This window comes from Hesperophylax consimilis, chromosome 7, assembly GCF_061612785.1.
Source record: "Hesperophylax consimilis isolate HC1 chromosome 7, BYU_Hcon_1.0, whole genome shotgun sequence".
Taxonomy (NCBI): Eukaryota; Metazoa; Arthropoda; class Insecta; order Trichoptera; family Limnephilidae; genus Hesperophylax; species Hesperophylax consimilis.
Window position 1 is genome coordinate 28,021,620 of NC_142842.1, and position 134,418 is coordinate 28,156,037.

The 134,418-nt window shown below is 35.7% G+C and overlaps 2 protein-coding genes across 2 annotated transcripts; one reads left to right on the plus strand and one right to left on the minus strand.

The window, feature by feature from the left end:
• Window positions 1–7,547: 7,547 nt before the first annotated feature.
• Window positions 7,548–8,045, minus strand: LOC149422594 (uncharacterized). The gene has a single exon (XM_089633595.1). It carries the CDS (start codon window positions 8,043–8,045, stop codon window positions 7,548–7,550), a length of 498 nt encoding a protein of 165 aa, XP_089489721.1.
• A 16,559-nt stretch (window positions 8,046–24,604) lies between these two features.
• LOC149422595 (uncharacterized) lies at window positions 24,605–120,769 on the plus strand. The gene is made up of 4 exons (XM_089633597.1): window positions 24,605–24,919; window positions 25,515–25,700; window positions 117,143–118,644; window positions 120,475–120,769. The coding sequence occupies exons 1-4, from the start codon at window positions 24,605–24,607 to the stop codon at window positions 120,767–120,769; spliced, it is 2,298 nt and encodes a 765-aa protein (XP_089489723.1).
• The last annotated feature ends 13,649 nt before the right edge of the window (window positions 120,770–134,418 follow it).

Consider the following 134,418-nt stretch of genomic DNA (forward strand, 5'->3'; position numbering starts at 1 on the left):
AAGGAATTGTCAGCAGGTTCCCTCTTCAAGAAAGTGGAGTCGCTATTTGCCCCGGATACGCAATATCAGACAGTGGCCAAAGATGTCCTGCAGATAGTCTGTGGAAGGAGAGCAAATGCGATCCAGCATCGCAGGGACGCAATCCTTAACGAGATAAAGAGCCGCTACGTACGGGAGGCAGTCATAAATATTCCTCCAGCAGAGGGTTATCTTTTTGAACCAATGAAGCTAGAATCCCAGATTCAGCGGATGGGAGGACTTGATAAATGCTTCCCACACTCGAGCTTCGACCCTCAGCCATCAACCAGCTCGCAGATGCCCAAGAAAGTGCCAGTGAGGAAGCCTTTTCGTGAGAGCAGGCCCTTTCGGGAAAGCAGGACGTTTCGGGACAACAAGCCCTTCCGAAACAACAAAGCCCCCGCGGAGGGCGAACTAATCAAGACGCAAGAGGTGCGGACAAGAGGGGACCAGCCAAACCAAGAAGGAATTTTGGCAACAAGGATAGGCTATGACTATCCGGAGAAGGCGTTTCAAGGGGGGCAATGCACTTTATAAGCAAATGGGAAGAATTAGAAGCACCACCAACACTGCTTACCATGTTGCGAGGGTACAAGCTACCCTTTCGGCAGAAACTCCCTCTAAGTATAGTAGCAGACACGGTAAGCTCAACTTATAAAACCCAAATCACAGAAGAAATGACACGACAAAATGAAAAAGGAAAAGATATTGGAATCAGCTTCAATATCGCCTTCCTTTCTGTCACGGATGTTTCTCATACCGAAGCGAGACGGGTCATTTAGGCCGGTTTTCAACCTTCGTTGTTTGAACAATTTCTTAACTATTAGCAAATTCAGACTTATTAATGTTAATAAGGTTGCAACATTTATTCAACCAGGGGACTGGATGGTTAAATTGGATCTTTCTCAAGCCTACTTTCATCTTCCAATTCATGAGAATCATCGCCGTTTTTTGAGACTGATTTTTAATGGAGAACTGCTTCAAATGACATGTTTGCCTTTTGGACTAGCCTAAGCTCCAAAGGTTTTTGCTTCACTTACCAATTGGATATCGCAAAAATTAAGAGACAAAGGTCTCAGAATAATTGTTTACTTAGATGATTTTTTGATAGTACATCAAAATGAAAATATATTGAAAATGCATACATTCAAAACTATGTCAATGTTACAAACTCTTGGGTGGATAATACAATTCAGTAAATCCACTCTGGGTCCAGTTCAGAAAATTGAATATTTGGGAATTTCATAGAATTCAATGAATTTCATGACGACTTAAAAGGCCTCCCGCAAACTAAAATAGCGAAAATAACAAATTTACTGAAACAATACATTAATCTAGGAAGGTGGTCTCTTGAGCAGGCCCAGAGCCTCTTGGGTACCCTCAATTTTGCTAGTTTCGCCATTCATAGAGGCAGGCTTAACCTTCGCATGTTACAGTGTGCCAGTCGCAAGCTGCCTGCATTCAAACCGAGACGAATCCATCCCATTCCTCGAACAGCGATAGAGGAGCTGAGATGGTGGAGCAGGTCCCTGCAGAGGTGGTCACCAATGCATCAAGCAGTGATTCGTCACACCCTCACGACCGACGCCTCGGACTGGGGATGGGGTGCGCAGCTAGACGACCTCAGATTGAGTGGAGCTTGGTCCCAAACACAGCAACCTCTCCACAGCAATGTCAAGGAAATGCTCGCCGTGCTGGCAGCACTTACTCCTCACGGGCCAGAGCTGTCAGACTCGGGTCTCCTGATCCAGTCAGACAACAAATCGGTGGTCGCGTACCTTCGCAAACGAAGGCGGAACACGATCTAAGACATTGCTCGAAACGACTCGTTAAGTCCTTCAGATGACAGACACGTATCGCATTTCACTGTCTGCCCACTACCTACCAGGAAGGTTCAACGAGGTGGCAGATCAACTCTCCAGAAAACGCGAACCTCCGAAGTGGCATCTTTTACCAGCAGCAACAAAATTGTTTTTTTTTTAAATGGGGGAGACCAACTATAGACCTGTTTGCATCGGAGACAGCTCACGTTGTAGAAGATTATGTGTCCCTAAATGCATTTGACAAAGAGGCAAGTTTTGTCAACGCTTGGACTCGAGAGTGGGATTTTCCTCTAGCTTGGATGTTCCTCCCTACGTGCCTCATGCCGAGAGTTCTCGCACTCCTCATCCGGGCGAAGGGCCTATACCTGATTGTAGCCCCGAGATGGAAGAAAGTATTCTGGAGACCAGACTTGAAAAGTCGAGCGACGGGCCCTCCTTTCACCATAATGAACCTGACAGAAGTTCTGGTAGACACCAGAACCTTGAAACCTCCTCCACAAGTAGAGGATTTTATTTTGGAGGTGTGGAAATGCCGGGGTGGAGTCAGTCATTAACAGATTGGTCGGAAAAACAGAAAGAAAAACAGAAAGTCAGGTTGGAGAGAATCCACACTTAAAACATATAAACCGGCATGGCTTAGGTGGCAAAAGTGGGCTTTTGGGCACCCATATGACTGGTATCAGTTAGTTCGAGGATGTGGGAATCGATTTAAAGTTGTAGAAATGGCTCAAAGAGACTTTTTAATGTTTTCATCACTGCTTAGAGGGACACTGGTTTTAATAAAACGAGATTCAGAAGGACAGCCTTTCAAATGGCACGAGGCTTGCTGGTTCCATTATAATAAAAACTTTGGAATCATTGGGTACAAAAAAAGTTTAGCCGACGAAGAACCGTTCCGAACATTAAGTTTAAAAAGACGTAACACTGCAGAGTTACCACAAAATTTTGTATTCCCGATTATTAATAATAATCCAATACCTATAAGTATGGAGAAAAAAATGGACATTCTTTCAATGTCGGATTTAATTCCCACAATATTTCATGATTTTTATCGACAACTTCCTTCAATTAATGCGCCAGATCAAGATCCAGACCTTGTTGATGCAGAATATGATTAATCGTCGTACTTCAAATTTTATTATCCACCATTTTCATTTCTGCTATGGCTGCCACTGACTATTTTTATCACGACTTATTTTTTTAAACACAAATCTACCCTAACAAAGTGTTGAAATTATACTAATTTCTGTAGGTCACCAATTTCATTGAAAAATATTAATAAAACTACCTTGTGTATTGTTTTTTTTTTTTTTTGTACCTAAACACATAAGTCATATTTTTTTGTCATTTTGTTTGTTCAATTACACATCAGTCGAAACTTTTCATGATTTACATTACTTATGTAAATATTACGTTGTTGTAATTGAGAGTGACTCATTGGATAAACAAAACAGAAAAAAAATTTAAGGGGTTCTTTGGAAAAAAAACTGAGAGACAGAAAAAACTGTCTCCTGGAAAGTAAGCTAATTTGACTTATGTGATTATTCCCCCTCCCATAGATATATTATCTTGCACTACTGCTGCGGGGATGTGGCGAAAGTTAACGAGCATTTTTGAACGAAAAAGTGAAACAAGTATTCACATAATCCAGCAAAGATTCTTCCAATATAAATGTGAAGAAGGAATGGAGATGTCAGTCTTCCTGTCAAAAATACAGGAGTTACAAAATCAACTCAAACAAATGGGTGAAGAAATTTCGGAAAAATTCATAATTACGAAGGTATTGATATCATTGCTAGATATCTACAAACACTTCATATCAGCATGGGAGTCTGCGCCAGATAACAAACAAACCTATTATAACCTTGTCGCTCGTTTGTTAGTGGAAGAGGAGAGAGTAAGGGAAAAGGCTGAACTCGCATCGCCGTCATCTGCGTTTATGGTAAAGAAAACTGCTCCAAATAAAAGAAATATAAAGTGTTTCAAATGTAATAAGATGGGACATTATCAATCTGAGTGTATGAGTCATGTGAATAATAACCATCGTAACTTTCCAAACAAAAGTTTAAAAAGGTGTTATTATTGCAATAAAGTTGGGCACAACAAGAGTGAGTGCTGGCATAAGAAAGGAAAGGAGAAAAATGCGTTTGTAGTACAACAAATACCTAAATAACTGTATCAACAGTCAAAGTGGTTGGTGGACACAGGTGCCAGTGAACATATGTGTCAAGACCAACGATTTCAACTTGTCATCGCGCCTCTAAATTCGCAAATTAACCAAGTACAATATGAGTAAACAGCGAAAAATGCAGAAAAAACAGTGAAATCGAGTGACACGGACGAAGATGATGTTTCTTCAAACAAATTAATCAAATATATAGATAAGAAATTTCAAGAAATGAGTGAACTCTTTATTAAATCAATTAAATAACAATTCAAAAACGAATCAACCGACCTCAAAACATCGATTGACTTCTGCTGTAGGTACTAATTTTTTTTTTTTTTTCTTAAGTTTGTCAACAGTGATTCATATCAAAGCTCTCGAAATACAATTACATTAATTAAACTTGGTTGATACTATCACTAATTACAGACAAACACAACATTGATGAACACAACACTGTAAGTAAAGAATAATGTACATGTATGCACCTACATGCATACATGTATACACACATACATACACTTACATATACATTTCATAACAGCAACAGTAATTATTTTTTAGATCAACACGATAGGTAGCTTCAAGTCTTGTTTACGTTTGATTTGAAGGTGGCCAATGATGACATTGACAAATCAATGAGATGACTTTTATATGTCTCGTTAAAATAACGGCACATTCTCGGTAAAGGTGAGTCATACCCCAGCTTAGTTTTATATTTTTTAATATGTAACGGAATATAATGTATAAGTCGGCAACCAATTCTAGGAACGTTGAACATAATTTGATAGAGTAAAAAAGGGCCGTTTATTACAGCATTAACAATTTTGAAAAGAAAATTTAAATCAATATTTAGTCTTCTCTGTTCAAAGGTGCGTACATTGTAGAAATTTAGTCTATTGGTGTAATGAGGAAGTGATCGAGCTCGCTTATCACAATACGCTAGGTGGTACATAAAATGTTTTTGAACCCGCTCTATTCGCTGCATATGAACTTTGTAGGTTGGACTCCATATAGAACTTGCGTACTCCGACACGTTTGCGGGTGAAGGAATTGTACAGCGTTATTTTTTGATTTGGGATTCTGAAAATTTTTACTATTTCGTTTGATAAATCCTAGCATTTTCAGGGATCTAGAAATAATGCTGTCGATATGAGGTGTGAAAGTTAGTTTTTATCAAATATTACGCCTAGGTCCCGAATGGTTGTGACTTCCTGGAGTTTAGTACCGTCGATAAAATATTGAGTTGAGATAGAGTTGCGTTTACGTTTAAAAGTTATGTGGACACATTTTAAAGAATTCAGAAACATTCTATTGTCAATGCACCACTTAGAAACTCTGTTGATATCATTCTGAAGAAGTATTGAATCAAGTAATGTGTGGATAATTTTAAAAATCTTACAATCATCGGCGAACAATAAAATTTCAGAATCCAAAATAACATCGCACAAGTCATTTATAAAAACAAGGAACAAGATCGGGCCCAAATGGGACCCTTGAGGTAATCCAGACGGTACATCTAATCCTCTTGACTCATAACCATCAAATACTACTCTTTGTTCACGGTCAGTTAGATAGGAGTAAAACCAGTTTAGCAAGGTACCATGAACACCCATGCGTTTTAGTTTATGTATTAATAATCTGTGATTTACCTTATCAAAGGCCTTGCTAAAGTCAGTGTAAATGCTGTCTATTTGTTGACCTTTATCGACAGCTTCGGTTAAGGTAGTGACATAGCAAAGTAAATTAGAGGATGTAGATTTCTGGGAGAGAAATCCATGCTGTTTTGGAGTAATAAGATTTTTGAGATGATAATTCAGACTTGGACAAATTATTTTTTCGAAAATTTTAGCAAACGAACAGAGAATGGAGATGGGTCTATAGTTTGTGACGTCGTGAAGGTCGCCACTTTTAGGTATAGGTACAATATTTGCTTGTTTCCATCTTGTTGGGAAAACGGATGAAGACAACGATTTCCTGTAAATGATAGTCAGAGGGAGTGCGAGACTGTATGCACACTTTTTAATTAGGATAGGTGGAATTTTGTCGGGACCCGGACCTTTGCTCTGGTCGAGGTTAAGCATTGCTATTTTTACATCATGCACACTAATATTTACTGTGTGCAGAACGCCGTTTGATTGATCAGTTGAAACGGGATGAGGTTGAGTCTCTTCGTTGCATCTTATGTTATCTTTCTCATATACTGATGAAAAGTGTTGGGCAAATAGTTCACTGCTTTCCTCGCCATTGGATGACTTTTTTTCTCCATACGTCATATTTTGGGGGATAGTACTGTTATTTTTTTTCTTTTGTTTGATAAATCTCCAAAAAGTTTTAACGCTATTATGATTAACCAGACACGATTCGATTTGTTGAATATATTTAAAGTAGCAATTACTAATGAGTTTGGAACAACGGGTGCGTAAGAGTTCGTAAGAATTTCTATCACGAGGATTTTTATATTTTTTATAGAGAAGTCGAAATTTATTTTTTTCCTTAATAAGTTTAACTAAGTCTGGTGAGTACCAGTAAGGATACTGCTTGTTACAATTTACAATTTTGGTTACGCATTTCTCAATTATACGATTCAGATGATTGTAAAATATAGAAACCATATTGTCTACCGACATGAATTCAGGTAAAAGTAATGCCCAATCTAGTTCTTGTAATTCCCGATTGAATTGAATGTAATCATTTTTATTAAAATCATATTTAAGTAAGGTTTTATTTTTTAGCATTTTTGTTAATTTGAAATCAAAACTATAATCAATCTCTAAGGGTGGATGATGTACATCAATGCGACTTAAGGTATCGGTACTTTGCATGACTTGTAGTGCATGTGAATTGGATAAAACGAGATCTAAGATTCTACCGTTACTGTTCACAATGTCATTAAATTGATTGAGGTTATTTAGGGCAAGAAAGTTCACAAGATGGTTGCCGATGTCATTATTATAATTTTCTGGAGATAAGAAATGAGTCTGGTTAGGCTCATTGCGGGTCCAACGAATACCTGCCAGGTTGAAATCTCCTATAATTAACAAATTTGATTCACCAACGCCTTCCATAACATTGCTAATTTTTTTAAAAAGGTATTCAAAATTATCAACAAGCAACGGGGGAGGTATATAAAGAGTACAGATATAGAGACATCTCGTTAATTTGTTCTGGCTGAATTTGATAGTCACCCATACGTCTTCCAAGGTACTTTCCCAATGCTTGCAGCGGTTAGTTTGGTACTCTTGTAAAACGGCTATCAATACACCCCCTCCGTCACTTTTATGGTTAGAAGAACTGTTACGGTCCCTTCTGAAAACATTACAACGCGAGCCAAAAATTTCTGCATCAGATATAGAGTCGTTCAACCATGTTTCAGTTAGAATAATAATATCAAAATTGTTATTAAGTATTTCTAGATAAACTTCATTAAGTTTAGTTCTTAAACCCCTGCAATTCTGGCAGTAAATTCTTAGGTTGTCCATGTCAGTATTCATAATTCACAGATAATATACCAATTGAAATTAAACAAAATACGGTAGGAATCAGGCAAGCGAAGCTAACGAGTCCTGGTTGCGAATCACCACTACATGCGCTGAGTTTTCATCTTTACTTACAAATATTTTACCATTACGGATCCACACAAATTTATAATTAGCTTCTTTCGCTTTAATCCTCGTGGCTGCATGCAGGGTCTTGTTTGCTGGTGTGAGGTGTTCGCTGACGTATACCGGTGATTTGATGCCGTCGATGCCTAGATGTGTTGAGTTTAGCTTGGAGTTCATGTTTTTCTTGTTGTAGCTGACGACTGCAGCCAGGACTTCATCCCTTGCCCTCACGCTCGGGAGCTTCACGACGATTGACTTGGGCCTTCTGGAATCTGGTTTGATCTTGGGGACTCGATGAATGTTAAGTATTTCCGACTCGGCAAAGGGGCGAGAAATCACGGTTCCAAGTTGTTTAACGATCGATATCAGGTTCTCAGATTTATGCTCAGGTACGCACTGGATCTCGACGTTGGTTTCCCTGGCTGTCTGTTCCATGTGGGACACGCGTGCGTTAAGATCGCGCACTTCTGAATTTAGCTTAACATTCTCAGCTTATAGACTTTTTATTGTGCCCAATGAATCAGATAACATTTTTTTCAGGTTTTCGTACTCGGCGGAAATGAAGCCGATGGAGTCTTTTATGTCTGGCAGAATATTTAGTTTCGTATTAATTGTTTCGTTCATTTCTAGAAATTTTTTATCGATATAAGTAATGATTTTATTGTCATCTTCCTCAGCGTCACTAAATGTCGTTGATTTCTTTTGTGCATTCCTCTGTCGACTCATGTTTATAGGAATTTAAATATTTATTTTTAATTTGAATGTAGACACAGTATCGCGACTAATGCACAGAGCGAGAATAAATACAAAACAATCTGTTGAATTATATGGGAGCAATAGTTGTAATTATAGCAGCACTTTTAATTCCCGACTGCACCTCGCATAGAAATCGTTTCTCACTGCACCTTGCCGAGGTACTTTGTCTATGGTAGTTGTCACTTGTCACACACACTACCACACACTAATGTCAATGTTAAAGTTGTCAAAATTATTAAGACAAAATTACGCATGTGTTTACAACAGCATTCATTTCTAACACTCACACGGGTAACTAGGCACTTTTATTTTATTTTAACAGCACAGTAATTACTGTATTACACCGCAATAAATAGATTAAAGTTTATATTCCAAGAGAGCTACAATGACAGTTGTTGCGTATGTATTGGTTGAAATTAATAAAATTGACGATTAAGAAGCTGAAGTCAAAACCCTTGATTGTGAAATAATAACCTTGAATGAACGTGTTAAGATGTTAGAATTCAAAAACAATCTAAGGGATCAATGGGACAGATCCTGTAACATTGAAATCAGTGGAGTCCCGACCTCAGAAAAAGAGAATCTAAACGACATTATTGGCAATATATCCCAAAAAGTAGGATTCCCCATAAAAAGAGAAGACGTTGATTTCATCCATAGAGTTCGCCAATGGCCTAGGTCAACGGCAACTCCCAAAGTCACACCCACGCCTACATCTACGTCCAACATTATTCTACGTCTCCTTCGGCGAGATTACAAGGATGCTTTGCTGACAGCTGCTCGACGCCACCGGACCCTGACTTCAGCAGATATTGGTCTTCCAGGAGCAGCCATGCGCATATTCCTCAACGACCACCTCACGCCTTCTAACAAGCTACTGATGAAGAAAGCCAGGGAAATTAAAGCTGAAAAACAATATCAATATCTGTGGACAAAAAACTGAAATATATTTATGAGAAAAAGTGACAGCTCTCCTGTCATTCGAATTTCCTCTGAGGCAGATATAAGCAAAATAGCATGACTCTCTATAAATACCGTAATAATTTCATTTATATTATTCAAACAAAATCTTTTTTCTTTTCATTTAGTTTCGCATTTAATTTTATTTCACTTACATTATCTAAACAAAGTATTTTCTTTTCATTTAGTTTTGCATTTAATATTATTAAGTCGCACACAGAACTTAAAACTATACTTCATTTTTTATATACTAACTGTCAGTAAACAAACTACTTCCAATCAGATTATGGCATGCTATACATCTCGTGAGGTATTGAATCTGCATCGAACACTTTTTGTCTATATGAATCGAACTCACATACTTACATCATCATACCATTATTATTATTTTTATTATGAAAAATGTATTTTTCTCATATTTTATCTGTGTAATACAATATGGCTTCTTTAACTATATATTATCAAAATGTACGAGGACTGCGCACAAAAATGCATGATTTTTTAAGGGCTGTTCTAAACAATGACTTTGATATCATCTGTATTTCAGAAAATTGGCTTCTCGATAATATTTGTGATCCGGAGATTTTTGACGACAGATATAATGTTTTTAGGCGTGAAAGAAACTATAATCTCACAGGTCAAACATTGGGAGGGGGTGTTCTTATTGCTGTCTAGTCCAAATATAATGTTACTCATCAAACTAGCTGGTCCACACTAGAGGCTGAAAATATATGGGTAACTATTACTTAAAACTACTTCTAATAAAAATATTAACATTTGCTGCTCTTACCATCCCCATGGAACGAATCATATTAGAAATCTTAAAGCTCACTTTGAGTTCGCTAGTCAGCTCCGATTGAACTATCCTGATGATGACTTTCTTCTGGTAGGTGATTATGACATTTCTAGACTTATCTGGAATCTAAATTTTGAAAGACAGATGATCCTACAAATACCTGTTGACGAAGCCAGCTTTACTGTTATAGACATTTTATCTCTTTGTGACTTTTTTCAATATAATAACATCTTAAATGTAAATCAACGTGTTCTTGACCTAGCCATTAGCAACATGAACTGCTCATTACAACCTTGCATTCCTCCCCTTTTAACCGAAGATTTGCATCACAAATCTTTCAAAATAGTGTGGATCGGGGTCACCAGATGTGGAAGTTTCAGGATGTGGATTGTAGTTCGCTATAAATACTTACTCGTGGTAGCAGGGCCGTTGACTCAAAGTAGTAAAAGAAATTTCCACGTTTAATTATTTATTCAACGGAAGGTTATGTTTAACATTTAAGAGCGAAAGTGATTTTACAAAGGTAACGAAGTGTTGGCTCTAGGACGCCCAAAAACAGAGTGCCGCTTGAGTCGCTAGTGTGTCCGGTCGGACCGTTTGTGACTCGAGCGGCCGGTGTTGCTATTTAATAAAGGGTGACCATCTACTAAATAATAATCAAAATATTGGGGTGCTTTCTTAGATCTCGACAATAGAAATAAGTCTAAAAAACGAACCTTGCTTAATACATCAACCACGACAAGTCTCATTATTTAATTCAGCTGACTACGTTAAGATTAACGAGTTTTTGGAGCAATTTGACTGGTCGAATATTTTTAGTTCAAGGGGTATGGAAGAAGCAACTGATAAATTCTACGAAATTATTAATGTAGCTATTGATCACTACGTACCATCAAAAACCATTTATCTCTCTCCCACATATACCCCGTGGTACAGTCCCTACCTAATCAAAATCATCAAAGAAAAGCTTAAGTATCACCGAAAGTTTAAAAATTATTCACACCCCTCAGATTATCATACCTTCTCATTACTCAGGACTCGCCAAAAAAGAATAGAAAAAGAGTGTTATACTAATTATATAAAGAAAGCCGAGTTAAATATATATAAGGAAATATAAGGAAAGATGTGAAATATTTTTGGACTTTCGTGAAATCAAAACAGTCATCTTCTGAAGTACCTAATAACGTGTATCACAAAAACATTTCCTCAAGTGATGGTCAACGAATTGGCAATCTTTTTAACGATTACTTCCAATCTGTCTGTATCCCTGATAAAACTACTAATAATACTTCCACAAATATTCCAAATTCCTGTAATATTCAAAAATCTGTTAATGAAAAAATACACAGATTTAGGAAATGAAATAAAAAGAATTTGGCATTATCAGACTGTATCATACGTATCCATACCTCCAGAATATTTCAAGAGAATTCATATTTACGCCAAAATCACAAAAACACTTCAACCCCGAAACCGCTCGATACCGAGTCGCCGACACATTTGGAAAACTTTACATCAAAATAACTCAATCAAATGATGTATTATATGTGATTAATCAAGATAATTACATAGGAATATAATAGCAGAACCTGAAAAACATCTGAAAATAATCATCCAGCACCTCCCTCGGACACACCAACCCATGAAGTGACCACGGCTAGGAGGGCTACCCAGTATTTACGTAGGACCCCCTCCACTACTCCCCGGATGGAATTCCATGATGGCCGCCGTCTCCAACCAATCACAGCACGGCATATCACCTTGACTTTCTTATCAAACACTGATTACAGATTCAAATGTGATTAATTGTGATATCATCAGACTGGATTTACGGGAAAAAGATGCAAGATATAACTACGAAATGAATATCAACATCAAGAAATGATTATATACTAATATATTTGCATGAATAATTATATCTAACTATATTTGTTACCCTTTGGGAAATGTTCAAACCAAAGATATTTAACTTCAAACCCAATATGAAAACTTGTATAATTATTTATAAAATAAATAAACGGGACTGCGGGAGATGGTTTTGGTAGATTGAACTGACTTGGTGAAAGGTATCATATTAAAATATAACTTTCCTCTCAACAAGATAATTGCAGAGAGGAAAAATACCTAACCACTTTACTCCTCACGAAAGAGGATAGAACACCTCCGAGAGGGTTCGATTTGAAAACGTTCTATAAATAGAGAACCGAATTCCATACAAAGTCAGTTCAACAACTACCTCTGAAAGAGAATCCTCTCTCCTGAAGAAACCATCTCCAAGTCTCCAAAGTCTCAAGAAATATTTTCAAGTGTTTTATTCAGTAGTAAATTCAGTTTTTACCAGTAATAAATTCCTTTCGTCAGTTCAGATCTGGAATAAATTCCTCTCTGATCGTGGCATTAAACTCCACCACAAAGGCTCTACAACATCTACCAAGACTGAAAACGCTAAAAAGTGTACCCAGCTACCTTCGTATCTACAGTTATTGTACGGACAGTATATTGTTTCGTACACAGACTATAAAAATATTACCATTCGTTATTTCGGCTACTGGCATTATACCTAGCTCTCCCATTAAAAATTTAGGCGTATTAGATCTATCAAATCTATCAAAAAATTTATATATTAAGATGCAAAAGTCGGTCATTTTGAATCCATGTAGGATAACGAAAGATTTTTTAAATATTTATGTTGAGGGATCAGTAGGATTTATAGGCCCTGTTAGAAGTTCTACCGAGCCGAACCCTCTGATATGAAAATATCTGGAGTCGGTGAATTATTTTCCCATTTATCTCTGGTGAGTTGATGTGTTGTTCTTGTATTGTTTTGTATTTATTTTGCTTATATAATGCACTTAAATAATATTGATTTACTAGATGATCATTTGTGGAAAAGTGTGTGGAAGGGTTTAGTTTTTCCTATGGGGAAGATTTAACCCGGACAATAAAATCGGAAGTTAAAAAAAAATGATGTTACCATAAATTCAATTAAATTGATATAACCGCACCATTAGTGTTGTAACATCTAGAAAATGTGGACACAAAAAGAGTGCCGGTTGTGATAAGTTACACCCAATTTTTATTGTTAATTGTGCTGAAACACTAGTTACTCCTGTTACACTACTATTCCAAAAATCTTTTAAAGAAGGTGTATTTCCTACCATTTGGAAACAAGCTTTTGTTTCACCTGTTTTTAAAAAAGGGGACAAACACAACATTGAAAATTATAGACCTATCTCTGAACTATGTATCTTAAGTAAAATCTTGGAAAAAATCGTTTGTAACCAACTTTTTGACTCTTGCAAAAATACTATTATTAGCCCCCATCAATATAGGCAGATCTGTTGATTCGAACCTAGGACAGTTTACTGATTTTGTTCTTAACTCTATGGATAATGGGAAACAGGTAGATTCCATCTACACAGATTTTTGTAAGGCGTTTGACAAAGTAAATCACGACATACTGTTAAACAAGCTCTCGAAGATTGGTATGTGGTAATCTTCTAAGATGGTTCTCTTCATATGTTAAAAATAGAAGTCAAGCTGTTTCTTTAAAAGGTTACATGTCACAAATTATAATTATTCCATCCGGGGTACCGCAAAGCACCCATCTAGGGCCTCTCTTGTTTATTTTATACATAAACGACATGAACCGTGTTATTAGTAATTCTTGTTTCCTATTTTACGCTGATGACATGAAATTATATAAATGTATTAGCTCCATAGATGATTGCGACCAATTACAAGAAGACCTTGGTAAAATTGAGGAATATTGCAAAAACAATCAACTATATCTAAACATAGATAAATGTAATGTTATTACTTTTACACGAAAAAAACATTCAATATATTATACTTACAAACTAAACCATGTACCCCTACAACGAGTAGAAACAATAAGAGATCTTGGAGTATACTAGATTCTAAAATGTTATTTAGGGATCATATTGAAAATATTCTAAAAAAATCTTATAAGCAATTGGGTTTCATTATTCGCATTACAAAGCCTTTTACGGTAGCGCACATCCTAATTCTGTTATATATGTCATATGTACGGTCACAACTAGAATTCGCCTCAGTAATTTGGAATCCTCAATATCAAACATATATTGATCGCATTGAAAATATTTAGAACAAATTTATGAAACACCTATCGTATCGTTTTAGTGACCATCGATTTGTCCCTGTCACTTTATAAAAACGCAGAAAAATCTCTGATGCATTATTCTTACACAAAATCGTGAACTGCCTTGTTGATTCATCATATATGTTAGAAAGGATTGCATTTCGTTGCCCCAAGCAAAACACCAGATCGAACGATTTATTTAGAATGCCACATTGTAAATCCAAATACGCGCAAAAATCTGTAACAGTTACATTAGGTGGACAAAGAGACACCCACTGTACGGCTGTACGCCGTTACTTCTTGTTAAACGTTATTCGTAAAAAAGTGCACTAAAATAGAATTATCATATACGTGTGGTACATTTTTTTGTGGAGAAATATCTGATTATTCTCCTGCAACAATTAGTTTTTCGTGTATCTTAAATAAACTACGTGAATTTTAATTCTAAAAGTGACTTTGACAGCTGAGTTAACCATAGACAATTGTTGATGTAGACGGTGAATCGCAGAAAGTTTTCGCAACCAAAAAAGTTTTTAACCATAGACACTTATTGAAATAGACGGTGATTCGAGTTGTGATAATGACATTTTAAAATGTCTTCCATATCACCAGCAGAGAGGCTGAAGACCGCAAAAGATCTTGTAAAAGTTTGTAGCAAAACTTTAATTTCTAACATTTTGTCAAAGGAGCAAAAGACCTCCCTTTCTGAGGCAATGACAGAAATGTTGAAACACATTGAGGCATTGGTCCTAGAATACAAGCCACCAACATCTAAAGATGATGAGGGACTCGAAAAATTATTCCGATCATTATCTAAAATTGAAAAAAACGTTGAAGATCTTAAATTAAATATGGTATCTAAGTCGTATGCTGAAATTACGAGAAATAATATAATTCATGAAGAACCAACAAAATGCAAGAAACACGAACCGATAGTCATTATAAAGCCGAAAGATAAAGATCAAAAAAATACGGTTACAAAGGATGAAATAAAACAAAACATTGATCCTGTTAATTTTGGTGTCACCGGAATTAGAAACTTTAAACAAGGGGCAGTAATAGTAGAGTGTAAGGATGTTGCTGCAACAAAAAGATGGAAGAACAAATAAAATCAAAAATGGGAAAAAATTATGATGTGAATACACCAAAACCTAAGAATCCCAAACTTAAAATTATTGGTTTATCGGATAAATACACTCTGGAAGAAATTGTATCCAAAATTAAGATGCAAAATGATTACCTTGAAACACTTGATAGTAAAATTGATATTAAATTTATAAAAGAAATTAAAACCAAACGAGGAGACATTAACTACACCATTTTCATGGAAGTTGATGGTAAAACATACAATAGAATGTTACAAGAAGGAAAAGTAAATATTAGTTGGGATAGATGTCGGGTGTTCGACAACATTTCACTTCTAAAATGTTACAAGTGCAATGGCTACATGCACAAGGCACAAGACTGCAGAAGTGAAAAGCATGCACTCGATGTTCCGGAACACACGACGACGACAACGAAAGCTGTCAAAGAGACATCCAATGCATTAACTGCAAAAAAATGAATGATCGATTAAAATTACAACTGCCAACTGACCATTTTGCTTGGAGTGATGAATGTTCAGTGCACGTGAGAAAAGTTGAAGCGGAAAAAAAGAAAATTGATTTTTTATGTCACTAAAGACCTGCTCTAAGGTAAACAGTAACATAAAAATATTTTCGAACAACAAATTAGAAACCGAAGAGATCTTGTACCTTAATATACAAAGCTTGCCTGCACACCATGAAGAGTTACAAATTTTACTCGAAGAACGAAAACCTCAAATGATCATGCTCAGTGAAACGCATGTCACAGAAGAAATAGAAGAAGTTGAAATAAAATTTACGAACTATAAGGTAATAAGATGTAATTCGAATAGTCGGCATACAGGCGGAGTAATAATGTTACTGAAAGATAATATAAATTTTGAAACAATTTCTAACGAAAATCACAAAAACTGTACCTGGATCTTAGCAATAAAAATTAAGAAAGGATTTAGACCAGGAGTATACTGCGTAATTTATCACTCCCCAAATGCCAGAAAAAGTGACTTTATAAATTATTTTGAAAACTGGTGTTCAAATTTTTTAAAAGAAACTGATCTCAATATAATTATTGGAGACTTTAATATAAACATGAAATGCGAAACAGATTTTTATACAAAGAAAATGAAAAGCATCATCAACATTACAGGAATGAAACAGTTGGTCAAAGAATACACTAGGATAACACAATCAACCTGTACACTCATAGATCTTGTTTTATCAAATGATTATGAACTAAATGTAAAAATATTAGATACACCTAAAATAACAGATCATAGCATCATTAATATAGTGATGGCAAAAAATAAAAACATCGAAAATATCGAAAAAGTTATTAAAAAAAGAAACCTGAAAAGATACGATAAGAGTAAAATGATTCAAGAATTATTGATTCAAGATTGGAAAGATGTAAATAACTTAGATTTTCACAAAAAAGGTGAAACTATAGTAACCAATATGACTGATGCAATGAATAAAATAATGCCTGAACAACGTATTGTAATTAAAACCAATAATCAATGGTATTCCAAAAAACTAAGACAAATGCAATATGAACGAGATACTTCTTATAAAATAGCAAAAATTACAAAGGATGACGAACATTGGAATAGATTTAAAACAATTCGAAACAAGTACTCAAAACTTATAAAGGATACAAAAAATGAACATTTCATCAACAAAATTCAACGGGAAAGGGGAGATCCAACGAAAATGTGGAAAACACTTAAGTCAATGATGAAAAATAAATGTGAAGATGTGGAAAAAGATATCATATTCCCAACCGAATTGGCTGGCGAAAACAACATGGCTGATAAGTTTAATAAATATTTTGTGACAAGTATAGAAGAAATTAACAAAAATATCCCAATCATAGAAGAAGAAGAAATTTTTAATTTAGAAGAAAAAACTTGCGAATTAAAGTTTAAGAAAATAGACGGCCAGAAACTCCAAAGAATACTGTCCAAAATCAAATCAAAACCCAGCCAAGATGGGATCACTATTCAAATATTAGAACATGCATTACCTGTAATAGGAGAAGAGTTTCTTAGTTTAATAAACGAATCGTTAGAAACAGGGAAGTTTCCTGAATCATGGAAAACGTCTATGGTGATTTATTTATTGTTTTTAATCCGTAGAACTCCATTTAATTTTTTTTATAAATTTAATTTAGATTAAATTTGATAATATTATTATTAAGTTCTGCAAGTGTTTTAGTTTTTTATTATTGCGACAGCTGTTTCGGCTTACAAGGCCATTTTCAAACTGTGGTTAGTCCACATTGGGACGACGTTTTTATACTATTTCAAATGTAAATTTTGAAGGTGCATACATTGATTTATTACTGGTTACACCGATGACATGATCTATTGTTGGTTAAACCAATCTATGTTTTCCCCTCAGTAAATGGTAATGGGTTCTTAATTATTTACTAATGACTTTATTGCTATGAATTATTTGGGTGCATTATACTGCTTGGGTTTTGTGAAAATACTGAGAAGTGGTGAGTAAATTATTTTCCGTACTTTATTAATTAGTGTTAAATTTGGGTCATTCGTTCGTTTATTGATTTCTAATTGTTCAAGTAAATTTAATCTAATGCCCTTTTTTTCTATATGCAATGGTTTAGGACCCTTTATTTTACTAAAAAAAAAAAAGTCTATGGTGATACCGATTCCAAAGATTTCGAACACAAAAAAATGTGAAGACTTTCGACCTGTAAATATGTTACCAAAATATGAGCAAGTGATGGAATACATAATTAAATCTCAACTTGAAGAATACTTGGAAAATAATAGCATCCTTTGTGACGAACAATCTGGATTTAGGAACAATAATTCATGTGAAACAGCGTTAAATTTAGTAATTGATGATTGGAAGGAAGATATAGATAAAAACTTGCATATTGTTGCGGTGTTTTTAGATTTTCAGAGAGCTTTTGAAACAATAGATAGAAAAAGAGTTATTAAAAAATTAAAAAAAATATGGAATAAAGGGGAAAGAACTGGAATGGTTTAAAAACTACTTAAGCAACAGACAACAAACAACAAAGATAAGAAACAATATATCAAATCCGATTGAAAATAAGCTGGGTGTACCGCAAGGATCTGTATTGGGTCCGATATTGTTTCGATTAATGAATAAAAATATCTACGACAGTGTGTGTTTTAGCAAGATAATTGTATGATCGAGACATTCTAGACATAGGATTAAAATATCCAGTGTTATTGGCAAAGATTTCGGTCCAAAATATGTTCATATTTCTGGTATATTTGGGCCTGGCATAAAAATTGATTTGATTGACTAAGTTACTATTTACACGATTATTCACAATTTTGTAAAGCATTAAGAGGTCATTTATATTTCGTCTTTTAACTAAACTCTCTAGTTTGAAATATGTAAGTCTTTGTTCATACCCATTTAGAAGATGGTAGACACCTGATCGATAGGACAAAATCCGTGTACATTTTCTTTGGACAGATTCAAGTCTGGATATCTGTGTAATGTAATGTGGATTGCAGACTGTTGACCCGTACTCAAGAACACTACGGATTAACGAATTGAATAGAATTATTAGGCTATTAGAGTTCTTGAACAGTTTAGTTGATCTTACAATAAAACCTAGTGCTTTATTTGATTTATTTACAATGTATTTTATGTGTTGGTTGAACGTTAGTTTGTTGTCGAATATAATTCCTAAATCTTTGATCGATTCAACTGTTTCCAGATTGTGATCACATATGCTATATGAGTATAGAGTTTTGTTGGTGTTCTTGGTGAAATTTATAACTTTACACTTAGCTATATTCAATTCCATTTCATTGTCAATACACCAGGCAGATAATGTGTTAAGGTCTTGTTGTAAGAGTTCACAATCTTCCATAGATATAATTGCTTTATATATCTTGAGGTCGTCAGCGTATAGAGAAAAATTACAGTGGAGTTTACATGTAAGGTCGTTAATGAAGATTAAGAAAAGCAAGGGTCCAAGGTGTGATCCTTGTGGAACGCCCGACGTGACTAATATTGGGGAAGAGTTAAAACCGTTAACAGTAACTAATTGACTTCTATTTGATAAATATGATTCTAACCAACGAAGCAGATTTCCGTGTATGCCGATTTTATCCAGTTTATTCATTAAGATAGGGTGACTAACTTTGTCGAAAGCCTTACTGAAATCGGTGTATACGGCATCTACTTGTGTTTTTTTATTCATTGATTTACACAGAAAGTCCATATACTCGATTAAATTAGTGTTTGTGGATCGTTTAGCTACAAAGCCATGTTGGAAAGGGCTAAGTATGTGTGTTACATGATTAAATATGTCTTTATATACAATGGACTCAAATATTTTGCCAAAACAAGATAAAAGGCTGATAGGACGGTAGTTCTTTACATCGTTTTTACTGCCAGACTTATGGATCGGAATGACGTGGGCAACTTTTCACAGATCTGGAAATACCCCTTCGTTCAGACTTTTGACGAATAATTTGTGTAAAGGTGCTGCAAGTTGATCTGCACAATTTCGAATGAATAGTGGAGGAATACCATCTGGACCGGAACCCTTATTGATATCGAGAGTGTTCAACTTCACCTTGACCTCGTCTAAGGTTATTTTGATATGAGATAGTGGATAATTATAGAGTGGGAAAGAAAGTTTAGAGTCACTTTTAGAATTAGATGGTGAGCTAAATACGGAAGAGAAGTAAGTAGAAAAGAGTTCGCATGTTTCTTTGCCATTTGTTGCTGATTTGTCGTGGAGATGCATGATTTTTGGGAGAGAATTAGAAACTCTTTTCGATTTAATGAGGGTTGACAGATTTTTGATACTGTTAGGGAAAGAATTTTCTATTGAATCTACATAGGCTTTAAGGCAGGAACGTATGGATAATTTTACTCTAGCCCTCAAGATGGAAAAACTGTCATAGTCACATTGATTTTTGTATTTTTTCCACTTTTTTCTAAACTTTTCTTTTTCTCTGAGTTGGTGGATCAAAGCACTGCTGAACCAAATTGGAAACCTTTTGTTGCTGTTTCTTAAGCGCGGAGTGTGTTTTTCAATTGATAGCCATAATAGGTTATAAAAATGTAGTAGGGAGTCATTACAATTCAGAGTATTAAGATCGTTCCAGTTATTTAGTGATAGCATTTCATTGCATTTAGTGTAGTCCGTTTTTTTGAAGTTATATTTGATGTGATCTGGGTTGGTGGGTAGGGGTCTGTATTTAGACATTTGAAACTCGAATTCAATGGGAGGATGATAGGAGTCAACTTTAGATAGCACATGTGAAGCAATTTGAATTTCAAGGTGATGGTTGGAAAACACTAAATCTAAAATTCGATCTATATTATTAGAGACGTGATTGAACTGATTAAGTCCAGTCAAATTTTGAAAGTCTATTAGGGATATTGATTTTTGGCTATTATATATGACTGGTCTGGTGTGAATTTCATTGACATTTAGTGGGCATTGAATAGATGGTACATTAAAATCGCCCATTATTATTGTTACATCCTCTGATGATAAATTATTATATGTTGTTTGACATATCTCATATCTCTTTTATTTCAACATTTGCATCATCCCGATGTTGGTACCAATCGAGGGATTAAATCTCGTTATAATAGCGCCCAACGTTATAATAATAGCGTTATAAGGTTACGTTAACTAATAATTCAACAGTTAACACCTCTTTGTCAGGAGCAGCGGCAATTATTGGAAAGATTTTTTTTTTTTTTTTAATTTAATTTTATTTTTTTTTTTTATTATTTTAATATACATCATATGGGTTACATTAATACATACATATTTTGCAAAATATAATATTAAGGTTCATATATGGTCATGTATACCTTATCAGAAAAGAGGAGCTCTTGTGCCTGATAAGGGAGCCACGATTCTTACTTAGATTCATAATTCATAATGAGATATAATAATAATAATATAATAATATATATTATAATAATAATTATTATATTTTTATTTTTGTTTAATATAAGTTTTTTTGGAAAAAAAGTTTGATTTTATTTATTTGTTCTTGTTGGTTCGTAATACAGCGCAATTCGGAAGGGAGATTATTGTAGTTTTTTATGGCTTGGTAAATATAATGGTTTTGCATTTGAGTTGTTTTAAAGATTGGCGTAATAAATTGATTTCCATTTCTCATGAGTTTATAAAATTCTTGATATTCTGTGTTATTTTTTTCTTTACACATTTTTATAATGGAAGTTTGCTTAAATATATCATCAATATTTGGTACTGGAAACAATTTAAAAAGCAATTTTGTTGGGAAAGTAGAGTTTTTTTTAAGTATTACTTTTATAATAATTTTTTGCGAGACTTTTACTGAGTTTAGGTTGTTTTTATAAGATCCTCCCCAACCTATGATTCCGTAAATAAGCAGGGAGTGGACAAGAGCATAATATACATTTTTTAGTATTTTCACATTTAAAATATTTCTTAACCTAACAAATATATATATATACATTTCCTTATTCTCTTTACTAACTCCCTAATATGGCTTTTCCATTTCAGATTTTCATCGATGATCACACCAAGATATTTGATTTCAGAAGATGAGTTGATTACAGTACACATAGGATTAAGTAGTTGACAGTTGATATTGTCACAATTTTCATCATGGATTATGATATTTACTTCGTGTTTAGGTATTTTTTGTAGTGAAAATAATACATATGTTGTTTTTTTAGCATTAAGTGTGAGTAGGTTATTATCAAACCATGATTTTAAGATATTAATACATTCATTTGCAAGTTTGTTAACTAGGATCCTAGGAAATAAATTGTACAGCGCCCTTGAGGTGATTTTTCACAAAAACGGCGCTATACAAATTATCCAATTATTATTATTATTATTATTATTCCCATGTTTGACCTTTTATTAATAAAACAGTATCATCAGCATAAGAGATTAATTCACCTTTGATTTTCTGTTGGAAAATGTCATTTACATACATTAAAAATAGTAATGGTCCGAGGACCGTGCCTTGAGGAATGCCAAATGTACTTGTTAGTGGTGTACTAAAAGTTTGGTTTAATTTTACAATTTGAGGTCTCTCTGTTAAGTAGCTTTCTATCCATTTAAGGGCTAAGTGGTCAATGCTATTTTGTTTTAATTTTAATATAAGTTTTTCATGGGAAATGCTGTCAAATGCTTTCTTTAAGTCAATAAAAATTCCTATACATTTATTTGATTTGTCCAGGGTACTCTGAATACTAGATGAAATTTTTGCAATGGCATCTTGGGTACTTTTTCCCTCTGTGAAACCGAATTGATTTTCATTTATAATTTTGTTTTTATTTAAGAATGCAGTTAGTCTTTTTTTATCAATTTTTTCAAAAATTTTCGATATATTAGATAAGAGTGAAATGGGTCTATAATTAGAAATGTCCTCCGGGCTACCGGACTTAAATATTGGAGAGATTATGGTTTTCTTATATATATAGATGTTTGGAAAGGTATTGTTTTGGTCAGTTCGTAACAAATATTGTTGTATTTGCGCTCGAGCAGAAAAAAAGCCACTTAACGTAAAGGACACGTATGTTTTAAAAATTACACCGGCTCTTCAAGCGGCATGGAGTCAGATATTCTTCTCGAGGGTTTTAGGGAGTCGATTAAAGAATACAACTTAATTTATGCTCGGTTAGTATCAGATGGAGACTCCAGCACGTATTCCAAAATATTGAAAGTCCAACCTTACTTGGACAATACAGTGGAAAAGATCGAATGCAGAAATCACGTGTTACGTAACTGTTAGAATATGGCAATATGAATGCAATTATCTTAGGTTGGCTATAAGGTATCTGTAAACATTGTTTTGTTGGCAATACTGTTTAACCTTGTCCTATTGTCTATTACTAAGAAGAGACCTGTCAATGTGCACATTTGTAAGAAGAAGAATAAAGTTATTACTGCATAAAACTGAACCCTTTTTATTGAAATAATCACAGGTTATGGGCCCAGAGTCGCTAATCTGTTGATGAAGTTAAAAGTACGCAAAATAAATCAACGGGAGTGAATATCAGCGAAAAGTGAGGTTAGGTTGCCGGAACGCGTGCAGAAAATTTTCATTGAGAAGGATAAAATACCACTGATATATCTGATCAGGCAAGGCAGGATAGCAAAATGGAAGGAAACGTGATGACTACCAATGTATTGAAGTTGGAAGGGGCAAGGAATTGGAATATTTTGAAATTTAAAACGACAGTACTTCTCAGAGGACAGGGATAGCTGGACATTGTTGAAGGGCGCACTATGAAACCTGAAGATGTTACCGCGCGAACCACTTGGGAGACAAAAGAAGCTAAAGCTCAGACGCTATTGGTTACGAGAGTGTCGGAAAACGCTATGCTACATATCATATCGTGCACAACTTCGGCTGCAATGTGGAGTAAGCTTCTAAGTGTATATGAACAGAAGTCGGAAACCAGTATCCATATTATCCAACAAAGATTCTTTCAATACAGATATGAGAAAGGCACCGAAATGTCAGTTTTTCTCTCTAAAATTCAAGAGATGCAAAATCGTTAAAACAAATGGGCGAGGATATGTTTGATAAATTTATAATAACTAAAGTCTTAATGAGCTTGCCAGATGGATATAAACATTTTGTATCGACGTGGGAATCGGCGTCAGACAACAAACAAACGTTCGACAATTTAGTAGCCAGGTTATTAATTGAAGAGGAAAGGGTGAAAGTTAAAAGTGATGAAATACAAGATACTTCGTCCTCGTCTGCGTTCGTAGCTAAAAGAAATGTTAAGTGTTACATGTGTGGTAAAGTCGGACATTTACAAGCTGAGTGTAGAAGTAATCGAGACAGTGAGTAAAAGTTAAACGAACGTAAATGCTTTTACTGTGGAAAATTCGGGCATTATAAGGCACAGTGTTAGTTTAAAAAGTCAAATGAAAATAAGAAAACAAGTAATGCTTTTGTAGTGTCGAATTCAGCGCATACAAATTATGAACAATCAAAGTGGTTAGTTGACTCTGGAGCAAGCAAACACATGTGCAACGATCGCTCTTTATTTACATCATTTTCAAATGTTCCGCAAAAGTCTGTTATTGTTGGAAATGGAGCAATCATTAGCTCTACCGACATTTGTGGCTCAGAATCTACACAAACTACCGCCTGTCAATTTCGATCAGGTAGATGTCACTTGTCTAGTAAAAGATATCATGGCATTAAAGGGTGAACTAACCACAATTCAGTCACAAATGTCCAAACGAAGCGATCTGGAAGTATTGCGCTCTGAAATGGCTCTCCTAAGGAATGAACTGAAAATAAATAAACATAACCGTATTCCAAATCAAGACGAAAACACATCGCCGTCCTTGAACACATTGAAGGTCACCATACCGGTAGCGTTAGATAAGAACCGCTCAAACTCACGGTCGCCAACTAATGAATTACATTTGGACAACAATGCGCACTGCAGTAATGTGACAACCCCGCCCGCGCCCCTCGCATTAGCTGCCACACATGTCATGCACTCTCCTCAATCATGGAATAAAATAGCGGCTTCTAGCTCTCTCACACAACAGCAACAAGTCATACTACAGACATCACAGGTACATCAACCGGGTATTCATGAATCAGCCAAAGTTGCACGCACACAATCTCACAAAAATACATTTAAACCAGAGACAACTAATTTTAATACGGATGGTTATAAAACCGTTACAAGAAAACTAAGGAGATCGAGAAATATTATTGCAACTGGAACAGCGATGGAGAACTCCCTCAAAATAGCTGAGTTAAAAACAACGCTCTATGTGTCGAGGTTCGACAATAGTGTAACTGAGGACAGTATTCGAAACTTTATCACTTGTAAAATAAATGGAAGTAATATCCAAATAGAAAAAATAATACAACGAAATCCCACGCAGTTTGGATCTTTCATGTTGACTATACCGAATACGGATTTCAAAACCTACATGAACAAAAAATTTTGGCCGACTGGTACTGTTTTCCGAAAATTTATTGAAAAAAAATACAATGGAAAAGAACAAAATTAAGATAATTTCAATAAACTGCAAAAGTTTTAAACGAAACGTCAACTTCGTTATAGATATGTGCGATATCTACGATGTAATACTTTTGCAAGAAACGTGATTATTACAAAACGAAACATCGAATCTATCCAAAATTTATCCGAACTTCCAGGGATGGGGTACCTCTGCTGTAGATTTATCAAACGGACCGCTACGAGGCCGACCCTACGGAGGAGTCGCAGTACTTTGGAGGAACGAGCTGCAAGCTTCAATAATACCGTGTGGAGATGACCGCATCGCTGGTATTCAGATAACCACCAACGGAGGGATGATAAGCATACTGACTGTCTACATGCCGGTATGTCACGCGCACAACCTTACCGACTTCACCAACTACCTTTCCAAAATACATACGATCATTCAAGATAACGAACACTCTGAAACCATTGTTATGGGAGATTTCAACGCTCACCCATCCTCCATATTCGGGAAAGAACTCTCTCATTTCTACACCGAAAATAACTACAATTGTATCGATATTGAAAGACTACCGAATGACTAACTAACTAACTAACTAACCATCACGCCGTTTCCCCGCAGGGGTAGGCAGAGAGGACGGACCGCCAAACAACTCGGTCTTGGCACACACTCCTTGCCTCATTCACATTCATACATCGTCTCATACATACTCTTCTATTATTCTGACTCTTGACATGGCCCGACTCGAGTATCTGATTCACTTGATCGTGCCATGTCTTCCTCGGGCGTCCCCGACTTCTGCTACCATTCACATTTGCATCATATATCCTCCTTACACTCCTATCTTCGCTCATTCGCTCTACATGCCCAAACCATCTAAGCGTCCCTTTCTTAATCTTACTCATTATGCTTACATCAGCCTTGCACTCTTTGCGGATCTCCACATTCCTCACACGATCAAACATGGTTTTACCACACATACGCCTCAGGGATCTCCGAATACACATATACATATATATACCGAATGGGATACCGAATGACACATATACATATATTAGCGATGCACACAATACCACTTCCTGGCTCGATCACTGTATATTAACTAATAGTCTTAACCCTTTCATCCCCAGTGTTAATTCAAATTAACATGAACTTTGTGATTTTTTTTACCGTAACAGTAGCGATTTAGAAAAGCCTTGTTTTTGTTTTCTTATAGCTTAGTCTTTTCTGTAGCGTGTATTTTTTCTGCTAGGTTAAAATTCATATTCCCGCCACAACAACGCTAAATATTTTGACATCTGCTAATTGTGAGTTTCATCGAATTTCTGCCGTCATTGATTACTTAATTTAAAGTGAGATATCAATATTTTCTACTCGAATTACAAATATTTTAACGCATTAAGATGTGTTCTATAATAATAGCATCAGTTCAATTCAATGTTCACAGTCATTTCCCAGAATATTGTAAATGAATTTCAATGCTCATTCAAATTAACACTGGTAGTGACGGACATGTTTTCGACTATTTTTTATTTTCGGCGAATTTTTAAAGATTTATTATCCTAGATTTTTCTTTATTTCTGAATGAAATTTTAGTTAAAATGCTATTTGTTTGTACTTTAGAGATTATCACTACATTATAAATGTGCAATTTTTACATGAAACAGTTATTTCCATTCCTTTTGCGTTATGTTTATTTTACTTTACTATGTAAAAAATACCCTCTGACGCCTAATGTTAATTCAAATTAACATAGATTAATTTATGAAAAAAAAAAAAAAATACCAAAAATTTTCAAATAATTTTGTGATGTATTATCAAGCATTACATATTTTATATATGTGGAAACAATAATGTGGGTGTGAAAGGGTTAAGAACAAAATAGATAAAAAAAAGTATAAAAATACACTATGATACCGACTGGTCCAATCACAGGCCGACATCTTGCGTAATCGCTGCTGAAAAATTACCTGCAACTATTTTTAATATTCCACAACAGCCTAATAACATAATATGGAGAAGGAATAATAATAAGAAAATCAGTGAATATACGTCTGTAGCAGAAGCATTACTTAGTGTGATCCATCAAAGACACTCCGAATCCATATGTAATTCGGATTCTATATGTGACAGATGCGACCATATACAAAACATGGAAAATATATACACAGACATCGTTGAAGCCTTAAGTAGGGCAGCCAATACTGTATTTCATTGGGAGAACGATCAAAGCAATCCAAAAACACATCGTGACATTGCTGGGTGGAATCAACAAGTTAAGGAACACTACGAAAATTCCAGATCGGCGTTGGTCATGCATGGCGGCATGGTCCCATTGCGGATGAAAGAAAACGAAAAAGGAAGGAGTTCAAAAGAGCTCTTAAACACTGCCAAAGCTCTTCTGAACAAACAAAAATGGATGATATCGTAAAATCGCTTGACACAAAGCAGTTTGCCCAATTCGACATGATCCTCCTAGCTCCGTCGATCAAGGGATTAAGATTACTCCTAAACATTTGTGAAGAATATGGAAAACAGCATAATATGATGTACAACCCGAAGAAGACGGAATTGATTGCGTTCCACCACGGAAAAAGTCAAGACACAAGTAAGATGCTCCCCGTATATCTTAACGAGGCAAAAAATAAATACATGTTCGAACGTGAAATACTTGGGGCACAATATTAATCAAGATCTATCGGACGATGGCGATATCGAACGACAAAGGAGAAGCCTAAGCATAGTGTCTAACATGATTGCCCGCAGATTTTTCAAATGCAGCAATACCGTTAAAAAAATACTGTTCAACGCATTCTGTACTGGCCTGTATACGTGTGAGACATGGTGTCACTACCGAACTTGCTCGATGGAACGACTCCGAATTCAATATAATGACGCCTGTAGAATCATATTTGGATACCGAAGATACAGCAGCGCATCGACAATGTTCACGGAACTAGGACTGAATGGATTTGCCGGCCTGATGAGACACCGGGTCACTGGAGCCAGGATGCGGCTAATGGCCTCCGCCAATACGTTGGTGACCGCAGCCTACCAGCACCAAGCGCCACTACTGAGTGAGCGCTGGGCCCAAGCTCACTCAAGACCACGCCCTGTATAGTTGTTAATTACTTTGTTGTTAATTTATTCTCTGTCATATATTTTTTCAATTTCACATACCTACTGTACAAAAAATATGTATACATATATGGGACGTGTGGGATTGCACTAACCTCCCCACATCCTGGAATAAAAATTATTATTATTATTATTAGTGTGTTAGGCTGTGGACAGATGGCGGTGCAAGTCTATAATGGGACTGAATGGATAAATTCAACCATAAACAACGTTTTGTTCGTTCCGGATCTGAAGTCAAATTTACTTTCTGTGAAATGCGCAGCTGACCGCGGATACACTATTGTCACAAGTGACAGTTCGTGTTTATTTTATAAAAATGGCGTTGTTTGTGCGATAGCAAGTCGAGTAGACAGTTCATACTATATGGATTTTCGTTTTAAATGCGAGGTCGCAAGTGTTGCTAATATTATTAAAAATGGCCTATACGAGTGGCATGAGAAATTCGCACAACAAAACTTTGATTACGTGAAGAAAGCATTGCAGAAAAATGACATTGAAGTAAAACAAACTGACGTACCCCAATGTGAAAGTTGCTTCAAAGGAAAGATACACCGGCTACCATTTAAGAGGAGTGAGCATGGGAGCACAAAAACATGTGAAATCATACACGGGGATACTTGTGGACCCATGGAAGAAAAATCAGTTGGCGGGTCGAGATATTTTGTCGTTCTAAAGGGGCTCAATGACTGGAAAAGCCACGGTGGAACATTTTCCTGCTGGGGGATGTGAACCTATAAAATACCGTGATACGCCATCTTGCAATAACATCAGCAACATTTCCAGTACGTCCTACTCCTTAGCGTCCTAGAGTGGTCTTTGTGATCCCCCGAGTCCCGGGCAATATGACCACTGACCCTAACATCATGGTCGTAGCTGATAAGGGGAGGGCGAATGGCGAGTTTCCGGCGCCATAAAACCGGATCAGCTCAGCTAAGGGAAGATAACCCCTACAGAAAAATCCCTGGAGAAGGCAATGGGAAACCACTCCAGTATCTTTTCCCAGCATATCACTATGGAGAGAAACCAACCAATGGCCCCGAGTCCCGGGCGGCCCTTAAATGGGCCAGGGGTGCGAAGAATCTCCCATCTCAAAATAGTGAATTCAAAAATAAGACTAGGAACATGGAATGTAAGAAGTTTATACAGCGGTAAATTGGATAATGCAATACAGGAAATGGAAAGATTAAAAGAAGATATTCTTGGAATTAGTGAACTGAGATGGACTGGCAGCGGCAAACACCAACATGAGAAGGGAAATCTATACTACTCAGGAAGTGACCCACAGGACAGAAACCGTCGAAACGGAGTTGCTGTATTTGTCATGGAGAAGTATGTAATTTTTTTTAAGAATTTCGTACCCATCTCGGACAGAATAATATTATTACAATAACACTGTCAACCCATCAACATTAATATTATTCAAGTGTATGCACCAACAGCGGAAGTGAGATATGATGGTGATGTGGAATCTTTTTATGACTCACTAGCCAGTACATTGCAAAGTTTGAAAGGAGGAGAAGTCAATTTTGTCATTGGAGACTTAAATGCCAGAATTGGTGAAGGTCGCCGCTCTCATATAGTTGGTGAATATGGCTTAGGCATAAGCAATCAAAGAGGTGATAGACTATATGAATTCTGCCAGGATAAAAATATGGTTGATATTACATCAGATATCAGACAGAAGAGTGTTATCTAATAATTTTATATACTTAATCAAAACTATAATTTTTCCCAAAATTGTTATGAGATGTCTTACTGACAGCCCTGTTTCAATAGAGCTAACTCTTAGTTCTCAGCAAATTCAACCAAATCCAATATTGAAGGTAACAATAACCTCAATACTAAATTACTGTACGGATTGAAAATAAAAATGCTATTGTACCTATGTACACCAGATGTTATTCTTGTTTAATTTTCAACATAATTTCTCAGTAATTATTCTGTTTAACATAATACTGTTTCGCTCCTGTGAACCACTGTAAACATAACTCATGTATATTGTAAAAGCCTTTTACGGCGTCTAAATAAATAAATAAATAAATAAATAAATAAATAAATAAATAAAATGCCTGGTTTAAACTCCCGAAAAGAAGGCTTTATACGTGGAAATCACCTCAAGATGGAACAATCTATGATATTGTCAAGAACCAAATTGACTATGTGTTAGTAGACCATAGATTCGGGAACTGCGTAAAGAGAGTCACCACCCGATATTGTTTTACGCTTAAAACAAATAAAAAAGCCCAAAACCAAAATTAAAATGGATATCTCGAAACTCCATGAAGAAGTGGTCAGAAATAGGGTATCTCAGACTTTGAACGATAATATTAGGCTACTCCCCTGTGATGGAAATTTGAAAGCTGATAAGCAAATTAGAAAAAAGAATTGGATGACTGACCACATTTTGAACTTAATGGATGAGAGACGTAAACACAAACATAATGAGACACAATATAAAAACTTACAAAGAACGATTAGACGTGAAATTAAAAAAGCCAAAGAAGAATGGATGGAGTCACAGTGTGAAGAACTAGAGTCGTACAGTCGTAGTCACAATGCATTCAAACTTCACAAAAATTAAAAGAAATAACAGGCACTTCTAGAAAAATTACTCCATCATGTTTAGTTGACGATTCCAATAAATTAATATTGGATGAAAAAGATATTTTACAAACATGGGAAAAGTATATTCATGATACATTCAAAGATATTAGACCTGACATTAATATTCCCAATGGTCCGATTCGAGCCGCGGTCGACAGTGGTTGTGTGTACCTATTGCTTAGTGCCGTTCACCCGTTCCTGTGCAGCATACAGATAAGAGATTATTGTTACATTTTATTTAATTTTGTTTATCGTATACCTATTTGTTTGCATTCCTGCTTACGGCTAATCCTTTTTTGTTTGTACAGTCAATGAAATGAAAAAAAAATGAATGAATATGAAAAAGAATATCTCGGAGTTAAATTTTTTAACTCATTACCAGAAAAAATTAGAAACATGAATGCAAATATAAACGAATTCAAAAGCCACCTTAAAAAGTATTCCGAACAGTTGAACTGAATCGTACCAAATATAAAAAAAAAATATAACAACACCCCCATACACACAAGCCCTGCTTATTTATGGGGGTACATCGAATACTTATATTATGTAATTAATAACCTACTATATTGTGTAATTATATTATGTAATTGTTATATTATGTAAAAAAAAAAAAAAAAAAAATAGACTGCGTATTATTTTTTCAGTTTAATTTTTAACAGTTAAGTTTTTTTTTCCCAGGTTTCTATTGCGCTCCCATCTCGTAAACGACTTTATCCTGCTTCAGCTTCAACAGGGAAAACTTATTCATCCTTTGGATTTTGGAAAATTCGTATTTGACTCAAAAAATAATAACCTTGGTATTGTTAACGGTTCAATTAAACCGGAAGGGCGATATAAATTATCTATCGAGTTTAATACTGCCGCTTCCGCAAATGGATTTGTAAAAAAAATTGACTCGCTCTCAAATCATAAATATAAATCGTTCATCCCTACATTTAACCTTTCGAGAATGGGTCTTGTGCGAGGAATTCCCGCGGATATTCCAGAGGCTGAAATTGTTGATGCTTTGAATAATTCCCACGGATCCCCGAAAGTATTAAAAGTACGTCGACTGAACTACAAGGATTCTACTGATGGAAACACGATCTGGAAACCTTCCCAGTCTGTTGTTGTTACATTTTAGGGACAATCCCTACCGTCTCGTGTGTTAATTTATTATACCTCGCTTCCCGTCGAAGTTTATAAATTTCCAACAATTCAATGTTTAAATTGCTGCCGGTTCGGACATTCGAAATCCGTATGCCGCTCCCCCCCACGTTGTTACTATTGCGGAGAAGGTCACCCATTTGATCAATGTCCGAAATCTTCCAATGATCCCATCTGCATTAACTGTTCGGGTGCACATACCGCGGTCAGTCTAGCCTGTCCGTAATTAACAAGACAGAAGAACATAAAACATAAAATGGCTACCGACAACATTTCGTACTTCCAGGCCTCAAAGTTAATCTCTCCTGCGAAAAAATCATTCGCAGAGATGACATCGTCCTCAGCTCCTTTCCAAACAACCACCTTTTTAAATTCAAAGTCATCTTCTCACAGAGAAATCATTCTCAAGCCAGTCAAACCCAACCCAAAATATACACCTTACCTTGATAAAAAAACAATTGAATAGTAATATTTTAGCCAGCCCGAATGGGAATGCCAAATCCCAGACGCCCAATGGGTGTGCCATTAATGGTAATACTTCCCCTCCTGCTCTCCCCGAAATAGTGAATAATAATTCTTTTATACAAATTTTAATTACCCTTTTAATTACTATCCTTACAAACAACAATACTGTACCGTCCAACGCTGCCGATTACATTAAATCTTTATTATCTTGCCTCCCCAATGGCTTCGAAACTGAACAAAATTCTTCAGTGGAACAGTAGAAGCCTCTTCGCTAACAAATCTGACCTAATTCAATTACTCGACGAACACGACGTTTCAGTAGCCGCCATTTCTGAAATGTGGTTAAAACCCTCCTTTCACTTAAGAATTCCAGGTTATTATTGTCTCAGAGACGACAGTCCGGATGGTAAAAGCGGCACGGCTCTGATAATCCATAATTCTATCCCGTTTAAACAAATTAATATTCATACTCCCTCCGACGATATCCAGATAATAGCAGCTGTCTTATCTGATATCACAATATTGTCAATATATATTCCTCCCTCTACGACTTTTATTGAAAATGAATGGGCACCAATCTTAAAGCTACATTTAAAGACCTATATATTAAAAACTCATTAATCCAAATTATAAAAGTAAAAGATAAATATCAATTTTTAAATGAAAACAGAACGCGACTTAGACATGTTTTTCTATGCCCAAAACTAAATACGTCTTTTGCACAACATCATTATACTTACCAGGGAAGAACTTTTTTCAGTCGTCTACCAGAAGAAATCAGAAGCATTAATGATAAAACCCAAATACTGCTCTCTGTCAAGAGACACTTCAAAAATATTCTGAAAAAAAAAAAACTACTGTCACTTAATTAATCTCACAAAAATCCTTAGTTTTCCATAACTTCCTTTCTTTTTTTAAATTTATTATATTAATATATTATCCTTCACTACTACCAAAAAAAATACTACAGCAAACATACATTTATGTACAATGAATTATTTAAGTACTAACTAACAACAAAATTTATGTGCATTTATGTATTTGGCCTCATTGCCTGAGTGGTTTATTATGCATGATTTATGCTCATTGCTATTTGCGGCTGGTTGTGCATTTATAATGTTTGGACTTAATAAAATAATACGCAAGGAAACGGGAGGGTTTACCACAGAAATGAGAGAAACGGATATCAAGAAAAAAATTTCAGTAAAATTAATTCAAGCCATTGGTCGTTCTTTTAACAACGCAAGTGAGACCAAGAATTGTTTGAATTATATCAGCGCATTTCCCGAAGTGATAAACTTTCATATAAATAACACTACACCATTCCTGAAAGCTTGCGCCTCGGGTTCTAAGGAAAAGCAAATAAATAATTCATACACAAGCAAATGCTTTCAATGGAAGAGTAGTAAAAAGACCCAAGATGTAAAATGAATTATGTACCATGTAAACATATTATTAAAAATAAAAAATAATTATTAAAAAAAAATAAAATAAAATAAAATAAAATTATGATAAAAGATGACAAAATTCAATTTTAAGGTCTGAAAATAAATTTTAAAAAAGGTGATTTATGACATTTTAAACTGTTTTTATTACACTGACTGTGTTTAAAAAACCTGTTGACTCTAAAATCCGGGGTTTTCACGCCTCTTGTCCTGGTTGCCAAATTTTAGAGATGGCAACCCTATCTATGAGCATGGCTGCTAGTGATGTGTCATGGCTTATAAATCTGCTAACTGAACTTGATTTTAAAAATATTTGCCCTGTTAATATATTTTGTGACAATCAGTCGGCATTAATAAATGCAAATACAGATGCTATAAAGCGATTAAAACATGTAGATATTCGCTATAATTTTGTTAAGGAATTGGTCAGAGAAAATAAGATTTGTGTAAGATATGTTAACACAAATTTGCAACCAGCTGACATATTAACAAAAGCTTTAAGCAGAGAGCTGATTGTAAAACATTTAAATAAGTGTGGTGTTATGGGCAAAACTGTAAAACATAACACAGGCCTGCAAATTGACACTTTTTGATAGTTTTTTCACCGTAATGGGTGAATCGTATGTATTTTGGTGCGCTGAGTCCAAATATGCGTTTTTCTCCAGCACGTAGAGATTTTCCGCAAAATGAAAATGAAAATTATGCAAAACCCGCAGTACAGTAGGTAAAAATGCATTTTGAAATGAAAAATAAATATATATTACTAGTGGTTTATTTACATTTTTAAATACAATTTGATAAAAATAATATGTATATACAATAAGGATTTATAATTCTTTATAATATCTACATCTTTTTCCCTCAAAACTCCGTTTTGAGCTTTTCCGTTTGTGTGGATGTCTGGAAGTTCTCTATGGAGAATCCAACAGTAGTCTCCCATCATATTCACATCCCATCATCCTTGGTACCTCCGTTCCATTTCTTTGATGTCTTGGTGGAACCTCTCGCATTGCTCTTCACTTACGGCACCAAGGTTTTCTGGGAAATAATTCAATGGGAGTATAAAAAGTGAAGTTTCAAGCTCATGGAGCACCCCAAGGTTTTAAAACATTTCAACATTTTATTTACAATTTCTTCATAATCCGGGTCCTATTGTTCCCCAAAAACTTAGTCAAAACTTCTTTAAATGATATCCACGCCTCATTCTCAGCTTTTTTCATCACCTTTTCAAACTGATTGTCTTTCATTAGTTTCCGAATGGCCGGACCAACAAAAACACCCTCCTTTAACTTTGCCTCAGACAGTCACGGGAATATCTTTTCAAGGTACTTGAACGTTTTGCCATCTTTTGGCAATGCCTTGACAAACTGCTTCATCAGTCCAAGCTTGATGTGAAGTGGGGGTAAAAGCACTTTTTTGGGATCAACCAAAGACTCAAAGTGAACATTTTTTTCTCTAACCTTCAAAGTTCTCGTTGGCCACACTTTTTGGCTCCAGTGCTGTGCTTTTGCCCGGCTATCCCACTCACATAGGAAACAGGGGAATTTCGTATAGCCACCTTGTTGTCCAAGCACCATAGAGATGACTTTGAGATCACCACAGATAGGCCATCCAAACTCCTTATATTTCAATTTATTAAGTATAAAAGCCATGTTGTCATACGATTCTTTTAGATGCACAGAGTGCTACACGGGTACAGAAGCATATTTATTGCCGTTGTGTAGCAAAACTGCTTTTAAACTTCTTATTGGTGAGTCAATAAAAAGCCTCCAATCATCTGACACATGTTGAATGTTAAACATTGACATCAACTTGGGAACATCAGAACAATATACAAGTTCGCCATCTTGAGAAAAATTTGGCTCAAATTGTTTTTCTCTGCTTCTGTACCAAGAGAATGTAGTTCCAAATCTCAACTAATACTGTTAAATATACTAATTTTTATCATATTTCATAGTTTCTGATATAAAACTATAAAGCCGAATAGGAAAAACAACTTTTTTCGGCATATTCCTCAATGTACTCCTTAAGGTAGGCAATCCCGCAGAAAAATGCATTTTCCGGAAAATGCTTACGTGCTGAAAAAAAACTGGGGGAATTTCTGAACTAATACATAAGAATCACCCATTATTTTAAAGAAAGCAATTTGGTCGCAGGCCTGTGAATCAATGTTAAAATATGGATTATTATTAGTTTGTTTATGTTTAACAACTGTATTTACATTGAGAAGGGGTGTTAGAATATGGCAATATAAATGCAATTATCTTAGGTTGGCTATAAGGTATCTGTAAACATTTTTTTGTTGGCAATACTGTTTAACCTTGTCCTATTGTCTATTACTAAGAAGAGACCTGTCAATGTGTGCATTTTTAAGAAGAAGAATTAAGTTATTACTGCATAAAACTGGACCCTTTTTATTGAAATAATCACAGTAACTTTTGTACAAAACTACGCTCTCTCGTCACTGACACAAAATATCCCAAGAATTTGAGAACATTATTGAGCATTAGTAATATAATGTCTCTCCGTAAGGCTGTTACCTGTTCAATCAAATACAATAAAAATTCTAACATTCCCTTGTCGAAAAAAATCGAAAATTTGCATAAAGACATTATAAATTCACCCTATCACGTTTTCGGAAACCATGACAAGTGTAGATATTATTTTTGTTCTGCGGAAAAGACGGGTGACTCCAGATTATTGAAGATGCTTAAAGGAAGCTCGCTGTGGCTAAGAATCGTTTTAATAACATCTGCTGTCGGTGCACATGCACGCAGTCTCATACACGATGTGGATAGTAATGTCGTTGAACGATTTAATGGAATAATCGCCAAGTTCATAGGTGGAAAGATGATAAATTTTGCAATGAGGCACGATGCCATGGTGCTGTGGTGTCTTTTAATACAAGAGCCCCACAGTGCAATTTACAAAAATCTTTTTTTCATAATCCTAGCACATGTGTGAAAATTCTTGAAGCCAAATGTCAAAAGAGTGTATTAAATACACAACGGTATATGAGGAAAAAGAATCGTGTTCTTCAACAAATTTCTAAAAATGAAGAAATTCATGGTGTCAATGTCAGGCAACCAGACATGCTACCAGAATGTTTCCAGAAGAGCAAAGAAGAATTTCTTTTGAATTTAAGAGAAAATATTATAAACCGGGACAAAATCCAAAAAGAAACCATTTTGCAGAGAAATTCTGGTGAATGGTTGCAACTAAGGCGGAATATGTTAACGGCTTCCTTATTCGGAACTGTAGTCAAACGAAGGGAAGATATTAACTGCGAACCGCTGGTGAAAAACTTGTTAAATCCAAAAAGTCTGTTAAATGTAGCAGCCATTCGGCATGGAATCGACAGTGAAAAGGTGGCTCTTAAAAACTATTTTTTGTGTAAAAGTTTTATTAGTAAAATTTTTGCACTGTTTCGTATGTGCAACTTGTAATTTTGATATCAAAATACCAATGTAAAATTGTACCTATTAACTCCCACCTATGCATTGTAAGTTCCTCCCGTCCTACAGTGAGTTTTGTAACTCATCGGGATTGCTTTAGCAAGAAATAATTAAAAAATCATTAATAATTAAAAACATGCGAAATTTTTCTTTAAGCTTTCATTGGCTCCTATCAAAAGTGTCTACCAAATAAATATACATTTATTAACCAAAAAAGGATTTGTGATTTATAATTTATAATTTTTTGGGATCCCTTACAAATTTTTTCACTGTACGTAGATACCATGAATTTCCAAACACCATGCAAATTATGCAATTCATTAACTAATCCTAACAATAATTATTATTATTGCTATCGTACAGAAAATTATATTTATAAAACTTGTCCGTGTGAAATCAAACCATGTCACACTGTGCAATATTTGGTCCGTTGCGGCGCGCAAATGAAACTTGATACTAAATGGATCGGTCTCTGGCTTCGCCCACTTAAAGCGCGTTCACGCCCATAACTGATATTTTTGGCGTCTTATTTTGCCTTAATGAATAATTTATCATTTTTATACGAATGTGTAAAACGACGGAAAACATTTGGTAACATTGAGTTACCAAACAATGACACTGAAGATGATTCTCAAGATTTGAGTACACAAGATTTGATGATGAATTACTTACATATGATGACGTTCACTACCTCGATGGAACATCAAAAGAATATGTGGAAAAACTTTATTTTTATTTTTTTTTATAGTGAATACCTCACAAGAGTCCCAACTGCTCCCGTCTGGAGCCAGTGAGACTATGGCATCCCCAATTGGGGGATGTTGTGAGGCTGAAGGTAAGTGGGGAAGGGAAAGAGGAAGGTGGGGAAGTACCTGGCTATTCAGATCTAGTCACTAAACACGGCTAAAGCCATTTGGAGCAACGTTTCAATTCTGAATGGTGGTCTTACACCAGGGCGATACTGGTAGTATCTTCCACTCTGGAACGTGCCGCAAATATACTATATATTATTTTAATTAATTAATTGTGAAATAACACAAATTAATCAAATAAAATTTATTTGCGCACGCCGGGTTCGAACCCGCGACCTTCGGAATGGCAGTCCAATGCGTTACCACTGGACTATGCCGGCCGTCAAAATTTGGACGAATAAACTGGTTTGTGATTTTATTTAAAAATTTTATAATATGGCTTTATAGATACTATTATCAGACACTTTCGGTTGTAGCAATTATGTTTATGTTGGAATGTAAAAAGTAAAATTGAGAATGATTTTATACAGCTGATGATTCCATCTGTAATGATTTGTCTCGATTATAAACATAGTAATAATACTAATAAAATTTTCAGATACGCACAGGGATTTTGTGTCATATCAATGGACGAGACAGTAGAATCTGTAGGCTGCACTCCGAGAGCAGCAAAATTCCCACGCTCCAGATCCACGCCATTAAATGAACAAAATCCTAACAAAGCATCCGTTCAAGCCAAAATGGATGAAGCCATAGATGTATTCAAAAAGTTTGTGACGGACAAAAACACATTGAGTGTGGAAGAAAATTCATCGCAAAACTTTTGCAATTCACTATATGCTGATTTGAAAAATATAGAGAAAATCAAATTGGTAAAGTGCAAAATAGAAATTATGCAAGTAATTTACAAATATTTTGAGTAATACATATTATGTAGTGCCGTTCCTTATCCAGAATATTCCTAGGTGAGAGATAGCATCTCTGTTTCTATGCGATTAGGGCTTGTCTCTTCTTTCAGTGTTCAAATTTCGCGCCATTTCCCGCGAGTTTTTGTCCCTCTGAAATGTCAACTACTGCCGCCAACAGCTGGGCGTACGCAAGTGTAAATGCGACGCCATTTTCTCAATTGACATCAAGTTGCTGTCGCGGGCGGTTGTTTAAGTTGTAATATCGCGACTAAAAACAAAGATTATATTTCTCCTCCAAAAAGAATTCTACAATGTCGACTAATGTTTGCAAAGCGGTTGAAATTCGCGCATCCGCGAGTAAACATCGTGAAAATCGTGACGAAAGACGTAGAAACAAAAAACGGAAGCATTTGTGTTCTGAAAGTTCCTCGTGTGAATCCGTATGTGACAAACGAAAGAGACGAATTCATCGACGGCGTTCACCGAGTTCCGATAGCTCTGCTTCCAAGAGCTCTTCAAACACCGAAGGTTCACGCTCCAGAAGGCGGAAGAAGGGAATGGCCCGTTCAATTAAAAAATTATCAAAACAAGTAGGCAGACTGCAAGACTTTGTTTTGTAAACGCAGTGGTCTGGATACGGAGATAATACAGCCGCAGACAATATGTCCACCGGGGAAAATGAAAGTTTGTGCTCAGTTGAAGCCGGGCATAGCTCTCGTACCTTTCAAATGGCGGGACCCACCACTTCTCTCAAAGAACCCTTGATGCCTGCACCTCTTCGAGACAGACTCGAAGTGTTGGAGCGCCTTCAATGCTTTAATAAAAAAGATTGGGCCAATGTGAGGTAAAGCAAGGTCATCAAGGACCATCTTGCCGACCCCGGTTTCAAAGAGCTCGATGTGAACTTTGAATTGCAGCCGTATGATTCCGCGTCTTTCCAACATGCTGCTATCGAAAGATCGTTCGCGGCAATAACACATGCAGCTCTCAAATACAGGGAGCAGCTGCAGCAGTCTCTGCAGCAACTGATTGAATGGGGTTTCGAAGCGCAGGATGTCTCTCCGGAGACTTTGTCCGAAAAAATTAACTAATTATTTGGAGGTCAGAACGACTTGCAAAAATGTTCCGATGATTTGCTGCAGATTAAAAAACGAGCAGAGATGATTAAACTCAGGAGGGATCGAATCCTCAATTCCTGCCTACAGAAATCGGACAAAAGAGTATTGATGTAGATACCTCCGACCTCCTCTCATCTCTTCAACGAAGAAGCCCTCTCTGCCCAGTTGCAGAAATTGGGAGGAGTGAAGAATTGTTTCCGCTCTCTTCAACAGGCCAAGACATCAACTGGTCCACCAAAGGAGGGAACTGGTACAAAAAGGGTATCGAAGCCAGGCCGAGATTTCTTACCGGCCCGAGATTTATTTCCGGCCCGAGATTCTTTTCCGCCTCGAGAATTTTTTCCATCCCGAGATCCCTTTCGCCCGAGGGGGGCAGACCCCCAAAGGTACCCCCAGCCCTCCACCTCCGGAGTTAAAAGGGGGGGAAGGGATAGTAGCAAGCGACCGGTTCGGGGGCAGACCTCTAACTGGCGTTACTACAGGGGTTCATGACTGGAGGCCACCACAGTTTCGGGCGGGGCAATTGTTGAATTACAAAGACAATTGGGCAGCTCTAAATGCTCCCAGAGTCATTCTAAAAATCATAGGGGGTTACAAAATCCCCTTCTTTACAAAGCCCCTAATATTACGCCCAACTGCCCTAATTTAAAAAAGATTCATGACAAAGACTACCCCAGCAATGACAAAGGAAATAGAAATCCTCAAAAAACCAAATATGCCGGAGCTGGCAGTTCACAACTCAGGTTTTCTTTCCCAAATGTTCCTGGTCAAAAAAGGGGACGGAAGCAACAAACCTATCCTCAACCTGAGGGGCCTGAGCAGTGCTCCACAAGCCTTTGCCAATGTGACCAATTGGGTCGCAGAGACTCTACGTCATTAAAATGTGAGGACCATTGTATACCTGGACGATTTCCTTCTGACCCACCAGGACAAGGAAACTCTGAAGGTCCAAACAAAACTGTTTTTGGATCCAAGATACTTAGATTGGACCGTCAATCTGAAAACATGCGTCAGCGAGCCTACACAAGTAGTGGAGTATTATATTATAGCTATAGCTTTATATAAATCAGCTATTTCAACTTTATGCAACCCAGATAATGAAAATAGACTAAGTAACCATCTCGTGGTGAAGCAAGTTATGAAGGGTATAGTAAACAGCTCGCTTAAAGTGCAACGGGACACAATATGGGACCCGAGACAGGTATGTTCTTGGCTTCAGAATAACAATGTGGAAAACATAACCTTATTTGAAGCATCCAGAAGGTGTGCAATCATACTCCTATTAGCCTCCGGACAAAGGGTACATGATCTGACACTTTTGAGGTTAACCTCGGAACACTTTATTGATATGAACGATCATATTATTTTAAGGCCTGCATTTGGCTCAAAGACAGATTCTGCAAAGTATCAACAATCAGGATGGAGATTAAACTCATCATCAAATCAATCCATAGATCCTGTTTTTTGGCTTAAGAAGCTGCGTGTTCTTTCAGAGGACAGGAGACGAGAGGCACTCAATATTGATAACCTGTTTTTATCCACATCGGGTCCAACAAAAACAGCTTCTAGAACAATTATAGGTGGATGGGTCAAGACAATACTTAGAGATGCTGGTATTGAGGCCTCTGCGGGGAGCACTGGGTCGGCAGTGGCTCCACTTCGTTGGTTTGAAAATTGTCCAATAGAAAAAAATTTGGAACAGGTAAATCGGCAGAGTGAAAGTACCTTCAAAAAATATTACAGAAAAGAAATAAGACAGTCCAATATTCAGGAGCTGGGAACTTCATCATCCCTGACAAACCTATTTAATCCAATCATTCACCCGAGGGGGGCAGACCCCCAAAGGTCCTCCATTTCTGGCAGACCTCCAACCGACGCTTCTACATGAAGGTGATCACAATTGACATCAACACTGCCATTAGACGATAGCAGACAATTCGCACCTAGGAATATTCTGGATAAGGAACGGCACTACATAATATTGGAGTTTTATCTACCATTAAAACTCTTATTATGTTGCCTTCCTTATCTAGAATATTCCTCATCCCCTGTCTGGTGAGACTACAATTGAGAAAATGGCGTCGCATTTACACTTGCGTACGCCCAGCTGTTGGCGGCAGTGGGTGACATTTCAGAGGGACAAAATCTCACTGGAAATGGCGCGAAATTTGAACACTGAAAGAGGAGAGAAGCCCTAATCGCATAGAAACAGAGATGCTATCTCTCACCTAGGATAAGGAAGGAAGGAATATTCTGGATAAGGAAGGCCACATAAGAGTTTTAATGGTAGGTAAAACTCCAATATTGCATAATATGTAATATCTTTGACTAAATAATAAGAGGACTCAGGACATAGTCACAAAACATTCTAATATGTACATATTTCATATTCAATTGGTTTGTGTCACCGCTAACGCACGTAACACATTGTTGACGTTATCCGTAAATAAATATAGTTTTTGCTGATATAATATCTTTTATCGTAGTAAACTATAGTGTAAAGTGATTAAACAACATTGCCCTTCGGCACTAACTAACTAGCTCTGTGAACATTCCCCTCAATCTAAAAATATCGCGAATGTGAAATACGCTTGTCATCGTGATAGCTTAAAACTTAAACAAAACAACAACAAACAAAACTAATCTCGTGCTGCATACAACACAATTCTTTGCGAATCTCACCATTCAACTAGTTGAAATCACAGTGCAAAATATAGTGAACTATAGTGAAAAAAAATAATAGTGAAAAAAAAACATAACAACATATTATTAAACTTAAGAACTTACAATATAAATCCTATGTCACCAACCTAGAAATATAAGAGTAATATCCACCGTTGTTCGAAAAGGGCGAATAGCTCCGTGGTCTAAAGCACCATAACCCAAGGCGACGCCCATGGTTCGATCCTCACACCGGCGAAATTATAAAAGAACTTTTATTTTTATTTTTTATAAATCTAATTTTTAATATTATTTTTGATAATAACAAGCTATTTTCATAAAAATAAATTTATTTTAATAATAATAATACCTGCCAATAAATAAATAAAAATTAAATTTAACACCTATCAGCACAAAAATAAATATGGAGAACTTCACCTGCAGCAAGTGTCCAGAACCTATAATTACAAAGGAATCGATGTTTTGGTGCTCTTCCTGTGAAGAGAGTCTTCACTTTGCCTGCGGCGGCATAACTGAGGGTCAGTACCGGAAGCTCTCCCAAGAAAAACGAGCCAACACCAAATGCAGTGGATGCAAGACAGAACCTCGTCGAACGGCGCGATCAACTTCCACATCGAGTAAAGAGATCGCACCGCCTCCTGCCAACGTCAGCAAACCAGGACTAAGTCCAGGGGAAACTCTTCTAATGGAGGAGCTCCGACAAATCAAGATGGAACTCCAAGGGCATCCAAACAAAAGTGGCAGTATTATATGATGAATTCAAAGAATTCAAGAATTCATTGACCTTTTTTAACTCAAAAATGGAGGGATTTGAGGATGAATTGAAAAAGACAATCCTCAAAATGAAAACAATAGATTCAGTCCAAAAGAAAAACATGGAACTTGAAGCAAAAGTTACAATGCTCGAGTTTAAACTAGACGATCAAGAACGCAAACAAAAAAATTTCGCTGCCGAAATAAGAGGAATACCTGAGGCTGAAGGTGAAAAGTTACAAAACATTATTTTCAACATAAATCAAGAAATACGCACAACCACCACTAAAAATGACATCGAAACAACCTTTAGAGCTCCTGGTAGGCAAGCTCCAACAAAAACCCGGCCAATAATTGTGCGGTTCAAAGACATTCACTTAAGAGATGAATTCTTAAATTGTGTAAAAAAATACAATTTGAACGCTACCACGAACGAAGACAAACTCAACACGAGCTCCTTAGGCCTCTCCGGACCGCGCACTCCAGTTTATATATCGGAACACCTAACGTCGACAAATAAATGCTTACTCTACCTGGCGAAGAAGACGGCTACGGAAAAAAAGCTAGCTTACGTATGGGTTAAAGCGGGAAGGGTCTACGTACACCAAACATCAGAATCGCGAGCTATACACATTACATCTGAAAATATTCTTCTCACACTATGACTCACCAATACAAGCATACACATAATATTTTACTCAAACACCACACACACATCTGTACATTTACAAATCTTATCATTGTGGGTATACTTGCATTATATGGCTACTCCATCTAAAATTGCGACAGAGATAATAGAACGCAATATTCATCCTCTAAAATGGCCTCAACACTGAATATTGATTTTGAAATATCAAGTAATGTAGAACACACTTTCACCAATACTACAGATTTTAAAGCAACCGTCGCCGAAAATAACTCCCTAAACATAATTTCTCAAAATATTAGAAGCATTCAAAAAATTTTTGACAATTTTGCAGTATTTTTACAAGACCTTAACACTCATTTCGATATTATCATTTTAAGCGAATGTTGGATAGACGAAACTTTCACTGACATTAACATATTAGGATATACGACTTTCCACACAACTACTAAACTGAACCAAAATGATGGGATCGTTATCTTTATTAAGGACTCGCTGAACTCTTCTCTATCGGAAATAAAATTAACAGAAGCAAATTGCGTCAAAATATCTCTAGGATCAGATTTATCTATTTTGGCTATTTATAGGCCCCCATGCTACAAAAATATATCACCTTTCCTAAACTCTTTACAACAACTCATGGAAAACAATAAAAATACTCAACAACTCATCTTAGCAGGAGACATAAATATAAACCTTCTTAACTGTAAACCCAAAACTAACGAATATCTAAGTCTACTAGCTCACTATGGCCTTCAGTCAACTATAAATTCTTCGACAAGAACCTCACTAGAGTCAAAATCCTGTATTGATCATATTTTTGTTAAAACAAAAAATAAAACCATCTCATCCACTATTCATTCCACCGTTACCGACCATTTCACCACCACACTTGGTATGCGATTGAAAAATGAAATAAAACGTAAAATATATACAAATATGTCACAGCATATCATAGATTTCAAAGCACTTAGCTCTGATATAAGTCACGAATCTTGGATTACAACTCTAAAAGAAACGGATCCAAATAAAGCGCTAAATGAATTTCTATTAACCCTGAATACGTTTACCACTAAACACACTATAATAAAAACACGTAAAAACACTACTCACAAAACACTTCAAATTAAACCATGGATTACAGCAGGGCTAGTAAAAAGTATACACAAACGGAATATAATGCATGCAAGAGTAAACAAAAACCCAATGGACAGTAAACTAAAACACAATTATTTATTATACAGAAACCTATGTAATAGACTAGTAAAGCAGGCGAAACATGAGTTCTACAGGAAAGAAATAGATAATGCCGGAGGAGACACAAAAAAGATATGGAGAGTTATCAAAGATGCCGCTTATTCAAAACCTAAGAACAGTACTTCTATTAATAAATTGTTAGTCGATGGGGAAATCTGTTTAACACAAAACGAACCCAAAAAAATTGCAAATCACATTAATTATCATTTTTCCAACGTTGGCTTAGATTTAGCGGAAAAAATACTTACAAAGAACCACACGACAGAAGAGCTACTTGTCAAAGAAAGTTCCTCCTTGCGACCAAATCATTCCTTTAACATTTATAAAATAAATAAAAAAGAAATTAACGAACTCATTCTTTCTCTCAAAACTCATTGTGCACCTGGCCCGGACAACATATCTAACCAAATCCTGATTAATTTACGAGAATATATCGGTATACCTCTCCTACATATATTTAATCAAAGTTTCTTCCAATGTGCTGTACCTGACAAACTTAAAATTGCCAGTACTACCCCGATCCATAAATCTGGAGACAAAACGTTAATCTCCAACTACAGACCTATTTCACTACTTAACTCTCTATCAAAACTCCTAGAAAAAGCAATGAAAAAAAGACTGCTATCCTACCTCGATAAACACAACTTACTATCAAGTCATCAATTCGGTTTTCGGGCAAAAATGGGCACAGAACAGGCAATTTCTGAATTAACCAACTTCATTGTTAAACATGTAGATAAGGGATCTAAGGTAATTGGAGTTTTTCTAGATCTGGCTAAATCCTTTGACACCATCTCTCATGATATGCTATACGAAAAACTTAAAAATATTGGCATCAATGGAAAACCGCTCAAATGGTTCATCAGTTATACAAAAAATAGGAAACAAATAGTTGAACTTAATAAATGCTTGAGTGACACAGCAGAAATAAAGTACGGAGTGCCTCAGGGTAGTGTCTTAGGCCCTATTCTTTTTCTTATCTATATTAATGGTCTCACTGATATTAAAATTCCAACACTCTGCTATAATGTGATCAGCTACGCAGATGATACTGTACTTCTTTTTAAAGAGCAATCTTGGGAAAAGGCATTTAAGAGCGCCGAATTTGGTATGAGGGAGATAAAAAAATGGCTCGACAAAAATCTTCTTACCCTAAACACCTCGAAAACCAAATTTCTAACATTCAGTAAAACAAATATTGGGCAACCAAAAACCGTCCCGCTTTTACACCTGTATCCATGTACTACATCACAAACCAAAAACTGCGACTGCGAAAAAATTGAACATTCGGATAATATTAAGTATCTTGGTTTAACAGTGGATTGCAAACTAAAATGGGAACTTCACATAATTTCACTTGCAATGAGAATCCGGAAACAAATATACATTTTTAAAACGATTAGAAACATTATGTCACTTAAACTACTAAAAAATGTCTACTTTTCCCTTTGTCAAAGCATTTTAATTTATGGTATATCGGCATGGGGTGGTGCCGCAGACACATACATCAAGCTACTTAATACAGCTCATAAAGCACTTATTAGAACTATGTTCAAAAAACCATATCTTTATCCCACTGAAAATCTTTTAATTAAAAATAAAATACTTGATATCAGGAAGCTATTCATAAAAAAATTATCCATACAAATTGCATAAAATCGTCACCTTCACACATATCTCACTCCCAGAACACTAGAGCTAAATCTAACAATCATTTACAAGTGCCAATAATTAAATCCACTCTTGCTAAAAAACATGAATCTTACCTCGCACCTTCCATATTCAATATTTTCTTAAAAGAAACACAACATACAACTCAAATCAACAGAAAATGTACATATAAATACTTTAATACGTGGCTAATGAACAAAAAAAGAAATTGCATTAACAAGTTACTCGCAAACCTTCCATGCTAATTTTTATATGACATATTAAAATGTTCAATTACTGTTACATATGAATGTAATAATTTATATTTAGATTATTTTATCTAGGTAATCTTTTATTTTTTAATTACGTTTCTTTTTCCTGTATCTTGTATTTTTATTCTTTTATTATTATTGATATATGTAATAGTAGATACTGCTACCCGGCTCAGAACAGAAATTGTCTAGTGAGTCGGGTAGCGCACATAATTTGTTACCGGCAATAAAAAAAAAAATAAAAAAAATAAAAAAATATTACTCAGATTGGAAATTATATATATATTATATAATTTTACATAAATAGTATTTTTTTTCCTAAACACGATTGTACAATTTTTCTTCGAGTGGTTTAGACAATAAACAATTGATACTTTTTTTAATTAACATTTATCATTAAAAAAAATAATTACAATTACAATACAAAGGCGATGTCTGATCGGTCTTACATTAAGGAAAAATCGAGTTTCCATTTATTGAGACTTCAGTTTACTAGAATGAAAAAACAGTGTCACAAAAATTTGAAGGGCAATACACTAGTTGTTCGGCATTTCTTTCAGAAATTTGCAGAATAATTGTTTAAGCATATTGTGGCAGCGGTAATCCTCTCTACATTATTAACTTATTACATTATTATGTCGTCTCGAAACTCGTCGAAAACGTCTCGAAACTCGTCTCGAAACTTCGTCCCGAACTGAAATTCTCTGACCACATATCGCAGCTCACTCAGTCATGCTACAAACTTCTTGGGTTCGTCATTAGGACATGCAAGTAGTTCAATAACCAAGATGCTATGTTAGCATTATTCGATGGCATACTGAGAAGCAAGTTGGAGTATGCAAGCGATTTTGGGCACCGTACCACCAGAAGTAGATTGATATGATGGAGCAAATCCAGAGGAATTTCTTCAGGTATGTCTATATGCGGACGCATGGAACCTATCCTAGGTTCACGCACCATATCGACTTACTTGAGGAACTAATTCTGTGAGTCTGGAAACTAGGCGGAAAGCAAGTCTAGCTATTATGTCTTTCAAAATTTGGAACAATTTTATCGATAGCCCATTCCTCTTGGGATGCTATGATTTATATGTACCAGACCACTACAGCCGAAGTCGATACCATGACCTATTCAGAGTAACAAAAGGCAAAACCGACGTCCTGGCAAAGCATAGCATGACGAGGAAAGTGGTGCTATTGAACGAACTAGCAAAGAATTTAGATGTAAGTGATTGTTCTCTAAATGACCTAAAACAATTATTGAAGAGTCACTTAGCTAAATGCTGATGTGATGTAAAATTGCACTGTATTATATGATGTAAAATTGTACTGTAACTGGAATGAATGTTCTGTTGTACAATAAAAAAATAAAAATAAAATAAATAAAAAATAAAAAATTTCGGCAATGATACTATTTCGCAAAATTCTCCACCTAGATGCTAAAATGCCAAAAGAATTTTCTATTGTTCTCCTTGCTCTTGATAATCGGTAATTAAAGATTCGTTTTTCTTGATTTAAATTCCTTCCCGCAAAATGTCTTAAAATTTATGGTTTTAGAGGAAAAGCCTCGTCTCCAACGATTAATATGGAAAATCAGTATTTGTGTTCGGTAATGGTGTACCTGCTGGTAATTTTATTTTACCAGAGTCCAAACCTCGGCCGAGGGCTTAAGGCCCGTTTATAATAGGAATAAGTGGTAGGAATAGGCCGTGGCCGTAATCCGTAATTTTTTAAATCATCGATTATAATTGGAACAGGAATAGAATAGAATACGCCCATAGAAGTGACTATGCCGCTGTCACTTGTCTATGTCAACTGTCAACCGAGAGTATATTCTTCCTCTATCTTATAAAAGTCATATGGTTTTATATAAATAATAGAGATATTCCGACTAGTCGGCGACTAGTCGGTAAAGCCGACTATCCGGCCACTATTGTAGTCGTCGATTAGTCGGCGACTAATCGGCAAAGAGCGCCGACTATCCGGCTTCTTACGTTGTATGTATTTCTCAATAATATGAATGCGGGGAACTACATGAAATAAAAACCTTGATTATATATATTTTTTTATTTTATAATCAGTCTTATACATTAAAAAATGTAAAGCAATCTTTCCTTTGGTAATCAGTTTTTAAAATTACTTGCTTGTAAAGAAAACATAATTATGACATTTATTGAACAAAATTAGTACCTATCCTAATTAACATAAAAAACAACATAATATCTTCTTATCTTCAATGAACATTTATAAGTATTTCTTATTATTAAAATAAAAAGTAGACTTTTTAAATTAACAAACTCAGTTATATGTATTAAAGCAAGATTGTATGTACAAGATGCACAGTAATATATATCCAAAAATTCTAAACATGAACTGTTTGATAAAAACAAAAAAAAAATGAAAAAAACATATTTCTTATAACCATACCTACATAATCTAATCAAATGAGATAGATGAGATGGAGCAACGCAGCAGAATATGCAATGTAGACATCCATGGGATTCCCGAAGCAAAGGGCGAAAATTTTATGACATTAATAGAGAAAATAGGATCCAATATTAACGTCCCGCTTCCAAGTAGCTGTGTGGTTTCTGCGCATCGCGTGGCTCGCGGCCACTCCTCGCCCTCCAACCGTCCACGCAATATAGTGGTCCAGCTCTCCACAAAGCGACTCCGTGATGATGTCATCGCTGCAGCAAGGACTCGCCGCGGCCTTACCACGGAACAATTAGGTTTTAGTGCTCCCACCACCAATTTTTATATAAACGAGCACCTTACATTGAAAAATAAAATCCTATTTGCCAAAACACGAGCCGCCGGAAAAACTAACGGCTTTAAATACATTTGGGTGCGTAACGGCAGTATTCTGGCGAAGAGGAACGATCTCTCTCGGGTTTTCACCATCCGCCGTGAGGGAGACCTTCAAAAGATAATCACACATGATCAGCAAAACATGTGACTAAAAACAAAACTAAATGACTTCAAAAGAAAAGGACTGATTAACTGCATGTATATGAATATCAGGGGAATGAGGACAAAAATTGATGAAATATACGAAAACGTCCTTATCAACGACTATGACCTAGTAAGCCTAACAGAAACATGGTTAAAGGAATCTATCTGTGACCAGGAATTAGTAGATAACCGGTATGAAGTATTTCGGAGGGATAGAGTTCACAAAACAAAAAAAAGATGGAGGAGGAGTCATGGTTGCTGTATCGAGAAAACTAGAGGCGAAGAGGATGGCGCATTGGGAATGTCAAGCGGAGGACTTGTGGATCCAACTCAATATAAACCATAATAACAGGAGTATCAAACTGAATGTTTGCACCGTATATCTACCGCCAACTGAAGAAGAATCTATTGTAAGCTCATTTTTAAACAATCTTAGGAATGTGTACCTAACAACACCAAACCAACACATCTTAATATTTGGCGATTTCAATAAGTCTAACATTCATTGGATTACCGATGAAACAAACAATGTATTACCTTTCACCACAAACACAAATACAATCACCTCTGACATCATCGATACACTATCATTCTGTAATCTTAAGCAATTTAACGGAATCACCAATCCAAAATATTGGATCTCATTTTATCAGATAAAGAAGACATATCAGTAATACGTTCTTCATCCCCACTAAGCAAAGAAGATCCATACCACCCTGCTCTAGAAATAAATGTTCTTTTTAATTTTCTACCACATCTAGAAACCCGTAACGCCCCAAGACCAAACTTTTATAAAGCCGACTATAATTCAATTAATACCGTTCTTCGTGAGATTGATTGGGAATTCATTAATCAGGGAAATATTGATCAATCTGTCGATCAGTTTTACAGTATACTCTACCAGATTATCTCTTCTCATGTTCCCCTCAAAACGAACAAAAATCACTTTCCTAAGTAGTACTCAAAAGATCTCATTCGTTTGATAAAGAAAAAAAACAAATTTCATAAAAAATATAAGAAATATGGTAATGAACTAGATCATTTATCATTCAGCTTGATTAGAACCAGAACAAAAAATCGGATTAGAGTTTGCTATCATAAGCATTTAGACTGAATCAAACAAAATTTAAAAGCTAACCCGAATGATTCCTGGAAATTTGCAAAAAGCAAATATAAAAACACAACCGATATTCCGAAAGAGATGCACTTAAATGACATAAAAACTACCCAAGGTCAAGTTATCTGCGGGCTTTTTTCTAAGCACTTTCAATCTGTTTATAAACCTCACAATGCAAACTATTCACCACAAATATCTGAAGATTTCTGTAACGAAAGCCTTGGTATGATCACTGTTTCGCCCTTAACGATATTAGTCAAGTGTAAGAATTTGAGAACCAATAAGGGATCAGGTCCTGATGGTATCCCGCCAATATTTTTGAAAATGTGCAGAGATGTTCTTGCCAGACCACTTAGCCTTCTTTATAACAAATCATTACAAGAAGGTGTTTTTCCAGTCAAATGGAAAACGGCTTTCTTAACACCTATATTTAAGAAAGGTTGTAAGAGCGATATAAAAAATTATAGACCTATCTCTAAACTTGACTGCATAGGAAAGTTGTTTGAGTCAATAATATACGACTGTCTATTAGCTCATGTAAGTAAATATATTATCATTGAGCAACACGGGTTTTTCCCTCGGCGTTCCACAACTAAGATTTTTGCAAAGCATTTGACCAGTTAAATCAATCATTACTCATCAAGAAGCTGGAAAAGTTTGGCATAAATGGAAATACTTTGAAATGGTTCGAAAGTTACATTACAGAAAGAAAACTGCAAGTGGTTGTAGGAGGGTACTCCGCGGATCTTTTTACTGCAACGTCGGGAATTCCACAGGGCTCGCATCTTGGACCTTTGCTATTTTTAATCTTTATAAACGACATATAAGTGCGCCCTACTGTCGAATTTGGCAGCCATCTCTGGTCCGGAGCCCCTAAATACCTGAAAAAAACCCTTGACTCTGTGCAAAAACGGGCGGTCCGTTTGATAGATTCCCCAATCTTAACAAACGGACTGCAATCTTTAGAGCACAGGCGTCAGGTAGGTATGCTGTCCTTGTTCTATCGGTATTACAATGGAAGATGCTCTGAGGAACTAGCGTCATTGATCCCTTCGGCACCGGTGCGTAGTCGGGATACACGCCAAACGCGTGCCCAACATTTGTACACGGTTGACATTTGTCACATGAGAACGGGTCGCTTCTACGATTCGTTCTTAAGTTTAACAGCTCGGCTGTGGAACGAACTGCCGGCCTCTGTGTTTCCTCCCTCCTACAACATGGGACTCTTCAAGACCCATGTTCACTCCTTCCTCTCCACAAAAAGACCCTCCACACAGCATCCCCAAAGATGACATAGGCCCTGAGGGAAATTATTTTCTTCAGGGCCTCCTGTGTGGAGTTAATATAAAAATAAAAAAAAAATAAAAAAAATCAAAATATCTCCTGTTTGCCGATGACCTTAAGTTGTACAAAAAAATTACTTCATTAGAAGATTGCACCGATTTGCAAAATGACTTATCATCACTTCATGAATGGTGTACACTAAATGATTTATATTTTAATGAAAACAAATGTGCCGTAATTTCATTCACAAAGAACATTAATAAATTCTCAAACACATATCACATTAACAAAATCCCTTTACTAAACACAACTTCAATCAAAGACTTAGGCGTGACATTTGACTCGTCACTCAGCTTCAATAAACATGTAGATACAATTTCAAAAAGTGCATCACAAGTATTAGGATTAACGCTAAGAATCACAAATTGTTTGAAAAGTACAGAATTAACTTTGACATTATATAAATCAATTGTGCGAAGTATTCTCGAATATGCATCAACAATTTGGTCTCCCAATTATGAGATTCATAATTATAGGGTTGAATCCATACAAAGGAAACTAACCCGTGTAATTGCTTATCGTGAAGGTTTATCTGGTCAATTTGGAACTTATAATGACCGAATTTTGCACTACAAACTACACTCACTGACGGTCAGACGTAAACTTTCTGACGTACTGCTCCTACACAAAATTATACATGCATCAGTTGATACACCAAACATTTTATCCCAAATTAACATCAATATTCCATCAAGAAAATCAACAAGGATGATGAACGACATTTTCTATATTAAAGCCTCCCACACAAATACAGGATATTTTTCCCCTGTACCGCGAACTTTAAGAAATTATAACATTATACATGGCTCTAATAATGTAATAGACATTTTTAATGACCAATTTAAACACTTCAAAAAAAATTTATTACCTTTAATCATATTAAGTTGATATTGTGATGAAACCCTTTATTTAATGAGAAGCAACATTGTACCTACCTAATCAGTGTCTCACCAGTACAGGTGTGACAATAACAAATCGTTTATGAACATATTTGTATTTACCTTTTACCCATTCTTATTTGTTATTTACTTCTGCATATTTAGCTTATTCATTTTGTTACTATTTTTGTTGTTATTATGTATTTAAACATCCATGTATGTAAATTCTTGGTTGTTTTATGTACTTAAATAAATATAAATAAAAAAATAAAAAAATAATAAAAATAAAAAAGTAAATCTATGTTAATGTCACCGATCACCATTAGCTCTTCATTTGGTGTACAGTTAAATAAGGCCAAGTCTAAGGATTTAAGGAAGGATGAAATATTTTGGTGTTTAGGTGACCTGTATAGTGCAAGAATTGTGGTTTGGATGGTTTTTATTTTAAGGCAGTTGGCATTATCAATGAATAATTCAGAGATAATCGGGTCCAGCTCAGATTTTACATAGACAATTACTCCATCTTAAAAAAAAAAAAAAATCAAAGTCACAATTGTGACAACCAAAAATATCATAATCTCCTTATATTTTTTATAACTTACTTATATTTTTTAATTAGGGTAAATTATGATGTAAGAAGACTAAAGCTTCTGCTTCAAACCGTAATCGGCTTAGCCGACTAGTCGGTCTTATTACAACCGACTAATCGGCTAGTCGGCTAGTCGGCGAAAGTCATAATCGGCACATCTCTAATAAATAAATATTGAAACGATGGATTCATCAGACATTGTTACATGTGGAATGTTTTTGTCAATTCTGGGGCTAGCACACACTGCAACAGAAGACGACAGTTGACGAAAAAAATATGGAAAAAACGACGTTGGAGTATGCGTCCAATTAATCATAAAAGGAAGAAAACAGGACATTTCCATAATTTGTTTATAGATATGGCGGCAGTAGATAACGATCAATTCAAAAAATATACAAGAATGTCGCAGACCAATTTCTATAAATTGTTAGGACTTCTAAAACACAAATTAGTAAAGCGGAGCAGACGTGAGCCTGTAAGTCCGGAACATAGGATCACATTATTGAAAGTGATAATATCTTTTAATATTTATAATGTAAAGAATTATATTTATTCATTTTGATGCAAAAAATAATGTATTTATATTATTTTTGCCATTTGTCTCAAGGCTGCAGTCTGCAAGTAGTTGTATGGTCCTCTATGATTGGAAAAACCACTGCACATGTAATAATAAAGGAAACTTGCGGGGCAATATGGAATGTTTTTAGTCCCATATATTGCAAAAACAACCGACAGTCAAAGAATGGAAAGAAAATGCCAACGAATTTTACAGGCAATGGAATCTCCCTAACTGTTGCGGTGCAATCGATGGTAAACATATTACAATTCAGGCACCTAAAAATTCAGGAACTGCTTTTTTTAATTATATAAAAACATTCAGCATAGTCCTCTTGGCTGTGTGTGATGCTGACTACATATTCACACTTGTAGACATCGGAGTATATAGCTCGCAAAGAGATGGTGGAGTATTTTTGTGGTGGAGAATTGGCAGATTTGAATATATTGCTTATCCGATATTAGCGTCAGTTTGTAGTTCTCATTTCTCAATCGAAAGCAAAGCGCCGAGGTACAATTTCATTGATCTTCCTTATTTACTAATGATTTAACCTGTCATTTATAATTTATTGTCTCGCTGAAATAAAAATACTTAACATGTAACTGAGTTTTTCATTTTTCTGTTATAAGTAGAGAAATGTTAAAATTCGAAAGTGTCATAGAAAACCACTGAATAAAGACTGAATCCACCGCGCCGCCACACATAGGAGTATTTTCATTAAAACTCCGGTTAAAAGTCGATTTTACGAAGTTAAATAAAAACCTATTAAAGTCGCTCTTTTTTGTAGCTTAATAACCGTGTTTAGTATTGAAACAGCTTTTGAATATTACCTACAATTTTTCCTTACTATCCATCTCCTTCCCTAAAAACAGCCCTACCCACATTGGACCTTATGAACATTTTATGTTGCACTAATTGTCGCAAATACCAGTCGAGCTCGTGTCATACATCAAGAAGGTGCCACCTTAAGTTTGTCGTCGTATCATATGTGTAAATACCAAAATAAATTCGTTTGTTGTTCGTCTCGTTGTGGAGGAAAATTCACCAGTGCAAAGTGCATCGACAGCCCGTATTTTTGCCCGGATTCATGGGAGTTCAGGTAGGCTGTTTTCCTTCTTCCACTATTCCCGTGATATTCGGAACCAATTGAATGAGCCTTTAATTATCGTTTTTTTACAGTTCACTCAAAGTGTAATAGAACACGCTACATTGTTTGGTCCTCTCCCCGGATATCGATCTGGTTGGATATTGAACATCGGTTCAATTAGCCATTCAATTGTTTTTTTGAATATCACAACCTTGTCATCCATTCTCCTGTCTAAAAGCTGTTTCAACAATTTAGAATCATTATTAAATAATAGAAGCATAAATTTAGTACCTAGAATATTGTCAATATTGTTTGCAAATTCGGTGGGTAATCTTAAATTTGTTACCTTCAAATTTGAAGTAGGTAGGTGCAATTATTTTTTAACATTGTCGTGTCGGTAAAACAGATTGTTTCGATAATCAGAAAGTGGCTGGTTTTTAAGTTGGTACTACTGAGTAGTCAGCTGTCAATTGGACGGCCATATTGGAATACATTGTTTACAAATTATCTAGCTGTCAAAATATTGTGTTGTTGTTTCTCGGAATTTTGGACACTAAAATACTTTTCTTAAATCTGCAAATATGGCATCGAATGCAATTAAATATAAATTGGCAATTTTAGATCTAGAAAGTATTCGCGCGTCGGCGGTTAAGGCTTTAAAAACATCGGAGTTATCAGATAAGAAGATTTTTAAAGCACGTTTTTCTGATTTAACAACAGTTAGAGATAATTTCGTACAATGTCATATGCTTTTGGAAACTTCGAAAAAGGAAGAATCTGAAATTGCAACTTTGCAAACAAAATATTCTGAATTTCAAGATATTTATTACGAAATACAGTCACATCACAGTGAGTTGTTTCCGGAAAACTTAGGAAATGATTTGGAAAATAAAAACGTTACTAAGAATTCAAATATTTCACTACCGAAAATTAAATTGATAAATTTTTCTGGAATTTCAACAGAATGGGTAAATTACATAAATACTTTTGATTCGTTAATACATTCAAATAATACTTTAAATCCTGTACAAAAAATGCATTATTTAATTAGTAGTTTATCTGGAGAAGCATTTATTTGTGTTAAACATCTTCCGATTTCAAAAGAAAATTATATTGTTGCCTACAATTTGTTAAAGGCAAGATTCGAAAACATTCGGTTAATAGCAGATACCCATATCGAGTTAATATTGTCATCTCAAATTGTCAAAGCCAATGATAACTTGAGAAAATTAATTTCAATATTGAAGGAAAACGTAGCGGCTTTAGTGGCATTACATTTTCCAGTACATGAATGGAGTTTCCTATTATTACATATTGTTTTACGTAAATTACCAAAAGAATTACGTATTGAATTTGAGATTCAAAATAAATTGGAAAAAATACCTACATTTGACCAATTATTAAATTTTTTGGAACAACAATGTCTAGCTAAAGAGACCGCTTTAGGCATTTTTCCGGAAAATTTGTCGCAAAAGGAAATCTTCAATAAAAACCCCTCGAAATCATATAACATTAAAAATCGTTCGAATAACAATAATAATGTTAATTCTTTTGTATCAAATGTCGAAAATAAATGCCTTGTTTGTAAATCGTCACATTATCTGAATAAATGTGACAAATTCCTACGTCTGTCACCAAAAGACAGGTTTTCATTTGCCAAGGAGCACAAGCTCTGTCTCAACTGCTTACAAAATAAACATAATGCAAAAAATTGTCAGTCTCGTTTCTCTTGTAAGGAGTGTCAAGCTAGACATCACAGCCTATTGCATTTTCCAAAGAAAATGTTTGAAAATACTGAAAATCAGGAAAATTCTGAAAATCAAGAAAATTCTGAACCACTTGCGTTAACAACATTCTACAATAAAAATAGTAAATCGGTACTGTTGTCCACAGCCTACGTGGAAATATTAGGAAAAAATGGCGTTTTTCAAAAAGCAAGAATTCTTTTGGACTCGGCGAGTCAGGCTAATTTCATTTCGGAGGAGTGTGCAAAACGCCTCGGCTTTTCTCGTTCAAGTAAACATTCATTTTCTATCATCGGTATTGGTGGCACTCGCACAATTGGATCAACCGGATTGGTAAAAACAAATTTTCGTCCTGTCGCCTCGAAGGAGTCTGGTATTACAACAGATTTCCTTATTATCAATAACATTTCATCGTACTTGCCGTCGTCTCATATCGTTGAACATGACTGGCAACATATTAGAGGACTTAAATTAGGAGACCCAACCTTCTATTTGCCATCAGCAATTGACATTTTACTCGGAAGTAATATTTTTGCATCATTATTAGGCCCAAGTAAATTGGTCGGCAAAGAAAATGAACCTATTGCCATCGAAACAACATTAGGATGGGTTTTAATGGGAAATGTCGGATCGTCAAATCATTCGATAAATTCATTTTTTACTTCAATGGATGACTCAATTGAGGATAAACTTAAATGTTTTTGGGAAATCGAAAATGTCCCCTCTTTGAAAGAAATTCGATCCCCTGATGAAATTCGGTGTGAAAAGTTGTATGTTGAAAATACCTACCGTAACAAAGACGGGAGGTATGTCGTAGCTTTACCATTTAAGGAAAGTCCAGAAAAATTGGGAAAGTCATATGACACTGCATTGTCGCGCTTCATGCATGTAGAAAAGAGGCTGGATTCAAATCCTGATCTCAAATCCCAATATATTTCTTTCATGAGAGAGTATTTAACTTTGGAACATATGATTGAAATACCATCTCGGTCACCAGTTGGAAACTATTTCATACCACATCACGGCGTAATCAAGGAGACAAGTTCTACAACTCGTTTGAGAGTCGTTTTTGATGCAAGTACCAAAACATCATCGGGTATTGCATTGAATGATATACTTTTAGTGGGTCCAAAATTACAAAAGGACATAGTCGAATTGATGTGTAATTTTCGTATACACAAAGTCGTTTTTACAGCTGACATACGTCAAATGTATCGACAAATCCTCATGGATTCAAACTCGTGTAATTATCAACATATATTATGGCGGGAGTCGCGCAATCATCCCGTAAAAGAATTTGAATTACAAACGGTCACATATGGGACAGCAAGTGCCCCTTTCTTAGCTATTCGAACATTGCATCAATTAGCAGCTGATGAAAAATCTAACTATTCAAAGGCTGCAAGCATATTAATTAATGACACATATGTAGATGACATTGTCAGTGGTGCGCAAACTTTGGAAAGCGCTCGATATTACATCATGGAGTTGAATGCATTACTTCAAAAGGGTGGTTTTGAATTACGAAAATGGACTAGCAACTATCCTGAAGTTTTAGAAGACATTCCTCTCAATTATCGGGAAGTACCATTAAGTTTTGAATTTGACGGTAATAAGAAAAATATTAATATATTAGGTATTCAATGGATCCCGTCGCTCGATAAATTTACATATAAAATTAATAATGCTTTTAGTGACAACTGCACTAAACGTACAATGCTATCTACCATAGCACGATTATATGATCCATTAGGATTCATTAACCCTGTCGTTTTTGTCGCTAAATATTTCATGCAAGAAATGTGGAAGTTGCAAATTGGTTGGGATGAGGTAATCCCCATGGAAATGAGTTTGAAACGGAAGAAATATATAACGGAACTTCCTTCCCTATCAAAGTTAAGAATTGATCGCTTTGTTACTACGTCTCAAAAAAGTCGTTGTATACTGATTGGTTTTTCTGACGCCTCTGAACGAGGATATTGTGGAGTTGTTTATTTGATTGTAATCAATAATCGAGAAATTTCAAGCCACATTTTACTATCTAAATCAAAAGTTGCACCCATTAAGGTGATATCTATTCCACGGCTTGAACTGCTTGGAGCAGTTTTGTTGGCAAAGCTGTTAACCTATTGTAAAGAAGTATATAAAGATCGACTTCAAATAGAAAACATTATAGCTTTCACCGATTCCACTATTGTTTTGGCGTGGTTAAAAACACCTACGTTTCGTTTGCAAACTTTCGTCGCAAATCGTATTGAAACCATCATTCAAATTCTTCCTTATGTACATTGGTTTCACATTTCGTCGCAAGAAAATCCTGCAGATTTGGGGTCACGAGGAGTTTTTCCAAGTGAAATTGCCGAATCTTCACTATGGTGGTACGGTCCACGTTTTATATCGTCACCCGTAGAGGAGTGGTCCTTTGTTAAACCTCAAGATATTCCGGTAGAACAAATACCAGAGTATAAATCGAAGAATCTAATTTCAATATCAACTAATGTGTCAACTCGTGACCAAGACTTTTTATTGAAATTTTCATCACTATCGAAATTATTACGGGTTATAGCTTGGTGTCGTCGATTTATTAATAGATTAAGTTTGAAATCAAAGATAAGTTGCAACACACTCTCGTTGAAAGAAATTAATTTATCTTTGACCTGTTGCATTAAATTCGTTCAAAATATTTATTTTAAACAAGATATAGATAATATAATCTCGCATAATGTGTGTTCACCGCAATTGCAAAGGCTTGCTCCCTTTATCGAGGAATTTGGAATATTAAGGGTGAGCGGACGTCTTCGCTTTGCACAAGTAGTGTCGGAAACCTCTAGACATCCTATTATTTTACCAAAGCAATGTCATTTAACAACTTTAATAATAGATTATTACCATCGTTTGTACCATCATCCTGGCCCGCGTGCATTGCAATCTATACTATCGTTAAAATATTGGATAATTTCGGCTCGTAACGTAATTCGACATCGTTTGAGCAAATGTATCTCTTGTTTTAAAAACAACCCGTGTGGTAGTTTACCCTTGATGGGTAACTTGCCCGCTTCCCGCTTTCGAGAAGGTCGTCCATTTTTAAATGTAGGAACCGATTATGGAGGTTCGTTTGTAGTCCGCGAAAGTAGGCGTCGCGGCGCTAAAACCTATAAAGCCTATTTATGTCTTTTCGTTTGTTTATCGACCAAAGCCGTTCATTTGGAATTAGTGTCAGATCTATCCACTGAAGCATTTATAGCAGCATGAGATCGATTCATTTCTCGTCGTGGACTTTGCCAAAACATTTATAGCGATTGTGGTACCAACTTTGTCGGTGCCAATAGATATATCATATAGGTCTTTCTAAATTTTTAAGATTACCTGAAAACAATAACACACTTATAGACGCTACTGCCATTCGTTCAATTATCTGGCACTTTAATCCTCCCTCCGCCCCACACTTTAACGGAGTATCGGAGGCTGGAATTAAATCAACTAAACATCATTTGAAAAGGGTGGTGGGAAATCAAGTACTCACTTTTGAAGAGCTAGCCACTGTTTTGACTCGTATCGAAGCAATCTTAAATTCTCGTCCTATTTGTGCGATGTCAACGGATCCGTCTGAAATGGACGCCCTGACTCCAGCGCATTTTTTGATTGGAGCTCCTCTAGTTTCTGTTGTTGAAGAAGATTTTGTGGACGTACCAATGAACCGTCTATCGCGCTGGCAATTATTGAAACAAATGTCTCAACATTTTTGGAATCGTTGGCGAAAAGAATATTTACACACTCTTCAACAACGGAACAAGTGGTCGTCATCATCACCCAATCTGAAAGTCAACGATCTAGTAATGATTGACGACTCACATTCTGCGCCCATGCGTTGGCCCGTTGGGCGAGTTATTGAATTATTTCCTGGCGCTGATAAAATTGTTAGTGTCGTTTCAGTTCGTACGCCACAGGGTGTTTTTAAACGTCCCGTGGTGAAACTATATCGATTACCTATCGAATAAATTTTGTTCTATTTAGTCTCTAATTTTAGTTTTAGTTACATTAACTTTAGTTTATATATATTTTGTTTATCTTCTTTTTTCATGTCGATTGTTGAGAAAATTTGTACATTTCCTCAAAGCGGGCGGAATGTTTAGTATTGAAACAGCTTTTGAATATTACCTACAATTTTTCCTTACTATCCATCTCCTTCCCTAAAAACAGCCCTACCCACATTGGACCTTATGACCATTTTATGTTGCACTAACTGTCGCAAATACCAGTCGAGCTCGTGTCATACATCAAGAAGGTGCCACCTTAAGTTTGTCGTCGTATCATATGTGTAAATACCAAAATAAATTCGTTTGTTGTTCGTCTCGTTGTGGAGGAAAATTCACCAGTGCAAAGTGCATCGAGAGCCCGTATTTTTGCCCGGATTCATGGGAGTTCAGGTAGGCTGTTTTCCTTCTTCCACTATTCCCGTGATATTCAGAACCAATTGAATGAGCCTTTAATTATCGTTTTTTTACAGTTCACTCAAAGTGTAATAGAACACGCTACAAACCGGGTCAATGAATGAGTGATACATTAGTTACTCAGTTAGCCGTCCTTTCTCGCGCAGGCAGTCGGAACCCAGTCGTTGTGCAGACCGCACGTCTTTGTACTAGGCATTCGTTATTTTCATTATTTTGTAGTCGCAGTTGTGATTTGGTGTGCTAAATTGTGGACAAAAATTATTACGAATACGGAAGTAGAAGATACGTAGAATATTTTACCATGCCAATTTTCTACTTTATGAATTAAAGTTTTTTAAAAAATTAAGCAAAATTAACCGAAAATTAGACGAAAAACCAGTGAGATACGGAAGCAAATACCTCCTGAAGAACTTGTTTATGCAGCTGGAGTCAGTCAACGCATTATTGAAAATACTGATGCCTCAGTATTGATAAAAGAGATTGTAGCAACGCCAACAAGAGCATCAAAAATTCGCAAATCTTATTCTCTATCCCAAAATCAAATAAATGTGAAAAAGCACACACCACAAGAGGCATTAGCAATATTTGTAGAAGGCGACTTTACGAGGAGGCAATGGGAAATAATTTATAATGCTCATAAGAGTATCTACCCATGTAACTCATTAATCCAAAAAGCAAAAAAAGACAGTTACCCCAAGGAAGAAACAATACGTGTGACTGAAACGTGTTGTTACGTATATAATCGTAACAAAGTAAGAACTTTTCCTTCCCCACATAAAAGGAACTGTGTGGGATGCGCCTGGCAACACTTTTCTTCAAGGTGGCAAGATTGGAATCGGAAGGAAGGAAGCGGTCATTCTTTATCTTTTGGTTCAACGGCTTGGAGCACCGTGGAATCATAAAAACGACGGATCACAGCCTGATCGCCATTTTCAACTTACAAAAGGCAGATGGATTAAAATGGCAATCTAAATATCCCGGCGAGGATAACTCTAATAAGACCAATGGATTGGCAATACAAAGCCACACTTCAAATCCTCAAGTAAGATGTAAATTTGCCTACCCTCCGCTAATTCTGGAACCTCAGATAATATTCATAATTGCTACCTGCTTACCGATGAAATGGATTCACAAGGAGAATCCATTTGAAGCCATCGCTCGCCCGAGCGGTATAATTATTTTGACAAGATGACATCGTACCTGGAAGGCGCAGTTCGCAATAATTTCAAGACTTGAAATGCCCGAGTAACGTATTAACTTCTTGCCCAAAGCTAGATTAGGATGTATAACACTTCTCTGTACTTTGTGCGACTCATATCTTTAAATTATATCTATCTAATTTACACTCATAAATTTATCTTCTTATTACAATAACCTAACCTATGAATGCCAGCACTCGTTGTCCACTTAAACCCTGAAATTCCATCAATGGTTTCCTGTTTCCCTTACTCAAACAAAAAAACAGGTGGCGCTCAAGATAAATTCACGCCAAATGTTAACTTCGGCGTTAACAGTGTATGGAAATTCAGGTTCAAGGTTTACTGGATCATACGGCATCTCGCCTATATAAGTACCTTGCGGAGGTAATAGAGTTATTAAGAAACGATGAAAAAGAAAACTTGGAACTTATATCAAAATGGGGATGTGATGGATCACAGCAGTCGCAGTTTAAGCAGAGATTTCAAAATAGCTCAGATAGTGACGCTAATATATTTCAAAGTTCCCTCGTACCTCTGCGACTGAATGTAAATGTAAATGGCGAAACGAAATTAATTTGGCAAAATCCGACGCCATCTTCAGTTCGATTCTGTAGACCGATTCGGATAAGATTTATAAGTGAATCCAAAGATATCACTAAGGAGGAGATAGCTTATGTTAATCACCAATTAAAAAAATTGTCACAAACAGAAATATATATACCTTCCAGTGGATTGGTGAAAATAAATCATAAGCTACTATTTACAATGGTTGATGGCAAGGTATGCAATGCTGCTACTGACACATCTTCAACTATGCGCTGCTATATTTGTGGACAGACTTCAAAAGATTTTAATAAGCTGAAGGAAGTACAAGAAGTAAATTTTATTTATTTTTTTTTTTTTATAGTGAATACCTCACAAGAGTCCCAACTGCTCCCGTCTGGAGCCAGTGAGACTATGGCATCCCCAATTGGGGGATGTTGTGAGGCTGAAGGTAAGTGGGGAAGGGAAAGAGGAAGGTGGGGAAGTACCTGAAGTACTTGAAGTGAAATGACACTAAACTGCGCTATATAAATTCCATGTTATTATTATTATTATTACCTGGCTATTCAGATCTAGTCACTAAACACGGCTAAAGCCATTTGGAGCAACGTTTCAATTCTGAATGGTGGTCTTACACCAGGGCGATACTGGTAGTATCTTCCACTCTCGAAATGTCGAAGCCTTGCAGTTTGGACTATCTGTTCTCCACGCCAGAATACGATTTTTTGAGTCCCTTCTTCCACCTCATTCATGCACATTTCATGCACATTTCATGCACACAAAACAGCGCGTTTTATAAAGGGCAAAAACTTTATAATAACCTACCAAATGTCATAAAGGAAGCCCCAAGCCTTAGCACTTTTCGTAGGACATGTGCTTTATATGTCAAAAATAATTTTTGATTGTTGAGCTCACCAATATTATTTTAGTCACCTAGATATCTTATATAATATAATTTTGTGTATTTATCTTTTTCTTTTCAAATGTAATTGTTATTTCTTGTATTTTTTATATTTTCCTACTAGATGTATGAAAAAATTTGCATACATCTAAATAAAGATTCAAAAACAAACAAAACCTCGCCTATAAAACCCCCCTAAAGAAATGGCAGGCGCGTACACCAGAACTTAAAATAACCGTCAAAGAGACGAAAGAAAGAGTGCAAAAAGATTTCAGAGAACGAATGGGACTGCTCGTAGACGTGCCTAAAGCAGGATTTGGAAATACTAATGATGGCGATACAGCACGAAGGTATTTTGCTGACCCTGATACATCTTCTCAAATAACCAGTATTAATTTAGAACTCATCAAGCGATTCAGAACAATCCTTGAAGTGATTTCTAGTGGAATTAGCATAGATACCGAAAAGTTTGCTACCTATGCCAACAAAACTGCAAAATTGTATGTAGAATTATATGGATGGCACCATATGTCACCTACAATTCACAAAGTTTTAGTTCATGGGTCCCAAGTTATAAGCCATGCAATTTTACCAATTGGTCAATTATCAGAAGAGGCGGCTGAGGCCCGAAATAAACATTTTAGACAATATAGGCTTAATTTTGCAAGAAAATTTTCTAGAGAAGCCTGTAATAGAGACATTATTAATAGATTATTGCTAAGCTCCGATCCTTATTTAAGCTCCATTAGACCCAAGAGTCAAACCAAGAAAAAAGCATTTTCGAGTGAAGCGCTTAAACTGATGGTCGCGATTGCACCGTCATCTTTGCCTTCTACATTAAATGATGAAGAAGATGACGTTAGCCTAGAAAATATTTAGGAAGAGGATGAAGATGTAGAAGATGATGTTAGCCTAGTAAATATGGAGGAAGAGGATGAAGATGACGAGTACGATTAAATATTTTTAATTTGAGTTTTTGAAACTGAAGAAAATAATCAAAAATTGCTTTATAGTAAATATTTGTACTTTTTTATTTAATTAAAGACTGTATTATATAATAATACGTTGTTTTATTATAAAAACGACCATAAAATAGTTTTGACCGGATTTCACATCGAAATACTCCTATGTGCGCCGTACAGAACTCTCGTTCGACGCCGCTCTCGTGCAGTGCCCGCCCGCAGTCTACCAAACCCACGTACTCGTGTAGTGTTCTGTGATATACCAAACCCACGTGTTTATTGTGTTCTGTGCCCCCACCTGTGTCACCCGTTGTATTCAAACACCCAACCATTGTGCTCACGCAAATTCAAATCAGCGCCTTCACGTTTTTTTACTCACTCTGAGATTTTTTCGTGTAAAGTGCCCGCCGCCAACGCTAACTGTGCCAAAATTCGCCCACACACCGCCTCCGCCCATTGTGGTTTTAGCCAAGTCAAATCAGTGCTTCGTTCTGACCATTCTGTGACATAACAATAATAATCCTACAAAGCCTTTGTTCGCCGCATGACAACAGCCAACAACCTAACAATCTACCAGCGATAAATTTACCTAGCGTGAGTGAAAACAGAAAAAAAACCTAAAACATGTATTTTTAAATAATGGTAATTAATATTTTCTTCACAATAATTTAACCTTTTAACGTTTGTTAATTATTAAAAACTGCGTATAGTTGACAAAAATTAAATAAAAAAATCAATTTTATTAATGAAAGTAAATCTACAAGAACACCGAAATTAACAAAAAAATGATAAAAATCCACTAAAACGTTTTCCATTGCAATTAAGTTTGCTTTAATTTTCAATTATTGGACTTGGTTTGATATTTGAAGACTCAAATGAACATCTCCCCTTTCCTTTCGTCTGCTCCACCACCTCCTTCTCCTACCACTGTACCCCTACTCCTGCCACAGTAAGATGTTTGTTTTTTGCCAAGTTAAAAAAAGTCAAAAGTCAAAAAAAAAATTAAAAATAATTAAAAAAATTAAGTCGTTAGTCGCCCGCAACGCGCCCGCCCGCTGCAGTTGTCTGTATTGTTTTATGCGACAGTGTATCGTTTTGTTATCTAAGTCTATAAAATTATTAACATTACGTTATCAGTATGATTTCCAAACGTATAGACACTAGGACTAGATTATCTACCAAATTAAGTATTTTGACAAGTTTCCTGAAGAAATTAAGTGGACTACTCTGCCAAGTTATGAAGATGTCATCAGTAGTCATATATCATCAGTAAGTAGTCATATGTAGAAAAATGCAAAATTTTGACCTTTTCCAGAAAAAAAAACATCACAATTTTTTGGCTATTCAATAAATAAAACAAATTTAGAAAGAGTAAAGGAAATGCGAGATCTTGGCATAATAATGGATGAGAAACTAGACTTTACGGCCCACATTCAACAAACTGTGAATAAGGGTATGAAAGCATTAGGTTTTATATTAAGAACAATTAAAAACTTTGAATCTTTACAAATCATAAAACTATTGTACATATCCCTTGTTAGAAGCCTGATAGAACATAACTCCATAGTTTGGTCGCCCTTCTACAATGTACATATTCATAATGTTGAAAGAATTCAAAGAAAATTTCTACGCTTCGTCAATTTTAAACTTAACATCCCTTTAGAACACATAAATTACCAGTCATTATTGAATAATTTAAATATTCCGACATTAGAAAACAGAAGAAAAATAAACGACCTAACCTTTTTATTAAAATTATTGAACTCTAAATTCGATTGTTGTGAACTCCTGCATTTAATAAATCTACACATACCTACACGAACAACTAGGCAAATATCAACATTTTACATACATACATCTCATTCCAACTATAGTTTTCACTCTCCAATACAACGTTTACACAGTCTTGGTAACAAATACTTAAATAATATAAATGCATTTGACAATAATTTGAACTTGGCCAACTTTAAACGGAGTATGTGCGAACTATTTTTACCTAATTTGTAAACTATTGTTATACTTTCTTATTATCATTATGGTTGATTTTGTGGATTTTGGAAGATTTTATATTTTTCGTCTCACTTACTCTATCCATACCTATATTTTTAAAATTCTTATATTTTATGTAACATATTTTGTCAACTCTGATATTTTTTTTGTAACCTGTATTTTGCTAACACTGATTTTTTTTATTTTTTTTTAAATTTTTTATATGTAATCTGTATAACTAAAAAATAAAGATGCACATTATTATAGGTAAAAGCCCTATGGGCGTTTAAATAAATAAATCAGGCATTACGAGTGGTTGCGGTATAAAATGAAGCTGACAACATTGAAAGAGCCATCTGCCGCAGAAATCTCCACAAAGGTATCCCAAGTGTTGACTGAGATATGGCAGAAATCTTCAATTCCTATTATTTCTTGTCAAAGGATAAAATTCCTTTTTTTTTCCCTACAAAACTGAATACAAACAACTATTGAAAAATTTAAAAACAAGTACCAGCAAGTCCCAAGCATACATCAATAAACTAGATGCATTCATCGTGAAGGGTCAACAACTTTTTGATATTGCAGCCTGTAAATGCACAAACTATTCCATCTGCAAATGTGGCAGGCTGAGGTCAGTCCCACAACAAGAACGTCTTTTTTTGGAGGATCAACGTAGTCAAAGATTAATGATTATGGGGAATATCGATTTCAACACTACGCAAAACCTTCGTAAAAAATATACAAGGGCGCAAAAGATTGTAAATCCGAATAAGTCACGACCTTTAGAAAAACCATCTACTCTTCTTCCGCTTCTTTCCAACAGTTTTTCAGATTCTGATGAGGAACCAGCGCTAAGTGAAGATCATCAATCTGCAGTGGCTCATGATACATTATCTCCTCGAAATATACAATATTCGAAGATGAAGAATCCCTTGACGAAGTTATCTCAAATTTGTGTGATAACGCAGAGCAGCAGCTGCCATTGCTTCTGCGGTTTTACAAGATGTAAATGAAACTGGTCCGTCTTCCGTTATAGATCATAGTAGATTACGAAGAGCTAAAAAAGACTAGAGATATGTTATTAAATAGCCGTAAATTGACAAATATCGAAGGTTTATTTTTCGATGGGCGCAAGGACAAAACAATTTTTATTATCAAGAAAGGAAGTAAATTTTATCAACGAATAAAAGTTGAAGAACACATAACGCTTGTGCAGGAGCCAGGATCAGTGTATCTCGGACACGCTACGCCATCATCTGGTACTACTAAAGACAGCGAAAATGCCATATGTTCTCTTTTGGAAGAGGAAAATCGTCAAATGGAGAAAATTGTTGCAGTTGGTTGTGACGGAACAAATAAAAACACTGGCCGGAAAAATGGAATCATTTCAAGAATGGAAAAAAGACTTGGAAAGCCATTGCAATGGCTTATCTGCCAGCTGCACGCCAATGAACTACCATTGCGACATCTGCTATCTTCATTAGATGGACCGACTAGCGGACCTGTAGCTTTCTCGGGACCAATCGGAAGAAACTTAAAAAATACTGAGAACATGAAAATTATTCGGTTTGTTCCCATTCAATCCCGGAAAATATAACAGAAAAATTAAGCACGGACCAAAATTATTTATATAATATGTGTCTGGCTGTGTCAAAAGGTATGATAACTGTAGATTTGGCAAGGAAACAACCATGGAAAATGTCTCATGCTAGGTGGCTAACAACTGCAAATAGAATATTACGGCTATATGTTGCAACGGAAAACCCAACAGAAAATTTGCAGATATTGGCCACCTTGATTGTGAGAGTATATGCTCCAACATGGTTTACCATAAAGTGCAATAGTTCTTGTATAGATATCTTTCAGCAGAATTGAAAGTTATTGTCGACCCCGTGATTCAGAGGAACGCATATTTTGCACACCCGGAAAACATTATTCTATCAATGTTAACCGATGACAATAAATGTATAAGGGAGCTAGGATGTAGAAGGATCATTAAATATAGGGCCCTTCAAACTTCAGGAGTGAGACTTCATAATTCCAAAAATTAATTTAAACTGCAATAGCTACATAGAATTAATTGACTGGCAGGCCACAGATTTAATTCTGACAGAACCTCCACTCCTGAGCAACGTAAAAACGGACGAATAACTTAAATTGTGTGATGAAGGAAATGTAAAAAGGTTCGATTTTCCTAAATTTCCTTGCCACACACAATCAGTGGAAAGGTGTGTGAAGTTGACCACAGAGGCGTCTTCTTCTGTTGCTGGTTTCAATGCTAGAAAAGGTTATATTTACGCCAAGCAACATTCAAGAAACATAACGCCAAATTTTAATTCTAAGCAAGATTTTAAGTAATTACTGTTTTAACAATATGTTATCATTCAATTTTGAGCATCCATTATTTTTTATTCGTTGTATTTTGGTCAAAAATGTTGTTGTACGTTATTGTTTAGTATGTTGAATTTAACCATAAAAAGTGTTATTTTCCCCTTTTATATTTTTAACAAACACATCACATATGTATAAAAAATATTTATTTTTCTTTCTTTGTACTGCAGTTATGGAAATAAAATTAAGTGTGCTACAAAATATAAAATATGGACCCATTGTTTTATTTTTTTCCCAAATCACGAATCAAATTTTTTACAAAACTTCCGGTCATTTTAGCGCGCTAATAGTGAACACCAATTTCATTTATTTTTACGTTTTCGAATAGCTACAGATCATACGCAACTTTTGAGACCCCAGTCGTTTAAAAATAAGGCAATTTTTTTCTATCTATGGAGAGCGACACACGCTATTGACCATTGCCCATCGTTTCGACGGATGGTTAGCTTTAATGTCAGTATTTTAATTTGACTGCGCGTGAATATTTTACTCTAAATTTGTAATTATTTTTAGATTTACATCAAGTCTGCGTTAAAAGAAGATGAAATAATTAATCTACTACAACAAGAACTAAATAGCGATGCCCTGAATGATAGTTCTACAGTTCTTCATGAACCATCAGATTCCGAGGAAAAGTATGTAAGCCCACTACCAAACTTGTCTTCAGACGTGGACCGTGATTCGCCAGTCAGCTCAAATACTGGTCCTGCAGAAACCAGGCAGAGCATCATACAACTTCCTCAATCCACGTTCCTACGTGCGAGGTAAAAATCGTTACGTTTGGGCCACAACTAAAGGGAGCACTTCGACTAGAACTTCGGTGAGGAACATTGTGCGAACTTCAAGGGGACCTACTCGTTCCTGTCGGGGATTAACGGATGAATTGTCTTGTTTCTAAAAGTTTTTTACCTACGAAATATTTGAAGAAATTGTGAAATGGACAACTGTCGAAATATCTGTAAGAAGACCCATGTACAAGACTGTGACCTCAACACAGGCCGACACAAATATTTTTTAAATAAAGGCGCTTGTTGGGGTTCTAATTCTAAGTGCTGCTCTGAAAGATAACCATTTGACGTCAGACGAGATATTTAATTCAAATTATTGCGGTTCTGGATATGTCGCTGCAATGAGCCGCGAAAGATTTGATTTGCTCGTAAGATGTTTACGGTTTGATAAGAGAGATTTACGACTGCAAAGAACCCAAGGCGATGTATTTACGCCCTGTTTCGTGACGCTGAATTGTTTTAATGCTTTTTCCGCTCCAACCAATAAGGAGGCTAGGATTCAAATTTTACTGGTTTGAATCTGCGCAGTGTTGCTTTGAGTTGAATCTAACCGCCCGCGCCGGCGCCGTAGCTAAAACGTCATCTAATGACAGTTAACAAAACACCATACCGATAAAAGAACCGATGTGTCTTATACGAGTGCCTGTGAATTCCTTCACCATACGAGTGCTACAAAAAGAAACATATCATCGAACGTCAGAACACACTCTTCCGTAAGTCACATTGGCGAATACCTATCTTTTGGTTCAGCGAACAGAGCGTTAATTTACATAGTATGCATACTTGCCTAGATTATAACTATTATAACCTAACCCATGTATCGATAGTCTACGCTAATATCGCACACTTATGGTGCCGAAACCAGGGAACTTTAGATTCTTTTATTTTAATTATATATTAACCGAACTCAATGGTGTGAAACGTTTCATGAATTTGGATAGGATTATTCATTTAGTATTACTTTGAATAATAGAATAGATTACCTAGTTTTTCATTATTTACAACCTACCGACATTTAAATACTAATACGATTCTCGGCGCATTTTATATCAAAATGGCACCTACAATTCAAACCTTCCGCCGTAAACGGTTATTATCGAACAATCGATTACTAAAAACGCACGAAATTGCACAACTTGCTTTGCAAAATGCAACAAAAATTAATCTATTTTTAGCGCATTATACTGGGCTAGAAAAGATCGTTACTGATTTTGAATCGGCCCATAAAGATATTATGGTAATGGATGATACAAACGAAGCCGACGAAGATAAAGTTCGCCAAAATTTTGATGAAATATATTACCAAATTATCGTTATATATCAGGAGTTGACCGTTCAGCCTTGCGAATCCAAAGCCACTGATAGATGCACGAATGTCAAGTTACCAAGTTACCAAAAATAAATATTCCCATATTTTCTGGAGATGTCAAAAAATGGCCCGAATTCTACGATATCTTTACCGCGTGAAAATATTTTCATGGCGAGACTTTAGGTTTAATTCGCACATTTCAGTGAATCCGAGGCACTGAAAAAGATGGGACCTATTTTTTCTTCAAAGAAATGCCTGACTTCTAAAAACAGACATTCCATGAATTTAATGATATTCAGAAGCAACAAAAGTTTACTTATTTTTGGAAAAATATGAACTGTGTATGAAAACAATATATATCAGCTCTTTAACAGATAGTATTCATACAGAGCGGTGTTATGTTTGCACATAGTAACAAGCTAACTGCACAGTTGAATATATCAACACGTGGCCCCGGATACGGATCACGCATCGACAGCATGTCTGCAATCGGGTGATCACCAATACATACACGTACATCGGCGATATCGTTGCCTGGTACGGAACACGCGGGCTATCAACCAATCAGATGGCTAATTGAAGAAGATGCCCAAATAGGGTATCCCTTCCACATCGCGACCGACGCGGGTCAAGTACTTGCCGCTAGCCCCCCACGCGCCAGTTCCCGGCGAGACGCGTAGTGATCAACACGATGGATTAGTTCCGAGTTAGCGTTTGCCGCCAATTGCGCCGGTAAATATGGACCGGCGTGATTATGTTTTATAATGTGCCGCGTCTCTAGACAAAGTTCACCACGTCAGGACAATCATCGCCTAGCCAGCCTAGCCTAGCCATAGCCGACCACACCGACATGGATATGACATATCCCTATGTGTCATATCCCTGGGCCGCGGCCCGTGCGCCCACGCCGCCGCCCACGTGGTTCCAACTACAGGCTTTTGCCGCCTGCCGCCCAAGGCCCCGCCCATTGTTTTGCCGCCTGCCGCCCAAGGCCCCGCCATTGCTTTGCCGCCGCTCCGTCGCCACGCCGTCAGCCGTTCCACGTAGGCGCCCGAACAGGGCATCCACCCACGCCGCCGCCACCCTGTAGGCGTCGTATTCCCGCCCGATCGTCCGCAACAGCCTAGGCCCAGCCTATGGCATCCGCCCATCGTTCACTGCATCCGCCGTAATTTACACGTGAGCTAATAATGTACCTTTGTCAATCAGAGCCTATAGAGTCAGTAGATTGCTCTAGTATAACCGTCAGGCCTTAAAAAGCTATGTACCTTATGTAGAACTGTCTGATTATCCATTATATGTAACAATAAACATGTTATATCTCAACAGCCTGTTTCATTTGGGAGACTAACTAAAATCCACCCCTGAAGATTATAGTTTCACTGCCCTGCCGGCCGTCTAGTAGGGCAAGGGTATTTGTATAACTCACTTTACTAACTTATAACTCACCTATATACTATTTTATGGCTATAACAGTTATAAGATATGTAACAGCGGCCTTCTGTCTGTGAGTTAAGAAGGTAATATTCTCACGTTTACTACTTGAAAAATGGTGAAGAAAAAAATCAATTTTGTAAGAAAACATTTGTCAGTACTTTTGATTTAGAACCAGCTACTATCACAAATTGGATTACAGCCTGCAAAAATGGTATGCACACAGACAACGCCAATTCGAAAGTTCCACTACGTAGACGCAATAATAATACAATATGGAAGAAGGGCAAAATGAAAACATAATTTTTTTAAAAGGTCTACGGAAGCTTCCGTCACATTATTGCAGGGCAAGCTCTAATAAACTCTATCTAGAGCCGACATCCGACTCTAAATTGTAAATTGTAAAGATAAGATCTGAACCAACCCATTGCTGTATAGTTAATGCCAAAATATAATCATTTTTTAATGAGCGATTCGTGGGAAACAGTATCAAAGGCCTTTGATAAGTCCAAATATGTACAGATTTTATAAAGAAAGAAGTATAGAATTGGGTGCGTACATGATGAAAAAAACCATTCTTTTTCAGTGAATTAGATAAACAAAACATTGCTATTTACCAACCAAAGAACAGTGCGATTTGTGTTGTTCTTGTAAACCAGTGATTCCCAAAGTGGTCTATATCGACCCCCAGGAGTCTATGACAACCTGCAAGGGGTCTACGTCAACGAAAAAAAAAATTGGGGGTCCATGAAATGAAAATGGGGGTCCACGATAGTGGATCTCAACATACACTCATAGTACCTATTTACTTACATTATACTATCTTATAATATTAAGACATATACATTATTTATAAAAGTACCTATGAAGTAAAAAAATTATTATATGTTTATTTATTTATTATTATTACATTTATTACATACAAGATATACAAATATAAAAGGAAGCTTTGACTGTCCAACTAGGAAGTTTTCCGTTTTAGGACAGTCAAATTGGCAGGTTGCGTGTACATAATTCCAGGTAGGTACATGTAAAATATAAAATAAAATTAAAATATAACATATAAATGTAAGAAAGAAAAATAGAAAGAAAATATTTTTTTAGGAAAATACAATTTAGCAGTAATAAACAATAAAATCCAGATAGGTACATGTAAAATATAAAATAAAAATATAATATATCAATGTAAGAAAGAAAAATAAAAAAATATTTTTTAGGTAAATATAAAATACAAAATCGAAGAAATCAACTCAGACTACGTTTTTTAATAATTTTTCGGAATCTGTCCTACCTAAGTCTAATAACCATTTAGTAATTTTAGTACCGAAGGCTGATAATTCATACAGTTTAAATTGAGAGGGGATTTTGTTGTATATTTTTGGTCCCAGGTATGAGAAAACTTTTTGATAAGCCGCAGTATTGCTAGTTGGAATAGAAAGGTCGTTTCTGCTCTTACTTCTGGTTTGATGATTATGATCGACTGTTATCGTTTTGTTTTTATTTTTGTGGACGCAGATTGTTATTTTTTTTATGTAACACTGTCGAACATCAAGCACATTAAACTCCTTGAAGAGAGCGTCGCTCGAGTATCTGAAGGGTTTCTTCATAATGACGCGTAGAATGGATTTATGTGCCTTCAGTAGCGGGTATAATATTGTTAATCCTGTTCCACCCCATCCAATGCAACCGTAGGTTATGACGGAGTTACAGAGCCCGTAGTATATTTTTTTAATGTCTTGAGTTTTTATAATTTCCCGCAATGCTATAAATATATAAATAAGCTTGCGCACTTTATTAGCTGTGTTTTCAATTTGTTGTTTCCATTTAAGATGGTTATCCGCTATTATACCTAAATATTTAATAGATTTAACACATTCAAAGGTTTCGCATTTACAAGTATGGTTATTATTTACAAGGCTACACTTAATATTATGTATTGTGAGGTGATGAGGTGTTTTGGGTTGACCTGCAAGGGTAGCGCTAAATGTGAGATATTTTGTTTTTTGTATGTTTAGTGTAAGCAAATTACTGTCCAGCCACTGTTTTACTCTGTTTATACCTGTGTTCGCAAGGTGGTGTGTTTCTTTCCAATCATCTCCTTCAAACAAAATAACTGTATCGTCAGCGAACGTGATAATTTTGCCACCAATGTGTTGGTTACAAAGTTCGTTTATGTATATAATAAAGAGAAGGGGCCCAAGTGTACTTCCTTGTGGTACCCCAAAAGTGTATTTTAGTGAAGTGCTAATAGCCTCGTTAATTCTGGTTTGTTGAAATCTATTAGATATATAACTTTCTATCCATTGAAAAGCTTTTCCCTTTATTCCTATATTTCTAAGTCTCTGTAAAAGAATTTTATGAGATATAGTGTCAAATGCCTTGGCCAGGTCCAGGAAAAGGGCAATAGTTTTCTTGCCACGGTTCATATTCCCTGCAATAGTTTCAGTGAGACATGCGATGGCATCATCCGTTCCCTTACCCGACCGAAAGCCGTATTGGTTAGGACTTAGAATGTTGTTTCTCCACATATTCGTTTAACCTAGTTTTGAAAAGCTTTTCAATGACTTTGGATATCGCGCTTAATAGTGATATTGGCCTATAGTTTTCTACAAGAGATTTAGGTCCACTTTTGTGAATTGGGACAATTATTGATTTTTTGAAGTGATCAGGAAATATTCCTGATGCAAAACTTAAGTTGATTTACAACTTAAGTTTTGCATGTTAATATATGATAGCGGAGCAGAAATCTGATTTTTATTTTTTTTTAGTATTTGTGTATTTAGACTATCTGGACCCTTTGCATGTGTAGTATTAAGGCTGTTGATTATTTTTAAGACCTCTTCTACAGTAGTTGGTTTAATATTAAATGAAAAAGATTGTTCCTTTGTTTCAATTGTCGATGCTAAAGAGTCTTCCGTTTTCTGGGTTTCTAATAAATTTTTTTGCTAGATTTGATCCAACAGATGCAAAATATTGATTAGTATGACATGCAATTGATTGATTGTCAGTTATAATCAAATTTCCGGTATTTAATTCAGTTACAGATGCATTGGTATTTCTTTTACTTTTAGTTATGTCTCTGACAACATTTCACATGTTTTTGCTGGAATTATCCTTATCAAGTAAGAATTTATAATAACGCTCTTTACATTTGCGAATAACGGTTTTGCAAATATTACGGTATCGGTAATAGTTTTGCTGTTTAGTATCGTTCAATGGGTCTCGTTTAGCTATTTTATGAAGGTGATTTCTTTTGTGTATAGATTTAACAATGCCGTTGGTAATCCATGGTGTGAGATGTATTTTACTATATGGAATGCGTTTAGTTATTGTGTGTTTTGTTATGAATGTATTGATTTCATTAATAAAATAGTTTAGAGCATTGTTAACTTCAGTCTCTTTATAAACATATTCCCAATGTTTATTATTAAGATCATTTAATAAAGCCTCATAATCGATAATCTGTTTGTGATTAATTTTATGTTTTTTGGGTGTTGAGTTTGGGATACTGATTGCAGTGGTGTAATGATCAGTGATTGTATTATGTATTACAAATGCATTTGAATTTGTTATATTTCTGGTATATATATGATCCAAACACGAGCTTGAGCTACTTTGTACCCTAGTTGGAGAATTAATATTGGAAATAAAGTTACTTTCAGCCATAGCACATAAGTAGTCGTCGGACTGCCTATGCAATGCTTCTCCTATAGTATTTATATTCATGTCCCCGATCAGTACATATTGTGCATAATCCTTAGTTTTTTTTAACTCACCAATAAGATTTTCCAGGAAATCTTGGATGTCATTGAACGATGGCGATCGGTAGATAGCTAGGATACCTAAATTTTCATTAATGTTGATTTTTAAACAATTACACTGATTTATGTTTATTTCTTGTACTAAGGAATTTAATGTGTTGTCGATATATACTACTACTCCGCTATTTTGGTTAATATGCGATGTTGTATGGTATTCTTTATAGCCTGAAATTTGTTTGGCTATGTATGAATCATTTAACCTGCATTCAGTGAGAATTAGTACATGGAACTTTACCACAGCTTTTAATTCATCCAAAAATATAAGAAAATCATCCAAGTTTCCCATCGTTCTAATATTTTATTGAATAATATTAATCCTATTAGATTCCCAATTAAATTGCATAATTTTGTTAATGTTTTCAAAAATCATTTCAGTATTTGGCACTAAGATACTATCGATTTCATGTTGAAGATCGTTTATTACCATTAGAATTCAAAAATTAATTGTTGTTTTCTGGGTAAAGTTTTAAAACAGTATTTTATTATCATATAAATACTTGTAGTACGAAATATGTAGCGACAAAACTGTAAACAAAATGATGTAGTTAGGAAAAATAAAATATATCTGAGTAAGAAATAATATCTGAAATAAAATCCAGGAAATAAATAACGTATGTAGTTAGTGTGTGGCATTTTCTCTTTCAAAAGACAGTAAAAAGTAGTATAAGTATGAAAAATAAGTAATATCTGGGTTATATAAAATATGTTGATTAGAGTTCTCTTTTGCCGAATTATTAGTAATATTACTAATAAATCAAATAATAATCTTAAAATAAGTGTAGTTACCATTCTAGAGAGAATAAAGATTAAAATTAAAGTTAAAATTAAAATTAGGATTAAAATTATTCCAGTACAAATTGGAGTTATGCAAAAACCTAGGTGTTCATATAATATAGTGCTATTATGTAATAGAGTATGAAATGGCGATATAAAGCGGTAGTCAGTAGTTTTATCACGATAATCAGAATAAAGAGCAGGTAGTCAGAGCTTCGGTATAGCTTGTTCTGAGTCTATGAATATAGGTCGAGAAGAGTCATCTTTTTTCATGTAGATTAGACCTGCTTTCGTCCAGACGTACCTATATTTACATTCAGTCGCACGTTGGCGAGCTAGATACCAAAGCCGTTTGCCTTTAGACGTGAGGAGTTCTGAGACGTTTATGGGTGTAATGTATGGGCCAGACAATCCGATTGTTCCCGTGTTTAGTTTGTCCCCAATCTTTTCGCAAGACCTGTTATATTTTTTTATAGCATTAAGGAGCTCCTCTTTTAACGGTATTGAATTAAAATTAATTACCACTGACCTAGGTTTAACTGTTGGAGGAATATTTTTGTTTCTTTGTGATACTCTATATATATTATAAATATCATTTGTATTTAGTTGGCAGTCTACTATTTTACTGGTGTTGAATATAATGTCTTTTAAGGTTTGTGATGTTTCCTCTTTGAATTCTGGAAGCCCTCGATGTTCCAAACAAGTATTGTTAAATCGTCTGTTCCTGTTTTCTTGGTCAATCTCGATCGCTATTATTCTTTTTTCTAGGTCTTCATTTCGTTCTGTCAAGAGACAAATTTTTATTTCATTTTCTTTATTTTTTTCGCTTTTTTTTTTCTAAGTCCTCAAGTCTTGAATTTAAGGCTGAGTTTACTTGTTCATGTAGTTTTTCCAAATTATTTATTCGATATTTTAAATCTTCTTGCTGTTGAGATATGTTTTGAATGGTTTTTAATATTTCATTATTTTGGAGCAGGATTGCATCGTATTTTTTTCCAACAGATTCATTAACTGAGTCTTTGAAATTTGCGAATTCAGTTAAAAATAGATCGATTGTCAGATTACTAGTGCCATCTGTGGTTGTTGGTGGTAAGTTCACAATGGCGTATGATGAGGCGGCAATTGTAGATTTTGGTGTTGATGATGGTTGTTTATTAGGTTTCTCGATAGATGTCAGTTCTAGATTTTTTTCAGACGTATTTTTTTTTGAGTTTTTTTGTGTTTTTGTGCAAAGTTTGCAGCGCCACTGTAAAATCTTAGTTCCTCGCCGTGAGGTCTCTGCGATATCGGCACAAATGAAGTTATGTTGAATGAAGTTAGTTATCGTCGCAGATACAACATCAGATTGAAGTCTGACGGGGTTTCAATGTTTTTTTTACAGATGGAGCATAGTGTATTCATTTTAAAGGTAGTTTTTCAAAGTTTCACACAAAAAGAAAAAAACGACACAATGCTTGTTTCTTGTATGAGAGATGGCAGAGCCTTTGTGATGCTAAAAACGCCTTTGGGATAGGTTTTTTGTGTTTATATAATGATCGAGTCACTTTTGCACTGAGTTGTATTTTGTGGTACAAACACCAGAATAATGACGAGTATTCCGCCTTAGCGAGATAATTTGTGGGATAAAAAATTCACTGTCCCAACGCGCACTCTCCTGATTAGACGAGTTAACCACTTTTTTAGTTTGATTTTCTAATATTATGATTGTTAAAGCTAGGTAAATTGAAGCAGCTGTCAAAATACGTCAACACTGGTAGACAATATGGCGGATATATGTTTATAAAATTGTGTAAGTTGTAAGATGTAGGCATTCGCTTTGTGGTTTCAATACATTTTGAACTTGTAAAAACCTGCACATAATGATATACCAGTATCATCTTGTTACAAGCATTAGCGCAGTAAAAATTCTTGTCAATTTTTGTCTCAGAGCTTCGCGAACTTGCACTGATTTGTTCAATTCGTCACTCTATAAATACGAATGTGAGACAAATACGTTTATTCGTTTCCTGAATCTTGAAAAGGAAAGTGCTAAGAAAATATTTAAAAAAATATAAACTGGTAGTTTATCACACGAATTATAGTGAATCAGTGTTATTTTGTTTGAGAGTGCCGGAGAAAAGTAAGTACATTATTTTTTATTAAATTTTAGTTTTGTACTCGTACTTAGCAAAGATAGAAAAATTACGCCGATCATGACTTCAGTTATTAGTAGTTTAATATTCAAATAATGCAAAATTATACGACTACTCCTCAAGAGTTTCTTTTTTAAAGTTTTAGCTATCGGTATTATAATTACAGTGCAATCTCCGTAATCCGGACTAATTACCGAAAAGTTCGGATTACGGAATGTTTTCGGAAAAATCTAAAAAAAGACAACTGTACATACATATTACGTATGTATTTTATTATTAACACACAATATGTTACCACTTTGAAAGATAAATTAAGAAAATAAGAAATCCAAAACTGTACAGCTGCGTGTTTTTTGAAGAATTTCCAATACACACTCTCATTTCTTTGTTTTTTTTTCATAGAATTTAAATATTTACATATAGGAAACATATTAAAAAATATATTTTGGAATTAAACTACATATTTTGGCCGGTCACATATAAATAAATATGTATGTGTGTCAATATTTACTTATTTATGACCTTGCTAGGTATTTATTATTCTTTTATAAATACATATATCTTACCAAATAACTTCTCAAAAAAGTAAAAAAAATGTACTTTTGTCCATTGGTCGTTACACTGTGGGACAGTTCGTATTACTGGAACGTTAGGATTACGGAGGTTCGGATTATGGATGTTGCACTGTACATACTTCTCTATATTAAAATTAAAATTTTGTATTATTGCTAAAGTGGAACCAGTGAACTTTTACACATGACAGACGAATGTACGTAGAGATAAATCGCATAAAAATTTGTTTTTATTATTCGTTGTATAATATTTTATTTTAACTTTTTTGTCATGTTACTTTCAAATTTCCTTAAAGTTCCATCATACCAAAACCTTAGGTAACATTCATAACATTCCCCTTCTCACATTAATTTATAATGGCTGTACGCCTATGCCTGCCATAAAATCTAAGACCATACAATTTAAATTTGACTTTGATTTTTTAATATACAGCTGCTGGACTTTATGTCTTATTTAAATAGATTAATTTTGCCCACAGATGATTGATGCCATGTTCGAATCTAAAAAGAAATGTAGACAGTACAGTGTTGATTATTTGAAGCTTGGCTTTATTCCATCATTGTCGGACAAACAATTGCCTATGTGCCTTTTATGCAACAAAGTTTTGGGCAATGACGCTATGAAACCATCTAAGCTGCAGGATCATTTGAGAAGATGTCACCCTGATAAAACAGATTAAGATTTGAAATACTTTCAAACACTCAAAGATAAACTTCAGAAGAGACCTACGCTGGACAGAATGTTCGCTTCGACGTCACAAAGAAACGATGATGGTTCGCGGGCGTCTTACAATATCTCGCTACTTATAGCAAAATCCGGAAAACCGCATACTATCGGAAAGAAGTTAATTTTGCCAGCCGTTGAAGAGGTTTTAAAAACTGTTTTACACAAACCTGCATCTGATATTCAAATGGGTAAATTAACGCCTCGACTCTCAGTGCTATTAGGCAATATTAGTTTGGTTTCCACAAAAGTTGTTTTTCTTGAAGGTGAATTGAATGCCTACAGGAACATTTCACCTAATCATTCCAAAAATTTGTCAACTACCAACATCGAAACGGAACAACTAACAGGAATTTGCCAAACTTTGAACGAAATGGACGAGAGAAAATCGCGATCTAAAAATGTAATAATGTTCAATGTTCCTGAAAGCTCGGGCAATTCTCAAACTGCAACAATGAGCGAAGATCTGAATAATGTCAAGAATATTCTTAACCCTAGAAAGATAACCTACGCCTCAGAGGCGCCCGCGACGGTAAGAAAACGCTGTCTCTTTCTAATGAGCTCGCGCATCTAGCTGTCCTTTTTCATTAGCTCAGTCGTCGGCAGTGTTACCGAAGCTCCCGATTTTTCGGGAGATCTACCGATTTTTCACTTCATCTCCCGATCTACCGAAATGGCACCAAAATCTACCGATTTTTCGGTGTTCTCAGCGATTTATCGTTTCTCGTCGATTCTTTGTTTATGGTCCGCACAACAGGCAAATAATTGTCTATGGTTAAAAAAAAAAAAACTAAAAAATTCCCCGGATTCGGGAATTGACCAGAATATTTACAAAATACTGCAATCTAAGCATATCTCTATTATACGCGGTTCACACGGGGAGACTTTTGTCGGTCAACTTTTGTTGGTTGGACAATTGAAAGCTAATCGCCACGTGTGAACACTCTGTCAACAAAGTTATCAACTTTTTTTGTTGCCTAGCAAAAGTTGAAAGCCCGTCTACTTTTGACGTTCGAGTACGACCATCGCCATTTTGGTTTTACTTGTCGTTCGAGTTTTTCACCGAATCGCCCCGTGTGAACACATGTTTCAACTCGCTTGTCTTTTTTAGTTACTCGCGGGAAAAAGTAAAATTTGAAACGGACCTCCTTCGGCGAGGAGTATTTTTATTGTAATTAAATTTAATCTAATAAAATATAACAGGAGGAACAAATTGAAAGAAGCTATGAACGTTATTAATTAGGCATTTATTCTATAGTTCCGATTAGAATGGGTTAATTAATTAATTTAATTAATTATAATTTTCAGTTGACGCCATTTTGAATGTCAAAATCGCTTCAACTTAAATCGATACGTGTGAACCAAATCTTGTTCAACTTTTTTCGTAAAATAAAAGTCGGCCAACAAAAGTCGAAACGTCAGAACGCGCCATTATAGACCAATACGAACCGATCAATTACGAGTTACGAGCTGTGCTGTGATTTATAATTTATTACGTAACGCCAACTCCTCTTGCCTCTCCGTTTGCGTTTTTCAGTGCTTTGTTCTACAAACGTTTTTCTTTAATTATGACGAGCTCAGACTCTGATGCAGGCGAAGGTACGAGTAGGAGCATTGCTAAAAAAAGAAATATTCCCAATTATATAAAAAGGAGTGGGAAATTTTTCCCGATTATGCAGGTTGGCTTGCTCCTAGCAAAAAAAACGCAACTTTTGCATTCTGCAAGAGCTGCAACAAGGACATCAATATTGCCTCTGGAAGAGATGCAGTAACGAATCACTCAAATTCCCAGGTACATCTAAAAAGCAGGAGATCAATAGCATCCCAACCGATGATCTCCATTTTCGCGAGCAGTGGAAAAAAGGCCCTTGAAGATCAAGTCAAGGAAGGTTAGTACTTATATTTTTAGAATGAGTCTCGCCACTCGTTATTTCACTAATTTGTTATTAATTACTAATTTGTTTATTATTTGTTCTGTGGGCCGTGAGCTCAGTTTTTCTGATTTACCTATTTATTAATTTGGCTTTCACTTCACCTATTTTAAGGGTGATCCTGGCCATACAAAGTTTCTTAAAATTACACAGAAGAAACAAACTTATTTATAAAAAATACAAGGTTTGATCTTAATTTCGAAACTTGAACTACTATTAAATTAAATTAAGTATTCTTTTTTTGTTTTTAAGCTGAAATTCGCATGAGTGGATTCGTCGCTGAGCATAATTTGCCATTTACAATCATGGATCTATCCTTTTTGGACTAGACGAAAAATAATTATACATGTCCCTAACAAAGTCCTCTACAAAACGAGGCAATTTCTCACACGCATATGATGCGCACAAATGAAATGTATGGCAAATACATTTCATAACAAATAAATTTGGTATTTCTAATTTTAAAAAAGTCATGACAGAATGTTGATGACCCATCATGACGTTGGCCCCATCAGATGCAAAACCGATAACCGATATTTTTTTATTACTTTATAGTTATGATATTCTTTTGTAATATGTTATCTTTAAACATAACTAGGTGATACTTGCATCCTATCTATGGGTCCTTCCACATAGAAAGCGTGTTTCGTATTTCGGACTACCCGCGCCCAGCGCCCGAATTTTGTACCGAGTTGCGGCAGTCTGTATCTGGCTTCACTGTGTGCGCTTTACTACGTTTACATACAATCATTCTTGTCGGCCGTCGGCCGCCCATGCGCCGACTGCTTTTCCCGCTTTCTATGTGGAAGGACCCTATTGATGGGTATTATTTTTATGCTTTCCGGCAGCACATTATTATTTTTTATTCCTTATAGTTATGATATTGTTTCGTAATATGTTTTCATTATCATTATTATTTTGGTAACACATTGTTTATTATTTTTTTTTTTTGTATAAATATTATTGTTTTTGATATCTTTGTTTTACTTTGTACATCGTACAAAAAAAAGGATTGTTGAGCAGTGATAGAAATGCGGAGTTGTATACTGCGCTCACAGCTTTTTGGGATAATTTTTGAAGGATTCTTCCCAGATAAGAGATTCTACTGCCCAATTGTCTTTTGTATACACTCAGCATGCTTGTAAAGATTTAATTTTAATCTAATATAACTCCATTTATAACAATTTCTGTATAATTTCATTAACAATTTTAATTTGGCCCATGCACTTTCTTTTTGTTTTTGATGATTCAACTGAGATATTTGTAGGTATTTCTTAATAAAGGATTAAGGATTACTAAACAGTGTACCTACCGTTATCAAGCATCTGTCGCCAGGTGACAGGTGTTTTGAAAAAGCCCATGAGGTGGTTGATTGGTTCCTAAATAAAATTAAAATTCATAAATTTTTTCGTTTCATTTAATTGTACACATCCCGATGACGAAGGTCGTTACTTGTATGAATGTCGCTCACTTTTAAAAGTAAGTAGGTATTACATGATTTTTGACGTCTCGCAAAGTGACAGGTGACAGTCCAAGGTCGATGTTTCACAAAAATTTGCGCCGAGTTGCCAGACGTAAAATAAGTCCCCGTTAAACGTTAGGGCAAATTGCGTTATTCCACGGGCAACATCTACAATAATCATATTGACGGCGCTGCTTATGGGTTTTTTCGTTAGTTGTTAAGGTTATGCTTCGGAATAATAAAAGGGATTCGTATTATTGACAAAGGAGAAATTTTGTTAAAATAATTCTGGTGATCTCCCGATTTCTAAGAAAATCTCCCGATTTCTCACGATTTCTCCCGATTTTTAGGCGTAAATTCTCCCGATTTTGAATTTTTGAGTTCGGGAACACTGGTCGTCGGTGCACAGCGTCGCGGGACGGTCGTTTTTACGCGGTAAGTACCATATTTTTCAAGTTATGACCAGGTAATGCGCTCCAAAGGCGTATGGTTATCTTTTGCGTGACTTTTAGTAAAAGTATAAATTTGTTTATACTTACATTACATGTTTATTATAGGTATTTTGTTGTTTGTTTTAGCATGGTTTTTTTAACCTTCATAATGACGAGCCGAAGAATTATATCTGATGATCAAATATTGAGATTTTTAACTGAAGAAGAAGAGAACGAGCATGATGGACATCAGGAGAGTGGCAGTGAAACAGAAGATCATGTGAGTGAAGATGAAATGCAGAGTGACTATGAAGATGAGTTCATCGATGATGAGGTGCCAGAAGAATTGAATGATACACAAAATGAAGACATTATAACTCCACCAGTATCTTCAGAGCCTGGAAGTTTGGAAACATCACGTCGTGACCGCCGTATAATTGTTCCTGATCGCCGTGTGCTAAGGGGTAAAAACCAACATTGCTGGTCAACAATAAAAGGACAAAGTCGTGGTAGGATATCTGCCATAAATATAATTCGCACAAACAGAGGTCCAACGCGTATGTGTCGCAATGTGTATGACCCAGTATTATGTTTTACTTTGTTTGTTACCGACGAAATAGTGGGTGAGATCGTCCGTTGGACGAATATTGAGATCTCTGTAAAACGTCGAGAAAACATGACCAAAGCCACTTTCAAAGATACGTCTATGACAGAAGTCCGAGCTTTGTTTGGGATACTGACCTTGAGTGCGGCGATGAAAGACAATCACTTGTCTACCGATGAGCTGTTCAATAGTAGTTTTTCAGGAACATGTTACGTGGCAGTGATGAGTAGAGATCGTTTCGATTTCTTGATTAGATGTCTGAGATTTGATGACAAATCTATACGGCCCTCCTTACGTCATGAAGATCCACTTGTTCCCATTAGAAAACTGTGGGAATTATTTATAACTCAGTGCAAACTGAATTATACACCGGGTGAGCACGTCACAATTGATGAGCAATTATTGGGGTTTCGAGGACGGTGCCCATTCCGCATGTACATCCCCAATAAACCCAGCAAATACGGGATAAAAATCCCTATGATGTGTGATAGCGGAACAAAGTACATGCTAAATGCAATGCCGTATATTGGAAGAGCCACAAACACTAATAGTTTGCCACAAGGTGAATATTATGTAAAGGAGTTGTCTCGGCCCTTGCATGGCACAAACCGGAATATTACGTGTGACAATTGGTTCACTTCGGTTCCTCTCGCGAAATCCCTTCTTCACGAGCCGTACAAACTAACCCTCGTTGGAACCATACGATCCAATAAACGGGAGATCCCCGAAGACTTGAAAAATACACGGTCTCGATCCGTAGGCACGTCAATGTTCTGCTATGATGGATGTTTGACCCTAGTCTCGTACAAGCCGAAGCCCTCTAAGATGGTTTACCTGATATCATCGTGTGATGAAGAAGGTGTCATCAACGCCACAACCGGTAAGCCTGATATTATAATGTATTATAATCAGACTAAAGGCGGGGTGGACACGTTCGATCAAATGTGTTCCTCAATGTCATGTTCAAGAAAAACCAATAGGTGGCCAATGGCTATGCTTTATGGCATACTGAACATGGCATTCGTCAATTCTTATGTCATATACTGTCACAACGTTCTAGCGAAACATGAAAAGCCTCTAAATAGAAGGGAATATATGAAAAAGTTAAGCACTCAGTTATCTGAACCGTGGATGACGGAAAGACTCGAAGCTCCTACTTTGCTCAAGCGTGTGCGAGAAAATATCACCAATATTCTTCCGAATCCAGATGTGCAGAGCTCTAGTGATAATGAAGAAGAACCTCCAGCCAAGAAAAGACGGTATTGCAGCTTTTGCTTAAGTAAAAAAAAAAGAATGTCAATGATGACTTGCGCCAAATGCAAAAAAACAGTTTGCGGCGAACACAATAAAGATGTTTGCTTTGAATGCCTCTAAACCAAATTTTTAGCAAAATAATTATAGTTTTGACTGATTATTTTATAGTTTATTAGTAAATTAAAATAATTTAATTAGTTTTATATAAAAAAAATATAAATTTGTGATAATATTTTCCAGTAAACAGAATACGGTTAATTTTATTGTTTTTTTCTAGAGGTTTTTTTAATTTAAGTTTAATGTTTAAAATAAATAAATAATTTCAGTAAAAAAGTTTTTTATTATTAGTTCATTAACCACACATTAAAATAATTCCGCTAAAGAAATACATTACCTAGGTATTTAATTTTTAAAAAATGATAAATATATTATGCGCCTCTGCAGCGTATGGTTATCTTTTATGTACTACAAAATATGGTTATCTTTCTAGGGTTAACAATGTTGATAATGTAGATACCTCGCTAATTAAAGTGTATCGATTGGGTAAGAAGACACTAATAAAACACGCCCCATCAAGGTCGAACTGTCCGATAAATATCAAGCCAGAACTGTTCTACAGAAAAAAGGAATACCGTATGGAAATGTAATTATCAAGACCAAGAACGACTTAACAATGCTTCAACGGCAAGAAGTACAAAACTTGTGGAAGGAGCTGGAGGATCGAAAAAGCAAGGGAGAAAATAATTTAACCATCAAATATATCAACAATAGACCCAAAATTATAACAAATATACCAAAAAACTTATAACTGCACCACGTTACATCTTCTAACAGAACGTCAGGGGACTTCGGACTAAACTCAGTGACTTTAGAACTAATGCACCCACCATCACACAGGACATCATCATACTCTCTGAGACCTGGCTGGAACCATCGATATACTCAGCGGAGCTCGGTCTACCTAACCACAGTATCTACCGAGTTGACCGAAATCGGAACACCAGCTCCAAATCAAGAGGAGGAGGCGTCCTGATAGCAGTAAATAAAAAAATTTCATCGAAATTATTAAAAAACAAAAACAATGATGTTGAGCAGATTTTTGTAATGTTAAACGATAAATCCAAAAAAACTATCATCGGATGTGTATATATTCCACCAAATTCTAATATAATAATGTATAAAAATCATTGTGAAGATGTCGAGCTACTCAAATCTAACCACCCTAATCACAATATTATTATTTGCGGTGATTATAACCTACCTAATTGTAAATTTAATGATTTGGATTACTTACCATTAACGGCGTGCGAGAGAGAAATCTTAGACATGTCGAACTATTTAGGTCTATTTCAATGTAACAATGTGCCGAATTGTAGTAATCGGACACTTGATTTAATTTTCTCTACTGATGAGGATATAAAAGTCTATGAGTCAGCCGAATCCTTTGACCCAATTGATAATCACCACCCTCCACTAACAATACTATTACCTATTACAATAGAGTGTGATCCCCTAATTAAAAATTGTAGTCGTAATTTCATTAATGCTAATTACCAGGACATTAATCATGCACTTAACAAAGTAAATTGGTCTGTTCTTAAGGAAGGTGATCTCCACTATAGCGTAGAACTATTTTACTCTCAACTGAATAGTATCATTTCCGACACAATTCCTCAAATTCATCATAAAGTACGAAAGTATCCGATATGGTTCAGCAAAGAATTAATTCAGTTAATTGTTATTAAAAAAGAAACACATAAAAAATATAAAGGACACAGAACAATTCCCAACTATATGGCATTCAACAATATTAGAAGAGATTGGAAAAAAATGACAAAAAGATGTTATAAAAATTACATTAATTCTGTTGAGAACACGATACTTCATGATGTAAAATACTTTTGGAAATACACAAAATCAATGAAAAACAATGATGCTGGTATTTCTGGTAATATACGTTACAGACAAAATAGCTCCAGTAAAATTTATGAAATTGTTAACATGTTTGCTGATTACTTTTAGGACGTGTATGAACCTGATATTCCAGATGACTTAATTCCTTACTTCAATACGGATTTAAATTTACACTTATCGCAAATACACATTGATATTGAAGACATTATAGTCTGTATTAAATCACTTGAACCTAAAACAAGCTCGGGACCTGATAAGATTCCTTCCATCTTACTTAAGAATTGTGTCCAAAGTTTATCTGTTCCGCTTAATATACTGTTTAATAAGTCACTCTCCACAGGACACTTTCCAAAAATATGGAAACTTAGCTACTTAACTCCTGTATTTAAAAGTGGTGATAAATCCTTTGTTGAAAATTATCGGCCTATCTGTATTCAATCGTCTATACCTAAACTTTTTGAGAAATTGATTCTTAAGAAAATCAGCTTCTTTATAAACTCTTGTATCGCAACTTGTCAACACGGCTTTATCTCCGGCAGATCAACTTTGACTAACCTAACATTATATGAAAATTTTATTTCCAATGCACTTGCCAACAAACAACAAGTTGATTCTATATATACCGACTTCAGTAAGGCGTTTGATAAGGTCTGTCATAAAATCCTCATTAATAAACTTTTGAAACTCGGAATTAATGGAAACCTTTTATCTTGGTTTAAGAGTTACTTACTTAGGCGTCAGTTAACTGTCTGTATTAATGATCACTTATCCTACATGTTCGAAGCTACCAGTGGCGTACCCCAGGGTTCGCATCTTGGTCCTATACTTTTTAATTTATTCATTAACGACGTAACAAACATATTCACCCGTGTTCTCATTCTAATGTTCGCTGATGATATGAAGATATATAGAATTATTGACAATATAGAGGACTGTCTAACACTTCAATCTAATATTAATAGCTTTAACGATTGGTGTCTTAAAAACAAATTAACACTTAATGTAAAAAAATGTCAACTTATGAGATTCCACAGAAAAAAAAACCATTGTTGTTCACCTACTTTCTCAATAATCACACCTTATTATCTGTTTATAAAATAAGAGACCTTGGTATAACCTTTGACACTAAATTAACATTCATTAAACATATTAATAATATAACCAGTAAAGCAATGCAAATGTTAGGATTTGTCTTACGGATTTCAAAGGATTTTAAAAATTTAAAAACTGTCAAATTACTTTACACTTCACTTGTTAGAAGCCAACTAGAATTTAACACCACCATTTGGAGTCCTTACTACAGTGTACATGAGAATTCCCTTGAGCGCGTCCAACATAAATTTTTACGTTATATTAATTTTAAATTAGGAATACTCATCGAAAACATTAATTACCCCTCTCTGTTACATTTATTGGGACTCGATACATTAAAAGAAAGAAGAATTTGTTTTGACCTATTTTATTTATTTAAAATCGTTACCACCCTGTTGAACTCCCCTGAACTTCTTTCGCTAATATGTACCTAGTGTGTACCTCCGTGTACCTAGTCGATCAGTTCGTTTCAAATTACCCTATCACTGCAACAATACAGGATCTAACGCTGAACTCAATTCCATAATGAATCGCCTACATGTACTTGGTAATAAATATGTTTTGGATGAATCTATAAACATTGCTAGTTTATCCTCATACAAACACCACTTAATTAAAACTGTATGTCAGCGCTTCTCTGATTGAATATAACCAAATACAGTTTTAAAGTATTAGTTTATCCGGGATTTATTGTAAATTAATTGTTTATATATTTATATATACACATTGTTGCATTGTATTTATAATAACCATTTCTATTGTTCTCTTTTATGTATTTTGTATTTATATTTTTTTATCTATGTATATTCTGTATTTATAATAAGTAAAAAAAAATGTTATTCTTTTGTAAAAGCCGCTATAATCGGCGTTAATAAATAAATAAATAAATATCATTAAAAGAATTCCCTTAAGCAACAATATTGTTGAAAGACGTATTGATGAAATGAGTTCTGATATTGAAAGGTTCTTGTGTAATTATTTGCAAACGACCCATTTCTCTATACAACTGGACGAGTCAACTTTACCTGGTAATGAAGCATTATTATTGGCATATGTTCGTTTTATTATGAATCAAGAAATCTACGAAGAACTGTTCTTCGCAAGAACTTTGACAACCGACACTAAAGGTGAATCAATATTTCATGTTTTGAAGGATTACTTCATTGAAAAAGCAATCCCTTTATCAAATATAATGTCAGTAGCTACAGATGGAGCACCTGCCATGGTTGGACGTTATCGTGGATTTATAAGCTATTTAAAACAAAATGTGCCAGGGGTGTTAGCAATACATTGTGTCATCCATCGACAACATTTAGTTGCTAAAAATTTGAGTGTTAGATTCAGTTTTTTCAGTTTTCAGTTTCAGTGCCGGCAACCCGGGCGTTTATTTAATTTCATGGTTGTTTACATTGTTTTCTTTTCTTTTACCCGCCTCACTAGACAAAGTCTGTTCCGAGGCGGGTAAATCACATATTATATTTGTTCCAAAAGAAATATTTTTTGTATTTAAAAAAAAAATATATATATATGTATGTAAATAGATTACATGAATCTATTCAATTAGTCACTGATGCAGTAAACCGAATCCGAAGTAATGCGTTGAATACGCGGTTATTTGCGCAGTTGTGTGAAGAAAATGACGAACACTTTCATCAATTACTCCTTCACACTGAAGTACGCTGGCTGTCGAAAGGCTTATGTTTGACAAGATTTTTTGCACTTTTTGAGACTATTTTAGAATTTCTGGATACTAAAGATAAAATTTTAAAAGACAATTTAATGAAGTGGAAAACAGACATCGCCTATTTAACAGATTTGTTTACAAATAATATGGTTAATTTGCAGTTACAAGGCGACAGTCTAAATTTGATTAAAACAAAGTCCATCTTATCAGCGTTTCTTGCCAGAGTTAAACTAATGAAGCAAAATATTGGACGGGACGAATTTTCCCAGTTCCCCAATTTGTCACAGACAAACTGCCAGGAAGACGACGTTTCAACCTACGTTCAACATTTAAATGCCCTCTATTCAGATTTTGAAACTAGGTATGCGGATGTTTTGACTATGGTAATACCACCGTGGATAATTTTATTTATTTATTTTATTATAAGAACTTGTTGAACATTTATACATATTTGTGATAATTCATCCGCCATGCTAGGGATGTCCATGTGTTATGGCGGGTGATGTTTACAGATTGGATTTATAAAATAAGTTAATTATAAGTTATAAAGTTATACAAATTAGATTAATAGTATATTAGAGTATAAGTGGATAAACAGGTCTTTAAAACACGCGCGATTTTTCGAGCACGACGGCGTAGCCGAGTGCTCGAAATAAAGCATGTGTTTTAAAGACCAGTTATCCACGAATACTTTACGCTATTTTTTTATTGGTACACTTTGAAAACATAAATATTGATATTATTATTAAAAATTTGGAAATAAGAACTATTAATGAATTCGTGATGTGACATCACAATATCTTGTTGTCATGGAAATGAAAAACACAAACATTAATTTGCAATCTGTCACATAAGATTAATAGTTGACATCACAGTTTTTACTAGTTATTGTGTGTTGTAAAATGAGTTCTAACATTCATAATTTAAATACCAAAGCAGAATCGCGGTTAATACCTGAAAAATCCAAAGACGTTTATAAAAAAGAATATGAAAGGTTCATAACATGGATGGAGGAGCAAAACGTAGTAGATGTAGATGAACGAGTTGTGCTTGCTTACCTTCAGAAAATGTCGGAACAGTACAAAGCATCGACTATGTGGGCCATACATTCGAAATTGCAATGTCTGTTGAGGATAAATAAAGGGGTAGATTTAAAATCATTTGTGAAAGTGCATGCATTCATGAAGGCAATTAGCAAGGATGACGTTGCTAAGAAGGCGTATGTATTCAAAGAAGATGATTTGCGGAAGTTTTTCACGGAAGCACCGGACATTACGTACTTATTTTTGAAGGTGGTAGCCATTTGCGGAATCTTTGGCTCTTGCAGAAGACGTGAATTGCGCGATTTACGCTTATATGATATCAAAGAAGAAGGAAGTGTTTTGCTTATTACCATCCGACCATCTAAAACAGTGAAGGCTCGACGTTTTACTGTTGCCGACAGTGGTGCAATTAATTATGTGCGTTTGATGAAGCAATATTTATCTTTGCGACCCCAAAATGTAAGTACAGACAGGGTTTTCTTACGGTATGATAAGGGTAAGTGCACCAATCAAGTGGTTGGTATTAACACATTTGGATCATGCCCCTTACAAATCGCACGCTATCTTAAATTGAACGATCCTGAGAAATATACAGGACATGCGTTTCGACGTACATCCGCTACCATTATGGCAAATAGTGGCATGACAATTGATCAAATCCAACGACAAGTAGGATGGAAATCGACAGCTGTGGCGACTGGTTACGTGGAAGAGAGCATTAGCAATAAGAAGAATGTTTCAAACATTATTGGAACTGCCATTAATGGAAGTGCAGCCTCATTGACTTCCGAGAATACTATTAATTTGAACACCATTTCCTCCGATTTAAAAAACGGAGGTGAGTATTAATATTTCAAATAATACGAACTGCTCTTTTCACATCCATTTAAATAATTAGAATGTAAACGATGTAAAAAATAATGTAAAATTTGAATAAAATTTTTGAATATTTGTAATGTTTTATTTGACGTTTAAAATATTCCTGTCAGATTTATAGTTAAAAGTTGACATTTAGGACGGGTTGTTTCGGAGAATTTGAACAATTCATCAAATTTCAAAGTTCATTTTCAAGTTCTGTGAATGATTTTTTAAAGTTCTGTTTTTATTTCAGTTTTGTCGAGCAATAGCCTACACTGATATAATAACAAAACTTGAATAGGACTTTCACAGAACCCGAAAATGAACGTTGAAATTTGATGAATTGTTCAAATTCTCCGAAACAACCCGTCCTTAGACTTCACATTTTGTGAATTTGTTGATGTTGCCATGGTAACTTTAAAAAACGCGCGTTCCATAAAGTGCGATTTAAACACGCTAGAGCGTACTTTAAATGAGTAAAAAAGGGCACCAATAAAAAAATATATAAGTTAATTAGATTATACAATTAAATTAAATAATAAGTAAGTAATAAAACTATACAAATTAAATTTAATTAAAAGTTATTAAAATATACAAATTTAATTGCATTACAAATATTAAAATCATGGTTTCTAAATGTATTTATAGTAATAAAAATAGTATTAAATATTAATAATAATTGATAATTAGTTGATAAAATTATAATATAATTTAATTTATGTACCAATTTTTGTATATTGTGGTCTCCAAGTGAACTTATCCATTTTGATGTTAGTTTTTAAAATTTATGGGGTTGGGTTTCGGTTTTTAAGTTTTCAGGGAAGAGGTTAAATATTTTGGGAGCTAGGTACATGAAATGTCTTCGAGCTGACGTGTTATGTAGTGTAGGTACGTTGTAGTGTCGGTTGGTTATTGTTCTGGTGGTGTAATTGTGATGTACGAGGGTTTTTTTCTTATATTTGTACAAAAAATGCATTAGAGTAAATTTTATGTGGAGTTGCCGTATGTTTAAGACATTGTATTCAGTGAAGAGTCGAGTGGAGGAGTATCTTGTCGGTCGCTTGTTGATAGCACGTATTATCGTTTTTTGGGCTTTTTGTAATGGATCAATAAGATAATGTGCATAACCGCCCCAAATTATGATGCCATATGCTAATTGGGATTGGCAGAGAGCATAGTAGACTGTTTTCAGTATTGTAGGCGTAAGGATATTTCTTGATGTTCGAAAAACATAACAGAGTTTGCGAATTCGGCTGTCAAAGTCTTCAGTTAGGCTGGCTATGTGCTGATCCCAACGAAGATGATGATCAATTAGGACCCCTAGGTATTTTATATGGGATACTTTTTCTAAGTTTGTGCAAGTACAGGAAGAATAAGGTCTTAGACAAGAGTGAATTGTTATTTTCTGATTGTTAGTAGGTTGGGTTGCAACAGATAGACTGAAGGTTAGGAATTTTGTTTTACCAGCGTTGAGGGTCAGGAGATTATCATTTAACCAATTCTTTACAAGGCCTATGTCGTGTTGAGCTATGTCAAATGCTCCTTTCCAGTTTTTATGACGAGCTATGAGCACAGTGTCATCTGCAAAGGATATTAGTTTTCCGGTTATGGGTAGGTTACAGAGTTTGTTGATGTAAATGAGGAACAAAATAGGGCCTAGGACACTCCCTTGTGGGACTCCGAATTGAATTGGTAGAGGGTTACTTTTAGCTGTGTTGTTAATTTTTACAGTTTGTGATCTACCAGTTAGGTATGAGGAGAACCAGTTAAGAATTGAGTCCCGGATGCCTATTTGAGATAGCCTTTCTAGGAGTATGGGGTGGGAAACCGTGTCAAATGCTTTGGCTAAATCTAAGAATATGGCTAGACAGGAATCGCCTTCATCCAGGCTATTAGAGATGTTCTCAGTCAAATCTAAGATTGCAGATTCTGTACTAATTTTTTTTTGGAAGCCAAACTGATTGGACGAGAGAATCTTCTGGGTTTCCAAATGGGAGATAAGTCTACTTTAGACAATTTTTTCGATGATTTTTGAAAGGACACTTAGCAAAGAAATGGGTCTGTAGTTTTCGATATTTGTTTTGTCGCCACTCTTATAGATTGGGATAACCGTAGCATGTTTTAGTTAGTTGGGCAAGGTGCCACTTTTGAAACTTAGATTAACAATCTGTTTTAACGGTGTGGTAATTAAGTGAGCTATGTGTTTTAGTATGTAAGGTGAAGTTTTTGTCATTACCTGCAGCACTATTTGTTTTTATAGAGAGTATAGTGTCAACAATTTCTTTGGTGGATGTGAATAATTTTTATTTATTTTCTTTTCTCAGTCAACTTTGCTCACATCACAAATCTATCTATAATTATTAATAATCTTACTGAACTTATTAACTTGCTTCAAATATTTATCGTAACTTGCTCCATAATTCCCCTTTATCTGATCATTTTAAATCACTCAAATATTCTTTTCTATATATATTCTATGTTCTATTCTATATTCTATTCTACAACTATTCCAATTCGTCCATTTATTTCCACTATGTTAATTTATCGAATTATTATACCAAACTTAATTTACTTCAATATTTTTAATTACTTTATGTCGTATGATACATGTGATACATTCAATTGTTTTAAATTATAAAATAATTTCAACTAAATTAACTCCTTATATTCCCATGATAATCCTAATCCTATCATATCATCAAATAAAATTATCTTACATAAATCAATTACCTCACTTAACTTCTCTTAATAATGCTATTCAAAATTGGATACAACTATTCTAATTAATTTCATAATTTCAAACCACTTGATTCCGTCTATCCTAGTGATTGTTTTTATTCTTGCACTTTTTTCACTTTTCTTAATAATTTCAATTTTGCTAATTCTCTTAAATGTGGTATATTTATTAATTTTCTTACATCCCTTGGTAATTATTATACAATTAATTTTAATAACTCTACTTCTCCAAATAACTAAAGTCTTCTATAATTCTCTTAACTGTCGCATGAACTATAATTATAACAATTGTTTCAACCATTTCCTATGTATTATTATTTTAAATCGTGATATCTGTTTTAACTATTTTGATTATTGTGTCTCTTATTTTTCGATGAATTTAAATTGTTCCGTTTATATTTTTATACACATCTGTTTTAATTATTTTGTTTATCTCAATGTCTCTTATTTTTCGATGAATTTAAATTATACCAATTTTATTCTTATAAATATGTGTTTTAATTTTTTTGATTATCTCAATGTCTCTTATTTGTCGATGAACTTAAATTATTCCATCTTAATTTGTATATACATCTCTTTTAACTATTTTGATTATCTCAATGTCTCATATTTTTTGGTGAATTTAAATTGTCCCATTTTTATTCTTACAAATATCTGTTTTAACTATTTTGATTATCTCAATGTCTCATATATTTTGATGAATTTAAATTGTGCCATTTTTATTTTTATAAATATCTGTTTCAACTATTTTGATTATCTTAATGTCTTTTACTTTTCGATGAACTTAAATTGTTCCATTTTTATTTTATATATATATATATATATATCTGTTTTAACACTCTTCCTTTTGTTCTAATTCCGTTAAATCATATAATTCTACTAAGCACTAGAGTAACTAAACATCTGCAAAAACACATCTTAAATATCAATTGCTATGGTTTTCCATTATCTTTATACATCCACTTAACTCACAATGTTACTGATGAATTCGAGCCCCCGCCATACACAGACGCTTATAATGGACCCAAATAACCCTATCGATAACTTACTAAACATCACGGTTCAAACGACAAATGATATAAATGAATATAAAAAAATTATCTCCACACCTAAAGCACTAAAAATATTTGCCATGAATATCCGCAGCCTCAATAAAAACTTTGACAATTTACTTGTACTCCTAACTGAATTATGGAATGAATTTGGTATAATTGTGCTGTCAGAGTGCTGGATAAATGCAAATTATATCCCGAAAATAATCAACAACTACTCCGTGTTCAATACAACTCGGCACATGTCCCAATCCGATGGGGTCATAGTTTATGTCAAATCTTACTTAAACCCTATAGTGTCTGAAATTTCAGTTGACCATGCAAATTGCCTCAAAGTTACTATTGACAACTTAAATGTCTTCGCCATATATCGCTCCCCTAAGCTCAATAATGTCTCCCCTTTTCTCTACTCACTCGAAAAAAAAATCGAAGACTCAACTAAAGATCTCATCATAATTGGTGATATCAACATAGACATCCTAAACGAAGCCAGCCCTCAAACAACAAAATACCTAAACCTAATGGGCCTGCATGGCCTTATACCATACATCAACAATATCAACATACCTACCCGAGTCACACTCACTACTAAGACATGTATAGATCACATCATGGTCAGAACAAAGCGATCTGCTAAATCAATTGTATTCGAATCTAGACCACTACTCAACCATCCTAGAATTACAAAATTCAAAATCTCCTCCCCCTAAGCCCAGTAATCCTACTCATAAAATTGTAAATATGGATCATCTGATAAAGGCAGTAGAACTAGAAAAATGGGAGTCTACCCTGCTTTCTGAAAATGTCAACACAGCTCTTGAAACGTTTTCTGCATCACTAACTGCACACATTAATTACGCGTCTTTCCCCACCAAAACAGCCTCCAACAAAAACAAGAAGTTGAAACCTTGGATTACGAACGGCCTTATCTTCCGCATACGTAAAAGAGACAGACTCCATAAACAAGCACTAAATAACCCTGACCCCCAATTCTCACGTTTCTATATATATTTTTTTATATTAACTCCACACAGGAGGCCTTGAAGAAAATAATTTCCCTCAGGGCCTATGTCATCTTTGGGGATGCTGTGTGGGGGGGTCTTTTTTGGAGAGGAAGGAGTGAACATGGGTCTTGAAGAGTCCCATGTTGTAGGAGAGAGGAAACACAGAGGCCGGCAGTTCATTCCACAGGCGAGCTGTTGAACTTAAGAACGAATCGTAGAAGCGACCCGTTCTCATGTGACAAATGTCAACCGTGTACAAATGTTGGGCGCGCGTTTGGCGTGTATCCCGACTACGCACCGGTGCCGAAGGGATCAACTAGTCGCTAGTTCCTCAGAGCATCTTCCATTGTAATACCGATAGTAATAATAATAATAACCTGATAATAATAACCAAACAAAAATATTATAAGAAAAAAATTGAAGAATCAGGATATGACAGCAAAGTAACATATTAACCCATATGGTGACATAGAAGAAACGAATGTCATAAAACAAGAGGAACTGACTGAAATAAGTACAAACGAAGAACTTAAGGTTCAGTTTAAGCACGGATATCAGCACTTCTGGCTGCAAAAAAACATACCCGTTACTTATCCCGTATTATGGAATATAGCGAGGAAATTTTTGATTTCCTTTCCATCGTCATACCTAGTGGAAAGGGGGTTCAGCGTTGTTACCAATCTCCTAACGAAAAAAAGAAACAGACTGGACATCATTAGCCGAGGAGACTTAAGATTAAACCTTACAAAATTGAAGCCAAATGTTGATAATTTATTATTAAAGCATCAGGTTCATCCTTCCCACTAAAAACATTTAGGGGAGGGTGGGGCGTGTTGAGACGGGGGCGTGTTGAGACATCGCGTTTAAAATTCCCGCTAGTTGACTTAGCTGCGCGCGCATCGCGCCGTTTCGTGTGAACCCCGTACCGCCAGTTTCTGTCAAAACGGTGGTGCCGTGTGGTCGATAGAATTAAAGTTATACGACAAAGTAAGATTTTTAAGTGCTAAACGAACTTTTCTAAGAAATTTTCGAAGTCGTCTGCCAACCTGCTAACACTCGGTAAGTCGTTATATGTTTTTTCTCCACAAACTGTATCTTTGACTGTGTTATTAGTTATAAATGAAATGCGTACGTCAAGTATGTTTACTTGCATGGCCATTTTTATGTAAAATCGTCGGGTGGGGCGAGTTGTTACATCAAGGCGGGGGCGAGTTGAGGCAGACATAACTCGCCGCTAGAATTTAGTTTTTTTTACGTTTATATAAAATATGCATTAATACAATATGTGTTATGTAAACAGGCGTATTTTTTTTAACATATTATGAATGTATATATGTACCATTATTACCTAGATACATTTCCTTTTTGTGCCTATTTGTAATTTTTTTTTTCAGTCTTGCAAAATGATCCGAAAATATAAAAAAAAGACGAATAGAGGGGAAATTCCAGAAAACGTTTATGAACAAGCTGCAGCTGAAATCATTACTACAAACGTGTCACTTCGAAAAACTGCAGTCTCTTTTGGAATTAATCATATGACACTAAAGCGGTTCATCGAAAGGAAAAAAGCTAGTCCTCTTACAAATTGTAAGGTGGGATTTTCCAATCCTGGTCAAGTTTTTACTCATGCACAGGAAAAAGAACTTGCAGATTACATCGCAAAATGCAGCAAAGTTTATTATGGGCTTAATACAACTGATGCAAAAAAGCTTGCGTATGAGTATGCGTTCCAAAATGTAACGAAAATTCCGGAAAATTGGAAGAAAACTCAAAGCGCTACAAAAGATTGGTTAGTCAGCTTTATGAAAAGGAATGCGAATTTGTCTATCCGTGCACCAGAAGCCACGAGTTTGAGTCTTGCCACTAGCTTTAATAAGCACAATGTGGGTTTATTTAATGATAACCTAATATTCTTGATAGGTTTAAGTTTGAATGCCAAGATATTTAGAATCTTGACGAAACAGGTGTAACGACAGTGCAGAAGCCAACATTAGCTGTGAAAGGGGCACGGCAAGTTGGAGCAGTAACATCAGCAGAAAAAGGCACGCTCATTACGATGCTGATTGCAGTTAGTGCTAGTGGAAATTCTGTTCCACCACTCTTAGTATTTCCACGAAAGTATTTTAAAAATCAGTTCATTACTGATGGACCACCTGGATGTATTGGAGCTGCTCATCCAAGTGGTTGGATAACAGAGGAGAGCTTTTTACTTTTCATCCAGCACTTTACAAAGCAAATTCGATGTACCAAAGAAAAGCCCATTTTGCTACTTCTTGACAACCATTCATCCCATTTATCGATAGCAGTATTAAACTACTGCAAAGACAATGGTGTACATCTATTATCATTCCCACCTCACACAACGCACAAGTTGCAGCCCCTAGACAGGTCGGTCTATGGACCTTTTAAACGATACTTTAATAATGGTGCGGATGGTTGGATGAACGAACATCCAGGGCATTATCAAAAAAACTCTTCCGCTTGCTATCACGCCAAATAATATAATGGCAGGATTTAATTCAAGTGGAATTTTCCCGTTTAATAAGGATATTTTCACAGATGAAGACTTTCTTCCATCGGAAGTTACAAATCGTGCTGAGGTGCCTTTGACAGACTCCTCTGCTGCTGATCTCACAAGAACACCATTGCAAGACCTAACGAATGTAGAAATTGAAGAAAAATTGTTGGACCCTCAACCATCAACTAGCGGAACCATTAAACCCGTGTGTCAGAAAACACCAGAACAAATCCGGCCATTACCCAAAGCTCAACCAAGAAAGAACTTTCCAAATCGTAAAAAACTTACGAGCGCAATTTTAACGGACACCCCTACAAAGAAAAAAATAGAATTAGAAGACAAACTAAGAAAGGAAAAGAAAGAGAAAAAATTTAAAAAAGCGTATATACAAAACTAACTAAAAAAAACAAGCACCCAATAAAACAAAGGTATTGTCAAAAACAGAACTACATAAAAAATATATTTTGGACGTAAAAAAACGAATTTTGGTGTCCACATCATCCAGTGAAACTGAAGAGGAGCTACCACTTTTGGAAACTGACGACAGCGATGCAAACGAAGAAGAGCAATGTATATTTTGTCGTAACCCCTATTCTAATGATATTTCTGGTGAAAGATGGGTGAGGTGCATAAAATGTCATAAATGGTGTCATGAGTTATGTGCCGGAGTGGATGAATACATTCCTGACTTCATCTGCGACTTTTGCTTGACTGACTGAGATTTATTTTAAATGTTTTTATTTTTTTTATTACATTGGAGGTATACTAAAACCACTTTTATTTAACTGATAATAATATATTATCGGGACTTTCGTTTTTACAAATTTTATTTCGTACCTACCTAATGCTTTTACTTAATTATTTGTTCGTCTCAACACGCCCCACCCCCGTCTCAAATAGCCCCACGGGTGGGGCGTGTTGAGCCAATTCCCATATTTTGTAAAATAATATTTTGTCACTTTATTGGTATGTTAACAAGGTTAATAATACCAAAATAATGTAGCCAAAGAGTTATTTGTTTCCATTAAAATGTCAAACCTTTGATTTCATTAAAGATTTTTCTACTACACTCAGTTTTGTAATTTAGTCACAACACGCCCCACCCTCCCCTACTTATTGCTTAGTTTATTTTATGTTACGTTTATTTCATATAACAGATACAAAATTTTATTTTGAGTAGTTTTAATTTAAATTCAATTAATAAATGTATAAAACTGAACAGGTGTTTTTACTTTAAGTTTTTAACACTAAACTTCACTACAGTTAGAAATTTACAAAAAATCAATATCAGGTAAGTAGGGGGTCTACCAAAAACAGAAAAACATGGCAAGGGGTCTACGACACAAAAAAGTTTGGGAACCTCTGTTGTAAACATTCAAACCTCTCCAGTGATCTATACGCGGAGCACATCAAAAAGAAAGAAGAAGCAAGAGAATCAAAGGCTGCAGATAAAAGAGAAGCAATGGAATTACCTGCAGAGATACCCATGTTCACTATTGATATGCAAGCTGTAAAACTTGCCTCTTTTTTGAAAGCAAGTGCACTTTATTATAAAATAAAACTTTGTGTCCACAATTATACAATTTATAACATGATAACAAAGGATTGCTATTGCTGCCTATGGGATGAGTGTGAAGGGTGTTTGACTGCCAATATATTTTCTACAATACTTTTAATTTTCACTTACTCAAAATTATTCTTTTTCGAGAGTTAAAACCACAGTTTATATAATTGTAACCTAACGTTTCAAACTAAGTAAAGCAAATTAAATAATTATTAATAATAATTTATTAAAATAATAATATTTTTTTTGAATAATAATAATTTATTAACACATTTCCACATAATAATTTACTAAAATTATTTATGAACTCATTTCCGGCGGGAAGGGTAGCTCTGCCTTTTACGCCGGTTCCACTTGTATGGCGGAAAAGGAATTGCTGTCTGATAATTTTATATAAATATCTTATATCAATCTCTTTGTAAGGTTCCTAACTACGCGCTAAATGACACCTAAATGACACTAAACTGCGCTATATAAATTCCATGTAATTATTATTTACAGTCGAACTTGGTTATAACGATCATGGCAGTAGCGAGTTCACGGCAAGAGCAATTACAAAACGATATTTTAGTTCAGACTTATCTTCATATAATTGTTGACTGTTATAACGAGGTTGATTCACTGATATACCGAGCAAATTATTTTGACAACACAATTTCTGAAAATGAATGGGTCGTTGGTGTTATCAGTATAATGTTATCTATGGCCATTTCCTAATATATTGTCTGTGCTACACAAACCCTAGCTGTCACCACTTGTCAACAGATCGCCAGCTGGGCTGGTTTAATAAATAACATATCAAATACAAACGTGTTATAATATTCGTTCACCACAATACAACATGGTGTCAGGTGTGTCTTAATAAATATATTGTGAGTGAAGTCAAGTCAAGTCACATCAAGAGTCAATAATTTGTATCCAAAACAAATTGTCAAAAGAAATAAAATGTCGAGTCATATTGTGCCTATGGTGATTGTTCCAAATATGGCGGGTGAGTGGAAGAAATTTAAGCAATCATTCCTTATTTATATGATGGCTAATAATTTTAATGAAGAAAAGGAAATTCAAAAAGTGGCCAGGCTTCTACACACGATTGGCCCGAAAGGGGTAGAAATTTTTAACTCATTTGGCCTCACAATTGAGAAAAGTACGCTCGACGGTATTTTACTCCTTTACGATAAACACTTCATACCCACAATAAATGTGACAGTGGAACGATTTAAATTCTTCACGAGGAAACAAGGCGACAGTGAAACAGTCGAAGATTTTATTGCTTCGCTACAAAATCTAAGTCAAACTTGTGATTTCGGCAATCTACAAACATTCTTAATAAAGGACATATTCATATGTAACCTAAATCGAAATCTTTACTACTTGAAAGAAAGACTTTTACAAGAAACGTCGTTAAACTTTGAAAAAGCGATTAATTTGTCAAGAGCGATTGTTGTATCGAGGGAAAACACAAGAAGTCTTGAGGGGAATATTATACAACAAGTTCTACGAAGCCCTTCTTCATCTTCACTATCAGCCAGAAGCCATTCCAGAAGTCAATCCGGAAGTCCGAGCAATCATTCCAGAAGTTCATCGGGAAGTCCGAGCAGTCTATCCAGAGGTCAATCCGGAAGTCAGGGCGGAGTCTGTACCAAATGTGGACAAATTCACCGCACAAACTGCCCGGCATCATTAGCTAAATGCTTTAATTGTCTCAAGATTGGGCATTATTCGAAATTTTGTTTTAATAGGAAATTGAAAGGTAGGAAAATTAATGTTAATACATTGTCACAAAGTAAAATACCCAACCACGACTATACAATTGATACATTAAATTGTAACAATATTAATTCAACATTGAATTCATGGCACATTAATTTAAGAATAAATAATGTTATAATTTCATGTCTTATATATACCGGTGCCAATGTAAATGTTATGTCTTTTACAAATTTTAATAAACTTGGTTTGTCAGAAAAAATTATCACAGAAACAGCATTTAAAATAAATTCATTCGGTGGTACTAACATTCCTACAAAAGGAATTTGTAAGTTTAATTGTTTTTATAATAATGATAAAAATATGTCCATTCCCTTTGTCATCACTGAGTTGAAATCATGTCAAACTATATTAGGGCTAGCTACTTGCAATGCAATGGGAATAATAAAACGTGTGTATTCTAACACGAATAATTCTGAAAATATTCCCAACAATGATTTGTCAATGTATAATTCGAACAATTTAATAAAGAAATTTAATGATGTTTTTCAGGGTCTCGGATGCTTACCTCACGAATGTCATCTAACAGTTCGATCTGATGTTCATCCTAAAATCGATGCACCAAGAAAGATTCCATTCAAGCTGCACGATAAATTAAAAGAAGAATTAGATAGAATGGAGGAAATGAAGGTCATTGTCAAGGTTACAAAACCAACACCGTGGGTGAGTTCCATAGTTGTCGTAGAAAAAAAAAATTCACAGTTACGCATTTGTCTAGATCCACGAAATTTAAATAGGGCTATTTGCAGAACGCATTATCCAACACCTTCAATGGACGAAATTAGGTTTAAAATTAAAGGAGCGAAGTTTTTTTCAAATCTAGACGCATTTTCAGGTTTTTGGATGATACGCTTAGATAGTGAAAGTTCAGATTTATGCACTTTCCAAACACCTTTCGGCAGGTATCAATTTTTAAGACTTCCGTATGGAATTAATTCAGCTCCCGAATTCTTCTCTAGAATAATGACGGAAATATTTGCTGATCTAGAAGGGGTGATAGTTTTCGTTGACGATATTTTAGTATGGGGAGAGAATCTTGAATCTCATGAAAGGAGATTAGAAAATGTTTTTAAAAGAGCCAGAGAAGTAAATTTAAAATTCAATCTAAATAAATGTCACTTTGGCTTACAGTAAGTTACTTTTCTAGGTCATATCTTTAGCAGTCAAGGGATCAGGCCAGATGAGTCAAAGATTAGAGCTATTCGAGAATTACCTACTCCCACTTGTAAGAAAGACTTACAACGGTTTTTAGGTATGATTAATTACTTGGGATCTTTTATCAAAGATTTGTCAAAAGAAACAGAACTTTTAAGGACTTTGCTAAAGAAAGACGTCAGCTGGCAATGGGATGCCAATCACGATCAGTCCTTTGTCAATTTAAAGAAAATTATAAGTTCATCTCCAGTACTTATTAATTTTGACATTAAAAAACCGTTAAAATTATCAGTAGATTCTTCGCAGAGCGCAGTGGGCGCAGTTATTTTGCAGGAAAGTAGACCGATTGCTTATGCGTCAAAAACACTAACGTCCAGTCAGCAAAATTATGCACAGATAGAGAAGGAATTATATGCAATTTTATTCGGTTGTCAAAAATTCCATCAGTATATTTATGGCCACGTAGTAAATGTTGAAACAGATCATAAACCACTAGTCACACTTTTTAAGAAATCACTTTCTGAAGTTCCCGCAAGGTTACAACGAATGATGATGTCTCTACAATGCTACCATTTAGACGTCAGATATGTACCTGGTAAATTTATGTATATTGCCGATACGTTATCTAGAGCGCCGTTACCTGATACAGAAATAACAGATGCGGAAAAAGAAATTGACATACATATCAATTTACTGATGTCAAGTCTGGCAGTTTCAGAAGAAAAACTGAAATTAATCACTGAGGCGACGAAACAAGATCAGTCTTTATTAACTTTAATGAAATATTATAAAACCGGTTGGCCGTCAAATAAAAATGTAATTGAACCCTGCGTTAAACCATACTGGAATTTTCAAGCAGAAATTCATGTTGTCAATGATCTGGTATTTAAGGGACCTAGTTTAATTATACCGTCAATTTTACGTCCTGAAATTTTAAAAGATGTACATAAAGGTCACTTAGGTATGTCAAAAGCAAAAAGTCTAGTCAGAAATATGATTTTTTGGCCGAATATTAACTCTGATATTAAAAACATTGTCGATCAATGTCAGATTTGTACTAAATTTAAACCTAATAACCCGTCACAGCCTCTTTTGCCCCATGGTATCACTAATTTTCCCTGGGAAAAGGTAGGTGTAGATTTAATGCATTTCAACAACTCAAATTATCTCATTGTTACTGATTATTATTCAAAATACATCGAAAATTCAATGTTACACAATTATAACGCGGAAACTGTAGTCACACACTTAAAATCTATATTTCCACGTCGTGGGATACCGTTAACGCTTGTTAGTGATAATGGACCACCATTTCAATCAGCCATTTTTAAAAACTTTTTATATGAGTGGGATATTGAACATATCACCACTAGTCCAAATTATCCTCAGTCAAATGGTCAAGCTGAGAGTTCAGTAAAAATAGTAAAGAATATTTTAAGAAAATGCCTTGAATCCAAAACTGATCCGTATCTTGCTATGTTACATTACAGAAATAGTCCAAAAAATAATTTTCCATCCCCTGCAAGCCTCTTAATGTCACGTCAACTTAGATGTAATTTACCCATAACATCCAGTCAACTTAGACCAAAAGTCGTGCGATTTAAAGAATATGAAGATAAATTTAAGGGTCGTCAAAACAAAATGAAAAAATATTTTGACAAAAAGGTTCGGAACTTGTCTGAGTTGAAGATAGGCGATAAAGTAGTTTTTAAAAAAGATGTGTCAAGTTCATGGTCACCAGCTACTGTAGTAGAAATTGTTAAAGGATGCCCGAGGTCATATATTGTTGAAACTCCCGATGGTTCAAGATATCGCAGGAATAGGAAACACTTAAATTTAGACAGATCACGTCAGGAATCATCATCACCGCTGAATGGAAATAGTTCATCGGAGAAAGGTGTACGTTTTGACAATGATTTTCATTCCATCCCGTTCTATCCAGGTCCTACAACTTCTGATGAGCTGACAAACAATGAGGCAAGCATTCGAACTCGTCCGGGCAGAATTGTTAATAAACCTGATAGATATAATCCATCTGATTATAATTAAATTTGGTAATTGTATTTCACTTACAGTTTATTACTATGTCATGAATTATGTTTATTTGAAAAGAAAAATTTATATTTGTAATGTTCATCTTGTCTTGACTTGTTTTTCTTTATTAGGAAAAGAGGGATGTTGGTGTTATCAGTATAATGTTATCTATGGCCATTTCCTAATATATTGTCTGTGCTACACAAACCCTAGCTGTCACCACTTGTCAACAGATCGCCAGCTGGGCTGGTTTAATAAATAACATATCAAATACAAACGTGTTATAATATTCGTTCACCACAATACAACAGTTGGGTCTGAAAAAAATAGTTGGAAAGAATTTCCTATCCTGTTAGGGACAGATTCATATTTTTATGGCACTACCTGTGTAAGATTGTCGGTTATGTGAACCATTGCTATCCATCGGATAGAATGTAAAACTGCAAAAGTCATGCGAAATTTGAGCTTCGCAAATTTGTTCCCTTTTTACTTCTTTTTTTTGTATTATAACTCATCGTCAATTTTGTTGAAAAAATGAAGGTACCTAGTTACGAGTACCTGCATCCCTGCACGGAGTAAATTTATGATAGTGATGCACAACTTTTTCAGCAGAGGGGTCGCTTTGCCTATTTTTCAATAAGGCCGCGACCGCGGTTGATAGCGAAATTCAAGAATTAAGGTTTCTGTCGATTTTTTGAATTTTGTGTTATGCAAACCGGTTCTTCAAATTTGCCAAAACCAAAACTCCATAAAAAAATGTTCTCAGCTAGTGTTTTCAAGAATTACCCAAAACATTTAGTTTTTCTCTACAGCCAAGTGGGCCGTGTGAAATTGACAGGCAGGCAGCTAGAATGGGGCCGCGAGTTGTGCATCACTGGTTGGTGACAAGTATAAATTTACAGCCGAAAAACAAAACAATCCCGCAAGCTAGTTATTTATGACAAGGGCGATTTTACAAGCGGTAGGTAGGGGAGATCTAGGAGAGTTGTGACAGAAGAGAGTTGTGACAATGAAGATTTCTCCCCACCTATAATAGTTAGCGAGATGGCAACAACGCTCGTTTGTCGCTCTAGAGAAGCGCTACTTCACTCAGTACACGCCGCACACTGGGGCCAAATACCAGAAGTTGATACAATAAACAAAAAAAAAAAAATTCAATAATACGATGTCGCTTTATTTGTTTTGAGGTACCTCGATAATTGTAGCATTATTATATAGCAGGTAGAAACCCTTAACCATACCCTTCTACCTGTGACACCGCTCAGTACAGAGCGAACAATCGTGCAGATAATACGCCGTTTACAAGTGCCAGCATAAACGTCAAGTTCAAGTATTTATTTCGGAAGACACCTATTACAAATCCCAAAAGTGAGTATGGAACCATCATGTTCAGGTATTTATCTTATTTTTTCACATTACATTTTGAACATTATTAATTATTTTAGTAGATAAAGTTGTATATCAAATATATACAAAAATTTAGTCGTGATTTAAAAAAAATTTATATTCTTTTAGAGATTAGTTGAGCTCCGGGCACCTCCGGGCTATCATTCAAATACTTTTAGGACCAATAACTATTGTTATTTACGAATCACTTGTAAAATTTTGCACATATGTACACTTTTTTAAGTAATTAATTATTTTAATGTGATCGGTAGCTATAATTAAAATGAGCAGTTTTTTTAAAAACTCGGGATCAGACAATTTAATATCACGTTAGTTACAAAACCTGTCAGAATAGAGATTTATTTCAAAATAATCGTTACCGACATTCAATTTCCATTTTTTGGACGTAAGGTTGTAAAGTGTAACTCAAAGATAAAACTTCATGGTCTCCCTTCCTAAAACTGTTTATACCACATATCTGGTCATAATAGAACAAAGATAGAACGCGTTTTCTGAGAGACATTAAGTCGTATCAGTTGGTGACAGATATAGCACAACGCAATTCAGCGGTTTTTTATGCTTCGCGACAAATACAGCACTACGTGAACCGAGCGGAGAAATTTATTCATTTTCTTTTTTTCACACAGGTGTGAATTCTGATACCTTATTCATGACAAGACGACAATTATTCACAATAATGAAGAACTCTGGACACGTAAACATTCCAGATCAGCTAAATTCGCTGCAAAAGGGCTGAGTTGAGGACAGGATGCATCGGTGATCCCAGAAAACATTTCGAGAAGGATAAATCGTTTCAAATCAGAACACTATACACGATGGGTAAAAATGAAACATTGAGAAGAAAAATAAAACATTGTTGGTTTCATCAATTTATTTTCCTAATCTTACACTAAAACGCGGTGGTCCCGGTCGCCCGAAAATTACCTTTGATCAGAGTACAAAACGAATGAAACGACAAAAGACTCTGAATTTGAGAATGTCTACTCCTCTAACTGAATTAGTTTATGCCACACATTTGGAAATTAGAGTTACAGGACAGACAGAGGCGTCTATAGCAATCACTGATATTTTATCTGATTCATCAAGTCCCAGTAAATATTTAAAAGCTTATAGAAATTGTCCTGAAACAGTTACTATGTCAGGAGAGGATGCTGTAGCAAAAATCAATGTTAGTGTTACTTCAGTTCATGTTTATTTGCAGAAAATGCTCAATCTTACCATTAAGCGTTTGTTCTTCGCTCAGGGCGATGTAATACGTACACTCAATTCTAGGTAATTATAAAATATGTTTTCAATTTGTTGTTTTTGTCATCAGATCCTCTGATAACGAACAAAAGGAAGGAGCCAAAAAAAAGTTGACCACACTCCCCATAGAAGCGGTAGAACTGCTAATGGCTCCATCATTGCAGCCGACAAGTGAAAATTATTCAAGTACTCAGGATGATGATGATGATAGTGACGATTACGATTATAATGATGATCGTGATGATGGTAGTGTTGATGATGGTGATGATGATAGTGATTTTGACTCAAACAAGTCGGATAAAGAGAATTGATTTTTTTTTTTTTTAAATCGTGTATATATAATATGTACATAATAAAGTTTGCATATATTATGTATTTAAAATTTTTGTTTTTATATAACCTTCCTTTCCACATTCAAATTTTCTCTTAAAAACGTCCCTGTGAATAAAGGGCGTTTTTCATCACTCTTGCCCCAGTGTGCGCCGGTGGCGCACGAGAAGCGGTCGCGTAGTTACGACGTCTGCGTGTAAAAAAAAGCGAAAAGTAAGTTTTTATTCAAAATTTTGATTGTATTTATAGCATGTCTTATTACATGTGCGTTGTTGTGTTATCTTTTCTTAAGTTGTATGGTTATTTAACCCATTACCTCCATGATTTATTTTTTATTTTTATAAACTTGAAACATCATTATAACCCGATAGTATAGACTTAAAGGAGAGCCAAAAATCAGTTTTAGAATTTTCCGCCCGCCCACCCTCTCACCGGAGCGTCTAGAAAATTGATGCCTAAACGCAACGCTTGGAGGTAACCCCCCTAAGCAAAACTTACGTCAACTATGGGTAAAATGCAGTAAACTGTATGATTTATATTGATAATTTAAAATAAATAATTGCCATTATTTATAATTCAATGAAAATACAATTTATTAATGGAAAATACGCAAAATAACAAAAAATTCAATATTAGAAAAAACCTTCTAGAATGAGGAAAACCATCATTAACCAAATTTAACCAAATTATTCTCTAAGTGATACCGTTCGAAGCAGTCAAAATGAAGGGCGCGGTTGCAGGCCCGGCATCGATAGACTGCTGGATTTTTTTTACATAGAGCACAACGAATTCGAGATTCGCCACGATATGTCAAATGAAATTCTTGCATTCGACGCACACAATTCCCATCTTCTGCGTCATGGCCTTCTTCCTTCACACGAGAATCTCCGAATTCGGCATTGACCTGATTTGGAAAAGACAATAAAAGAGTACGGGTAACCTCCACACGGAATGCCTTCTGGGAAGGTTTTTTCTGTCGCCTAGTCATCTGGTTTCCTATATCATGCTCGTACTTCCTAAAGAATCATAGCAACTTCCATCCATTTAAAAGAGTGCTGCTCAGGCAAGATGCAAATAAAGGCCAGTACCACTTCTTTGACCGAATGTTGACCCGATAATTTTGTATACCATTATCATGGAGGTCTACCCCACCCATTCCAAAATTATAATTTCGTGTTGGCACGCTGGGCAACCGATTTTTTTTGCATGCTTCCTTCAAAACTTTGCCTTTTTGTCTTTCTTCAATTTCTGCCAACTCTGCACTTGACTTACTGGCTCCATTCGATCATAGTTACTGGCTTCATTCGATCATGATTTTAACAATAAAACAGCAGGGTCTGTGATAATAACGGGTATTAAATATATTATATATTATATATTAAATATATTATATTAAATATATTATATTTTGCAAAGTGAATGGTAAGTTTTTAGATTTTCACGGCCAAAAGCATTTTTGTTGTTTGTTTTTGGGGTGTTATGCCGTGTTGCGCTAACTCCTTCTTTAGCCGACGTTTCGGACAGCGTTGCAGTGTCCATCATCAGGGCAGATCCGGTAGATCCGAAGATGATCATCTGATGAACATCTTCGGATCTACCGGATCTGCCCTGATGATGGACACTGCAACGCTGTCCGAAACGTCGGCTAAAGAAGGAGTTAGCGCAACACGGCATAACACCCCAAAAACAAACAACAAAAATGTAAAGTGAATGTATTGTAACATTTATAAAATAAACCAGTGTCTTCAAAACAACAAATCTTCTTACTAATACTAATTAATTAACTAATTCTTACTAATTTAACAATTGTATTTTTAGTTTTTACTATATTTTGTGAGGTCAATCTTTGACTTACATGGCGCCCAACATTTTGTAACAAGGTTAGTTCTTATGGTTCAATAATGTCACATATACGAAATAATGCTTTTCGATGCTTTTTAATGCTTTTTAATGTGGCCAATGGCAATACCATCAGCCATAGCAGATAGGAGAGGATGAATGGCGAATCTCCGGCGTCATAAAACCGGAACCTCCCAGCTAAGGGATGGAAACCCCTACAGAAAAACCCTGACCCTCCTGGTAGGGGGTATGGCGAGAGGCTAATAACCTCTCCCTGTAAAAGCGACGCTATTACGAATCCCAACACAGAGCCTCGGACAACAACTGAACTTAGGAAAAGACCCGGCAAACGAAATAAGGACTTGAAAATAGCTACCTGGAACGCAAGGACGCTGTATAGAAGTGGAGCCCTAGGAGAGATCACTAGGGAGATGACGAAATATAAAATTGACATAATGGCGGTGCAAGAAACCAGATGGATAGGATCTGAGCCATTTGACACAAGAACGCATACGATACTGCATAGTGGAAATGAAAGACATCATAAATTCGGAGTGGCCTTCATTGTGCACCGGAAAATGGGAAAATGCATATTAGACTTTAAACCCATTAATGAAAGAATGTGCAGCTTACGCATAAAAACGAAATTTCTCAATGTAACATTGATCAACGTACATGCTGAAACGGAAGATAAAGAGGACATAATGAAAGATACATACTATCAGAAACTCGAACAGGTCTACGACACATTACCATCGAACGACATTAAGATGGTAATTGGGGACTTTAACGCCAAGATAGGACAGGATCCTCTGCTCCAACACATTGCAGGAATGAACAGTCTACACAAGCACGCTAATAATAATGGAACCCGAGTGATTGATTTCGCAGAATCAAGAAACCTTATCGTGGCCTCGACTCAATTTCCAAGAAAAGACATACACAAACGGACCTGGACGTCGCCAGATGGTAGACACCATAACCAAATTGATGATGTCCTGATAGAAAGAAGGGGGGCAACGAGCATCACAAACGTAAGGACGTATAGGGGTGCCAACTGTGATTCAGACCACTACATGGTGGTGGCCACCTATAGGAGCCGAATTGCAAACAACAGGACACGAAAATCACCAACTATTTGTTACGTAATACAGTCTCCCTATGAAGTTGAATAGGGCATAGTTGCCCCAACATCCCCTCACTAGTTGCGACACACGCGGCCAGATGGTCGAAATACGTGATACACGCAGCGTCTTCGGCTAAACACTGCTCGTTACCGCCGCGCTCGCCAGTCTCCATTCCACCCGGGCCTCGGACAGTCACGCGCTCTTGCAGTTTGTCAATTATCCATTCACCCGAACCTCACGTAGTTCTCGCGTGTGTAAACTATCTAAATTATTGTAATCAATAGTCTGCCGCATCATTCGAATACATGATTCTACATCCCGAGATTAACCTTTGTCCATCGGAGCCACGCTTCCGTCGAAGCACCTTGTGTCTCCTCATCACCTCAACGGTACCGCTGCTTTTAAGCGCGGGAAACCTGGGTCAACATGATGTACCACATCTCAAGGCGAATCGTAAGCTTTCAACCTATCCCCTTTTTCTTGTGTTCAATTCTTGTAACTTCATGTAGAATCCACGCTCATCCTGTCGTCAATTTAGAGAAGAGAGTAGAGATCTATTTCACCCTTGTAATTTCTCGAGATGTTTAATATACCTTGTGCCTTTCTACCCATGTGTATTTATTGTGTGTAAACCTGTCCGACCTCCTAACCGATGGACGAGCTGATGACCAAAGGAACTGCCCACCCCTGATAGTACACGAGTTTCATCTGCCTACCCTTTTTATCTGAGCTCAGCCAACAAATTACCTGGTTCGATTCCCGGTTTAACCATATGTTAGCACTGGCGCAAAAACGTGGTTTTTTTTGGTTATTAATCGTCCATCGGGAGGTCAAATTGGAAATAATCTTGTACTCCTTCACTCTGTTTTCATGCCTTGTTTTGTATTAACCTTTGAATAACAATGTTTTCTTCCAATAAATCATAGCTGTTCTACAAACCATCGCGTCAAATCTAAAACAACCGTTGTTCAATTTTGCAGGCTACCGACATCTGTAGTCTAGAAATTTGAAGTTACTACGTTTAACCAAAATGGTGTGAGTCCTTGCTTAGAAAATATTGTCAATTTGGTCGGTATAGCAGGTTTCATTTTTACTGCTAGACATCACGATGACAAGTGGTTTATTTACATGTGGTGGTTTTTGAAGTCTTTAAAAAGGCTCGCATTATGTGTTTTTTCGTCCCTTTCTCAACAATAACTCGATAATAAACAAGCTCATAAGTCAGAGCGATCGTAGCAGTGTTATTCGCACAGTTCTTTATAAATATTATACCTGTTTCAATAGTTTGAAATAAATGTAAAGTTGTGTCAAGAAAACCAGTTTTTATTCAAAAAGGATCACCCCCAATTTTTATCATTTGATCCTTCAACCGGATTACGATCAGGAGATTGTATGTAAAAAAACAAAGAACCAGCAGCCAAAAGGATACAAAATTGATTGAAACTGGAAATCATTAAGGAAAGTGGACCACATCGCAAATCTGAGATAAGTATTCAGTGCTTTCCTTCCTATCATCCATTTTATGTTTATTCAGGTCTCATGTAATTTAAACGAGATTAATCTTAAATAGAGTCAATATTATAAATAAAATCACTACCCACTTGAAAATAAGAATATAATATTATTGAATAGTGTTCTCAAATAGTATTGTCAAGGTTGTCGTGGTATTCTTTCAAACGGGTGTTTGCTAAAATAAAATAATTGTCAACCGATATTAACAAAATATAATTAAAAATGGAAAATATGAAGTCATTAATAAACAAACGCGGCGTAATCAAAGGAAAACTAACCCGATTCGCGGATTCCTTAAATGCATTGTCGGTAAATGAAATTAAATTAAGATATGAGCGGGTGAAATCATTGTTAGATGAATTCGAAGCAGTTCAACAGAAAATTGAAATGTTACCGGATTCAGACGAAATTGAAAATTATAGTCAACGAGAAGCTTTCGAAAACCAATATTTCTCAGTTTTGGCAACGGCCAAAGGTGCGATCGAATCCGTCGATCAAAGTAAGGTGGAAATTAAACTACCCAACCTCCAATTACGGGAATTTCATGGCGATCAGAAAAATTGGGTTAATTTCGTCGAAACCTTCAAGACTTTAGTCCATAACAATAGTACTTTAAGCAACGTACAAAAATTCTTTTATTTGCAATCAACTTTAAAGGGAAACGCATTAAAGATAATTGCTAATCTAGAAATTTCTGAATTAAATTACATTTCCGCTTGGGAATTATTAAATGAACGTTATGCAAATTTAAGAACTACCGTTCATAAACACATCCAAGCTCTATTTTCATTAAAAGACATGAAACAAGAAGAGCCTGTAGCATTGAGGTATCTAATTGATGAAACAAACGTTAGTTTAAAGGCATTACAAAATATCGGGGTCAAGGTAGATCAATGGGATCCATTGGTTATTTATATAATATCAAATAAATTAGACGCAGCTACCCGAAAAAATTGGGAACAATATACATTACAAGACGAATTACCTACGTTAAAGGAATTCTTAAAATGTTTATCTGCTAGAGCCCAAGTATTGGAACTGATGAACGCTTCTGAGAAAAAATTTTCTAGCTTACATAAAACACAACTAGGCAACAATAATTGCAAAAAAGATTCATCAGTATTTTTAGCGGTAAAGGCTAACAACTGCATTTATTGTAACGAGAAAGGTCACCATATTTATTATTGTAAAAAATTTCTAAAATTAAAATTACATGAGAGGATTGATGCTACGAAATCAATCCAAGCTTGTTTTAAATGTTTAAAGGTGGGTCACCAGGCACAGAGTTGCAAGGCAACCTTTTCTTGCAGGCGTTGTGGCAAAGATAATCACAACACCTTGCTACACAATGAGGTACCTCTGCGGGAGGCCTCCAATATGGATGCTGATAACGAGGTTTCAGTATCGAATTTTTCTGCATCGGATAAAGCAGAAAAAATAATATTATTGTCAACTGCCAACATAGGAGTTGTGGGTAGTAACAATAAAATTTTTAAAGCCCGCATTCTGATTGATTCAGGGGCCCAGTCAAATTTTATGAGAGCAGAATTTGCTAATAAATTAAATTTACCATGTGAATTGATAAACAAACCCGTTTCTGGGATCCATAATAACATCACTCACATAAAAAAGAGAATTTCAGTGGAGATGAATTCGCTTCATACTGATTATAAAAGTGAAATATCATGTCTGATTTTACAGGAGATTACAACAAATTTACCACAAGTGACAATGGCGAAAAAAGACTTCAAGTTACCACGAGGATTGGAGCTAGCTGACCCGAACTTCAATATAGCTGCACCCATCGACATCCTGTTGGGCGCGGAGAGCTTTTGGGAAATCCTAACCAACGATAGATTGAAACTCGAATCGGGACCAACACTTCAACGTACGCAACTGGGATGGATCATATCAGGACCAATCCACATGTACCCAAAGCAAAGGCCTGTATCAGATTGTTGTAATTTATCTATAAATAAAATAAGTCATCAAATAGAAAAATTTTGGAAATTGGAGGAGATTAATCCCACTAAGATTCTAAATCATGAAGAAAAGGCTTGTGAAGCCAGTTTTGCTAGTACTCATACTAGACAAGACGACGGTAGATACGTAGTAAGTTTACCGCGTCGAGCATGCATTGATCAGCTGGGAAGTTCATTGCTCACTGCTGAAAAAAGATTTAAAAATTTAGAAAGAAAATTTGTGTCAAATCCCGAATTGAAGACACAATATATACAATTCATGCGTGAATATGAGGAATTAGGTCATATGGAGGTGTGTGACCAGTCAAAGGGGGATCGTGAATCCTATTTTTTACCTCATCACGCTGTAATAAAAGAATCAAGCACTACTACTAAAGTGAGGGTCGTTTTTGACGGCTCCGCCAAAACTTCAAATGGAATTTCTCTCAATGACGCCTTGATGACAGGACCTGTTATACAAAAGGACTTATACACCCAACTATTGCATTTCAGGAAACATCAAGTAGTACTGACGGCTGACATCGAGAAGATGTACCGCCAGATTAACGTGTGTGAAGCGGACCGTGACCTGCAGAAGATAGTGTGGCGCGAGTCGCCGCAGGAGGTGCTCAAGCATTACCGTCTGAAGACAGTCACATATGGTCTGGGGCCTTCCTCTTTCTTAGCCACTAGAAGTCTACGGCAAATTGGTATGGATAACAATATAAATTTTCCTAGAGCTAGTCAGGTCATAGAAAATGACTTCTATATGGATGACTTGTTAACCGGAGGAGATGACATGGAATCCTGTAGAGAGTTAAAAGAGCAATTAATCAACATCTTTTTGTCTGCGGGGATGACCTTGAGGAAATGGAGGTCCAATGTCTTGGAGTTGTCAGCCGAGTCGGGCCAAGCTAAGATTGCCGAATCAGGCAATTCTGAAAAAAATATTACTGACAATCCAAAGACTGAGAAAATATTAGGATTAATATGGAATAATGAATCTGATTATTTTTCTTATGTAATAATGAAACCATCAAGTCGAACCGAGAGTAAAAGACAGATATTATCTTGCATCGCATCAACCTTCGATCCATTAGGTCTTCTAGGACCGATTATAGTTGTAGCCAAATTGATAATGCAGAAGTTATGGCAGTCTAAAGCAGCGTGGGATGATCCATTGCCTAATGAAATATTAGCACCCTGGAGGTCCTACCTTCAAGAATTAATTCAACTAAATGTGTTGAAAATGCCAAGAAAAATTATTTGCAGGCAATCTACATATCTACAACTACACGGTTTTTGCGACTCATCTGAGAAAGCTTACGGAGCCTGCGTTTACATGGTGTCAGTGGACCATGTCGGTAAGCGGCATTCACATTTAATAACGTCCAAATCAAGAGTGGCGCCATTGAAGTGTATTTCCCTGCCCAAGTTGGAGCTTTGTAGTGCTGTGCTACTGGCGAAATTAATTAAAAATGTAAAACAAGCGCTAAATATAGTGGAGATCGACACACATTATTGGTGTGACTCCATGATAACGTTGTGCTGGCTGAAAGGTCAACCTACGAGATGGGCTACTTTCGTTGCAAACCGAGTAGCTGAAATACAAGAACTTAGTGATCCAGATCTATGGAGACATGTATCATCAGCCGACAATGCAGCAGATATACTTTCAAGAGGAACCACTACAGATAAATTGATAAATTCTGCAATATGGTGGAATGGACCAAGTTGGTTGACCGAGGGAGTCAACGCTTGGCCTATATCAAATATTTCGTGTTCAAACCCTCCGGAACTCAAAGGCAAAAATATTCTATTATCCAGAGATATTCAAGAATGGGAGATATTTGAAAAATTCTCATCATTTATTAAATTGAAAAGAGTTACTGCGTATGTATTGCGATTTGTCAATAACTGCAGAAGTGTTAAGGGTAAAATTTCAGACAATTCAAGTGTGGCTGAATTGGAATCAGGCTTGAAATGTCTATTGAGATCAGCTCAAATACACGCCTTTCAAAAGGAATTGAAAGAATTAAAAAACCATGGCATCGTCAACAAGAAAAGTAATTTAAAATCTCTTAATCCCTTCTTACATGATGGTCTAATATATGTAGGCGGTAGGTTGAATTTGGCTACACATTTATCTTACCAACAAAAACACCCAATTATCTTGCCGGCTAAACATAAGCTAACTGAATTGATAATACGTCACTACCATTATGTAAACCTACACGCAGGACCTCAAGCTTTGTTAGCTGAAATACGATTAAAATTTTGGCCCATCTTTGGTAAAAATACTATTAAAAAGATATTACATAAATGTATTGTATGTTTTAGATGTCGTCCCCGAACCGGTCAACAAATCATGGGAAATTTGCCACCCGAAAGAATTACGCCGAGTCGTCCTTTCGCTATCACCGGAATAGATTACGCCGGACCAATTCTAATTAAAAGTGGGACGCTGAGGAAGGCTTCCCTCGTAAAATCGTATTTATGTATCTTTATTTGCTTCTCAACCAAGGCTGTTCACTTGGAATTAGTTTCGGATTTATCTAGCAATGCTTTTTTGAACAGTTTAAAAAGGTTTATATCCCGCAGGGGACAACCTGAAAAGATCTTTTCCGACAATGCTAGTAATTTTAAAGGAGCTAGCAGCAGGCTCAAAGAGCTGTACACCAGCTTGAGGGAAAACAACGACAATATTCAAAATTATTTAGTGAACAGAGGTATTGAGTGGAAGTTCATAACCCCTCGAGCCCCTAATCAGGGAGGTTTGTGGGAAGCAGCAGTAAAATCAGCAAAGTTCCATTTGTATAGAATCACCAACAATTCTTCATTAACATTTGAACTCTTGTATACCTTAATTTGTCAGATTGAGGCCTGTTTGAACTCCCGTCCATTAACTTCCTTATCCGACGACATCCATGATTACCAACCTCTTACCCCAAACCATTTCCTTATAGGCACTGAATCCTGTATCATTCCTGAGAGAGACGTCCGGGCGATACCGGACAACAGACTAACTCAATATCAGAGGATCAGTTCGCTAATTCAATCTTTTTGGTCTAGATGGAAGCAAGATTACCTGATGGAACTACAAAAGAGGACTAAATGGCAGACCAGCACTCAACGGGCACTGCAAAAAGACGATCTGGTGATTTTAAAGGAAGATCATTTACCTCCACCTTTATGGAAAATGGCCCGAATTCTGCATACACACCCTGGAGCGGATGGAGTAATACGAGTTGTTACCCTAAAAACACCTCAAGGAGTCTTTGTGAGGCCCATCACAAAGATATGTCTGATGCCCCTGGATTCAGACACTAAACCTGTAATTGACGTCCCGGACCTTACCAAGGATTGATTATGTACATTACACTATGATGCTTATCTTCTCGACTCCACCTTGGATGGATCAAGCAGAAGACCTGAGAAGAAAGAAGAAAAAAAAAGGAACAATAATTGTGTTGTGTTCAGTGTGAACTATATTATTTGTGTTATTGAACTATTTAAATATGTAAAAATTAGTATGCAGACGTGTGTAATTTAGTCATTTTTGAATTTTTTTTGGTTATTTAATAGGATTAATAATTTTCTAGTTATTTTTAGTTAATTAATAGAGTAATTCAACAGCATTTATACAGTTAAATTTATAAGTTTACCAGTAGGGCATAAAAAAAAGGGGGTTTTATTTTGTTAATTTCTGCTATTTTGAATTATTTTGTTAGTATTTTTGTGGTATATTTAGATTAAGAATTTTTAGTTTATTCTGTTTGTTTTATAGTTTATTTTTAAATAGATTATCATTCAAAAATTTAGTGCAATTTTTGAATCCCGCCCCCTGGCAATATGTTCAATTTTGCAGGCTACCGACATCTGTAGTCTAGAAATTTGAAGTTACTACGTTTAACCAAAATGGTGTGAGTCCTTGCTTAGAAAATATTGTCAATTTGGTCGGTATAGCAGGTTTCATTTTTACTGCTAGACATCACGATGACAAGTGGTTTATTTACATGTGGTGGTTTTTGAAGTCTTTAAAAAGGCTCGCATTATGTGTTTTTTCGTCCCTTTCTCAACAATAACTCGATAATAAACAAGCTCATAAGTCAGAGCGATCGTAGCAGTGTTATTCGCACAGTTCTTTATAAATATTATACCTGTTTCAATAGTTTGAAATAAATGTAAAGTTGTGTCAAGAAAACCAGTTTTTATTCAAAAAGGATCACCCCCAATTTTTATCAACCGTGTCACATTAAAACAACTCGGTGTTAAATTACAAGTTTTACGAATCGTCACTCGACAAAATTTTAAGTACCGGTATTCTATCACAAGGTGCGCAACCAACATTTACTTCTTTTCGGACATCTCAAACATCACATAGTGATCCAAAACCACAATGGTTTACTTTCCAAGTGCAATTATTAGAGAGAATGAGCTACAATAATCTACAATTCAACAGTTTCAAATCTTGTACATGATACAAAATAAATTCCTTGTTCGTGGAACCATAAGCCAGCATTGCTCTGCAAAATACACAACCAAGGAAACTAAAGCCCTTCTGTCATTTGATAATTCCGCTTTATATGTAATAAAGGTGGGTAGAGTATCCTTTTTGAAAGAAAAGTCTTGAAAGCCGACTTACCCTTTACATATAATTGAGATTCGCGATTGACGTAAACCCAGACTCTCGGCGCTTCTCCGCAATGGCCTGTCGATTGTCCAAGGGAAAGGGAATTTTACGAGTAAATAACCAAACACTGGTTCTGCTTAAATTCAGACAATTGGTCACGAATCACAAACAAACCCTCCAATAATTGTTGAAAAAACAAACAATACTCTCTCGAAATCTGCACTTTGAATTTTTGTTTTTTTTTCGGAAGAAAATTTTTCAAAAATTTTTTCTTCGAAACCAAGGACTTTGAATTTTTTTCGGAAATTTTTCAAAACTCACATCTCAGGGACTTTTTCCACTAAAATTGCAAGGAAACCCCTGGCCGTTTTGTTTTCACAAATCAAAGACTTGGAAATTTTTTTCAAAAATTTTCTTCACTCATCAAGGACTTTGAAATTTTTTCGGAAATTTTTTTCAAAACGCACAATCTCAGGGACTTTTCCACTAAAATTGCAAGGAAACCGCTGGCCATTTTTTTTTTTTTTTTCCATAATTGGAACTTTGAAAATTTTTCGGAAATTTTTCAAAAACGCACAATCTCAGGGACTTTTCCATCAAAAACACAAGGAAACCGCTGGCCATTTTTTTTTCCATAATTGGAACTTTGAAAATTTTTCGGAAATTTTTCAAAAACGCACATCTCAGGGACTTTTCCATCAAAAACACAAGGAAACCGCTGGCCATTTTTTTTCCATACTGGGACTTTGGAAAATTTCACAAAATTCTTCACCTACCACCACAAGCAAACCCCTGGTATTTTTTTTGAAAAACAACCAGCCACACACTCAGACAATTCTTTTTCTTCTCACAAAGTCTAAATCAACTTCCACAAAATGAATCCTCAAAACAACACCTTAGGCATAATAGCCAACATCTGCTCTCAAAGTACGCAAAGTTTAGAAAAGGAATTAAAAGACAGGAATATTTCTCCTTTCAACAAAACCAAAAACGTCCTGATTAAGTACGCAGCATTTCACAACAGGAAATACATAAAAGGGCTGCAATTTCAACCCGGCAGTATAATTTCTGAGACAAACAGACACAATTTACGGAGGAAACATGTTACCTTTAAGGAAAACGACACAGTTTGGAGACGCAACAACACACTCTCACAAGGTGCTTTGTACTTCTCTGCAAAACTGGCTCCTCGCTTTGTTAAAGCAAAAGTGCTGAGAAAAATCTCAGATGTAGTGTATACCCTATCGGACGCCTCTGGTAAACACATCGGTAACTACCACGTGAAAGATATTGTCAAACTAGGAAGCGTGGACACAATGGACACCACCTTCACTAGGTCACCACACACATAGCTAACAAACCTTTGGCTCTACCTTTGTCCCACGAGATTTGGCCCTCGTGCAGACAAATAGCATGTCTTATCGCGTAAGTTTCATATAAAAACTCGCACTTCGACCTCTGCAAGGTAACCTTCTCATTTTTTTCTAAAAACACAGAAGTGTCAACTGTGGTTTTTAATCATTTCTCACCCATTCTTGTACTACTATGCTCTTTTGTATAACCCCTTTGTTATTTTTGTTTCTTTGTCACACCTCACCATGTAATGTATATAAATTGTACTCATATTTTGTACGTATTCTTCTCTGGAACTGATCATTCCAGTCAAGAGACTTTTCTGCTTCCCAAACAATTGATGCTCCCGGAGTCGCGTCCCTGGACATAAATTGTTAGTCGTCACCATTCTGACACTTACGACACTAAATACATAACTATTTTTTGTCATAACTACCACAAAAAGTCACGTACAACATTGTATGTAATTGTTTTTTTAATTCTCTCATGTTCTCTGTTATTCACATTGTTTTTTCACATTGTTCTTTCACATTTGTTCGTCACATTTGTTCCAATGGGTTCCATCGTACATATAATAATGACCCTTTGCAACATACACCCAATTGAGGTGAATTTTTCTACCCCTGTAACTTGTAATCATAATGCGTGTGTAAATTCCAGTTTGGTATCGTCATTTGATTCAAGTTTACATAGGTGTAACAAATAAAAGTTACAATTACCTTTTTTTAAAGTTTTTTCAGTTTTGTCTAAAAAATTGAATGGCGCTCAACATTCCCATTTGCTCTAATTTGTTGTTTTTTCAGAATTTGATATTGACACGTCAATTCTGAAAAAGGTTGTTGTAAAGGAGAACAAACGCCGTTTTGTCCTCCTCATCAATAACAATGTATCATACATAACACCTTTCGGTCACATTGAGTATGTAAAATCTTAAGATCTCAACTTTCTGACCCCAATTTGTTATATTATGTACTATATTTTGACTTAAATGACATTAATTTGCCTTGTCAAATACACCGAGCCAGGTCACTTATATTAAGTCATCCTGTGTCTCTAGGTGCCTCTTGTATCTACTTGTAACATAAAGTTCACAACATTCGTGTTTGTGGCAATTTTGGCAACACCAAGTGTGTTCCCCGTTTTGTGTTTGGTCATTTTAAGTAAGTAAAACCCTAAAAGGTCTTAAATAAACCACTACAAACCTTTTTTGTAAGCAAAGAGTAAGTAAAACCGATTAGGTCTCTTTTGCTATATGTGTGTCTTGTTTAAGACATCCTTATAGGCATATGTTTTGTATTATTGCCAACTTAAAGCATAAACCCAACCAAGGGTTATGCCATCTCAACATATTGTAAGCAAAGAGTTAGTAAAACCAAATAGGTCTCTTCTGCTATACTGTGTGTCTTGTGTAAGACATCCTTAGGCATATGTCTTGTATTATTGCCAACTAAACGCATAAACCCAACCAAAGGTTATGCCATCGTCATTTTTGATAATACCAATAGCCACTACTTTATTGTTTTTGACATTGTGTATGTATCTTTTTTCCGGTATTGAAATGGTACTTTTTTATTATTGAACGTTGATATGTTATTTTCATGATACATGAGAATGTTACAATATCCACCATGAGACGAGGGATCGTTATAAAATCTAATACTATACATGAGAATGTTATAATATCTACCGTGATACGAGAAGTTCGTTATAATTACTTTTTTACTGGCTCACATACACTGTGGCCAAAGAGATAATTTGTTCCATAAATGGTTATAAATATCTATGTTGTACCGTCCTTTCAATACTAGGGTTCTTTCGTAATTCGTTCAATTTCTACATGAGACGTGGAAACGTTATAATATTTACCATGATTCGTGCGAACGATACAATATCTTGTTGTTGTTTTCTTTAAATAAGTTGACACTATGTACTTGTTCTACCGGACGTAGATCATTTTACCCTGACTTGTCGCCCTTAATTGGGACCCTTTTGTATAACTCATAGCACCGAGGGAAATGTCCTTCACTGTAGTGAGAATTTTTGTTCTTAAATCATGTATATGTGTAAAGAGTTAGGAAATTTGCTGGTTGATATATTTCGTCCTCACATGGAGATCGAATTGAGAATTAGCTCAGTCACTATCAATTTTCGCTACTCAAACCCTCCATCCTTCACCCTTCCATCAAACTCTTGTACATTTGTAAAAGCTAAGAAATCTGCTGGTTGACCACATTTCGTTCTCTGAAAGAGATCGAACGGAGAATCAGCTCCATCACCAGCAGACCTTCTCGCTCTACGCCTTTTTTCTCATCCCTCATTATCTTTGAGGTTGATTTCATGAATCTGGAAGGTGTACCCTACGCACATAGCGTATCGTCTGTCTATAAGACAATCTTTATCCATGAAATTTGCTTCAAAAACTTCCTTTTTCACCCCATTCCTAGGTAATCAACACATTTCTTGTAATTTTGAAAGTCGTAAGTTGTTATCGCTCATGCGCTAACACCGGCCATGGAAGGCCAACTTCTTTCAGAAACTTGGTGTTACTACGGTACAACCACCTACCTATACCTTGTAAATCAAATAGGTAACCTCACGCTAGTCGTGATAGTTTTTGTCTCCCCAATCTCGGGATACTCATGGTATAGTCAGCACATTAGATCTCTCTCTACTCTCTCCTCTCTAACCAAACAACGTTTTTTTTGTCTTTTCTCTTGAACACAATTTGTTTCTCTCCAAACGTTTTTTCATCATTGGTCTACCAGGCAGGTAAACTTCAAGAATTTTGACTCTAATAATAACCAATTCCCGGATTAAAAAAGACCAGCAGCCCTCCTCATCACCTGCAAGCTGAGCTTCACTTCTTTGCCGCCTTCACTTCCATCACTCACTTCTCCCCAATCTCTGCGTACCAAAAACACCCGACCGCACCCAAATTAGGTGTGAGTCGTGCGTGCAGTAGCAAATCAAGTTGTCTCATCATTCAAACCACATTCAAAAGAACCAACCTCAGAGCATGCCAGCTCAAGGTTAGCTATGTTCCTGCAAATCATCCACTTGCCGTTGTGCAATCAACCACTTGCCATTTGTACAAATCAACCACTTGCCGTTGTGCAATCATCCACTTGCCGTTGTGCAAATCAACCACTTGCCGTTGTGCAATCAACCACTTGCCATTGTGCAAATCAACCACCTGCCGTTTGTACAAATCAACCACTTGCCGTTGTGCAATCAACTACCTGCCGTTTGTACAAATCAACCACTTGCCGTTGTGCAATCAACCACTTTTGTACAAATCAACCACTTGCCGATGCGCAAACTCAACATAATAGCCATCACACGCATCAACCATCAATCAACTTACTGGTATTACTCCATGTTATTACCAACTTCATTTCACCTTGACAACCACTGCTCCACCACATCAGCATAATGAAATTCACGCTGGTACAACAACAGAACCCGGATACTTCTGGCCCTCAGCATCACCATCTCTCAACCACAACCAAGAAGCACAGTTCAATTTCTATGGCCCTAGTGATACTTGAGTGCAATCTCAAATGGGTCAAGTTACAGTGAAAGTGTAACTTTATTAACTTCAGTGAAATTACGTCTACTTGGTACTCAACGAAACACTACGCTCTTCAAACTTAGCTTACAGACCAATGAAATTTTAGAATCAGGTTGTTGTCTTTTCATCACTGCATAAACTTGTATGTTTGTCTTTTCACCACTGCATAACCTTGTATGTTTGTCTTTTCATCACTGCATAACCTTGTATGTTGTTCTGTCATCACCGCATAACCTTGTATGTTTGTCTTTTCATCACTGCATAACCTTGTAGGTTGTTGTCTTTTCATCACTGCATAAACTTGTATGTTTGTCTTTTCACCACTGCATAACCTTGTATGTTTGTCTTTTCACCACTGCATAACCTTGTATGTTTGTCTTTTCATCACTGCATAACCTTGTATGTTGTCTTTTCATCATTGCATAACCATGTTTCTTTTCTCTTTGTTTTTTTTGTAAATCAACACTTTTTTTCTCTCTCTACTCCCCTCACGACAAGGTGAAGAGGATTTTTAGCGCCTAAAGCTTCATTACCACGTCGCCTTTTACTGGCGGAGGGGGAATGTGTTACGTAATACAGTCTCCCTATGAAGTTGAATAGGGCATAGTTGCCCCAACATCCCCTCACTAGTTGCGACACACGCGGCCAGATGGTCGAAATACGTGATAGACCACACGCAGCGTCTTCGGCTAAACACTGCTCGTTACCGCCGCGCTCGCCAGTCTCCATTCCACCCGGGCCTCGGACAGTCACGCGCTCTTGCAGTTTGTCAATTATCCATTCACCCGAACCTCACGTAGTTCTCGCGTGTGTAAACTATCTAAATTATTGTAATCAATAGTCTGCCGCATCATTCGAATACATGATTCTACATCCCGAGATTAACCTTTGTCCATCGGAGCCACGCTTCCGTCGAAGCACCTTGTTTCTCCTCATCACCTCAACGGTACCGCTGCTTTTAAGCGCGGGAAACCTGGGTCAACATGATGTACCACATCTCAAGGCGAATCGTAAGCTTTCAACCTATCCCCTTTTTCTTGTGTTCAATTCTTGTAACTTCATGTAGAATCCACGCTCATCCTGTCGTCAATTTAGAGAAGAGAGTAGAGATCTATTTCACCCTTGTAATTTCTCGAGATGTTTAATATACCTTGTGCCTTTCTACCCATGTGTATTTATTGTGTGTAAACCTGTCCGACCTCCTAACCGATGGACGAGCTGATGACCAAAGGAACTGCCCACCCCTGATAGTACACGAGTTTCATCTGCCTACCCTTTTTATCTGAGCTCAGCCAACAAATTACCTGGTTCGATTCCCGGTTTAACCATATGTTAGCATATTCCAAAAATCAATACGGAAGCTCTAAAAACACCAGAAGGCAAAGAGCAGTATCACAACGCCCTTGTAAATAGACTACCAGATCAGATCACTGAGCAGAACTCCCAAGAATCACTCGAAAAAGATTGGAATGTTATAAAAGAAGCAATTGTAAGAGCAGTGGAATCAAGTGTCGGAAACATGCCCAGACAGCCCAGGAACCCGTGGTTTGATGAAGAGTGTGAAAGAAAGATAGCTGAAAAGAATATACTCAGAAAGAAGTACTTGGAAACGTCAACAAGAAACAAAAGACAGGCGTACGAACAAGTGAGAAAAGAAACGAATAAGCTGATACGGGGAAAGAAAAGAAAATTCTTGAATGATATACTGCTAAAAATGGAACAGGACGTTGTCAATAATAATCCTAGAGAAGCATATAGGGGAGTAAACTTCTTCAAGAAGGGTTTCAAACCGAATACAACATTATGCAAAGACGCTGATGGATCAATTATATCAGATAAGGAACGAATAAAAACAGTGTGGAAAAACTACTTCTATAAACTTCTCAACCCTAATAGCGACCTGAGAAGTCACCCTACCAACATCCCCACTGAATCAAGTAATGAAGAATCAGCGAATCCACCAACAATGGAAGAAATAAATGCTGCACTAAAGAAACTTAAAAACAACAAATCACCTGGGAAAGACAACCTCCCGGCAGAGTTGTTCAAATATGGAAATGAGCATCTGAGAAATCTGCTACTCAATTTAATAACATGTCCATAAAATATGGACACTGGAGAAAATCCCAGAGGAATGGCAAATAAGCATAATATGCCCAATTCACAAAAAAGGTGACAAATTAAAATGCGAAAATCATAGAGGCATATCACTTCTATGCACAGCATATAAAATCTACACCATGATACCGAAACAAAGAATTGATAAATATGCAGAAAACCTACTGGGAGAGTATCAGGCAGGCTTCCGCACCGGTAGATCCACAACAGACCAACTGTTCACCGTCAGACAGATCTTGGCAAAGTGCTGGGAATTTGACATAGACATACACCAACTATTCATTGATTTCAAGCAAGCATATGATAGCATAGATCGGTAGTGTCTATATGACATACTACTACAATTCCAGATTCCACCTAAATTGGTTAGGCTCATAAAAGCCACAATGTCAGACTCAAGATGTCAGGTCAAAATAGACGGAGAATTGTCGGAAGAATTTAAAGTATCACAGGGACTTAAATAGGGGGACAGTCTGGCTCCCACTCTCTTCAACATTGTGCTCGAACGTGTAATACGAAAAACACTAATAGACACTGGCTCCAATATTTGTTTCAAGAGCAGTCAAGTTGTCGGATATGCGGATGACATCAACATTGTCGGAAGATCAATTTCAGCCATTAAGGAGGTCTTCGACCCTTTAGAAACAGCGGCGCGGGAAGTAGGACTGCGAGTTAATGTTGACAAAACAAAAATGATGGTACAGAGTAGGAACCCCTCACACAGAAGAAGAAGTAGTGCACTATTTAAAGACAACTACTCATACGATGTGGTCGATCAATTCACCTACCTGGGCTCCAGCCTGACAGAGAACAATGAGGATCCAGCAGAAATCAGAAGGAGAATCACAGCAGCCAACAAAACATACTTCTCTTTGCTGCCAGTGTTTAAGTCACGTAGTGTCCACAGAAAAACCAAAATAACCATATATAAGACCATTGTAAGAACTGTATTGGCATATGGATGTGAGGCGCTGACACTGACGGTAAAGATGGCTGAAATGCTGGATACTTTTGAAAGAAAGGTGCTGAGAAGAATATGTGGACCCGTGAAAGAGGGCGAACAGTGGCGTATCCGGCACAATATAGAATTGTACGATATATATAAGGCCCCTAGCATCTCTGCACACATGAGACTCCTCAGGCTGAGATGGGCTGGGCATGCACAGAGAATGCCGGATACACGCGTCCCAAAAAGAATTCTGACTGGTCACCCAGGTGGAAAGAGAAAAGTGGGAAGACCCAGACTGAGGTGGGAAGATGAGGTAAGAGGGGATGCAGCACAGCTTCTCCAGGTGACAAACTGGAAGTCAGCCGCTGAGGACAGGAGGAGTTGGAGGCGACTGTTGCAGGAGGCCAAAGCTCGATATGGGCTGTAGCGCCAGAATAACATGAAAAATTATAGCTAAATATATTTGTTACTCTTTGGGAAATGTTCAAACCTTTGATTATATAAATGTCTAGATTGAGCGTTCGAGCGACGAAACGCCAAAAAAAATATCAGCCAACTGTTGGCTGATAAGCTCGTTCAGTCCGCTCAGTTGCGAAACTATCGCTGTGCGGTAAACACGTGTTGTGTGACATTTGAAAATGACGATTTGCGCTATAACAGTGTGCAGAAATTACAAAGGACGATTGAAAATAACTAAAAATGTTACCAATCATAGGTAAGTTACCTTTTCAAAGCCATATAATAACCATTTTGTTAAAGAAACAATTCAGTTTTAATAGTGTAATTTAGTCTTACCATCGTCTTGACAACGCCATATTTTGACGCATTGTTTACAGGGTTGCCGTTCTTCAAATTAAAATACCCACATAAGGTAAAAATTGCAAGGCGCAAATGACGCCGTTCTATTTATAAAGAAAATTAACTTTAAATTCAGTAAATTTAAATGATTCATCTCTTTAAGAAATATAAGAATCTAGTAAATAAAAAAAATTCCCATGAGTGCGTTGTTAATTTTAAAATAGGTTTTAATAATTACCCAAAGTACACTATATATAATAATATTATAAATTTGAAAGTTTGTCTATGTGTTTAAGTGTTTGTAAATTCTTCGCGTTGACACTATATTTAAAAAAGTTATGAATTCGAAATTTCTTTATCTATTAAAATTACAAAAAAATGTGACAGGTTTGTTTGGTGAAGTATCAAGTAAACTTTTAATTTTATTCATGCATATTTTACAGAATACCTAATGATCCTATATTAAGAAGTAAGTGGATAGAAATAATAAGAAAAAGCCGCGGAGAGGATGTCTGGCAACCAGCTAAAACATCTGTTATTTGCTCTGATCATTTCCTTGCCAAAGACCTTATTTTGTCAACAATCAAAAGCGTCGAAGGTTGAAAAAGGAAGCGATCCCGTGCAAGGTAATTTTTTAAATTTGTAATTTTGTTTTTAGCGGCCCGTACCAAAAGGTGCCAAATATCGTGTTCATGTATTTTTCTTCTATAATTTACAGGCATTGTTCTTAACATCATTAGAAACAGATGATGATGATAAGAGTAACGATTCAGTTGAAGATATAGAAAAAATAAGTGAATGTGTAAAACATGTTTTAGATGAAGGAGTAAGTTTTTTTAGTTTAATAAGTAGTTTTGATAAAATAAAAAATCCCTTTTTTTAAGATATTGTTTCTGGGTGTTTCGATTACTATTTTCTTATAGTAAACCTAACCAATTTTCTGAATCTGTCGCCTGTTTTTTATTTGTAAGAGAAATCTGAATGTTCTTTGATAATAGTACCCAAATTATATATGATATATGAGTTACATTATATATTACATTACATATATGAGTTACATTATATATACATATATATATTTTACAAAATATTATAATAAAGGTCGTTTTTCGTCATGTATACCTTATCATAAAAGAGGAGCTCTTGTGCCTGATAAGGGAGATTATATATTTTTTATTCTTTTTAGATAAGTTCGGAAACCAATCAAAAAGAATCTTGTGGTGTTAAAATAGATAACCACCACACGACATCTTTTGTGGCAAGTTCTGAAAATATTAAAGCATCTGGCAGTAGGTACTAGTAATTATATACCTGGACAAGCCACTAGTAGTTACATCGAAGATGAAAGAAGAACAGAAAACAAAGACGAGATTATTGGAGATTTTTCTGATCTTGATTCCATTTTCGATTCACCAAGAAAATGTAAAATGCGTCGAGATTTACGTAGAAGAATACAACTACAAAAAAAACATACTCTAAAGATCCAATCTTTAAGACGCAAAAATCTACGACTTAAAAAGAAAATAGCTTCTTTTAAACAAATTATTGGAACGTTAAAAAAAGAGAGATACATAGGCAGTGACACTCATAACATTTTAAGTGACAATGTGTTTGCTGCGGATCTGTATTCCAATATGATGAAAAAACGAAAAGGATCTAAGAGGCCAGTTAAAAAGTATGCTCCAGAATTTAGAAAATTTTGTTTGACGCTACACTTTTTATTTCCTAAGGCGTATAGTTACGTCAGAAGTAAATTCGAGACTTGTCTTCCACACTCAAAAACTCTATCCAAATGGTACTCAAATATTGATGGCTCCCCGGGTCTGACGGAAGAAGCTTTCAAGATGTTGAAAATTAAAAGAAATGACTTAGACAAAAATATGATTTGCGTATTAATCGCCGATGAAATGGCTATAAGACAGCAAGTGTGTTTCAACAAAAAGACTTTTCGAGATGAGGGTTATGTTGATGTAGGGAGTGGACCTTCTGACAGTATGAATATTAATGCATCAGAGGCATAATGTATTTTTGCTTGTCTCGTTGAATGAGTCTTGGAAATTACCTGTTGCCTATTTTTTAGTCCATGGCATGACGGGAGAACAAAAAGCCAATATCATCAAAACAATATTATATAAATGCAGTGAAGTAGGCGTCGACATCGTGTCGCTGACGTTTGATGGCCACAGCACAAATTTCTCAGCCATGGAAGTGTTGGGTTGCAAATACAAAAATACAAAAGATCTGAAGACTACATTTAAACATCATGTGCTTATTACGAGGTGGCAGTATTTTTAGACTCCTGCCATATGCTAAAACTAATACGAAATCATTTTGAGTCGAAGGAAGTGTTTCTATATAAAAATAAAGAAATAAAATGGGAATATATAAAAAAAGTTAGCCCAAGTACAAGAAGAAACTGGTTTACATCTTGCTAACCGCCTTACAAGAAAACATATCCAATTTAGAAACTCCGTAATGAATGTTAAGCTAGCAACCCAGCTTCTTAGCAGGAGTGTTTCTATTGCTATTGAATTTTGTCGACAAGAGCTAAAGCTGCCAGACTTTTTGGAAAGCGAAGCAACAGAAAAATTCATAATGATTATGAATAATGTTTTTGATACATTCAATTCTAGAAACTTACATGCACATGGTTACAAGCATCCATTATTCCCCGGAAACAAAAATGAGGTGTTTGTAATGTTAGAAGAAGCAAAAGATTTAATTTTTAATCTAAGCCTAAAAGTATCTAGAAAAAGAACATATCAAGAACATCAAACATCAAAAACACTGGTATTAAAAAGCTTTGCACCAGTTCTTAAATCACAACCATTTAGAGGATTTCTTGGCATTCTAATTTGCATAAATAGTTTGAAATTTTTCTATGATTCTTTAATAGAATCGAACAAATTGAAATATTTAACCACATATCGCACCAGCCAAGATCACGTAGAATTATTTTTTGGTGCTATACGGATGCATGGAGGCTATAATGATAACCCTAATGCTAGACAATTAAAGGGTATTTACAGAAAATTGCTTTGCCATATGGAACTTAAATCTGCTTCGACAGGAAACTGAGTGCCATTGGAAAACATAAGTATTTTAACGTGCTCTTCATCCCTTAACTGCATCAACGCTGTCATCACAACTGTCCCATCGTTGAGAAATGATAACGAAGAGGACAAAAGTGTCGCCGAAAGTTTTAATGAAAACGAAGAAAGTACAATGTGTCGACTATTAAATGTTTCGCAATATTCTGAATACTCACAACAAATTGTAGGATACATAGCAGGTTTTGTTGTTAGAAGTTTACGAAAACAGGTAAAATGTGTCACTTGTGTTGAATGTCTCATATCAACTGAAAAGTTCCTATACCATAAATTGGTTAATATGCGAGATGAAGGTGGACTTATTTACGCCTCTCATGATGTATATTCTGTCTGTAAGACGGCTGAAAATGCCATTCAGAAGTTCATGAAACAAGATTTTATAATGACGTCCATAACTTATGCAAAAATAGTATCCGCTGTTATGAAACAATTTGTTGGAGGTGATAATTATTTCGAAGTAAAAACTGAACATATTTGCGGTCTT

Bases quoted from the DNA above. Each gene is read 5' to 3' on its own strand.
- LOC149422595 (XM_089633597.1), top strand. From the start codon at position 24,605: ATGGCTCTCCTAAGGAATGAACTGAAAATAAATAAACATAACCGTATT. The intron at 25,701-117,142 runs GTATGTCACGCG...CTGATTTTACAG, and splicing joins TACTGACTGTCTACATGCCG to GAGATTACAACAAATTTACC. The intron at 118,645-120,474 runs GTTGAAAATGCC...TTTTTGGTCTAG, and splicing joins GAATTAATTCAACTAAATGT to ATGGAAGCAAGATTACCTGA.
- LOC149422594 (XM_089633595.1), bottom strand. From the start codon at position 8,045: ATGGAACAGACAGCCAGGGAAACCAACGTCGAGATCCAGTGCGTACCT.